Source organism: Betta splendens, chromosome 8, assembly GCF_900634795.4.
Source record: "Betta splendens chromosome 8, fBetSpl5.4, whole genome shotgun sequence".
Classification (NCBI taxonomy): domain Eukaryota; kingdom Metazoa; phylum Chordata; class Actinopteri; order Anabantiformes; family Osphronemidae; genus Betta; species Betta splendens.
In genome coordinates this window covers 6,519,585-6,652,569 of record NC_040888.2, presented here as the reverse complement: position 1 = coordinate 6,652,569, position 132,985 = coordinate 6,519,585, and the positions used below count along the sequence as shown (strand labels likewise).

The window sequence follows — 132,985 nt, the reverse complement described above, 5'->3', positions numbered from 1 at the left end:
CCTTGAGCACTAAATAACACACAAGCACAGAGATCGACATAAAAAGGACAAAATGATCACCAGTAGGATTTTTTTTAAATGCTCTATTAATTTCAGCTAAGAGAAAGACAGTTTTAAATGCAGATCTCATGTTTACCATTTCTTACAGGTCCCCAAAGGAGTAAGACCTAGATGAGGTTTACTGTGATTAATCATGTTTATTTTGACCAGAGAGGACGCCGCTGTCTCAGCATCGTCTACCCAATAACCCATGCCACGTCGAGCAGACGAAAGCAGCTGCAGACAGTTCTCAAGCTTTTAACCAAACAGGCTCCAGGGCCAACGCCACCATAGCCAAAGCTGTGCACCAGTGCTTTTGAAACTGTTTTCCAACAAGTTGGCAATATGATAGGCACGTCTTTTGGACTTGGTATTGCTTGGAGAGATTCAGAATGGAGAGGTGGACGGGGTACCAGTGTGACAAGACGACCATTCTGACAATCTTGTGTGGGCCAAACAAAACAAACCAAAGCCAGGCTTATTCAGTACCTCGACACAAAATGAATTCCTCAACCTGCAGAAGACTGAAAGCCTGTCATTACTCCATCAGATAGATCTAGTTGTGATCTAAGACTGTTCTTCTCAAGCCTCAGCCACAAACACAAAGGGATTAATAAAATGAATAAGTAACAGTTGAGAAACAATCAGAAAAGGCAACACTGCTGGTTCTGTTGGATCTTTCTTGACTTTGCCTACCTTTCCACTGGGGGGATTTTACATTGTCATCATTACATATAAGCAAGTTAGCTGTCCATCCTAGAGCTTCCTGTCTTCTGACCCCCTTTGCTTTTTACATCTCTTTCTCTCTTGCTGCTACTCGTGGTTGGAATCTAGAATTCAGCAAACTCCTTTGCACATTTCTCTGTGATGGAGACTCTGATTTCCTCTTCCTCGTAGTCGTCAAAGTTGCTTGTGTCACCAGGGCCTTTGCACTTAGGAATGAAAGGAGCTTCCACCTGGAAGATACATAAGAATCAAATCATGTCTGAATGTCTTTTATCACTCAGCACCAACTGTGATCTTGTTTTCAAACGTTACATCACTGTTGTGTTAGGGAGATCCCTCTGTGTGCTTCGATGAGTTATTATAATTTTTTCAATTGAAAACTATTCAAACGTCATCGATTTAGATTTTACACTGATGTGCCGTTACATCTGAATTCATGTTGTAATATAAATAAAAGGAAATGCTGCATTCCATGTCTGACTTACTGAATTACACTCACTAACAATGTTAGTTACGATATTTAAATAAAAGGCAGTGCCCAAAACATTAGCATCATAATCTAATCAGCCACTATGATGTCAGAATTAAATACATGGCTATTTTAAAATCCAACATTTTTGGCTGCAATTACAAAAGCAGCCAGTAAGTGTGTGTAGCAGTGATGCTATAATTTTACTAGGTCCCCAACATTATATGAAGATGTTTGAAAGCAAGATTAAGGAGGCATGTGTGACTAATGTACTGCAGCCAACTCTTGCCTTCCTCTGGTAGATGGCGATCCAATCAGTAGTGGCAAACCACTTGTGGCCTTTTATATCATTGACTCCATTCCTGAGGTTGCCGAAGCGCTTGGTCAGGTCCACCTGCAGCAAATTTCTCAACAAATCCTTCAGGTCCGAGCTGAAGTGGGAGGGAAAGCGAACCTGTGAAACACAAGAGCTGTGTGAGTGCGTGTTTAAGCAGACCACATTGCACCTCAAGCTAAATTGCAACACAGCTGTAGGTTAGTGCAAACTTGAAGTGATACGGATGTAAATGACGTAGTGCCCACTACCGAAACTATGAAGAGATTTTACTGGTTGTGACAAGTCTGCTTGTTTCTTTAAACCCTTGAGAGGAATAAATAATTTTGTCAATATATTTGGTTTGTAGTTCTTAATGCTTCTCACTTATTATGACCAAGCACCAAAGTCAATGTTACACATTATATATCTAATCAAATGCTATTATTTGAATACACACGTGCTGTGAAGCCACTAGGTTATGCTGTATCCTACAAGTGATTAGGTCTCTGCAAAACTAGATACACAAATGTTATAAATTAGATTTTTATTCACGTTATCGATAAACTATTTTATGCATTTTCATAACGAAGCCTAACATAATGTCAAATGAGGACCATATGTCCAGGGGCACAGGAGTTGGAAACTGAGGGTCAGCCAAGACACCTCACTAGAGTGTGATTTCATAAATAATTTTAGTTTGCTATATAATATAGCCTGTAAACAACCACGCCTCAGATGAGGTACTGTGAATCATGCACTGCATTGGACCCGGACAACCAAACTACTCAAATGAAAAAGGATTATTTAGATCGTGTTCTCCAAAACTCACCTTCCCTGATACAATCTTCTCATAAATCTGTATTGGCTGGTCTGCAAAGAATGGGGGGTAACCAGCAGCCATCTCATATATCAGCACTCCCAGAGCCCACCAGTCTACTGCCTTATTGTAACCCTGAAAAAGACAAAAGAATACTAACTGGTCAGATGTATCTCTATATAGAACAGTGAGAGCTAACAAACTGCAAACTGAGTAAAATCACTAATAATGATGAGCTGAAGGAAATATTTACTTTACTGAGGATGATCTCTGGAGCCAGGTACTCTGGGGTCCCGCAAAGAGTCCAAGTTCGCCCTTTCACCCGTTTTGCAAATCCAAAATCTGTTACCTGTGAGGGAGAATGTGCAGCTCTGAGTACTAGTTATGAATGACAAAAACCCAGACAACAAGTAAACAACAACTGCTGCTGATGGCTTAGAAAACAAACTTGAGATCCTTGCCTGTATGTAACCTTGCTGGTCGATGAGCAGGTTCTCTGGCTTCAGGTCCCGGTAGATGAGATCCAGTGAGTGAAGGTATTCAAAAGTCAGTACAATCTGGGCTGCGTAAAAGCGGGCATGAGGCTCACTGCACAGGAGAACAAGTACAGTTATATTAGCAGTGGACATAAACACTCAGACTGAGATAACTGAAAGTTCACTTACCTGAATCGACCAATTCTCCTCAAGTGAGAGAACATTTCACCTCCAGGTACATACTCCATTATCATGTACAGATTACTGTAGTCCTGCAGAGAAATGTACGCAGTTTTAAATTTGACGTGCAAAACATAGGCCAACGACCAACAACCAAAATAGGTAAACTTTTCAGTGCATACCTTAAACGAGTGCTCCAGTCGCACCAGGAAGGGAAAACTGACAGCTTGCAGGATACGTTTCTCATTCAGTGTGTGCTCTATCTGCTTCAGCTTCACTACCTTGGAGGGGTCAAGCACAGAATGTCAAAACATGTATAGATAAAAAAACACTTCTGCATATATTCAAAGGCTGGACCTCATAATTATGATTATTGATGTAGGATAACTGTGTTAGATAAGTAGATTAATGTTTAATTGTCCCAGGTACTTGGGGTGAGAGAGAATGTTTAAATATCCCTGGAAATTGTTTCTGATTTTCTTTATTTATACACAATTCTTTTAGAGCAACAATAAAAACGAAAACCACGCACGCATAATGTCTGTGCTTTGTATGTATTTAAGCGTGTTCATTTTTCAAACATTCATTTCTTTGGATACAGTACCTTCTGTTTGTCAAGTATTTTCATGGCAAAATGTTGGCCCGTCTCTTTGTGTTTAACCAGCATGACTCGACCAAAAGAACCAGTGCCTAAGGTCTTCAAACGCTCAAAATGATCCAATGCCGCAGTTTGCTGAGGGGAACAAGAGGAGGTCAGAAAGAAGAAAACTACACATAATAGACAGGAAAACACGCTACATCAGTTCATATGCTTCTCTTAATTAGATCTGCATTACAAATGGACCATCATGTCATTAATTACAACTTAATGGAACTTGGACATGTTATTTTGTTTTAGTGTAACAGAGGTGAAACCAAGAAAATGAAACATATTTCATATCAGCCCAGCAGAGGGTGCAACTACCCTCTAAAACAAACAAAGTCATTGTTCATGCCTTCCTCTAGCAGATAAAGAGTCATTATTAAATTGCATTACCACACTGAGGTACCCTAGCGCACCAACATAACATTTGCAGGCATAATTATAAAATAAAACAAATATACTAAATTTCTCACCTGTGATGGATTCTCCCATTTCTTCAGAAAATCTTCTTTGGCTTTGGCAAGAAACTCCTTCACTGTAAATAAAGACAAAGCGCATATGCATCTGTGAGTGTTCGCCTGTTTCAAAACACACCAAGTCCTAAAATGATGGAAAGGGAGCACCTCATTGTAACCACCAAGAACCAGAGAGGACTAAAATATTTGTATTTTTATGACAGAACATTGTATTGTGACAAAAACGCTCTATCCAATCAATTAAAAAAAAAAAACAGTATATCCAACAAATAATATTTTTTGCTATTTAATGTTACTACATTAACTTCATCCCATATAACGAGATCATCACAAAACAGCTAAGGTGTAAAATCTTAGTTTAAATGGATACACCTGTGAGTGCAAGCTTCAGCTTAACAGCTAAAAAAAAATATTATAAAAGATAGTAAAAACTAGTGTGGTTGTGTGGAAGGCTTACAAATCACAGCTTTATGGGAGTGTGGAAAAGACAAGGCTGTTTGCCAGACATCGCACCAGGAGTTGCAAGTTACGTGGAAATGCGGCTGCAAGTACAAAGGTTCTACTTCCTGCTAAATGGAACCTTTTAGGCAGGAACAGTTAAGCTGTGTTCAGCAAGAGATAAACGCTGGATGACTTCACCTCGTAGTGTAAAAATGCAAAGTTGTTGGTTACGAGGAGGTGAGGGCAGTAAAATACTGGAATTACGCAAGAACACCTTCAGCCAGAGATCGATAAGATTAAAACCGATTCAAACTACATCCACCAATGCTCATACGTACAGCTTGGTCTGGGAACTGAGCGGGTAATTTTAGGAAAAATATAAGCTTTTATATATGAGAAAAGTGCAATTAGAGTTTGACTGTCAGGATGAAAGTTTCTCTATGTTACATGAGGCTTAAAATTAATGCAAAAACATGCAAATACAACCAAACATAGTAGAAGTTCATTTTTCTTGCCCTTAATATTATTATTATTATTATTATTTTATTATTATTATTATTAATAATAATATGAGGCTAATCACTGAGCTTTGTGGGAACATATAGATAACCTGTCCTTCCTCATTCCTACTTACTCTGAGTGCTAGTTTCAACCAGGGAGGGACGGTGTCCTGCTAACTTAAAACAAGAGCCAAATGTGGAAATTCTGAATATTTGCTTGATTTTCAAGTCATTTTGGCGCTAAAGCAAATACCATACAAGGGACTGGACCAAAACTGGAGCTTTAATAGAGCAAAAAAAGATTTAAACAACACAAACCATGTTAAGCCTTTGTAGATATGTTGGAATGTCTCTGTGTGAATAATCGATGCAATCAACAGCCTGGGGCACAGTTTAAATAAAGCCAGTCAGTGGTCAATAGTGAAAGTGAACACTAATTATTTGTCAACTTCATGATATCAATATACAGTTTAGGGCTTTTTGGTCTAATATTTATGAATATAAGAAAGCAGCAACTATGAAAACATTCGTGCATCTCCTGTGAGCATTTACTCAAAACGAAAGAACCGTTAATCCTCCTCGAGCTACTGTTATTTCCTGCAAATTCTCGCAAGACCGGCAGCTGCAACAATAGGATGGGATAAAGCCAGCAAGAAAAGCAAAGACCAAAGTTTGCATAAACATGTCAAGAGCACTGTTGCTCTCACCGAGTGCTATGGAAGTAGAGCGGTCACTGGGGAGCAAACATTTCCCGTGAAAATTTCTCAACTCCCTCTTCCAATGAACTAAGCACAAATGCAGCTATTCCTGTCATAATGTGGAGCTGCTCGAGGAAACACCGGGGGGGGGGACGAGACGCTAAATTGACAGCTGTCGGAGGATCTCTCCTGATCTTTCAGTCTCTTCTCTGTTAGATTTAGAAAACTTGCCCGCTATGACGGCTAACTGGAATATCAGGTTATAAAACTCAACACGCTGGCGCTCCAGTAACCCCAAAATTCCTTACCATCCGGGATGACTATTGGTACCTCTGGTGCCGCAGCATTCGCCGAGCGCGACCCTGATTCACTTGAGCGTGAAGATGACTCCCCTTTCCGTGCATGCTTTCTGGAGCTCTTCCTGTCGCTCATCGGTCCTGAAAGGTCTCCCAAGATGTTCCCGGGCCTCTTCCTCACAAGCACTGACTCATGACCTGTCCCTTGCGCTCTGGTCGGCAGCCCCACTCATCCACTCACACAACAGTTGGGCGCCTTTGCCAGAGTGTTGTCTTCCGTCTATCCTGGAGGCTTCCACTGCGCTGGTAAACAGGTTCAGAAAGATGCAACCACATCCAATGTGCAGCAAACATTGCAGAGAGAGCAGTACTGCTACCATTCCACTCACAAAGATCAATTGGACCCTTGCTTGGTTTGTATCAATATTTATTCTGTACGCTCGCTGCCGTACTCTCTCATGCCAAACATACACACAGGCTATATATTGATCTGAACCGGGACATAATCACAAGAGGGAGGGGCATCCTGCGCTGGCTAGTATATTTATCCAGCCCAGAGAGAAAGTCTTATGGAAAACTAGGCCTAAGTGAAGACCCTTGAGATGTAGCATGTAGATGCAACTAAAGGCTCCCCTAATTAGCACAAGTGATCAGATGTCACATCTACGATGAAACCGTTTTCAAAAACATAAAATGTAGCTCTCAGGAGACACCAGCACAACAGGAACGCACAAACCACAATCAAACTTTTTCTCCCAGCCCAAATGCAGCCGGTAGTCTGTAGTGCCAGCGCTGAATCGATCCTCCAAAAATCAATCCTACATCTCCCCTGGGCCTCCACTGGGCCACTCTGACGCAGGCACAGAAGGGTTATATTGGGGCGAGCTGACCGACATTAAACCACCAAACGCGCCAAAACGGGTCCCAGTCTCCAGGAGGCCTCAATCAGACAACATCTAGCCCAAAACTGTACAGAAACAGCCAAGAGGGTATATTCAGCTGAATATACACTAAAAAGGTGTTTGCACAAGTTGAAAAACAAATACGTTAAGTTAGTTATAATATATTTCTATTTGAAATAATAAAGACATCAAAGACTGGCAACATGTACCCACTTAAATCAAGCAGTTGTTGCTAAATAGATAATAAATAAATTTAGAGCCACATTAGCCACTAAACCTAAGATTTAAATATGGATAGTCATCACTCCTTTTAAATATAAAAAGGTATATTTTATAAAAAGAGATACAAAACAGCAAATGTAGTATTAAGTGCATGTCATCTTCTGCTTCTACATCTGGCCTGACGTGTACTCCGTTAGTGTTTGGCTACTACAGCATCTTTCTGCAGGTGTTTGTTCAGTTTCTGTCTGTATGAACTTGACCAGTTTTGCTTGTTTTTCTACACAAGTTCAGCACAAACATAAAATTCACATTCACTCTCACAATTTATGCTAATAGACATTTTACATTTTGTCTAAAACAACAAACTACGCAGTACTTTCCAACATGTGACCTCCATTCTTTTAGCTTCCTTTGCTTGTTTTTCTATTTCAGGATTGTTCTCCAGAAGAATGATAGCTTGTCAGCTTGCCAGTGCTGTAAGCCTATGCGAGGTGGCTGGCATTTCAACATTAGGGTCTGCTGCTAATCAGAGTCTTATAACAAAGCCCCTTTAACTGGAAAGCGTAGTGATGAGCGATCTCGACATAAACCTGCCCTTGTTATACAAGCCAGCTGCAAGCAGAGTAAAAGCAGGACATGAACCACACAGATATTTATAGTTGCACTTTGACAGTATGTCACCTCATTACATTGTATGGACAAATTCAGACACTTTAATACCATAATGCTCCCAGACTAAGTCAGATAGTGTGTGTAAAGTACAAAAGCAAAGTCAAAGCGATCAAACTTTAAAAATGACTGTCACCTACAGCAGCCCTAACCTTCATTTTCTATTCAAACATATGCTCTCATACATAGATACAAATTTTACCTAGTGCCAATGAATCTAAACCAACAAACTTTGCACTAGTCCACAACATTATTTAGTACCAAATAATAGAATCTTGTGTTCAGTGTATGAGCTTGAGTTCAGCCTTTGACTTGTTGACTACAGGGACACTGCATGAACACAGCTCCACCCCTACCCCATGCTACTAGTAGCTCCAGAATGGAAACTCACTCCTGCAGCAAGCCTCTAGCTCCTCTTGTGGTTGCTCCTGTCTCCTTTCTCCACTGTTTGTGTCCCCTAAACACGGCCCAGTTCGGTGAAACAGCCTTCCAGCCAGCCTGTGAATAACAGACATCATACAAGGCTGGGGGAGCCAGCTCAGGTTAGCCTCAACTGTCTGGATGGTCAGAAAGTGAAAAGTCCAAAATGTGTGATAAACCTTCTTGAAGGCAACAACCTCAAACTCTGCGCTCTCTTGGTTTACAAGGCAGTCCAGGCTGTGTTGAGCATGGGCTGGACTTTCCTTGCTCCTTCATTTCCTGCTGCAGTTCAGCGTCTGTCCACCCTGCTCTTTCCTGTGGGCCCGAAATTAGCTTGGTATATAAGCGCAGTGGCTCAACGCTCATCTCCAATCTGGAAAGTTCTGAGGAAACCGAAACCATGCCACTGAACCAGCTCTTAATCTTTCCACACACACAAGGCAGCGGCATGTCCTTGGTCTTGTATTTAGCTGCTCCGTGGAAATCTACTCTCCTTAGTTTGGGCTCGGGGCGTCTCGTCTGCACTGGTCTCTGGGGTCAGGGTGTGCCTACAGCAATCAGGCTGATAGGATGTGAAGCATGGCATGTCAACTAACACTCATCAGCATTCCCTCATATCAGTCACTAACTCCTGTCTATCCCTGAATTTTAGCATAAACAAACCTCTATGCTGCAACACCTGTACTTCCTGGGCCCTTCCACCGCTGAGTTTAGTGATGGGTTAACAGTACAGAGGGCCTGGAGGCCATTCTTGACACCAACCCTCTACCAGCAACAAGTAGCTGACACTTATTTTGCAGATACCTGTTCAGACTTTGCACAGTTGAGTGCTATTTACACTGCCATGGGTGAAAATATCAACGGTGTGCTGCTCTACGGACAGTGATACTTTCGATCACTACATGGATGAGATTATTCTATTAAGCAAAACAATCACAAGTTCCTATTTCACTGCTTAACATTCACATGCCTACAATTCCTGGTCATAAACTTAAATACACAAACACACCTAGTGACACATACAAGTGCCCTTTTTCCAAATGCTGCTCATCACATGATGTTCAACAGACCTCGCAACTCCAAGTTTGTGGCTGGAGGGAATCACCCTCATCATCATATGACCCCATCCTGGTGGCTTTTTACTTTCTCTGATAACCAACACTCATTAGCCAACGCTTTGTGAGAGTCAGTGCTTAGTCCACAAAACATAAGAATTTAACACATGGTTTACATTAACACGCTTTCATTCATTGCATTTATTAGGACAAATCCATTTGCAGAGGATTTACATTTATACTGTTTTGCAGACTTTCAGAGTTGTGTGAGGGGAGGAACAAAGAAACCTCTGACAGTTGTATAAAACCAGTTGCCACCATTCTCACTAAAACCTCTGAACACAACCTGAGGCTTTTGATCACGAGCTTTCCCACAGAATCACTGAAGATAAAAAGAAACATCTAGTGTTCAGATGAGCTGAAATCAGTAAAATAGCCTGGCCCAAATTCACGTGTGGCAGTTAATACCAAGGATACCTTTAAATGGGTTTAACATCACGTTGACCATCATTTATAACATTCTGTGCGTTATAAACGGTGTCACTCTCTGGGGCTTGATGCATTAGACATGTGTTAGGTTGTGTCTTTTTATTTTGCTACCATCGTGGGAAACAGGAAATGATTACAGCATAGAACAAGTACAGAGGGTACAGTTAGCTGCTGCAATTACGGGTAAAGGGTACTCACCACTCTCCATCTCATTGCCCTTCTTCGCGGTGGGCGTGTTGCCCATGGTGGCAGGCTTAAGGTGGAGTCCCTGGGTTCGGACCGAGTTTTCTTTTACAAGTCACTGGGTGATGCTACACCGCTAACGCGCTCAATGAAGCTGACAGCTAGCTACTAGCTACCAGCTACCATTATTGACCGAAGAGTGCAATTATGCGTGCTGCAATACTTTTCCGCAGCGACTTCGGTAAACTCCAGCCAAACGACAATATTCAAATCTGCAGTAAGCACTGACGACTCAGGATGGCTAGGCTAGCACAGGAGCTAACACTAGCAGCGACTGCAGGTAAATGCTTGGTCGCGTTAGCTCCCCGATTCACAGGCAAGAGCAGGTAACATAAGATGTCACGCTATTTCTAGATGTCTTTATTTGTCCAACGTCCAATCCGGAACATTAACCAAACCGTCGAAAGCAGGTTTCCGTTTGTCTAGCAAGAAGGCTAGCGTTAGCTGTTAGCGTCCCTCGCAGTCGTATCCTGGCCTGAACTAGCTGTTAACCAGGTGTTATCTCAGGCAGGCCTTTTCTGGTAAGACCTGGTTAACAAAAGTGGTGTCCAGATTAGTCCTTTTTCTGCTGCGGGATTTCTCAAAGTTATGTATCCCAATCAATTTCTAATCCCGTCGTTTCTTGTGACTGACCGTCTGATAGCCGATTCCTAAGATCAACAGACCCTTTCATTAATCTTCAGACCGCAAGGGAAACTCCAGTCATCCATCCACCGGGTCCCGCCTCTCGCAGGGCCTGATTGGCTACAGACGCTTTCTTGACAGATGTCGCAATTTCAGCCCTCATTGGATACACACGCATACATCCAATCATTACATTGATGTGATTCGTCTGTCAAGACGCTTTGTCCCGCCTTCTGGGTGGTAGCAGCCAATACGCCCAATCTGTAACTATTGTCTTTTCTTTGGGTTAGAAAGGGCTGTTACATATATAAATTAAACTATCGGCAATACAGGAGGCTAATCTAACGTAGGAATTAGCTCATCATGCTTGTAGGACAGTAGTTCATCGAAAGCTATTTGAGCTGCCTTGCCACCCCCTTTACCCGACCCATTTGTGATTGGATGTGACGTTAACACAGTCTATTTTTAGTCAAATGTGAAAATGTAAGGGGATACTCATACCTCGCTGTTACAGAAATGCCACGCTGTTGTGTTTATCCTTATACAACAATGAAGCCGTTTGTTATGGACGTAACACGGACGTATGTATAAACATCTCTAACAGATGCATTACCCCCTTTTGGAGTAAAACGTTAATACTGCTGTAACTACAATGAACATGGGCTTTCCCATGACAAAAACATTTATACACAAATACAATGTTATTTTATTTGGAACTTAAAATAGCAAACAGAAAAAATGTAGTAAGTGACTGAAGCTGTAAAAACCTCCTCCACAAACTCCACAATATCAGTGGGAAATGGTTTAAGTGCAAAAGGAATTTGAACACAAATAATGTCAGATTTATCAAATTCCTGTAAAGCAATATATTGCAAGTTATTTGTCTATTGCTTCAGTGCTGAAATCCTTATCGTCTTAAATGCTTACATATCTGTTTTACACCAGCAAAAGGTAAGAAGGTAAATCACACCACAGCTTTCAGCTCTATTTTAGGCCAGCTGCATTACTTTAGAGTTACTGTTCTTCCCTCCATGAGTTAAACAGCTTCATTACTGCATTTAGAGCCATGTCGAAGAAAGTCCCCAGATATGTGTGACAATTATTCTTTTGGGATGTTCATGATCTTCCTTTAAACAAACACTGATCCGAAGATCGGGGGGGAGAGGTCATTTTTGACAAGCTTTGTGGAATATAAAGTCAGCTGTAAGGCAAAAATTGTCTGTATATCCAATAGAATGTCCACACGCATCCTTCAAATATGGTCTCTTGCTCTAAGTAATCACTTCACGTTGTCTTTCAGGTCACCTCTATAGGCAGTCCATCGAGTTATCTGGCAGTATCCCCAATGGTGGGGCTTTGCCTGGAATACAGGATGGGGGGAGCATGGAGTTTGGTGTTGGATCCACGTTTTCAGAATCTTCCATTCGCTCTGCACAGCCTTCCCAGTTTATATGAAATCTGGTAACACGTGGGTTTGATGCCAGAATATTTCTCTGAAGCTGAAAACAAAAACAAAGAATATTTTGATAAGCAATAAAGTAAGACACCTTTACACAGTGCCATTACAGCTTAGCTAATAGAATTATTTCAATTTCTTGTAAGTAAATAAGTTGGCAAGTTTATTTAGCATTTTTTCTGATTTGTTACTCAGACAGGTAAACATGTATACTAACAAGGGTAACAATAAATTGCAGCAAAGGATCACAACATACATTAAAACAATGACATTATATGCTAACATATTTACATATGTCTACTTTATTTTTTTCCCAGTTATTTTCTTTAAGTGTATATTAGCACCATCAGTCCACAGATCAGAACTGGTAATAAAACGTTTAAATGGTAATTGTTCTAGCATTACTATTAATATTAACAACATTAAATTATTAACATTAAACTGCACATCCCAGTATTTAGTTTATAAGTAAAGTAAAATGTCAGGCATCTTAGAAATGTGACACATGAACAAAATGTCTGTCATTATAGTAAAACTCACACCAGCCTAACACTAAAGCTACCATCTGAACACACATTGCTGCTTACAGTTTGGTAAGATTTGTACTCTGTAGTTACATAATTAGGAGAACGGCAGAGGATTATTAGTAATTCTTGAATAAAGCTAAATTATTTAGTAAAATATTTGAGCTCCATGCTGCTCAATGACTGCCTAGGTTTTTACTATTTTATATTGTTTAAATAATAAGTCTATTAGAGCATTACATATTTTGCAATTAAACTTGTTATTAATTTGCAATGCAATGTATATTTTTAATAACCTTTTGATATTTTGTATTAGTTTAAACCAGAGAAATGAGCATTAGTCACGGTGTCATAATAGAAAGCAGAACCATTATCCTGACCTGTGTGTAATCTGGCTTATTTGGGGGATTTTCACGAAGCTCTGGGTCTGTGTATTCATTGTTCACATAGTAACCAATGCGAATGAACTCCTGGCCACGATACGTGCAGGTAATGAGCACTACAGTTACTCCAACTGCATCACTCTCAGGAATCAATCCAGTGTTTGGGGCATCAGCCTGTGAAAAAAATATAAGCAAAAATATATAATAAGAACAGCAGTAAATATGTATTGAAATATACTACAATACATACTGTACAGCTAAGAAAATATAATGTGTGTACTCATTTCAAACAAACCTGAAACACAAACATGTGTCTACCAGCAGGTACTGGTCCAACCAGAACAGAGTCAAGAACTTGGTCATACTCTTCACTCTCTGCTGAGCCAACATAGATGATCTTCCATTCCAGATCTAATAACCAAAAAACGTAGAGTCAGCACACAAACTCAATGAACAGTTGAGTCCACGTAAAGTACCTGTATTAATGTCATAACGCAATAAAACGTATCAATTGCTGGGAAAGATGTTTGAAAATACTAACATAGTATTAGTCAATGCCAAGCAGCTTTATTCCCAAAGGCCTGTATGACTATTATAAAAGGCATTTAATAAGACAGTGCAGCTCACTCTGTCCATCAGTTATATACATATGTTTTTTTTAAATGGCAATTAGTACATTGTCTGCACGCTTTAATAAACCATCTGATCAGAGATTAACAGTTTTAAGTCCTTCTAGCCGTGTAACGTCCCGAATTAAGGTTGCTTGTCACACATCATAACGACTTTTTGACTCAAGTTAGCTAGCGTAGCTAATTCTGGGTTAGCTGTTAGCAATCTTGCACAAAATGAACAGGCAACAGGTTCGCTGCTTGTTTCCCCACGGATCCTACCTTCGGGGAGGTCCTCCATACACTCAAAGGTGATCTCAAACTGAAACGGGTTTCCAAAGGGGCTCGGGTTATCTAGGACAGCGACATTCAACACCTGCACCTTCGCCATTGTTGCTGGAGCGCTAAAAGGGGGCGAACCACAAACGAACGTTCAAACGTTTTCCCGGGAATGCATCAAAAACAGCAACCCACGAAAACACAAGCACGTATCAGGATGAACAGTGTTATATACTAAACATTTGGCTTTTACCCTAGTTAGCTCTTATTGGAGCAGCTCATTATACACCACTTACTTGGGCTCGGAATAAGCGGCTTTCACTAAATTTGAAGAAATCTCTACCGTTCTCCCGCCGCTCTGACCTTCCTACCCAAGATCCCCCGCGTCTACGGCAAGCGGCAAATGCGTGGAAGAAGAACTGCGCGCGTCGCTGGAGGGCAAAGAGCCTCTACCGCCACCTAGTGGTGAGCTGCAGGGGGCATGCGCTAACAACAGGGGTACAGGAGTATTGCTTTGATCAACTTGGCCACTGTAATTACGGTAACCATTAACGCGTGATCCCATCGCTAGTTGCCTGAAAATGCTTCTGTTCCTATTGGGATGAACATAAAATGACATAGATATTTAATAATTAATTCACATACTTGTCTGGTGTTTTGAAACCAAAAGGAATTTCACTTGACAAGACATAAACAACAACCCTATAAACGTCTAGTGCTGGCACGCATTTAAGTTAGGAATGCAATAAACCAACCACAAATTTATGGAAAATATTTTGATTAATATTTTGGCATGGGACAGCGCTTTTACAAACTGCCCAGATTAAAAACTATCCGACCACCAGATCAGGCCCGAGGAAGTTCTTTGCCCCTTGGAGCTGTGAAGAGGAGATTAGGCGAGGATTAGAGTCCACTGAACCAGCTGGCCGCCGAATTCATCCTTCAAATATCCCAGGAATGTTCATATTCATTCACATTGCTGGAAACTATGAAACCTGGTGGAGGCGCTATTTTATGTGGGCACCATCGGCCAGGTTGCTAGGTGAGAGGGGCAGTGAGTGCAGAATAGAAGTCTGAGCATGTGAGAGCAACCTGGGACAAGTGCTCCTCTATAAATTCACTATCAGAAACTAAACAAGCGCAAGGTGGCAGGTGATTTTTTTCTGTACAAGTCTTTTGGGACTGTTATTTTTTTGGAGCTGGTACTAAAAGACATCGGGTCCGTTCTGCTACACTAAACTGCGTTTTTCTTTGTACTTTGTCTTTTACTTTTTTTTCCCGACTTTGTACAAAGGAGGATCTGTCCGCTCTGCTGCAGGTAGATAACTGCTCTCAGGTAATGTAACATGAAACTGAACCATGTGACCAAAGGCGAGTCGAGGAGTAGACGGTGAAAAAAAACTGCTTTCCATAAAACCGCAGTCGCAGATGTAGTCGGATACTTACGAATCCAGGCCGAAGTGTTTGAAACGCACGGACAGTCATGTTACCTGTCGCCGTCTCTGGACTAAACCACTTGTTGCGGCTGCGTTTGTTCACAAGGTGAGGCGGAAGCGACATGGTTCGTTCGTGAGGAAATCAACCTGCTCGATATTTCCCGATTTGCTTCGATCACCTGAAAGCAGCCGGATCCAGGTTATGGTAAGCTTTTAATGCTTAAGACGCACCTGTGCTGTCTTTTTAAATGTTCCTTCCGTTATTGTAGACGCGACGGGGGTGAAGTATATTTAGTTTTCTAAATCATTAATAGCCTATTATTTTCCTGTGGTGGGAGCAGATTTGCCGGTGATTCAACGTCAGGCTCAATGCGTGACTCAGTGTTTGACTAAACCTCAGATTAGAGGATCTTCCAGAACATACAGTGCGTCTTGACTGACAATGAGGTCTCCTCAGCTGTTCCAGGGGCCGAGGAGTCCGCGCAGTGGCCGCAGGACCCAATGAAATGGAGCAGAGCTGACGCCCCAGGAGCCCCAGTCCGCCCCGACTCGGCCCTGCTGGTCGCGCGGAGCAATGGCAGCGCGCGCGCGCGTGCCGGCCGCTCCCGGAGCCGCGGCGGGGAGTGTTCTGCTGCTGGTACTGAGTAGCAGCCCAGCGTGGGGTGAGTCAGGATAACCAGTCGCCCATCCTCAATACTCCCACATGAATAACCCGGGCCTGTAACCGCACCTACACGGTGAATGAAATAAAACATGCTCAGACTCGTCAGCGTGTGGTGAGGACACTGGATAATAACAATCCAGCGGTAGGTTAGTGTCAGTAATTATTCGCAGGAGAAACGTTTTAACTAAATGTTGAGATTTCCCTTGGGAGCGTGGTCGCCCTCTGCTTTTTATCAAGTTGCACTTTTGTCCTTCCAAAGTTTGCCGTTTACTTTGGTGAATGATTGACTCTGAATACTCGACACCACGAGCGTCTGCTGGCGCTCCTGAAGAAAGATTGTTTTTATTATGACGCTTTTTTTTTATTATTGCAGCTTTGTGGCAGGAACAAACGAGCCAGTAACAAATTAGAGTTGTTCCGTATTTCAGGTCGACGTGCTGTTGAACTCGGCCGAGTGTATGGCCACATTCCTGAGCTACACACACACACACACACACACACACACACACACACACACACACACACACACACACACAGTCTTATGCTCAAGTAGCTACTTTGTAGTTTCGCGACGACACCGAGGACTCACGTGGTCGATCGTGGACGCAGTGTGTGTGTGTGTGTGTGTGTGTGTGTGTGTGTGTGTGTGTGTGTGTGTGTGTGTGTGTGTGGGAGCTCCGTGTGACATCTGCATTTAGTGCCTGTGACCTTGAAAGTGCTGAAAGCAGAGTCGTTCTTTTAATAGAAAATAATCCTACTACTGCACTGAACTAACCTGAATTTGGTGTAAATGAATCACTGGGGTTTAAAAATAGCGCTCAGAGCTGCCTTGTGTTGCAAACAAACCAAGGTTCGTGGTTATTACATCAGTTTTGGTTTCTTGTCACTCTCCACTGGATTAAAACATCCTCAGTTTGTGGCTTATGTGTGATTCTTTCAGCACATAACCATCCTGTTTCTCCTAGTTGCTAAAATAATCTGCATTATGACATTATGTTTCTGCTTTGTTCATAGGAAATACCACTATGGCGACTGACACCTCCACCACCACAGTGAGTAAAACCCCATTCTAATCCATTGTGGCGTAAACGTTATCACCAAATAACGGCTGTGTGGTTTCCCTTGCAGCCGCAGGGGCCGAACATCGCGGCTATCGTGGCCCCCACGGTCACGCTCGGCGTCCTGGCCATCGTCCTGGCCGTTCTGGCGTGGCTGTTTTGCGTGGTGAAGAAGAAGAGGCAAACGGAGGGGACGTACAGGCCCAGCGCCGAGGAGCAGTCCGGCGCCGGCACTGCGGCGGCGGCGCCGGACGCGCTGAAGCTGCCGAAGGAGGAGCGACTCATCTGAGAGCCGGCGCAGACGGGCGCAGACGGGCGCAGACGGGCGCAGACGTGAGCAGGTCTCTGCAGCTGAGCACTCAGAGGAAAGCTTCGCTGCCTCATTGAAACAAGCACAAAGAGGACGAGCACACGCACGTGTCTTCCAATGGAGTTTAAGGACGACTGAACATTTCAAGGAGGTTTTGAACATTTCGTCTGCACAGGACAGGAGCCACAGTATTTCATCACGACTATGGATTTTAGTTTTAGATCTTCTTCTTCCTTCACTTTAATTGAATGTTTACGCTACACACATAACTCACTTCAGTCTCTCATTTTCTTTGCTACTGAGAATCCAATGAATATAAAATTGTGTTTAGCCTAATATATATTTCTAAAGGCTTCTGTAAATATGGGAAATTCTATTGAGAAAAATCAAGCTGTTATTGACAATCATATTCCTTTTTAAAGTTGCCTTCTTCTAAAATGTCTGCATCAGCATTAAGCACGATTTACAAGGTCTTAGTTATTTATGCTTTTGTCAAATAAATACCAAACTGTAGACCACGTAGGCTCTAACTGTCAAGGTTTGGAAATATTCACTGTATATGACACTCGTTCAAAGTCAGAATGAGGTAGTTTTATGTTTTAATTATAATAAAAAAGGGAAGCACAGTTTCTCTATGCCTTCATGGACGGCACCAGAAACAAACTGAAGCCTGAGTAGCTTTTGGCAAAACTGTAAAACCTCTATAACTATATATTTTCTGTCACTTTGTGATAACATGCAGTAGATAGCACAGTGTGCAACGTTCAATCCCTCACAGAATCCACACTATACGGCAAAACCATCCAAGTCTTATGCATAATAAATAAAATAAAATGATTTTAATTAATGAATCTGGATGAATATAGAAATACAACAAAAACATACACCAATACACAGTGTGACACCATCACAGTCTATTTCTGTATGCTCATATGTTTGTTGGATCTGACGGGCATCACTGACCTAATTACACGGCTCAATGCAGTGTGGACTAGAAGTAGGCAGCAGCACCTCTGGGTTAATATTACTCACTGTGTAGGCAGAGCACGGGGCGAAGCCTCAGTATTCAGGGAGAAAGAGCGCTCACCTCCGTGTCGTCTTATCAGCGGGAGCGGGTTTCATGCAGATAAATAGCTGCTGTCGTAGTGCGTCGCGTCTGCATCACGGCACATTCTGTTTCCTGATTGCGACTTTTGAGCTGACTGAAATTAAAATTCCATGTGGTGGTGGTGGTGTGTGTGTGTGTGTGTGTGTGTGTGTGTGTGTGTGTGTGTGTGTGTGTGTGTGTGTGTGTGTGTGTGTGTGTGTGTGTGTGTGTTGGGGGGTTACGCCACATCTGTGGCTTCCTGTGCTAAATACCCTCTGATATGAGTGTGTGTCACACAGAGGTGAAGCTCAGGTGACATTCCAGACGCTCACTGTAGCCACATTTCAATAGTTTTGTTTGTATTATAATTTTGTTGTGATGAGGGACCAGGTTACACATCGGTTGAATCACTAACTCAGACACAGTCAAAGTGGCTTTTTAATCAGACTTTAATAATCCTCCAGTTTCAAGACTTCACAGTTACAATCGCCTGCTTTTGAATTTGGGCGAGGCAACGACAGGACGAAAAACAGCACTAGTAGCAGTAAACACGAGGTCTAGCAGCAGAGATCTGATCTAGACGTGAAAGTGTCGGCCGCTCAACCCGTGACGCAGGGGGCTCCGAGGGGAGGTGGGACGAGGTCTGGCTGAGCCTTTAGGCCCCTTCCTCCTCCCCCTCCTCCTCGAACTCGCCCTCCTCGGCCGTGGCGTCCTGGTACTGCTGGTACTCGGACACCAGGTCGTTCATGTTGCTCTCGGCCTCCGTGAACTCCATCTCGTCCATGCCCTCGCCCGTGTACCAGTGCAGGAAGGCCTTGCGGCGGAACATGGCGGTGAACTGCTCCGAGATGCGCTTGAACAGCTCCTGGATGGCCGTGCTGTTGCCGATGAAGGTGGCGGCCATCTTGAGGCCGCGCGGCGGGATGTCGCACACGGCCGTCTTCACGTTGTTGGGGATCCACTCCACGAAGTAGCTGCTGTTCTTGTTCTGCACGTTGAGCATCTGCTCGTCCACCTCCTTCATGGACATGCGGCCGCGGAACACGGCGGCCACGGTGAGGTAGCGGCCGTGGCGCGGGTCACAGGCCGCCATCATGTTCTTGGCGTCGAACATCTGCTGCGTGAGCTCGGGCACGGACAGGGCGCGGTACTGCTGGCTGCCGCGGCTGGTGAGCGGCGCGAAGCCCGGCATGAAGAAGTGCAGGCGGGGGAAGGGCACCATGTTGACGGCTAGCTTGCGCAGGTCGGCGTTGAGCTGGCCGGGGAAGCGCAGGCAGGTGGTGACGCCGCTCATGGTGGCCGACACCAGGTGGTTGAGGTCGCCGTACGTGGGCGTCGTAAGTTTGAGGGTGCGGAAGCAGATGTCGTACAGGGCCTCGTTGTCGATGCAGTAGGTCTCGTCGGTGTTCTCCACCAGCTGGTGGACGGACAGCGTGGCGTTGTAGGGCTCCACCACCGTGTCGGACACCTTGGGGGACGGCACCACGCTGAAGGTGTTCATGATGCGGTCCGGGTACTCCTCGCGGATCTTGCTGATGAGCAGCGTGCCCATGCCGGAGCCGGTGCCGCCGCCCAGGGAGTGGGTGAGCTGGAAGCCCTGCAGGCAGTCGCAGCTCTCCGCCTCCTTTCGCACCACGTCCAGGACGGAGTCCACCAGCTCGGCGCCCTCGGTGTAGTGGCCCTTGGCCCAGTTGTTCCCGGCGCCACTCTGGCCTGTAGGCGATGGCATTATTGCAGTTTATAGAGCTGATGTAAGACAAGGGGAGTGACTCAATAGGTAAATGCAGAGACTTTTAATTGACCAAATCTCACCAAAGACGAAGTTGTCAGGTCTGAAAATCTGCCCAAAGGGACCAGACCGGACTGAGTCCATGGTACCGGGCTCCAGATCCACCAGGATGGCTCTGGGCACGTACTTCCCACCTAAAAACAGATGAGGTTCAAAGTCAGTCCGAGTGGATTCAAGCCTGATGCAAAACAAGGACGGGTATACAAATCAGAGTCTGGCTGAGTAAATTAAAGGATTCAGGGTTCCTTCACATGGATCTGTGTCCCACCTGTGGCCTCATTGTAGTAGACGCTGATCCTGTCCAGCTGCAGGTCGCTGTCTCCGTGGTAGGTGCCCGTGGGATCGATGCCGTGCTCGTCGCTGATCACCTCCCAGAACTGAGGACAGCGGGAGGTGGAGAATCATTCTATACATTATTATGAGGAAACCGTCGACATCAAGCTGCTACAGGCTTGGATCTGAGCCGCAGACTGATAATATCTCATGATAAACAATAAAAAGAGGAACACGTGCTAGAACTGTAACTGGTTCAAATGATGAAAGCTACAACATGTCGATGAAGCGAATACTGTCCAACTAAAACGTTTACCAGCAAATTGCCGTGAAAAGAATAAAAAGTAAAAATAGGTCATGAAGGGGGAGGTAGAGGGGGAGGGGACGCGGCTCTCCCACCGTAAGGTTACTACACTACTACAACTAGTCATTCAGTTTTTTTTATGAATTACATAATATCACTTATTAAAGACGTCTTCATCTGGATTAAAGGGCTTCTCTCCGCCGTCGACGTGCGACCCGCAGCGTCCAGCATCGCACGTACCTTGGCTCCGATCTGGTTTCCGCACTGGCCGGCTTGCAAATGCACAATTTCGCGCATTTTGGATCGAGTGGGTGCGAGGGCGACCGAGGAGGAGACGGGAATCCGAGCGGCGACGACTGGCGGTGACGACGGTGACTCCTGCAGACGAGCGTCCGGGACTTATCGCGCCGCCTCGCCGACCGTCTACTGGGCTGAAGCGGTGGTGCAACTTGACGTCATCGCCATGGCAACCAAAGAGCGGAGGAGAGAGGGAGGAACCAGGAGCCGTGGTACCGGCGGATAGGATGCGAGGAGCCGCATCAGTCTTCACTAGGATTCTCATTATTCTCACGGACTCAATGATCCCACATCCCAGCCCCCCGCCGGATTGATGTATATACAGCTTCTCATCAAGGTCACTATTATCCTCACTTCTATGCATTGAAACCACAATTAACAAAACATATAATGTTTCAAGTGTGGTTTGAAGATGAGTTCAAACATTGAACTAATGCTGAGTCCCTGCTTGATTTCTGTATTCGTTTGTAAAACAAAAACAACTGGAATTCACACATAATAAACATTATGGTATTTCCGGTTTATAATATAATGTATAAACACTAAATATAATATTCAGCATTTCTCTTGCTACAAACACATATTACGGTTTTCACATTTAAAATCAGATGCCTTCCTCTTCTCTGATGCCAAAAATAGATAGAAATGATCACGAGGTTGTTTCTATTTCTGGATGTCATCTGTTTTTGCCTTTTCCTTTCTTTGATGGCAATATCCTGTCATTAAATAATATGAGAATTAAGGAATGAGGAGCTCTAAATGCTGCCCTGCATCATGATGTCTGTCTTCTTTCCAACTATTGATCTGGTTCATCCAGTTTTACCTGCTGGACGCACACAGCAGAAGGTTCAAATCTAAAAAAACAACACAGCTGTAAACAACCAACGCACTCGTTCTAACTTCCCCCCACAGTTAATGCGTCTGTGAACGGCCACTCACTAAGTGATGGACACAGACGCAACTAGACAACTAGAATGAATAAGAAGGTCCTGGGCGGTTACAGTATAGCAGACAACATTCACAGTCATATCCTGTATGATTGCATTCCAAACATGCTGAGAGTCAGCAACCAGTTTAAAGCTCCCCAGCAACTGGCCAATGGGACTTGATTTCCTGTTTCCTGAAGTGTGTTGTCTGCGCTGCAGCGTGATTTACGTTACTCATGCACAGGGAAACTGGCAGCATTCGCTTCCTACTGTCAAGAACAATGGAGCGGCGGCGAGCGAGCTCCGAGACAAGTTGAACGTTGAGGATGTGAACCCAAGGCGCCGTTCTGTGGATTCACTCGATCGTGTGCGTGATCATGTCGATCCCGGAGGAGGACCTCACGTGTCCCGTGTGCTGCGACATCTTCGGGGACCCGGTTCTGCTGCCGTGCAGCCACAGCTTCTGCCGGGCCTGCCTGAAGCGCTGCTGGGACTCGGGGCTGCGCGAGTGCCCCGTGTGCAGGAAGAGAGCCTCCAAGTGCAGCCCGCCGTCCAACCTGGCCCTGAGGAACGTTTGCGAGGCCCATCTGCAGCTCAGGAGGCGGAGCTCCGCGCCGGAGGACGCGGCGGCGGCGGCGGCCGCCGCCTGCGATCTGCACGGGGAGAGGATGAAGCTGTTCTGCCTGGCCGACAGGCAGCCCATCTGCGTGGTGTGCCAGTCCTCCAGGCTGCACAAGGGGCACGAGTGCTCGCCGGCGGAGGAGGCCGCGCTGGACTGCAAGGTGAGGAAGGCTGCCAAGGACCAGCCGGTGAGACGGCGACGCCTGCCAGCGGAATGCTGCCCGTCCAGTTCCACCGACTCGCGCTGCGCGCCTGAATTTAACCATGTCGATGCGTGATGACTTTCAGGAGGAACTGACTCGGTCGCTCGGGAGCCTGCAGGACAAGGTGGACAGGTTGACAAGGATTGAGATGAGCTCCGCCCACATGTTCGAGCACATCCAGGTAAGTCCCACGAGCCGACGCGCTTAACTACAACACTGATACACGTGTAATAATGCGGCGTCTTAGCGTCAGACCCTGGAGGCGCAGCAGTTCATCAAGGGCCAGTTCCTGCAGCTCCATCAGGCCCTGCAGCGCGAGGAGTCGGCCCGACTGGCGGCCGTGCAGAAGGAGGCGGAGGAGAAGACGGCGGCGATGAGGGAGAAGATCCGGGAGGTGTCGGCCGAGGTGCTGTCCCTCACGGAGACCATCTCCATCATCCAGGAGCAGCTGGAGAAAGACGACATGCACTTATTGCAGGTCGGCGCTCACACTGGAATCAAGCTGCTAAATCAGTATTTTCACCAAACCTTCTCCGTAACAGAGAATTTTTGTTATATTCCAGACTTTTAAAGCCACCCAGGATCGGTAGGGCGACGCCATCGTTCCCTCGCATCATTGCCGCTTGCTGTGTGTTTGGTTTGTCTCAGCACCGGCATCTGTTGTGTTCACAGATGCAAAAGCCTCGCGCTCGGGTCCGACAACATGTCGGGGCTGCTGGTGGACGTGTCCAAGCACGTGTGCAACCTCAAGTACGCGGTGTGGGAGAAACTGCTGGACCACGTGGACTTCAGTGAGTATTATGGAGAGGCCGGCGTGTCGAACCCGGGCCCCGTTTGACGCGGATCTCCTCCGTTTTAGCGCCGGTGACCCTGGACCCGAACACCGCGCACCCCTGCCTCGTGCTGTGCGACCGCCTCACCTCCCTGCGCTACTCGAAGCAGCCGGGCCGTTGCCCCGACAACGGCGAGCGCTTCCACATGAGCGCCGAGGTGGTGGCCATGACGGCGCTCGGCTCAGGAAGTCACCGCTGGGCGGTGGAAACAGGAAGCAACCGGGACTGGCTGCTGGGCGTGGCCGCTCTGTCGGTGCCGAGGAACGCCGTGGTCGCCGCCCGGCCTGAAAACGGCTACTGGACCTTGTGTTTCCGGGACGGGGAGTTCAGGGCCATGACGTCACCCCCCACACCGCTAACACTCCCACGAGCGCCCGAACGCATCGAAGTGCAGCTGGACTACAACAGAGGGACAGTGTCTTTTGTTGATCCTCTGGACAATACTGTGATTTATGCATTCACGCACACATTCACGGAGGCTTTGCTTCCTTATTTCTACACGCAGAGCAGTCACCCGCTAAAAATAATGCCACAGAAGGTTCTTGTTACAATGTTGCGTCAATAAGCAGACGCAGAATTTATTCACTTTCTTAAAATGTCAGACAACGTTTCTGCTGTGACTTAATTGTGGCGTTGTGACTTTTTAAATTTCAGCTTTGTGAGGATTCCGGCCCGTTCATCGGGTTTGAACGATTTTGTTGAATGGCCTCTTATTTACACAAGATGGCGCCAAAGTCAAACCAATATTTTTATATGAGCCCTTCATGAGTCAGTTTGTAAAATTGTTTCATAAAAACTGTTTAGTTCATCGCTATACTAATCAATTCATTTAACGTGGTCATTTGTAAAATCATAAATAAAATTATCACGAAAACGTTACATTTGCAGTATTTTGTTCCCACTATCAAAGCATATACAGATTTAGGCTCAACACGTAAATGATTTATTTTTTATATCAACCTAATGAGATGCTATTTCCTGTGGTGGATTCTTGTTTTTGGCCGAGACACAGCTGCAGCACCTCTTGGCGCAGGTGTTTGGCAGGAAAGGCGCCGTCCCCAGGCGGGACAGGTAGACCAGGGGCTGGGTGGTGCTGCTGATGTTGAGGAAGGCGAAGCCCGCGGGCTGCACGTAGCAGCGGAACGCGTCGGGGGAGTAGTGGTCCTGGAAGGGGAACAGCGCCACCGGCGGCAGGTAGTTGAACACGACGATGCAGAGGACGGAGGAGACCACCTTGAAGGCCTTCTTCTTCATGGGGTGCATCTCGTCTCTGCCCGAGGAGCCGGGGGTCCTCCTCAGGGCCCACAGGATGCTGCCGTTGCACACCACCATCCACGCGAACGTGGCCAGGACCTCGCCCGTGAACACCCTCTCGAAGCCGGGGAGGCCCCCCGCCGCTTTGGCTGCCGAGTAGGCGAGCGTGAGGCACAGCACCAGCGCCGCCAGGCCGACCCGGTACGCCGCCCGCCTGCACCGGCCGAAGGCGACGGGGAAGAGCACGGCCACGAAGCGGTCCAGGCAGATGCAGGAGAGGAAGAGCGGGCCGCTGGTGTCTTTGACGCCGTAGGAGAACTTCACGGCCGACCACACCTCCCTGCTCCGCCAGTAGTAGAGGTTCAGCAGGTTGACGGGGGTCATGGCGCCGAAGTAGGCGTCCATGGCGGCCAGGCAGCCCAGGTACACGTCCGACGTGGAGGCCGCTTTGCGCCTGCGGACCAGCGCCAGGAGGACGAGCAGGTTGGCGGGGACCCCCACCACTATGTTGACGCACTGCAGGGTCAGGTCGAAGAGCACGGCCTCCACCTGGCGCTCGCAGCCGTCGAACACGCTGAAGGACGCGTTGGTCACCGCGGGGGGCGGGGTGGGGTCCATGCCGGAGCGCTGGCGGAGTCTGGTGGGGAAGGAATGAGACGAGCGTCATGGTTTGTGGAGTCCGCGGAAATCGAAGGGGGTCTCAATGTGTCAAATGGACGTCTGCTCGTTAGAATCCTCGCTCGGAAGCTGCTGCCAGTTCGTCCTCGGCGGACTTCAAGTCAAAACATGTGACAAACATCGGCGGGGCCTCTCCCCGGGCTGTTATCGTGTTATTGTGTCTGCGATTTTGTCCCCCGGGAGCCGCGAGGCCCCGCGAGGCCCCGCGAGGCCCCGCGAGCATCCGTCACACTCAGGGGCCTCGTCGCAGGCGCGCCGCCCTTTCACTGTACGCATAAAAGGGCAGACGCCTCCATGTTAAAATGGGCCGCTTCGAGATTTGTTCTGATGATTGTTAGCGAGGACCAGAACGTGCACGTTTAAAGCCTCCTTCCTGGCATTTCACTGTTTGTAAAGTTCAATCAATGCCCGGAAAGGACGAGGAGGAGGAGAAGAAAAAGGAAATATCAGCCGGACTAGGTTCTGGGTCTTCAGCCCCACAGGACCTGAAATGGACCAGTTCTGCATCCTGGCTTTGAGTATCAGGGTATTTTGTGGGCTCTGGGACTGTTTACAGCAGCTCTGTGACTTTCACGACCTCATTGGGCCATCGTTCCCAGTGCTTCCATTAAGGGGCTGATTCTGGTCTAACGGGGTGCCGTCCCCGGTGGACGCTTCCTCCTCACCTCTCTGTGCTTCCGGCTCCGCCTCGGGACGCGGCTCTCGCTCCTGTGGGACCGACCACGACGACGAAGCAGACGCTCCACAGACTTAATCAATTGTGACTTTTTTTCTGGCACAGTGACAAGAAAATAAACGACAGAACGTGAAATGAATTTCACAGCATTTAATTACTACAAGTATTGACTGATCTACGTATGAAATTCATTAAAAGTTATTGGTGGTAAAATGTGTTTTCTTGTATTGGTTTATTTATATTTGTAGTTTGATTATTAGTAAATATGAAAATGCCAAGAAAATGTTAAAATATTAAATTATTTAGATTATGCGTAAAGGACTGAGAGTCCAAAATGTTTTTAGGCTCCCATTGATGATTTTTGATGATTTGTGTGTAAAGTAAACTCATTCACATTATTACTAATATTTTATTGCAATTAAAAAGTCAGATGAACTTTAAAGGGTTTGACTCACCTGCGTTATGGTGCTCCGTGCTGCGCATCGTCTGTGATGCGTCTCAGACATTTATAAGTTCTGGGGTTTGACGTGACCGGGAGGGAGGACCTCCCGACGTTCTTGCTGTAACGGAGGAGCAGTGACGCATCAGACCTGCGATCAAAGCGGCCTCGCACTGAACACGTGCTTCGCCCCGTGGCGTTTCTTGCCCCGTCCGTCTGTTGGCAGACGCGTTGATTGGCGCAGGATCAGAGCTGGGAGCGCCCCCCCCCTCTCTGAGGCCTCCACCTGCGTGAAGCCGGCGTGCGGGGGGGGGGACACATTGGGATCGATCGCTTCGCACGGCGGATAATCGCGTTGTTACCTCCGCCTGGCCGGGTTGAACCCAATGTTCTGTTCCCACGTGAACACAAAGACAGATCCCACATTGATCCACGCTCTCATTTAAGTGTGAATCGCCAGAGACCTCGTTTGGGTCTGAGCGGGCAGTAGAGCTCCGCACAGACGAGACATGATTACTGCAAAGCATTTAATGTCTCGCATTCACGGCTTTATAACCATTTCATTTTATTTCATATTAAAACATCAACCCACAGTCATCATTTATTCATTGGTGGCACAAGGACACTAATACAATTCGTGGTAATGTTTGTTCCATATCCTGCAGTGAATGTATTCATGCGCAGCAAAATAAACAAGATAAAACTAATAAAATACTTCCCTCTGATGGAATAAACTATTTGTATATAATGGAGCAGGAACATATTTTAGGCAACTCCAGGGGTTCACATAATTGTGGCTGATTTGAGTCGCTTCTCATATGAACTCATTGTTGAAATGAAATCGCAGTCTCCTTCTCTTATTGCTTCCCTCAAACGCATCGTTGCAGGCGGCGGCCGTGGTAACGAGCAGGATGCCAAAATTCCACTGATCACATGAGCAGCCAGACAGTGAGAGTCATAACATCACCTAGCCACAGACTGACCTTTGACCTTCTCATCCTTTGCTCCGTCTCTTTTTTCTGCCTCGGGTCTCATCAAACATCAAAAGCAGCACAGTGCAGACTAGGAATCAAAATGGCCGACACGAAACCGAGCTTCACAAATGATTGATAATTGGTTCAAATATGTGCCAGAAAAAAAGATTAAACACACAGACAACGTTGTGAACATGTGTTTGTACTCACTGTGTGTGGTTGATGCTTCTGGAACAACTGTTTACTATGACATTAATCAGGATTGTCCTAAACTCGGATTTGCCGTTTTCTGCTCTCTCTCCCCACTTTTCCATCTCACTAATACCAGTTGAATGATGCGGTGGTTTCGCCAGGATGTGGTGAATGTTAGGCCCCGTTCAGGGTTCGAGTCAGCACAGCACTTCCTCCCTATACATATTAATAATGCGTTCTCTCTTCGCTGTGATGACAGGACACCTTCACATTGAGAACTGTTTGAAAAACGCCTCTCTGCTGACATGACGCGGTGGGAGGGGCCACGCGTCACCCAAACAAATGTACCTGTCCGTCTGACTCGCTAATGAATGTGTTTGGAGCCTTTCTGCCGTCGGGCAGAATCTGAATGAGTTTGAAAATGCTGACACCAGACACATTCTGGGTTCAGTCAGCCTCTGTGACACCGACACCAGAGCCGTGGCTTCACGTGAAGCATACGAATCAGGTGAAGCAGTTCACTGACCATAAACAGGGATGATTATATTATTTACTGCTTTTAATGTTTTCCAGATGCTAAAGTCGGAGCTTCGAGGAAGGGTTTGAGACGGGGTTTTTCTGGAGCTGCTGTTTTGTATTATTTACTCGAGTCTCACTGCTATTAAGTCTTTGTGGACAAACTGCAGTGGTTTAGGTTTCCATCGCATGCCTGCCTTCTGCTTTTTTTAGGGATTCCCAGTCTTTGTTGGTCTGTGTATGAATACGAAGATAACGCTTTCTGCCAAATGGTCATTTTTAACCTCAGGTCCACGTGTGTGACACGCGCTGCTGGGCTCTCCGCTGTCTCCGTAATCTCCATGAATAAACACCTGCCGCCGTTCTCACAGTAATTACACGCGCGGCGAGCGCGGCCCTGTCGCCGTCTAGGCCTCTCCATCCACCAGCAACAGGCTTCAAGCAGCAGCCTGTTGCTGATGTTGTTGATGTCCACGGAGCGGATGGGAGACTGAGTCAATGCTCCTTTCTCCAATTACAATATATCTAATTAATCACAATTAAACAAAGGCTTAACTGAGCGTTGTTGTACTAAAAGTGAGTGGAAATCTCACCAACCAAAGTCGTCCCATCCATAAAAGCGTTTTCGCTCGCCACAACTCACTGATCGCATTGTTTTTGTCATGGAAAACTCCAGTCCTGCCAAACGCTACAGCAGTCGAATGGTTGAGGCTCAAAGAACGTGACCAGACTGGGGAAACAAGCGTGTCTCCAGTTGGGCCCACTGGGACCAGTGGCCGGGCCACGGTTGATCCACAGACATAACACATTGTTGTGTTGTGCAGTCACACCTGTCCGTTCCCACTGCAGCTTGCCTTTTGGACCTTCCTCACCTCAGAACCGACTCTTTCTTCTTCAGGAGCATTGTACATTTTGTGAGGTGTTTTTTCTCTTCATTCCTCACAGGTCAATATGGTTTTTTTTTCACTAGACCTCAGCGTTAGTTTTTCCTTTGATGCGGTGGCTTCCAGTGGGTGCGCACACATCATTTCTTTCAGTCACACACGTTCTGTTATCCATCCCACAGGGTCTGCTTTCGGAACTTGGCCACGTTCCATCGCCAGAAAAAAAAAAACGAAGCTCATTGAACTATGTATACAATGTTTACATTGCCTTCTGCTCGGGAGCTAATCGCTCCTCAAATATTTACCTTCCATACAGTTGCTAACACGCGTGTGCTGTAATGTGGCCGGTGGAGCAGTCTGCAACCTGCACAGGACTAAGCAGAGGACGTTTTAAGGAGAACATGGGTCAAACGCGACCGTGATTTTTAAATTCTAATGTAGTATTTTGCGCTGTGGTCGACTGGCTCCCTCTGCTGGATGATGTGAGAGCTGCACAGACACGCATGCACTTTGACTTTGGTTGGATTTTGAAATGCATTGTTTTATAGAATGAATTATTTCTATTTCTTATTACTTATGAAGCTACTACTATAGCTTCTGCTCAAAAAAGTGCAGCTCTTGGTTGCAGATAGCTGCTTTAAAGGCATTTTGTAGAAGAGCGTGTGACATGGTCGACTTAAGAGCACATCGCAGCCCGTTTCATATTTAACGGGACACGGGGTCCCGTTTGCTGCGTCGTCCTGTTCGTTGGGACGTTCAACAGCTGCTTCATCACATGACTGATTATAGTGTGTAGGTTGAGAAATGGCATCTGCTGACACAGTCCACTAATACAGGCGATCTATGGCTTTTCTTATCAGTACAGTAAATAAGGAAGAACAGGTATTTAGGAGAGGTGAAAGGGTTAATAGGTCAAATGCAGCTCTTTTGTGTTGGTGGATGTAATGAGGTGAAAATCTTTAATAAAGCCTAAATGCCCCGAAGCCTCTCCTATCATTTAACAACATTGTATTTAAGGTTGAGTGTTGTCCAACAGATCGTTGCTTCAGCCCTGCAGAGTTTATTGACACAAGTAGAAAGTCCATGAACCATGTTTATGAGCAAAGTTCACGTTAAACACTGTTGGCCAGTTTTGCAAGAAAAAAAACGACATTGTTTTGTTCACGGATTCACCAAAACAGCGCTCACCTCCTATTGTTAACGTGCTATGAGGCTCCGTAATGGAAAGGAGTAAATAAATAAAAAAATAAAAAAATAGTAAATTTAAGTAAATTTAAATATTTCAGTATCCTGCACAGCCTAGTCATTTGTACATACGTCCATCTGCCTTTGCAACACAAACCATGTTCCTCAGATCTTTTTCTTTTTTTTCTTTAGAGCACAAATTCTGAATCGGGCCGGGATTGAAATCACAGAGATGGAAGAAAACTATATATATATATATATATATATATATATATATATATATATATATATATATATATATATATATATATATATATATATATATATATATATATATATATATATTTTTTTTTTTTTCTGCACAACCAGACAGAGAAACAAGCTATCCAGTCAGAAGGAGCCTGGAGACGATATATTAAACCCCAGTCATATTAACACACAAGTAGCAGCTGGCTAACGTAGCTTAGCACAAACACTTGACGCCTGGAAGAAGCTCCTCTGGCTCTGTTTGTCTTCACCATCGCATACGACCTACAGGAACATCTTTGGAACTATGGCCCTCACGACAGCTGCCATCTCTTTAAATAGCATGCTGTTGCACTGGAACAGTATTGTCTTAGAACTAATGTTCATAATCACATAATCACATGTTTATGAAACTGTCATGGTTTGGTGAAGACCCCCAAAAAAGACAGATAAATGCTCTGTAACAATGTTTACACTAATAAACTCCCAACATTTTTTTTAAATCATGGACAAAATACATAGTTTGACAATGGAATTAAACATTAGCTTCCTGTGGGAAAGTCCAGGTTTTTTCAGTCCACCCTAAACTCCTCCCTATAGGGACTTTCTCACTCTCTAGCTCACTTTGCCATATTTAGTAGAACTACTAGAGGTCACCTAAATATTACTGGAAGACATGAAATATGAACATCCATTTTGCAGGAGGACAGTCTGTGTCTTTGAACAGATGTTTGCCTCTGTTTCCATTCATCTCGCCATAAAGGTCTGTGACACGCTTAAACTTGGCGCCTGTTTGATCAGCTTCATCCTCAGAACCGAAGGTTGTTTGAAAGGCAAATGAAGGCGAATACAGCTGAGAGCACAGCTGGATCCAAACTAGCTGCAAAATGGCCGTTAAGTGGCCTTAATCGCTGACATCATCCTTACAGGGGTGAAGCGCTCACATTTCTCCCGCTGTGCTTCACACGTGCACTTCCCCAGTTGGACCGCAGGACTTTTCATCCAGCAGTGTCACTAGAAGCAGATTCTTCAGATGTGCATTTAGGTTTATGTGCAACCCACCCCATGCATTTGCACGTACAGTGGCCTCAATGAAACCTCTGTCAAAGTTGTTTCTTCTCATTATGTCGATCCATAAATGTGTCCATGTTCCAGATTCACCTACTGGTGGAAATCTACTGAAACCTCAAGACATTAGAGCCAATTATAATGGCCGCTCAACACAAAATTCAGAAATCCTGCAGGTCATGACTCATTAGAATCAGAAGTCCAGACAAACTCAACAAAGGTTGACGCTCAGACCCCCCCTCCCCACGCCCACGGTCCCAGGTTAAATACCCCTCCGTCGATTACGTCACATGGGTACGAGGAGGAGCAGTGCGGCTCGTGCTCACTCGGCCAATAACGCAGACGGAGCGTCGGTCGGTTACTTTACTTTTTAATTTATTTCATTCTAAACGAGAGTCGTTAAAATCCTTTGGAGCCGCTGACAGGGCAGTGGAGGCGAGGGGAGGCGGCGAATAAGCCTGAAAGTTGGATTTAAACGGAGCCACTCGGACCCAGAGGAATATTTCCTGCCACATGCATCTGATAAAATGAGAAGCAGAGCAGCACAGACTGAGAAAATCAGCGGAAACCCATCAACGGTAATTCATGTTTATTTGTCCCCATGTTTAGTTTGATTCCACTGACACGCGCTTCGAGAATCGGAGAACGCAATCACTTAACAAATAAACAGTTGGGGTTTATATTTGATTAAGATATAAGAAAAGTCCGCAGGACAAATCAATAAAATGTTACTGTGACTGTTCGAAATGCGCTTGACGCGATTTGCAAACTCCGAGAGCCGCAGACGTTGAGCCCGTCGGTCACCGCATGCTTGGGATTTTTGGTTGCGTTCGTGTTGGGACACGCTGATTTCTGGTTCTCAGACGTCTGGCAGCGGCAGTCGGTGTTATTATCGCCCGTGCTCCAAATAAAACCGTGTCCAAGTGGAGTCCGGCGGCCGAGCTGTCAGATCCAGCGGCGCGCGTGCGAGCGCGTGCGGGCGACGCTGCGGCGCAGCCTTTCGCCTATAGCGCGGAAACGCGTGCGGGACCCGTAAGAGTTGAACGGAGGTGGGTTCGATTATGTGGAGAAGCAACAGAGCAAAAGCTCCCAAAGGTTCTAAAATGCAACATGTGTGATATTATTTTTATTAGCACGTTCTGCTTAGTGACTTAGTTTGTAAGTCATTGATCTACTACACATGCAACATATTTAGGGGAAATGAAACGCAGTGGTCTGAAGAGCCTCTTTCAGAAAGATGAGGTGAGCAATTTATGTTATAGCAACTATAACTTTAACGCTCAGACACAATTTCATATCTTTGACATGTTTTAGTCTAAAACAAGTGAGTCAGTCTACGCGCTGTTCTGTTCTGAGTCGAATGTGTGTCTAATAAATAATTATAAAAACATAAACATGCATAAACAAGCAGAAGCCAGAATGTTCAACATCAGCATTTTCATGCAGTAATATTTTATGGTACAAGGAGGCAGCATTAAATACACTATCAATCCACCGTAATGAAAAAAGCGTCTAATCCTGAAGCAGGCAGGATAATTTCATTAGTTCTTTCAGAATAAAAGAATTGAATTGCTGAGGGAATTCATTGTCCAGGAGTGATTCTGACCCTAATTGGAAGCAGTTGGGCAGCGTCACGTAGTTGAGGGAACAACATGTGGGGCCCTCACTCCCCTGTGAGTCCTATTCCACTGCGCACAGATAATAAACGCGCCTATTATTGGGCAAAGACCTCTCGCGCATAACGAAACAAGTATATTCATTATGATCCCAACACATCTGTCGCAGTGATATAAGAGACGCGCGTCGTGTGCAGGTGCAGCGTGCGCGTGACGGACGAGCGCACCGCGGTATGTTTCCTTTAGAGGCAATTTGTAAACATTAGTGCGAGGTCCAGGTGATTGAATGCATACAAAATGCACATTAGTGCCGTCTCGCGATGCATGAAGTCATTCCGTGTTCTATAAGCGCTGCTGCAATCGGCCGGGCTGAACTTTGAGTCGGCTCCGTCGCGCGTGCGGACGAAGGAGATGAATGAAGTTTGGGGCGAAAGGCTGCGTTGAGTTCATGTCTGAGCGTCTGTCGCTACGGAGCAAACACTAAAAGCAGTGAGTGCATTTAAATATTTTAGCTTCCTACTGTATGAGAATGTTCAGCCGCATATTAATAAGGGCTGAATCACAGCTATTTTTATCTTTCTGTGCAATTTTGTGACTTGGCAAAAGCACCATACTTTTTAATAACGTGAACCCGAGTTCTCGTTAAAAGGCGTGGGTGCGTTTGCGTGGTAGGAAGCCAAGGCTGCGTTATTGTTCCTGGAATTCTTTTGATGAAGAGTACATCAAAATTCCTTGTAAAAGTCAAGGGCGGTACGTTATGTCATATTGTAAACTACCGCAGAGAGTTGATGCTGGAGTGCGGTTGTCAGGGCGACGCTTTGTGATTCTCCCAGTATGTAAAATCTTAACCCTGCGGGAGGTTAATTGATATTTACCTGAAATGCCCAAATGCAGCAATACGTTACTGCCTAAATACATCAAGTGCATATAAATGTAACAGTTGGTGTTTATACGACAACAAAAGACAGTAGGATGTAGACACACATGGTGTCTTGGTTGGAAGCGACAGCCTTGACGCGTGGATCCAACACGCGCTCCAGTTTTTGGTTGGTCCCAAACATTTGCTCTCTCCTTTGCACATCTTCATTTTGCATCGTGCCGTGTTGAGTGTCGGCCGCTGATGCTGCCAAGGCGAGGATTATCCTCCGTGTAAACATTCAGCTCTCTGCCTGTGGCCGCTGTGGACGTCTGGAGAAATACGGTGCCGACGTGCAGTCCCCCCCCCCCCCCTTTTTTTGTGCTGCCTCACGCGTTTCTGGGCCGTTTTGATGCTTTTAGGGTGAACTGCTACCGCCGGGAGGTTAAACAGAGGCGAGCGGTTGAAAGGAAGACGGATCGCAGCCTCACATGCGGAAACCGCTCTGACAATGCGCAATAAGCGCGTCCCCGGCGGGAGGAGGCCTGCTGGCCCGCGGCCCTGCGGAGGACGGGGACGCTCGGGTCGTGGTCGCCCGTCCAGTTACAGCAGCAGACGCAGCCAGGGGGGGGTTAAAAATAGCCCCCGTCACAAAGAGCTGTCACTCTGGATCGTAACACGGCGGTGATAAGGGCTCATCTGGACCCCACTCGCTCTCAAGTACCGTCCAACTCCTTGTCTGCGAACACTAACAAAGTCCTGGACCGTCAAATAATAACGCTAGACCAACAACTCAGGTTATTGATTAAGACATTTGTTCCACATTTGTTCAACATACATAAACTGTACATCGACTTTCTCTCTCACACACGTGCCTTATGTTAGGAAACGCAGCGTTTATACACACACGTGAATGGGAGGGATCAGAGCCGATCCCTTCCTGGCCGCGGCAGGAAACGTCCACCTCTTTATTAAATCCTCATCGACTCCCGTGTCGCTGGGAGCAGCCGTTTGACTTTGAGGCACATGTGAGGTTAAACGGATAAGTTAAGAGTTTATTAAATGTTCCCGAGCGCAGCGGCCATTGGTTTCTTCTAAAGACACCTTCGAATCCAAACACAGGAAATTATAATGACGTGTTTTAGAAATACAGTACACAAGCGGATCTCTGGTACCGACGCAGAGTATTGGGGCTCGTATTATTACAGGGTGTTGCACAGGAGACGCTAACACCCTGTATTGAGGGCAAAGTAAACAATATGCATCATTAGCCTCCTTAAACATGAGGCTGGAGACGAACCTGGTGGGACAAACACGTTGACGCATCGTTCCTTTATGGGCTGAAGACGTGCATCCTCGATAAATTCAGCACAAATAAAAAGCCATTAAGTGTTATAACGGTTATTATTGCCATTAAAGTCGCTGGAGGTTCTGCAGGAAGAGTGAGAACGAAAGCTCCAGAGCGGTTTGGTTTGTGGTGGCTGTGATTCTGCTGATGCGGCCGTGGCCCGAGTTGATTCAGGTGCTGAGTCTGTGATGTTGCCGTTGTTACCGGGCGTTTTTCACTTTCTATACGTATTTCCTCATCTGAGCCGTGTCCTGATGTGGCTCCGCCTGCTTCCTTTTTCCTCCGTGTTCTCTGCTCAGCAATAGTTTTTCTCACTTTACAGGTGTTAATATTACAGATGGGATAAAGTTAGTGGATAAGGATTTGGTAAAAGACAGTGGAATCCAAATGTCTTTGACATCTGAGGTCACCAGATGTGAACTGAACACATCAGTGACTTCCTTCCATATGTTCATACTTACCTTCCTGGAGTCTCTGCTGTAAATAGTGTTCAACAGACAGTCAACCTGTCCGTTAGGTTTCCTTTGAACCTGTGTTGTGGATGGAGCTGTTTGCTCAGGAGGCCACGACTTGAAGCGTCTTAGAAGCGCATCGTGCTTCTGTAGGAGCCGTCAGTGGGCCGTGATGATGGGAAGGAGGCAGGTCTGTGTAATTAGTCCCGTCTGCCGGGTCCAGCTGCGGATCCGACCCGAGCGTTTAGGAGGCGCCAGCCGTGCGTCGTTCCGGCTCGATTTGCACCCGGTGGGGGACAATAAGCAGCGGCGGCCGGGAAGCGACACCTCATTGATGGCAACAGCGACGCAGTGAGGAACTGGAGGGGGCACGGTGACAGCATGGGGCTGCTTTCTGTTGGTTTAGCCCGACATTGGTCTGCAGCATGTGGGTCGAGGGTCAAGTGTAGCCCGACTCGGCCCGTTATCACAGCGGCGGCACAACTGTTCAAGTGGAAAGCGTGGAAAGCGCGCGTTTGCTTCGGGTCCGGGGGGTGAAGCAACGTTAGAAATAAAAACGCACAGAAAAAGAGTCAATGATAAAAAAATAGCCATAAGGAACAGAATGATCTGAGGCGCATTCGTTCCCGCCCACAGGCATCTGTGTGCATCAGTATAGTTACTGTAAATAAGATCCAGGGCCTGTGGTACTTTAATGAGCAGAGACCCTCTAAATGCACTGTCAGTAATTAAAGGCTAAACTGACTTAATGGATTTAAGCAAATCTGTGCAGTTATTAACATTTCACCCGTTTTAATGATGCAAACACACAAAAAAAATCTTACTTTAGAATTATAAAGTGTATGAAACGGAGCCTCCTAACGAGCCGTGTGCTGAGTCAGTGCTCGTGAATTGGAACATGGTCATTCGTTACGCTTTTAGCTTCCAGCTGAGCTTCGGATCGTTATTTGGCCGACGAGCCGGGACCAGAAATCCTAGAACCACGTCCGCAGCCTGGGCTCATTCGTCCTGTGGGCAACGGAGGATTGCTCAAGAGCACGCGGGCCGGTCCGATGGGCTGTGACGTGGCTGTGGTGCTGTCCTGTCGTCACGTACATGTACACATGCGTGACGCGTGTTGGTTTCCTGTGAACTGACACAGGCCGAGTCCTTGGAGCCGCCGATGTCGGGCGTCCACTCGCTGTGTAAACAGTGGGAGACATTGACCTCCATCCACTGACACGCAGCCTCCTTCCTTCGCCGTCACCGCGTGCGGTGACAAACACAAATACTGTCGCTGTCGCCAGGAAAAGTTGTGTATCCATCAGAGCGCGGTACATTACAGACGTTTTCCTCTGCTCGTTCGTCACGTCTGTAGCGGGAACATGGCAGAAGCCGTCGCGTCTCCCTCACTGTGAAGCCTGATCCGGGCCCGTCACCTCTCGCCTGTCGAACCTCAGCTCCTTCTCTTCAAAGAGCTGACGTTCGGCCCGCGACACATGTGACGGCGACATTTAACGCCATCGAAACCTTTCAGTGCGTTTTGGAGGGCGTCAGATTAAAATGCGAGACCCAGCGATGAGCTAAACGGTGATTTATATGTGAAGCCGGCGATTAGTCACAGCCGCAGCCTTTACTACGTGTCGGTCTATAAACTGGACTAATTAAATGACGGAAAACAAACCAGGCCCAGGAGCTTTTGAAAACACACTGTTTCACTGTAACTCAGGCTGCGTGTTCGCCTGTCGCCGCGCTCCAGACCGTTTGTATAGTGATTCATGTCTAATTGGGGTCATTTGCGACACATGAACCCGCAGCTTTTCATGGGAAAATAAATAACACTCGAGGCCTGTTGGGGCTCAGTGCAGAGCGACGGCAGCAGCGGAGCGGAGCCTTGAATGAAGCTGGGTTGAGACAGAACATGCCGAGATGCTCGTTGTCAACAAGCAGGTGGAAAAAGTCAACAACTGGGCCACGCATGGAGGATAATGTGCTTCACTGCCTTCTTCGATAGTCACACGGACGTGACATCGTTTGGATCTCAGATGATGCTGATACTAAGTGGAGGAAGTGAAGTGAGAGGCCGGATCAGAGCGATCTACAGTAGATGAGTCACTTTAACACCACAGATCTGTGCTCATGGTAGATTATTATCCAATCTTATACTTTTACCAATAGCCAGATAATGATGATGTCTGCAGCGATTGCAGGGTCAGACCGAGTGCAAGGAAATAGCTTGAAATCGTTCATGTTTATCAATCGAATTCTGCCATAAAGGGCGTCCGAGCGCGGCTGCACAGACAGTTCTGAACTTGTTAGCGGGATGAATGAAGTATGGGTTTCAGGCTCTTCGGTATTAAAAACATAAACAGCAGCCGGCGAGTTCATACTGTAAGCGCTAATGTGCCCCGGTCCCCGACGGCCCTGCAGCGAAACGTCCAGGGGAGGATGTGGAGTGTGTTTATAGAGGCACAACAAGCAATCGGCTGCAGATGAGAATGAAAAGCAGCAGACGACACCTGAAGTCACCATCTCCTCCACACGAGGGTCAATTACTCATCCTCCGTCCCCGACCCCATCCCTCACAGCCTCCCTCCGTGAACCCCGACTCTCTCTTTTTGGGTGAACCGGCGCAGAAACGTGCTCGGCGGTTCTTTACCTGCCGTTGGTGACAAACAGCTTGACGAATGCCAGGCGGAGGGGAGCCGCATTCCACAGCTGCAGAGCAGCGGAGGGGGGGGGGATTAGTGCACATAAACTGTGGCTGCCAGTGCACATAAGAGCTCCATATACAATAGATACAAGGTGGACAGAGTAGATGTGGGGTGGGAGCAGAGTCGGCCTCACAAGCATTAAACACTGGAGGAGAGAGCTCCTCTGCTGGGTTATATAATAAGCATCCATCAGTGCTGTCGGACTCCTGTCGTGCTGAATTAGGGACATTACTTTTTTTACTTTTTTATTCTGGAGCACTTAGTAAAGCTTTCTGCTTCTTCTTATTATTATTATTGTTCGTAGCATATCAGTTCAGCTGCAGTGTGTGAACGCACCAGTGCCAATATTAGGGATTAGTAATTAGCTGTAATCTGAGCTCGGTGACAGGACGGACCCTGTCCCATGTGGAACCAGTGGCTGAACCCCTTGTATTGTTGGAGCAGATGGGAAAGATCCCAAAGTGGATGTGAGCACGAACACGGACAAAAGGTAAAAGTGTATCTGCATCAGCGGACGGGAAACGTCCCTGCTCCTCGCTCCGTCTTAACACAATCTCAGAGCAATCTGGCAATCGAGTGGTTCACGTTGCAGCTGGAAGCTGCTCACCAGAGATTTGTGCGATAGGAATCTTCCTCGTCTCTGCACAGTGTAACGTATGGTGGGATTTGGACGGATGATGTCAGGAGACACGATCAGTCCACGCGGCAGGTGAGACAGCGGTCGGGGGAAAACGAAAAGCTCAATTCAAATTCTTATTCGCTCTCTTTAAATCCTTAAGTTCCAGTGAGCTGAGCCGACGCTTGTCAGCATCAGACTAACAGGCAAAGTGACACTCAGAGGCTCCGCGGGGGGCGGCTGCCTCCTCACAGCAGGCGCGGATCGATCCAGCTCGCCCCACGATAGAATGCGAAGCAGCATCCAGCTCACGCGCACCCCACACAGGGAGTCATCACACGTTATACAACCGTTTGTCATTGTTTCCCACCCACATTCATCAATCGAACCCAAACATCTGAATAACCAGCGCACAGACCTGGGGTCAGTGGAGCTGCGTTCGCACCAGTCAGCCTCAAACACTCCACTGCTACTTGTGTGGTTTGGAGCCTCCAAAACTAGGCACGCGCTATTATCAACGTCCTCCTTTTGCATAGATACAAACAATGAGATCACAATTGCTTTATTTTTCCAGTCTGCGGGAAATAGAATCAACCGTGAAAAGCATTTTACATATTTACACGAGGCCGTGAACGCGTTTCCTTCCCTGTAGAGATGAAAGCTGTGGAAACACATGGAAACATGTAGTCAGTTTACACAATGCGTTCAGGACACACACACCAGTCCGTGACACGCTCTCCACGCGTTCGTCTGCATCATGTGCTGATGAAGCGCCGCGGCCTCGCGCCGCCGCTTCCTGTCGACTCCACCGCGAATCAGCTGACGTGGCGCGTTTCCTGCTTCAACCGATGGACGCGTTCCAGTGAAGGAGGCGAAACCTACAGAGAACTGTCAAGCGAGCGCGTTTAAACAGCCACAGACGCGGCCGCTGTGTCAGTGGATGAGGCCAGTGCGGCGCCTACGCGCGGCCGCCGTCCTAGAATCCTCCACCTCCTCTGAACTCCGCTTCACCCCGTCATCGGGCCGTCCGCCGATGCCGCGTCGGCAGAACAAAGAGCTGCCGCGGCGCCGGGTGTTCCGGGTCCGGCTGCCTGTTAGAGGCCGCTCGCTGCAGGCGGGGGGTGGGGGGGGTGGAAGCACTTACGCAGGCATTGTCAAAGCTGAATGATACATCGGCGCTCGGGGGCATTTTGCGTTATTGTGTTCTCCAAGAGGTTTGTTTTTAATCCCTGCTGCTCCACATTCAAGCACGCATACGACCCCCCCCCCCCCCCCCCCCCCTTTTTTTTTTTTTTTTGTAATTTCATTTGTTAGACAGCGTAATCAAATGAAAGGTAAGCACTTTCCTGCAAACAACAGCAGTGGTTAGGGGCCATTGTACCGAACCACTTGAACACAGCATTTTCTGTTTGTTTTCGTAGTTTACGTTATTCATTTGAGATCAGTATTAATATTAATGTTCAAAGGAATAATTGTGTGTCCTTCAATTAAAAGCATCAGTGAACCTTCAGCGTTGGTCGAGCAAAGCAAATCAGTGTTACCTCCAAACTGAATGCCCGTACGCTAAAAACGCTAAAAGAACAAAAATGTCCCTTGTGTCCCCCATGTTTCCATGTGCGAGCGAAGAGAAGAGCGTCCGCCATGACACGTGTGCCCCCCCCCCCCCCCCGGGGTCCACTCGCAACTGGCTCTGGTTAATCATTGCTCTCACTTGGTGTTAAGATGCAGAAAGTGTTGTAAGCCACAGCCACATGTGTGGGTCAAACAAACATCAATCACTCACAGAGCGAGGCCTCGTTTTCGCCAGAGCTGGCGATTCGACTCCGTAATAAAATAAACTAAATGAAAAGAGCGGTGGAAACCGTGATATCGCGGTGCCTGATAGCGCTAAAGGTGCAGACCGCAGCGTATCTGATGTCCGACCAGGCAGGAGGCCGCTCCCTGAGGCCGATCAGCCCGTCTGGACCGGAGCTGAAGCTGTTCATTACCCTGAGGAGGGTCTGTTGTTACACGCCGGGGTCTTATCTCCTGAAATAACCACACGCTCCCAGGCGCGAGACTGGAACCGAATGGAATTTGAAACGTTTTAGCCAAAAATGTTTCCATGGTCAAGGTGTTTTTTGCAGAAACGTTTCAGATTTCGTTTGGTTCTCCGGCTTCAGAGCAAAAAACTGTCACGGGGGGGGACGTTCGTGGCAGCGGTCAATGCGCAGGTGAGTGACCTCTGGCACACACACGCACACACACACGCACACACACACACACACACACACACACACACACACACACACACACACACACGCCCTTTCAAATGAAACGAAACCTGGTTTTGACGATGATTCAACGATCTCTGATGAGTCGTGCGTCTCTGTGTCCTCCAGGCCGCGTGGCGAGCGTAGATCCGCCCCCGTATGAGGTGAAACCCCTTCCCCTCCCGGCGCCGACAGCAGGAATCAGGGATGTCGCGGCAGTTGCTGCTTTTGGCCATGCTCACCGTCTCCTGCAGAATCCAGGTGGGTCCCGGGAACCCGAGCATGACCATATACATACATGTACATAAGCTTAAACAAAGCATTGTACAGGACCTAGAATCCGTCTGTCCATACAGTAGCCGGTGCATTAGTGGGACTCTGTCATCTTGATGTATTACACCCCCAATAAGGGGACGGGTTGTTTACAGCTACTGTAAATATAAAGTGAAGTGGAACAGATGAATGCTAATTCACTTGATGTATCACGTTCTCAGCGTTTCCCCTGCAATGTTGCTTATACTACATCACTGACTATATACTGTGGCTTTATATACATACGTTTATGTGCTTGACGGCGTCCTTAGGTGTCTCCAGCTGTTACCCTGGATAAGCTGAAGGAGAGCTGGACGCTGTACATGGACGAGTGCGACCGCAACATGAGCCGATCTCCGCCGAGCACCGGTGAGGATTCTCAAACCCCGGAGGGACGATCGTCGACCCCCGCGGCCTCCGCCCGCCGCCGCCGAGCCACGTTACCGTCCGATGATTCGTGTTTTGCGTTTCCGCTCTCCCCAGGCCTCGTGTGCAACAGGACTTTTGACAACTACGCGTGTTGGCCAGACGGACTCCCCAACACCACCGTCAGCGTGTCCTGCCCGTGGTACCTGCCGTGGCACCATAAGGGTAAAAACGGGGCCGTGGGGCGATTGTGCTGAGTCAGCGCAAACAAAAACAGCTGTGAGTGACTTGCTTGTGTGTCCGCGCGCGCAGTTCAGCACGGCCTGGTTCACCAGGAGTGCAGCGCTGACGGCCAGTGGGTGGCTGTGGAGAACACCAGCGAGTGTGACCCTTTTCATCCGAGCCAGGTATCGCACGTGTTCCAGGTGTGTTTTTGCTTGTTGTGTCTCGCGCACCGTTTGAAAGCGGCAGCGTCGAGCATCTGATCACCCTGCGTTCGAACCCGCAGCAGTACTACGGCTACATTTGGATCATGTACACCGTGGGCTACTCTTTGTCGCTGGTGGCTTTGGTGCTGGCGCTGGGCATCCTCGTGTTCTTCAGGTAGTCACGATTCTCAGTTGAAGCCACCTGGAAGAAGGACGTCTGTCGATTTGTGGATTCTCCGCTCCCTGTCGTTCGTTAGGAAGCTTCACTGCATGAGGAACAACATCCACATGAATCTGTTCGCCTCCTTCATCCTGCGGGCGCTGTCCATCCTCATCAAGGACGCTCTGTTGGAGACCAACATCACGCCGCCGTTCCTGAGCCGGGACCAGGAGCAGGGACTCCCCCGGGCGTCCATACCTCCAATGGAGCTGCTGATCAACAGCGAGGTCAGCGCTCAACACGCCTCTTTAGTTCCCGAAGCTCCTGGAGCTTCCATCTGCATGTCTGCTGCTGTGTTGCAGACGACGGTCAGCTGCCGCATCGCCGTGGTGATGATGCAGTACAGCATCATGGCCAACAGTTACTGGCTGCTGGTGGAAGGCATCTACCTCCACAACCTCCTGGTCATCACGGTGTTCACAGAGAGGAACTACTTCAAAATCTACCTGTGCATCGGCTGGGGTGAGTGTGTGTGTGTGTGTGTGTGTGTGTGTGTGTGTGTGTGTGTGTGTGTGTGTGTGTGTGTGTGTGACTCATTCAGCTGTTTTTTTTTTTTTTTACAGGTACCCCATTAATATTTCTTGTGCCGTGGATCATCACTAAATACCTGTATGAAAACCAAGAGTAAGTGTCTCTTCACTTCTCTAAAATCTTTTCTATTTCATCTTTTAATACATCAATAATCTGTGGATGCTGTTATCTTTTAAGGTGCTGGAGTCAAAACGTAAACATGAATTACTGGTGGATCATCCGCTCCCCCATCCTGCTGGCGGTCGTGGTGAGTTTCTTCCTCTCAGATATTTATATCTAGATGGATGTTGTTTATTATGGTAATTTATTATGGCCCCAGCAGTGCAGCCCACTGATAGAGTCAAAACGACTTTTAACCTCACGTTTGGAAACACGTTGGTTGAATCGAAGAAGATTTTGCACAGTTTGGCGCCTCTGATTGGACGCCTGCTCAGCGGAGGTCAGTCCTGAGCCCAGAGCTCCACGGCACTGACGTCCCAGCAGTTTCCATGCATTAATCCTCCCGCTAAGTGGCCTGTAGCGCACAGGAATTCCTGTGTTTGAATCGGCGCAGGGACTCGAGGGCCTGGTTCCCGCTTCGCCGCTTCCCTCTGCGAGCGCGGGTCTGCTGCCGCACACGTACAGCGTTCCTGCTGCGATAATTCCTGCAAACGACGCCATGGCGCTTTTCACCAACATCAAAACCTGTTCACTGTGCTTTAAGGGCGCAGTTAACCTTGTTCTTCCAAATACTTGATAATTACAATTAAAAACTAGATAAAAAGGTCACGACGTCACATTATTTTTAGCGGGAGAACACTTGCTGCCTCCTGAAGAGCCATCTGCTGTGACACGGCTCCATAACAACAGCCTAATGAGCTTCCACTGCGTGTGATAATGCTGATGAGTAGGTTTGGACATAAAAATGTTTTATTAGAGCAGTAAATACATAAGAGGTTACAGAAAGCATTTAGGTTTCATTAGCTGAATTTCTCCCAGTTAATACATTACGTTTGATAATTATAACATGATGGGTTAAATAATGAATTCATGATGCACAACCATGAGATATGAGATGCAACTGCTATTAATGCTGGTATGTGCCTCTCTCTCTCTCTCTCTCTCTGTCTCTCTGTTACAGATCAACTTTCTTATCTTTATCCATATCATAAAAATTCTTGTGTCGAAACTTCGAGCGCACCAGATGAGATACACCGACTACAAGTTCAGGTAAACGCTCAGCTCTGCGTCGTCTCTCGGCCCCCGTGCTCCGCTGCGTTCTCACCCCCCACCCCCCTCCCCCCTCCTCCTCAGGCTGGCCAAGTCCACGCTGACCCTGATCCCGCTGCTGGGCATCCATCAGGTCTTCTTCATCTTCGTGACCGACGAGTCCACAAACGGCACCATCACCATCCGCCTCACCAAGCTCTTCATCGACCTCTTCTTCTCCTCCTTCCAGGTTGGGATCCCGGAACCAGGGCAACACAGTTGATGAATAGCGCAGCATCATCAGCTAAATCTCTGACTTTACATCGGTTGTTTCCACAGGGACTCCTGGTGGCCATCTTGTACTGTTTTGTCAACAAAGAAGTGAGTCTCAGCAACACATCTGTTAACCTCCACACTAGAAACATCTAATCCTGGTCTTTTTCCATCTCTGTCGCCTTATTAGGTTCAGTCTGAGATCCTCAAGAAGTGGAAGCGCTGGAACCTGGGAAGGAACATCGAGGAGGAATACCGCCACACGTACAGCAACATCCCCAACACCAAGACGGGCAGCCTGCTCAACCACGTCTCCCGCCTCCCCGACATCTCGCAGGCCTCGGCCCCGGCCTGCGGCCCCGAGGAGAGGGCCGCGCTGGTGGCCCGCTGCCCCAATGGCGCCGCCCGCGGCCGGGACCAGGACATGGGCCTCGCGGACCAGGCGCAGCGCCGCGAGGCCCGGAAGGAGAGCGTGGAGAGCCACCTGTGAAGGGGAGCCCGCCGGAGGAAGGGGAAATGGGAAAAGGAAGCGGGACGGAGAGCGGGCCCGGCTCGGACGGACTCTGGGAGGCGTCCGCCTTCAGCCCGGCAGCTCGGCGCCGGCTCCCGCCTCAGAGCTGAGAACTAAAGTGTGATGTGCTGTGAGCGGCACGGTATAATAATGCAAACACCTCAAACCTCAAGTCGCAACAATAAGAAAAAGCTAAACAAAACAAAAAAACAAACAGACACAGGGTCCTCGCTTGAGCCTCAGCTTCAGTTTGTGTTGTGTATCAGCTGTGCGGTACCGCAGGCGAAGCGCTAACTGGACCTTGAACCGCATAAACAACAGCGGCCGACGCTGAAAACCTCGCTCATCCGTGGTGACTTTGTCGAGGAAACGGAGGAGCTCCTGTGCCTCGTGCAGCCGGCGGCCGCAGCCTTGCTCATGGGAACGCGGCAGCTGCTCCGGGTCACGTACAGACATGAGAGGGGGCCGAGCGGTGGCACGCGACGGGTTATGAATAAACTAATATGGTCGTGTTTTAAACGTTGAATTCACTTGTGAAGGTGCCAGGTGTATTTCAAGGAGAATACTTTGATTTCAGTGCCATTAAATATATGTATATATATATATGTATATTTTCCTTCCCATCCAGGTTTTGTCTGACCCACACGTCTTGGCTCATTATAGGAGTTTCTGCGCTGAGCCCATTCAGCCATGAAGGTGAATTGGAGGAGATACGAGAGGCGTACACACGCATTTTTCATCACTGTACCTCTGGTTTAAAAGTGTTTTCCTCCCAACGTCGATTATCACGCGTGCAAATTGCACAGATGTCTCGTGAATCATGTGCCATCGCCGTCGCCACAAAGGCCGACTGCTCTAATGATGACGCGCTCTGGCTTTCTAGCAGAGCGCGGCGGGAGTAGATTTGTCAATTGATTAATAGCGCCGTGCGTTTACTTCAGGCCCAGTCTGTTGGCACTGAGTGGATTTCAACCAATCCCAGGCTGGGTTTTCGTGTCAAGTAGACATCCAACACCCATGAATGCGTTAGTGTGGCTGTCGTGACTTTGCAGTGTTGTTTCTGTTTTTTTGTGTTTTTTTTGGGGGGGGGGCCGGTTTAAAAGCTGTACCAGAAACACGACAGCGTGTGTTTAACACTGAGCCTTATCATAGTTGAACAAAATCGTGCAGCCTTTCATCAGAACAAAACCTCTGAGGGCTAAAGTAGCAGCGGCACAGTTGCTTCTGGATGCATTTCTTCTTTGAAGGTTGGAAGTAAAAGGAAAAGATTCATCAGATCATCACTGAGTTGCTAACTATGTTGCCAGGAACTGAAGGAGGCTTTGTATGTATGACTATTTACACAGTGTTAATTTATATCAGTACTATGTGTATGTGTGTTTATACAGGTGATTAGTGTCATGCATGTGTGTGTGAGTGTGTTTGTGTGTCATCGCCGTCGTTTGTGGATGTCTCACAGCGGCTTCGGTCCAGACAGAGGAGAGATGGGTCAATATTAACCGCCGCCACTGGCTTGACGCAGAGGTCAAAGGTCAGAGGTCATCAGCCCCGCTCCAGCATGCACAGTATCACTCCACATTCCCAGAAGTCACGGGCACCGGCGAGTACGTGAATTTGGGCCTGTGACCGTGTGTGTTTCTGAAGCCAGCAGCTCGGGTCGCGCTCCCTCCCTCCCCCTTCTGTTTGAGTGTAAACTTTAAAAAGGCCCAAATCCGTGTGTGTTCTTTGACTTCCTAACGATGTTTGTGTACAGTGAGTCACAGTAAGTGTAAAGAACAAACCGTGCCGGCTGACTGTGTGTAGGCGTGTACAGTCCATGATGTATTGTGACGGTCTATCAAGTGGTGACAGAATAAATGGCGTCATAAGAGAAAGGCTCTTTGTTTTGACTGGAGGACACGTATCGCGCTCTTTGACCTTCTCACCCGTCTGCGACGTCGGCCTCGGCCGATCGCCGGCGCGCAGGAGAGGTGAGTATCGATTCCGGCCCGGGGGCCCGTGCTGCTCGCCAGCACACGCCGTTCCCGACCGCGGCCGCGGCGCTTCATCAGAGCGGCTCAGCAGAATCTAAAGGCAGAGCGCGTGCGGTGAAGCAGATGATACGCACGCTTTACGCTGGGGTCGTCCAGCTGTGGAGGTACAGAGGCTCCAGGGGATTCTGTCATTCTTTCCACGACTGCGGTCGCTTCTGTTGTTGCCACTTAAATAGAGCAGGTTTTATCGATCATCCAGCCCTGAGACTAAATTAATAAATATTTTATTAGCAAAATACAAAATACACAAATGCAACACTCCCAAATGCAGTATTTAGTCCCAAAAAAATTTAATAAATGTAATAGTTTCAGAGTGAGAACCAAATACCTTGCCATAAAATTTGCTTTTCTTGCGGCAAAGTCACAGACACTCGCCTTTGTCACCGTTGAGCAAAGAACCAATTTGAGCGCTGAGCCGTCCTCAGGGTACGAGAACAGGGAAAGTGGTGGAAATAACATCTTTCCTTCACTCAATAACGCACGCGGAGGAGAGATGTTGGCGGAAAGGTCGCTTGTGTTTCCTCCCCAGGCTGTGACGCTGCAGATTTTGCTACTCCCATTTCTTAGTTGAAGGGAAACTCCAATGCTCTTCATGCTATTGAAATAATAACTATAATATGTCAAATAATTACACATATCTCAACAAATGAGAATATTTGAATGCAGGACATGCACAATAAATTATCCTTTAGACCATAAATCATTGTTACAGATGACATGACTGTACCTACAGTACATTTGATTAGATTTCTTCCCTGCTCGCAGTATTAAATTATCAATGTTCCTGAATGGCCATTAATGCTGTCGAACGCACTTAAAGGTCATCGTCTCATTCAGAGCAGCCACTGAATGTGCTTCTCTACACTTCTGTCAGAGCTCAACCTCTCAGAAACACAAAGAAAGCAAAGACAGCAGTTCATTGCGAATCACGGAAAACTGCGAAATAATCCGGGATCTCATCTCAACTGCTCCCGGTTAACTGAGTTTAGCTATCGATCACTGTAAACTCCACAGAGTCATCAATTACAGCCTCTCTTTAGTACAAATCCACTTAGTAGGCAGCTCCCATGTATCACATCAGTCAGCAGCGCCAGCCCTAACAAACAACCGCTAGCTAATGTTGGCTTGTTACATGTTGATACCCTGAGCTCATTCACACCAAAATAGCTTTTTGATCATATTTACTGTGCGCCGCTCGGCTGATTTAGCATCATTTGCTCGGTTCTGCAGAAAGGCAGAGGGGACGGAGATCAGACGGGAGGCGGGTGGCGACCGGATGCACGGGTTGCGTTAATGCACCGGCGTCATCAGTCAGGTTGTTAGAGCTCATTACTCGCGTTGGAGAGGCCGCGTTATTGCCTCTCTCGAGCTGCACCGACTCCCCTGGGTGCAAACGCTCGGGACCCAAGCAACCCAATCTACCAGAACCACCGCATCCCCCGTGTAATATGAAGAAGAACCTCCCGCTTATGCACACGCACGCCCCGGCCTCATCTGACACCCCCCCCCCCCCCCCCCCCTCCTTCCTCATGACAACCTAATAGTCTGTCAACACCCCTGCACGGTCTTTTCACAAACATGCCAAATTAAATCAACTAAATGTGCAATGAGGTTACGGCCACCGAAGAGGGAGTGCGGCGGATAAATCCGATCTCAGACGGTGCGGCGGTCGGAACGGAGGCGCTGAGGCAGACGGACCGACGGGTGCATGCGCCGGCCCGGATAGGGAGAATAGCCTCCGAAAAACAGGAGGGAAAGGCTAGCGCTGCTATATCCACGCAAGGGAAGCGTTTGTCATTGAGAGGAGGAGGGGGGGGGGAGTTGGAAACTTATTAATTAGACTCACCGCTTCAAGTCTGCGAACCTTGAGTCAATCACACCTTCCACATCATAATTCGAGTCCATTCAGCCGACAGTTTAATAGCCTCGCTGATTACTTCCGGAGGAGGTCTGAGAAAGAATAGAAAGACATCAGGCGCAAAAAGGCTCCTCCACTTCCTTTTAAAAGCGAGATATTACTAAGAGGATGGAATTTGTTGCTATTATGTTAAACTCCATACACACTTTGGTCAAAATTACTGATAAATGACCCCAGAGCTCGTGAGGAGAGCGCATAACAGCGGTCGGTCTATTTTAAGACACCTTTATCATAAACACATGCTAATGTGGCTAATGAGGCCTCTTGTTGTTGAGACGCATTTGCTGCTAATGCGACACTTTAATTTTACCACAGGTTTTAAGCGCATTCTGCAGTTGTTACACTTTTGTTGTCAGAAGACGAGGCGGCGCCGCAGGATGGAGACGCTCATTATTCACCGCACGCTCTTATTTTGCCATTAAACAGACAACGGGGAAGGCGCGAGGAGGCAGGGAGGAGAGTCCTGGAGCGCCCGAGGACACGGCGACTCGTTTTAAGTTGTTCTTGGAACACGCTTCAGTATTGAAAGTGACAACAAAGCTTCCTCGTGACTGTGGTCGTCCTTGCCTCTCCCTCTCTCTCTCTCTCTCCCTCTCTCTCTCTCTCTCTCTCTCTCTCTCTCTCTCTCTCTCTCTCTCTCTCCCACTTCATCCTTTACAGAACGTGTTTGAGACCCAGGCTTTCCTCACACGTTATTAAAGTAGTTATTATGGGCTGTAGTGTGACATTACAACATAAAAGGCCCTTGTGTCGTACGGTGAAGCTGGGAAAGGGAAGCCGAGCTCTTCTTCTGGGAAACGGCGCTAGTCGTGACTGATTAGGTTTCCTTCCCTCAGACGTTGGCAGGGAAACCAGCGTGACCCAAGGACTGCTCAGCGTTGTCAGAGCACGACTTCAACATGTTTCTACACGCCGGCCTTCTGACCTTTACACGACTGCAGGGGCCATCGGCTCTGGGTCACAATTAATAACTGGACCAGCAACAACGTCAGTCTGCTGTAACAGAGCGACATAATCATGGCTGGTGTTGAATTTCTCCAGAGGTATCATCTTCATAATAATGTTATATTGGATGTGGAAGTGCAAATTATTATATTTAATAACCCCCTGAATTGAGCAATGCTTTACCTCCTATAGATTTTCCTGTCCGGTGAAATCGATGAGACTCTGACCTCGACCCGTGCGTGACCCTTTCTGACCACATCCAGGGTTGGGCTGAATGTGGAGCGAGAGGCTTCCTCCAGTAAACAGCTTCTATGGGACCAAAGCTGTGCCTCCGCGCCTCTGAGCGCTCATTAAGTCCTCAGACCGGTGCGTGAATACTGATGCTCAATGTAACACGCGATACGCAAACAGACTAACAAGTTAATGATCGCCTCTCGGATGCAGGAGGTGATTTGAATTCTTGTGTGCTCATGCGCCTACTGTACCGTTGGTACCGGGGCCCAGTGATGCGTTAAATGGCCTCTGCCTGTGGTACTGTACATATAGGTCTGTCAGACCTGTGACCTTCACGGATGAGGTCATCACAAATCTGGACGTGAAGGGTTAAAGGAAGCATCAACTCACACAACTGATTAAAGATGCATCACTTCCACCTGTTTTCACTGCTTAGCTGTTTGTTTGGCCTTGAGAAAACAGCGTCCCACACAGACTCAGCTGCTTTATCCAGGATAATAAAGAGAATCCCAACCTCCTCTTTGCTTTTCATTCAGCCTCTGTGTTTCATCTCCTTCAAGAACCTCTAATCACACAACAGCCTCACCACAGATCCACAGGCTCCTCTCTCAGTGCACAGCCCGTTCCTTTGTTGGCCTCATCTCTACGAACCACTGTATTCTGGGAAATGAGGAAGATTAGTCTTCCAATCGGAGGCGTCCGTGGCTGCAGCAACACACGAGTCCTCCACAACCAGGATCTGTCACTGGTGTAAAGTAGCATGAAGACCTTGTGCTTATCTAATCAGTCGCGTACTGTACATCTGATGCGTTTCATCTTATGCAACATCGGGACAATTAAACCCAGAGTCTAGATGTTGTTAGTTAGAATCAGCTTTGACGTTTCATGCAGGCCCCACATCTCTTTGTAATGATCCCCACCTCCTCCCATCGCTGATCTCCGACTACACATGCAGAGGTTCTCAGGTCACCGTGTCTCGGTTGATTTCCTCATTCATCCTAACCGCACGCCCATAAGTCCACTGGGTGCAGCTCCCGCAGCGACAGTGGACTTTGGAGGCGTGGCGTTGTGACGCCTCCTGGAAGGAGTTCATCCGTCACGGGCAGACAACGCGCCGGGCGCCTCGGCAATAAAAAGAGCAGAGAAACGCTGGATCTGCTCCGACGGGCGCTTATTCGTTCCCACCAGCCGAACCATTAGACCTTCATAAGTCAAACAGCCACCTCTACTGTGACACCCCCCCACCCCCCCACCCCACCCCACTGAGCCCACAGCCACCTGAAGCCTGTCAGTCGTGGCCGATCACAACCTGCGGTGGTCACTTCGTGGTTGACTGACAAGCTGCGGCTCGTCTCTCCATGGGCTTCATTTAAATAATCCACCGCTGCCTCACAACGAGCTCAAATAACACGCAGGCCAATTACGTTTCACATTAGAGAAATACGCCGCAGCAGGCAGGATAATTGCTTACAGACTTTGACAGGCTAGAGTTTCTGTCAGAGACACAGGTTTTTACCAGCGCCACAATAATGGAAATGCTTCAAGATGCTCCAATCAGGCTTCTATTCAGTGCCTTCTTCCTGTGCCATTAATTAATGCTCTGGTCTGAGGTCGTGTGTTTCCACTCTCCATCCTTTGGAGGTGATGCAGCGAGACTCACATCTTCTCGTGATTCATCCCTTTAAAGTTCACCTACGTTGTCTCCAGAGCTGGAACCAGAGCTAGTTTGCCTCGCAGAGAAGATTTATATGCAATGGATTTAGAAGTGCATCTTAAAAAGCAAATGAGAAAAGACTGTAAAACAGCCGGCAGCAATTTGCTTCGCTCAGAACGCAAACGTAAATGTCTTTAACATGAATTATTAAGTGAACAACTGTAGTGTGTTAACATTTTATAAAGACTGGATGGAGGCACATTTATCATCAGTTAGACACGCCTGCTTCACGCTGGATGTCAGACCCTGGGCCTGATCCAGGGGTCAGAGGCCAGAGGTCAGATCCTCTGCATTAAACCCACATTAACCTCCTGTAGCGACGTTGAATCATCGTGGGGCCGGACGGATGAGACATGCTGAGCATACAGTGAGTTAGAGTTTGACAGAGGGATAATTACTCTATGAAGCGTCTTTAGAGAACTGATTAACACCATTAACGGCATCTAGTGCAATTAGAGTCTCAGCTCCTCAGTGGGAGGACGCCATCAGCAGATATTAACAGGCAACTACTGCAGATCTGACTTTTTTAAAAGGATCATTATTGCATTTTAATATCACAGAAACAACTGATGAATTGAAGTGGGGCCTTTAATTACAAGCAAATCAGGCTGACACTTTTTGTCTGTATTTATTTGTCTGACGATGTTGGACGTGTAGACGACAACACACAGATGGGCCATAACCATGAATCTCTTTTAAATGGATTCTGCCCTGGAATCAGCGGAGGAGCCCGTGGGAGGCGAGCGGCGCCGCGCTCTCGGTGTGTGACAGTAATGGCGCTCCTCGGAGTTTAATGCAGAGAATGAATTTCCCCACTGTGGGACTATTAAGGGTTAATTTCTTTCTTCTTTCTTTCTTCTTAAACAGTGAGGCTCCGGGTTCCAGCCTCCCGCTCCGCCACAGCGCACGCGCTGATGTTGGTTTCCACGTGCCCCCGCGATGCGTCTGGGACACGGACGGCGCATGCGCCTCTAACTCAGCCTCCGTTTGATTCTTTTCTCACTCTGTGCATCCGGACACGTCGGGCCTTTCCTCCATAATCCACGTATAAAAGGTAAGAGCCGTGAAAGCGGCTCCCAGCCGTGACAGTTTGACTCTCAGGTGCGTGTGGGAGTGCGGCGGTGATGGGAACGAGGGGGGGGGGGTGCAGGAAGGGAGTTATCTTCGGGAGGCTGCTGGAAATAATTCAGCGTTGGCACAGGAACCGGTGCGACTTGCGCAGGAGTGGGTTTTAGAGCAGGAGAGAGACGTCGGTCCGACGTGTCCGGTGAGAGGAGAGGAGGACTCTGAGCTCCGCTCACCACAAATAACACCATGTTTAGGCACAAACCTAATGGAGTTCCTCCTCAGTTTAACTAAAAACACCCAAATTCCCCCGAAAAGCTGAACCACAGCTTTTTTTTATCATAAACACGCCTCCATAAATGCACATGCAATTTCAGAGGTCCACGTTTCAACAGGCACAGAATGCACAATACAGTAAATATGAACTCAGCATGCGAGACCACAGCTTGAACCCCAGGACGGATGTTCAGTCATATTCAGGTCCAACGCCGAGGTTAACAATTAACCTCGGAGGCGAGCGCTTCCTGATGTGTTACGTCATCAGCGGCAGCGTCGCTCGGGGCCAAAGGGCGGCTCTTCTTCACACAGCCTCACTAATGAGCACTGAAAACAGCAACACACAAACACTCAGCTCAGCCCTTAAAACGTGGAGAAAGGAGATGATACATACATTTAGTGGTGATGTTTTACTAAAAACCTTCCCGGGTCCCGTTCTGTTTCCTACATGAACCAGTTATGAACACAAACCTGGACCACGTGCAAACAATTACCGTGCGGCTGATAATGAGACTCGTGCAGTGGAGGTAGCGTTTTTTTCTCTGCAGCCCAGCTTTTCCTCCTCGTCTGCATTTATACCAGCGGCTCCTTCCTCCCATCTTCTTCCTCTGTCAGGGTTCTCTATTTTCTGGGCACAGACATTGACCCTGAGGAGATGATTGCCCTATCGGCCAGACACCCTTTGATTACCCCCCCCCCCAACTAATTCCAAGGTAAAAGGTGTTGCTCAGATGTAATTAATCTTTTTTCTTGCTTTGCTGTGGTCGGGGCCAGAGGTGCTCCGCCCGGCGCCCATTAAAAACAACGCCGGCACACTGGAGGGGATGAAAACCGCAGCGGAGCAGCGAGGGCAGAATAATTGCTGGAAAGTCCATCTAACTGAAGGGTGGCTTTTAGTGAACACCAGCTATTTGCATTGGGATTCTGGGAGCGTACGGGAGCAGAGGATGAAGAAAACCAGGCGGGTTGAATCCAGACTCCTGTGTGTAAATGTGTAAATCACCCTCAGTTCTGCTGAAACAAGCAGCGACACCTAAGAGCATCTTACTGTACGTTCTCTGGCAAATTTGTTTATGTTGTTGACATTTTCGCTCATCACCGCTTGAATGTCTGGTGCGTGAGTGGATCGCATTGAGGATAATTAATCAATTACAGATTTAAGAGGCTTGTCACCCTCTGCTGAGTGGGATTAATAGGCCTATTTATGTAATGATGAGGTTTTCCGCAGGGGCTCTGAGTCTGTGGATGAGACTGACGCTGCTTAAATCTCCACCTCGACTGATCTGTCTCCACAGACTCCACCACCTCTCCAGTGGAATTTCTCCGGCTTCATTTACCTGCTCTATTTATAATCCCAGAATTGCTCGCTATAAAACGCCAAAATAAAAGCGTGAAGGTGATCACGTCCTCCACTTGTGTATCTAAGCGACATGTAACATGCACAGACACAGAGTAAATTCCTTTGGCCACAAGCATGTGCAACACACTCACTGATTAAACAGTTCAGTGCACACAATTACAACAATTATCAACATATAATACATGCGCAGTTTATTTTGGAAAAATTGCATGGGAGCGGATCAGCCGCTGTGGCTGCATGAACACATGCCTGGCCTGACCCAGTCTGACCCCTCACGTTTCTGCCAGAAGACGCTCCCTAACGACCGACATCCGCCTCCCTCCTGCTCTTTTATCAGAGGCCAAGGTGTGCGCAGCATCATCCCACTAAGTGGGTCGGCCGCTGTTTAATGGAGGAGGCGCAGACGCACGCGGACGCCGCCCGTGCATCCAGATTTAACGGCAGGTGTTATTTCCAGGGCCCGAAATAGGCGCTGGAAGACGCCTGTGCTGTTTAGTTTGAATCAAGTCAATTTGGCCAAAGGGCGGCTGCGCATATAGGGAAAGGAAATGAAAGCAACTGTTTTATAATGTGGCCACAAAACAATATTAGACTGTAATGTGTTAATGGATAAACAACTGTCCTGAGGCACAGGAAGCAAATGTAAAACATAAGCCAACATTGGAGGAGCGGGACTTTGTTTTCCAGGTCCAAATGTCAGGCCAGTTTACTCCAAACACGGGGGAACGTCGCTCTGTTTATTTTCAGTTAACTCATAGTGTGTCTCATAAAAACAGAAAGGCAGAAGTGAAGCATAAAAGCCATTCAGACCTAATGGATTGTCTGAAACGCTGCAGAAATTAGTAATAATAATAACAATAATGTGTGGCGCCGCGCGCCGTTAAAGGCGGCACCGTGTGGCTGCGAATGAGGAGGAAGACGCGTAAACACGACCCACGCTATTAACGCGCTGATGTGCTCTGACGTAGGACGTCGGCTGGGGGGGGGGGGGGGGGGTCCTCGTGCCCGCGATTGATCAGCTTCAGCCCAATTAGCAATTTAAATACGTTAAAGCGCCCCGCGACCTGGCCGCTGACCTTTCCACCAGCTGATGAAACGCACCCGTGCTCTGCGTGCATTACTTCTACATGCACGTATCAGAGGAGTGAGCGAGGACCGACCATGCAGAGGAGGAGGCCTGTGACGCCACCTGTCGGCCTCTCACAACGCTGTCGTCGTTGTCAATATACTCAGTATTTAATCTGTGACTTCATAGATCGGGAAACGAAGCAGCGTTGTTTGATCACATTCCTTGGATGGACAGAAGAAGAGTGTTTGTACTTAGGCAGATGTTGAGAAGCAGCAAACATCAGCTACAACACTCAGCTGATCTGTATGATAAAACCATAGAAGTGGTTTAAATGAGATTCTCCACGGAGGCCTTTCACTTCCTGTTGGAGGGCAACCAAAGGTAACAGGGTTCGCGCTCGCTGGCTCAGACTGAGGCTATATCGGGTTGACGAGCGCCGCGATTACCCCCGTGCTCTAATAGCTCCTGTCTGTGTGCTGATGTCGTTAAGCATCGTGATAAATACAAATCCCCAGGGTTCACTCATCAATTTTCTTCTACAACTTCCTGCCCCCGCGACCAAAATGGCCGAAAATTAAGGCAAACACTGAACTGCCCTCACACAACAATGGGAACATTTGGATCTAACACAACACGCCTTCATTACTTCATTACCTTTGTGAGAAGGCTGTTTCGTGCTCTGATACACATCGTAAGCAACGCAAACATAACATTCTGCAAAAACCTCCTGACGTCCCACATTAATTACACAGGCGTAGAAACCTATTATATTAGGTTTCAGTGAATAATATTCTTCATTAGCTGAGTGGCAGCAGCTTTTGTTTTGCTCTTTCTACTGGATCATAATTTAGCTGTCGCTTTGAAAGTGCTATTTTAACTCAGATTCTCAATTAGATCAACTACAATTCTCAGATGAATACAGAATTTTTTTAACTAGTTTACTGTGCATCCATCCATTTTGTCCATCAATTTCCCTGACCATCTTTCCCCCGTAAGGGCCACAGGGAGACTGGAGCCAATCCCAGCTGTCACTGGGAAAGAGGCAGGACCCAGACAGACGGCCAGTCACACCTACAGGTACAGGCTGGAAGCTGGAGATAAGAGCGCCGGCATAAAGAAGAGCCCGGCTCCCCGCTCCATCCCAGGAGCAGCTTCGTCAGTTCAAATCAGGGTCCAGGCCACCCAGCGAGAAACATGCAGTGACTGTTAGAGCCAAAACAAGCCCGTGCAACAAACAGGGCGGAGCCACTGACCCGGGATCAGCGTGTCAGTGATGCTGCTGGAGAGACACCTCCGCCTCAGAATGAGCTGCAGAAGCGGAGGCTGATGCATCGCAGCGCTCAAACGTCCACTCCACTATATTCAATTATGGGAAATGAAGCCAACAGATAAATCACGGCGCTGTTTGTTGTTGCTCCGGTTATTATCACAAAGTGAAAACGTAATTACGTAGGACTTTATCGAGTTAAAGCGTTAACAGCTGCGTGCCAGCGGTGTCTGGGATGGAGTCCAGTCACAGTTCACAGGAAGCGTTAGCATGGATGTAAATGACTCAAGTGAACTCTCCCATCTCCTCAGAACTATTCTTTACATATGATATCATTATTTACTCTCAACACTGCCATTAAAGGTCATTGTCCTGCAACAGCTGTGTAACATTACATTAAATGTGTCTGGTCCAACCTTGAGTAAGACAATGCAAACATGAAGTGAGCCAGTTAAATATGTGTGTAGTCATTAAGAGGCCAGCGTCTTATCTGTGTTTACCTTTATAAGCAGGGAACAAAACCTCTGTTAATGCTTTTTTCTCTCCAGCTTCCAATTGATTGTGTCCTTTGAACCATCAACGATAAAACCCCGTTTCACTGTGTGAGAGAAAAATGCTGGGTTTGATAAGACTTCCACAGAAACTGAAATACGAGACAGTGCCAAGAAGAAGGAAAAAAAAAGGCGGAGAGAACATCAAATCAGATAAAAGTCTAAGATGGAAGTGACTTTAATAATCTTGAGACACTGAGCGAACCCACAACATCTGGCGTAAGAACCATTCTGCTTTGAAATCTTCAGTTTGTTTTTTGTCATTCCAAAATCTTCACTTTGTCACTTGTCAGCTTCAAGCCACAGTTTGAGCTCTGGTTGTCCTCATTTGAATAAACATAGAAAGAGACAGCGCATCAGAGAACAGTGTGTGTGTGTGTGCATCATTAGCATTATTAACTTTATCCCAGTGGATGTTTTCCAGCACAGTGCTCCGCCTGTGTTCAGCCTGTGATGGAGTGGCCGATAAGCTGCAGCATGAACTTGTGCCTGTGACTTTAAAACGGGAGATGGACTGAAAACAACGGGCAGAGGCCCAGAGGTGCAGATCTTATATGGTGCATTATGTGTCATTACCTGCCTATGTCATCGCGCTGCTCTTTTGGTGATCTCCATGACAACCACCGATGATGACGCCATTACCGTTAGATGACTTTAACAGGGTTGTGTAACCTGGCAACTTGTGAGTCCAACTCTGAAATCAGCAATCTGATATTATCTATCAAGAAAGTTGATGTAGATGTAGATGTATGTTAACATTCAAAAAACAAAACAAAAGTGAAGCTGTCATGAGTTTGAGCCTGAAGATGGCATCAGTGCCGACAGTAAGTAAACCGTGGGACATGGAAAAATATCAGGTGTCTTCTGGGGCTGAACATGATGGATTACGCCTCGCTGGTGAAGTTAGTACGTGGAAAAATAATGCCGGGAACACCATCAAATATTAAAAAGCCACAAACCCACAAATGGCAGCTGAACCGAGACGCACAACACTTTCCTCCAAATATGAGTCAGAAGTCTGTTTTCAGTTGAACGATGATTCAGCGGGGATCATTATTGTTTATTAAAGTGCTCATTTGGCTTGTATTTATTAAGTTTATCAGCCTTAGTTTTAAAGGACTATAAACAAACCTAGCTTCACTGTGCAAAACTGAATTTTTCCTCAGTTCTCTTCCTAAACCACTTTTATTCTAACTCTAAATGTGAAAATCATGCCCTGAACCACAAACACCAGGACTTACTGCAACACAAAATGATGCTTCAGCTCTTGCACAATTGTGTTGCATGATGACAAACACACAGTGCAACGGAGACTTTGTCTTTGTGTGGTACACTGTCCCCCAGAGGGCAACCAAGGTTTAGACCAGCGTGAATAGGTTTGACGTGGAGGGCACTTCTTGTGCAACACAAGAACTAAAATCAACTTTAATCACAAAGGAAGCGCTTAACAAAACCTTCCAAACGTGGACTGAACAGAAAATCTTAATACTTGCCTTGTTCTCTCCAAACACAAGTCTGAAAGATTTCATTTGTCTGCGTGATTAACCTTCAGTGCGATTATCTCACTGATGAATAAAGTGAAACGGGCTTATTAAACGCCAGTAGCTATAATAAAAGGCGGCGGCTGCTTCCTTGGTCGAGTCTGAGCTCAATGTAAGGATCACACCCCCAAAGCTGGTGATTAACCACTAAAACTGTCAATGTTCACGCACAAAGGGAGCGCCATTTCCCTGCTCGTCCTCACCGACGCCTCCTGCTGCGTCTGTACCTGCACCTGGAAATGACCCGACGGAAGAAACAGCGTGAGGTGGCAGACGCCAGTCAACACAGACAACCTGTTAAAGGCTGTTCAAGAGGAAACAACTCCGTTCAATCCAGTCTCTGCTACCAAACCACTTCCAAAATTAGACCAATAGACATTTATGCATCAAAGCAAATATAACAATACGCCAGAGTGACTGATATACACTTGATGTAACTTTTGGGAGAAACTAGAATGAAACAAACCATAAGAAATGTAATTGCATTAACATTTCACCCAAAACATTCTAAAGGCATTTGAAAACTGCTCTAGACACATTAACGAGCCATAAATGGGCCATTATTGTTAAGCTTTATGGGAAAATTAGGGCAATAATCATTTTTGTAATTAAATGAAAAACTGATTAAATGGATCGTTTTCCTAATTAAATCCTCTGCATGTTTGTCCAACAGAAAAGAATTTCAGCTTGGTTGTTGTTTTCAACCTTTAAACTCAAAAGGTGGTGGGTGGACACTGGTCACCTTACTTCAGCCTACGTCTGCAGACTCCACGTCCCAGTATGACCACAGTGCTAAATATGTGTTTACCACATTTCTGACTATGTGCGAGTCAGAGCAAACACAAAGCAATAAAAACACTGCAGTCTTTGGCTAAACTTTCCTTCTTTGTATGAAACTCTCCAGACAACAAACTCCCAATCTGTCTACTTCCCCTGCCAACGGACTCTTGAGAGTTGAACACAATGTTTTGCAGTGTGTCATCTTCTCTTTGCTCTGATCTTCTCTGGTACTTGAGACAAGAGACTTTTCTGATTAAAAGTAATAATTTCCAATGATCTCCGTTCTTTGTTCAGTCTGTCAGATCAAGATGGCTCAATCTCAGACTTGGTTTTAGTCAGTCAGGCCTGGAACTAGATGTGGTTTCACGCAATATGCTTGAGGAGACTCAAAGTCTGCCCCCTAGTGGTCAACAGTGGGACTCAACTTTTAAAATGTTAATTTATGTACAGACTGTACTACTGATAGTACAGTCGTTACTATAGTAACTACTATATTCTTATTATTTATATTCAAATTGCACAAAAACAGAAGTACAAGCTCAACATAAGAGTGACATGAGGGTATGTCAACTTTAATCATATTAACAATTCTATGAAGCACATGGGAAACAACCTGCCACTCCTTGTACTGGATACATCTGATGCTCTTCACACAAGGTCAGGAGCCTACAGCAGCATGACCGTTCCTTCTTTGAAAGGTTAACGTACACATTATAACCAAACACGTGGCACATAAGCCAGTGTTACTGTATCTTTTCAGCTGTGAAACAAACCAATCGACAAAAGAACTGGGTGGCTGTTCATACAGGCCGCGTGCCTGGAAAGTTCAGTCCGAGCTGTGCCGCCCCACCTGACGCTGTTAAGAGACAGTAATAATGTCAGAAGGCATTTCCCCTTCTCCTGGGATCCTCTCTTCTTTGTTATGTATAAAAAGAAATAGTAGAATAAAGGACGAAGTGCATGAGCAGCAACCAGGTGGAGAAAGAGCGAAGACGGCAGTCTACTCTAAAACCACGGTGCCGCCTGCTGCCTCCAGCGCTGCCTTCAGTTTCTCAGCCTCATCTTTGGACACATTGGCCCGGATTTCCTGAGGAAGAGACTCCACTAGTTTCTTAGCCTATTAAAAAAAGGAGAGAGAGAGAGGCAAAGCAACAGACAAGATGTTATAGCAGCTGGTGACAAATCCACATGCAGCACTAATGTAGATTCTGCTCAATTACATTTACATGGGACCAACAGATTTTAACAGCTGGCGCCACAACTGGACTCTGATGGTGAGACTTACCTGAACCAGATTCAAGCCTTGGATGCAGTTCTTGACTTCCTTTATTAGCTTCACTTTCTCAGCAGCCTTTACTTCTGTCAGTTTGACCGTGAAGTGGGTCTGCTCTTTCTTAACCGGCACATCCTCCTCCTCTTCCACAGCCTGGTTCCACACACAGAAATAAAACAAATAAAAAAGGTATTAGGGCTGTTGACCCATGACTTGGCACGAATATCATCATTTATTTTTAAAGGTGCCATTAATTTACCTGAGCCACTGGTGCAGCTGATGCCGCCATCGCCCCCATTGGCATCATTCCAACATCCTGAATGTTTAAAGTTTTCTGGAAGCAACAAGCGCAAATGATTATAAAAATGCACATTTCTGTCCCACTAACCGTACAAAAGGATTTCCACATACCTTTAGCAGCTCATTGAGGTCTGACACTTCTAACAAAGTGAGGCTGGCTATGTCATTGACGAGCTGCTGGATTTTGGGGGAATACTGTTTGGGTGCACCATCTAATGCAGGGGTGGCAATGACATCGGTGCGCGCCGATGAAGTCGTCTGCAGAAGTCTGAGTGCACACAAGGCTGGTGTCTGCCGCTGGAGCTGTTTCCTGGAAAACAAACAGGTCAGGTAATTGTATTTGGCAAAGATGCCACAGAAAAACCCATCATGCACATATCTGCAGTGTGCAGAGTTCCAAACTGCTGTATTTCAATTCCGTTTTTAGTGTTGCACAGCAAGCGGCCATAACTATTAGTTTTAGCATTGTGTTGACTGTGTTTTGCCTTAATTTAAGGTGAGTGACCACAACAAAGACTACACTCTGCAGTAGTACATTACGATAGTATGAGATGCAGTTTGTGTTTTTAATAGTAAATAGACGAATTGCGAGATTTAACAGCGTGACCTTGGCTGCAAGAGGAAAATGAACTGCTACCAGGCAAAAAACATCCAACAGTAGATGTTTGGAGTTTTAACAGACCTGTGGTAAGAGTTTAATCAGAGTGATTCAACAACCGCTTGCATCTCAGAGTTAAATCTGATGATAGCTACAGCTCCAAATCCATTCGGCTAATGTTACAAAGCTAACGTTAGCTCGTCTACTCAGTCATAACACACGTAACTTCTATCACCGATCTCTTGCATTTACACGTGTTACAGAGACGACGGGGTCATATAAAGAAAGCCCCGGGCAGCAGCAAGTGTCTGTCTGCCCTTGAAGCAAGAGACATCTGACAGTGATGCACCGCCACCGCCGCGGCCGCGGCTCCGGTGATACGTTACTAAGATCCCGCTTCGCCTCCGCCGCTACTTACCGGTGAGTGGTCGCTGCCGCCCGCAGCGCGGTCCGCAGGCAACGTGTGGTGCAGTACATGTTAACGTGACCCCCGAGTGTCCCTCTGAAAGCAAAGCAGGTTTCACACAGGCAAGTCTTCTTTCAGCCTCCCCGTTTCAAAAGCACATGGCGTCCTAGTAGCGGCTTATGACCTACCCACAATGCACTGCGTGAACCAACATCATGGTCTACGGGTACCCATGTAGGACAATAATATATAAACCAATTTTATTGAGTCTGCAGTAAAATGTCCCTCTCATTGGTACGTTTTGTAACTAAATTAAATGTACTGCATGTAATAAAACCATATATAACTATTATATTATCTAGTAGCAATTGTGATCATTTGCCATATATTATTATTATTATTATTATTATTATTATTATTATTATTATTATTATTATTATTATTATTATTATTATTATTATTATTATTATTTCTAGTCTCATATTTTTGAATGAATAAATTATATTTAAATGTAGTATCTCAGCTCAGCTTGTGTGTATTGCAGTGTCGGTGTGTGGAATCTGCTTAAGCAGGTAATCTCAGCACCCATCTGCTGCTACAGTCATCCGTCACAGTAATGCTATTTACCTTCTAGTCTGTGTCAGCCAGCACAAGTAAAGTTAATAGAGGTAAGAGAAAACCAAGGTGGTCTCTGACTCCCTCCTAGATCATGCTGCTGTCTCCCCAGGCAGAGAGGAACTGGCAGGACCTGTGCTCTGTGCTTGAAGAGTTGTTGGAGAGCCAGTCCCACAGGAAGCTGTTTGCCTTAGAACTGGGCTCTGGAACGGGACAGCACATCATTCGCTTCGGCCAGAAGATGCCCTTTGTTACATGGCAGCCATCAGACATCAAAAAGGAGTCTCGGGACAGGTTTGTGTCTCATAGGGACACCGCTAGATATTATGTCTCACAATAACTCTAATGACAAGACCTTTGTAGTAGCGATGCTGCCGGCTGTGTTTGTTAGTGAGTAAGTAATATGAATGGAAAACATTTAAAAGCCTCAGCACTTCCATGACTCATTTACAGTATCAAAGCATACATCGCCGCAACCAATGCGAAGACAGTGCTGCAGCCTGTCCACCTGGATGCCAGTGACACGTGGGATAAGTGGGCGGGCCTGTCTCACAGCTCCTGCGATGTAGTGATAGCCATTAACTTACTGCAGTACAGCTCGTTCAAAACAGCACAGGTAGGTCTGGTCCTGTAATACTGCATTTTAGAAATTCACGGAATTGACTAAACTGTGTCTTTGTTGCAAAACCTTCAAGGGTGTTTTCAATGGAGCAGGTCAGATCCTCAGACAAAACGGCCTTCTGATTACGTATGGGGTAACAGTTTCAAGTTTAAACCTTTAGCTCCATCTAAGTGTGAGGTGTTAAATGATGGAAAACCATGCTTCAAAAGACGACACCTCATCACCTGAAATATATTCCAGGTATACGCTATGAATGGCACCATTACACCAAGTTGCAATGCACAACTGGACGCAGAACTTCGAAAATTGTGAGTGATTGTTTTCACCATGAAAACACGTTACTGCGGGTATGATCTGAATAGGCTGACTTCTACAATGCTTTGACACAGGAATCCAGAGTGGGGCCTTCCAGACATTGATGTACTGAGACAACTGGCCTATAGCAACGGGATGCGTCTGGAGAGGATGGTAAGACACAATTACCCAGATGGCTGTCAATTAGAAATGACCTTCTAACCTTCTGTTTGTTTCCAGATTGAGATGGAGGAATACTACAAATGCCTCATCTTCAGAAAACTTTAAAAAAAAAAAGAACAAATAAAAACGTTGTGACATCAAAGACTGTTTTTTTTAACTCAGACACAAGAAGAAAACAGGATGAGACAAACGGACAATAAGAACCAGATATTTATTAAATATATTTTTAAAATTACTTTAAAGTCAGACAGATCCGTATGATGGAATAAAGAAGTTCACAGATGGCAACTGAAAAGATACAGAAGTTTCTGATCAAGTGTAATACATACATGCAGCACATCCTGTTTATTCCGCAAGCATTTCCACATTTCTGAAAAGCTCACTGTCCACGCGTACTTAACATTTGTGTCCTTATCCGTGATAAGATTGCAAAAACTAGAAGTTAAAGTCTTTGTCTTGTTATGTTACTATGTGACATGTTATGCACTAGATGACATTAAGGAGCCAGTATACTATAATTACGACTGAAGTTGGGTCACGTTTTAGTCTGTGAAGGTATGAGAAGAGAGAATTTAACAATTACCTGGAAGCTAATCGCTTTCCAGAATGTACAATTCCTGCCATATTTCATCATCTCTGTAAAGACAGAGGTCCAAACAAAGAAATGCCAAAACAAGATCTAATGACTCTAGTCTGTATGTCTGTCTGTGTGTGTGTGCGCGTGCGTACATTATGATGTGAGTCAGTGACATTACCTTAAGACCTTTGACTATGCTTCCTCCCAAAGATTTAATCCCCACCCGCATTCTTGTAACACACACACAAATCTCTCGATCACACGCCGAACTGTTACTGAAAGGATTCACGTAAAGTCCAGAAAATAATCAAGTCGAACATGCAAATTTAGCTTTAGAAAAATATGACAAAGAATGGTTACGTCCGTTTTTCTCCAGATTATTAACTTATTTCTTATTCTTTTTAACTTCAACACCCTTGACTACATCTGAGATTTAGTTCTTCATTAATAAGGAAATATTACATACATATCAGCCAGAAGGAAAGAGAAAGAGGCTTAGAGTTGAGGGTCTGGGTTATGGAGCCCTCTTGCGCAGCTTCATCCCGCATTTCCATACATTGTTGGGGGAAGAGGCAAGGAGAGCAAGAGTTGTGCAACGTCATCACAATATTTTACATTGCCACAATATCACAGCAAGGTGGGAGTTTGGAGGGGAGAGTCTGTTTCGTCAGAGTCCAGAGGGAGACGGGAGGAAACCAAATGAAGAGAGGTGGTGGTGGTGTAGTAGTGTTTCAAACCCAGCAGCCAACAGCTTTCAGTCGAAAGAAATGAGCTGTGCCTCTGCGCTACCCTGAACAGCTTGAGGGGCCTGTTGCTGTGGTGGCGGCTGCTGTGGGCCTCCAGGGGGCGCCACCTAGCGACAAGGAAATGAGGCATTCATAAACAGGGAAAACAAGCACAATATAGCTCATCCACAAAGTCTAGATACTGGTTAAAAGGTAAAGGACTAACCTGCTGGTACATGGGTTGCTGGCCTGGAATGTAAGGCTGTTGTGGGGGCATGTTGGGGTCCTGCCCTGGCAACGCTGAGATCATGTTCTGCATGCTGTACGGCTGGTAGCCCATGTAGGCCATCCCGTTAGTGGGGGCAGCCTGGGACATGGGAGGCATACTCTGGGCCTGTGAGACCACATTCTGCACACAACAATGGGAGTGATTACTAGAACAGCTCTTGGTAAACATTAAACAAAAAGTAGTGGTCTGAAACAGGAACTCAGACCTGGTAGCCCTGTGTGGGTGTGGGCTGATAGGTAGAGTATGGAGGACTAGTAGTCGGTGGAGCCTGACCAGGAGGATGAACAGGCTGCCCATTGGTGCCTGCAGCCTGGTACATATAGGCATTAACCATATTGGGATCTGGATGAAGACATAGAAGCACATTTTTTAGTGAATGAACTCATCAAATTCCCATTTCCCACTGATCAACCCTCTCACCTGTGGCAGGACCAGGCATTGCCTGGTACTGTGGCGGTGCCGTCTGGCCTGGCTGGTTCATGTAGATGTTATGCATAGGTGAACCCTCCACGGACCCAGCCGGGCTGAACGTGCCTGGATAGCTGGGTGGAGCACCAGGCTGGTACACCACCCCACCTGCCACATTGGGGGGCAGAGACTGCATCTGTGCAACATCAATCACAACGAAGATCAATGACACTGGCACACAGAGATCTGCTACTCTCTCATGTCATATAGAGACAACGCATGATCAAATGTTACACAGACTTTTGTAGTGTTCAGCTGAAACCCCTACTGTAGATACCGGAGGATCAGGTGTGTTCACCTGTGTTTTGCATGCATGGCTTTTGACACTGAACAGGAAACTCTGACTTCGTAGTGAAGCCCCTCACTAGCTTCTGTACCTGAGCATAGGGCAGAGAGAAGGCAGGCATCTGAGCTCTCATCTGGATTGTGTGCTTCTGCTGCTCCAGGCGCATCTGTCTCTCCTTCTCTTGCTCCTGGAGGCGCTGAATGGCCAGCTGTCTTTGCATCTCCAGGTACTCCTGCAGTTCACAAGACAACCCTGGTGTCAATGTGGCACCATATATGAATTAACATTCGCATTTCACTTGGAGAGCTTCATTATAGCTTTACCTGCTTCTTTTGCCTCATGATCTCTAGCTTTTGTGCCAGTTGGATCTGTCTCTGCCTCTCAGCTTCCTCTGCAGCGCGGCGTAGCTTCTCCCTGTGTTCGTCACGCAGAGCATTGAGAGCTGCTCGAGCATCTCTCACCTGAGCCAACTTGTCCTGTAGCCCCTCATAGTACACTGCCAATTACACACAATAGTTCAGACAATGGCTACACCACGACAGAAGATCGGACACACTGAACGGCCACACTCACATCGCTTCTCATCGAGCTGGTTGAGGATGTCCAACAGCTGTGGGTGCATGTTGTTGATGGATTGGAAGAGGGAGAGCACAGCACTATCATTGGTGATGCTGCGCCCACGCATGTGGTTGCTCTTCATGCGGTTGAGAAAAGTGGTAACGGCATTTTGCAGAGCCTTAAGAAACTGCTCATGGTTCTCCTCCGACTCGCCGTTCTGGTACTGCTGCTGAAGATGGGGTGGCAGGAGAGTCACTTGTGGGTGACCTGGCTGGTCCAGTTTAACAATAGACAAGAATATCCCTCTATCATTTACCCGCAGCTCAGGATTTCAACTCACCTCAACTATGCTGACTGGTTGTACAGGGACATGAGTTTCTACGGGCTGGCTGATAACAGGAATAGGCTCAGCCAGTGGCACAGGGGCAGGGGCTGAGGGGGTAGGACTCTTACGAGCCTCTTCCTGTTTCTTCTCCCAGTATGTTCTGTTCAGGTAACGGGCCAGCTGGAAAATTGCAACATAGACAACTGAGTATAACGCATGTAAGTACAATGCGGCATAGGTTGCAATGGTCAAGTTACAGGGGAAAAAATAAATATCCAGGTACCTCAGGGTCTACATCTTCAGCGGATGGAGCGGAAGAATTCTAACGAGTACACAGAATGAATTTATTGGTCAGTAATAAAATAAAACATAATTCATTCAGCCTTGAATGGTTAAACCATATATTAATAAAGAACTCTTACCACAGGGGAAGTGTAGAGGGTGCTGACTGGTGGTGCCGAGGAAGTCACTGGGGTAGGATCAGCTTTAGGATACACTGCATAAGAGTTCTTCTGCCTCTGCAATAGTCATAGAGCTGTGTGTTCATTTTCTCTGTGAAACAGCCAGGAAAACTTGAAAGAACGCCATACGTGCAACCCACCATGCGCTCTTTTTCCTCAGCCTCACTTTGGGAAAGAGCAATGGCCAGCTGCAGCTCCTCCTCCTCCTGCAGCGCCGCCTCGTCCCTCTTTGGGGGCATCTTGAAAGAGAGAGGAGTAAAAGTAAGCCCAGAGGGTGCACACAGTAAAAAACTACAAATGCAAATATGTTAATCTTCTAACACAGAGCTGGGCAAAGATATATAGATGCACCTCAGTAAGTGTGACCTAAGTGTTCTCAAGGTTTTCAAGTATAGTTTATGAACAACTACCTGTGACTGCTGGGACAGTGGGCTGGTCAAGTACTCAGGAGGCAAATCAGCAGTGCCTGCTGTTGGTGCTTTTCCTTCGACCTTTCTAAGTGGAGGAGAAAGGGAGGGGTGGCTGGTAGAGAAGAGGGGTCGGGGACAACAAAGAGCCTTGTAAATTTAGGAGAGCATGCTGTTGTCCAACAACAGAACGATGCAAGAAAAATTCACATATAGCAACAAATCAAGAAGATTGGCTCAGCAAGTCAGTAAACAGCTTTAAGCTGAACTAGTACTGCTCTGTCAGTGCTGGGGACAGCGGCACTGTCCCGAGCCACCGCACTTCAATGGACTCACTTGTTAAGCAGCTCAAAGCAAGGCTCGCACACTCGCACTTCCTTCTCGATGCCAAACTTCGGAATGGTGGAGTACTTAGACGAGCACTTGCCACAGAAAATCTGCCCACAGGCTCGACAGTGGTGCTGGAAAAACAATCGAAAAATTAGGATCGTACGCTCACACAAGCTGAGAACATTCACACGCACACAGAAACTGGCAATTTATGGAAGCCATAAAACCTAATAAGTGACCTAGTTTTAAAGAAAGCACAGCCTACTTTTCTCGTCATGACTCCAAACTGGACTCTGCACCGATGGCACTCCTCAGCATCAACCCAGTCTGGGGCCTAGACAGCGCAGACATCAAATATTATAGATATGACAGGTAAATCCCAGTGCGCATGTGTTGCATGCACTCAGTCCTTCACTAGCATCTCTCTCAAGAAAATTACTTTAGTGAAAAAAGACCAATAGCTTACTCTCTCAGCTGCAAACATTGCATCACTCTCCTTGAACTCAGGGAAAACATGACCTGAAAATAACAGAAAAAATTACAAAACCAAAAATGAGTATTGACAAAAGTCTAACACAATATTTAATATATTGATTTCTTAACATTCACTTGTACCATTAGAACCCAAGGGATTCTTTGAGGAAAGAGTGACACTAAAAAGTAAAACTAAACCCAGACCCATTGCATTTCTTCACTTACCTTCTACTTTCATTATTTGATAAGTATCCTGAACCACTTTGTATTTGGGTTCATTGCGGAACGCATGAGCCCAGGCCTGGATCAAGTACAGAATCTTGTTTCTGACATTTGGTTCAGTCTGTTTCTGGTGGCAAAAACAAAACACACTCAACAAAATAAAAGTGGAAGAAAAGGTCTTTACATGTTTAAGCACGTGATTTTATCTTCATTTGTCGAGTTACATAACACCAGCACAGCTAAACTCTTTGTGTCTGTTGGCAGCACCCAAACTGAGATGGGAAGCCCCTTGTTGTATCTGGACAGAAATTCATCATAAGGCAATGACATCATCAGGAAGTTGAACCAAGCATGAACTGCTGGAGCCTCTGTCACATGATGCAGGGTAAGTCAATCACAGATTTCTATCGTAGCTTATGCTGAGCTGCAACCAGAGCAGCTGGAGTCAAGACAGTCTGTGTGAAAAAGTTTTTAAACATAAGTCCTGCAGAAAAGGACCAGAAAATGTGACACTGATTCAGGCAGACCTGGTGCGAACAACCAAGGGTTTAAGCAGCTGCACCCAATGTGATAAGATAGAATATTTTAAAAACCTGAACCGGCTGGTGGTTTAATGAAGTTTCTGTCTATAGAAATAAATACTTCATAAGTGTGTAGCTTAAAAACATCACCTTCAGCAGATCCTTTAGTTCCTCCATAGTTTGTTTACTTGCCACCTCATCATGAATTGTCTGGCCACAGTTTTTCACCACTGACTCCAAGACCTGAAGGGTGAGACCATGTTATCATTCTTTAGACAAACCTACAGAAAAACAGACTACAGTCAATGTTCAACTGTATACAGATCTGACCTCAAGGGCATAGAGGGCCACGTGTGGGTTTTTGTCATTCAGCTTCTTCTTAATGGCTCCAATAGCATATTTAGCTCTACGGGACAAAAGACCAAAAAGCACCAGAGCGTTGTTGTTCAGGTTTACACATTTTGACGGACAGTCCAGAATAAACAAAGCGGGACAGGTGCACATTCACTCACTGCGTGTCTCCTTGTCGAATAAGATCACAGATCTGCAGAATGGATTCCCAGTCAGTCTCCAGCAGCAGCTGACTGGTGGCTTTATCTGTCAATAGAGCCGGTGGTTGCCAATAAATAGGTTTTCTAATATTGCTGCTTTTAAAGCTTACATTTGTGTGGCTGTTAAACCGTCTTATAATAGAACAAGATGAAGTCTCAAAACACATCCAATGCATTTTTCTTCTAACATATTTGGAAATAGGAAACGAAAGGATATATTCCCACTATAATTGAGTCATGACGCGTTCATTACTCAATCCAAAGCATTGTGACATGTGATGTTGTAATGGCACGAGGCCCCGGGCTCAAATGATTTTGGAAGGTCGGCTCGTAAAACTTTGGCTATCTGTGCCCATGTAAATATATGTAAGCATGTATAACAAATAGCTGTGGCTCAAAGTCAAAGTACACACCCAAGGCTGCCAGGAGGGCTTCTACTTTGTTTCTGATCCTCAGAAAACCAGGTTTCTAAACTTCTTAGCTGTGGCTTGTGGGATGACAACAGCTTGTTCGCCCTTGCGTTAATCAGTGACAAGTGTAAATAAAAAAAACAAACTCTTTATCTGACATAGATGTCAATTTTCGAAGTCCGGATACCAACTTTAGTGTTAATCATGACATGACAATCATGATGTGCTAATGTGCTTAAAAGCTAACAATGTTTTTATCATTTATTATTTCGACGGGGAGACACTGATATACACGTAGTTTATCTAATCGACCAATAGTTTACATCAGCCTAGCATCCAGTCACCAAAGCCGTTGTTGACATAACAGCGTAAGAAAATGCAGTCACACAGAAACTGACTGTTGTCTTGCCATGTCATCCGCATAACAATAACATTATTGCAGCTGGTGGGAGTCCCTGCGTTAGCTAGCGTTACTGTGTTATTCCAGTTAAGCTGTTTTTACTCCTCTAAACGGAACCGACAGCCTGGTGTAACTGGGCTAATGTCACGACGCGCCTCTGGCTAATAATAACGGGGGAACGTCTTTGTATTCGCTACTCATTCGGCTGCTTAATATAGTTAGCCAGTGTGGGCCTCCACACAATAGCAGCGGTTCTGTTAGCGGGCTAACTGTAGCCGAGCCACAGCCCTGCGTCTGTCAAAACAATGCGACGAAAAAAAACACAGCACTCTAACTCGCGGTCGTCTAATAAGCTGTCAACTTCCGGGCGCGCCGTTAACTCACCCAGGAGCCTCTCGAACGTGCCTCCGCCTTTCCCCATGGTAGATTCGACGTGTCAGAGTGTCGATGCGCCTGGTAAGTCAACGGATCCGGGGCTTCTCAGCGACTCGGTTAGCCTGTTAGCCTGATAGCCTCTCCGCTGGCCACGGAGCACAGTTGTAACTTACTGCTACTTCCCACTTCCGCTGCACAAACTACAAAACTCACGCGGGCGTTCGCCACCTAGTGACCGATACACGTAATGACAGTTTCCCTGAAATATTTTGTTATTCACAGAAAACGAATTTTTTGAAAACGAATGTGCAGTCTCAGTACTTTTGTTTTTGTTGTAGTAAAAATCTACTCTTCTTCTTTTATAACGAATAAACTAAACTAAAATACAAAATATTATAGAATATTTTTATTAATATTTTCCTTCACAATAAAGACAGTATAGTCCTAGAAAATATGATGATGAGCGTTGTTCTAAAACAATAGTTTTAGAACAACAATAGCAATGCAAAGTAACTATATGCAAAACGTAAATGTGTGCAAATGTATTAAATTTACAATGACCTTGTAAATGATCATGTGGAACTGTTGCCTAAATGAAGCTACACAACTGTATTTAAATGATGACATTGAGTTGCAACACCTGTTTTTTATTACCTTTATAAATGTATATATACATTAATTAATATACATTATAAATGTTTAAAAGGTCTCTCCTTGTTCGGGAAAGATGCTGTTAAATCCCACCTTTGCTGTACAGTCAGACTGATGGGGAAACCCACAGATCAGGACTCATTGTCACACTCAGGTCACATGCGTTGATGCCTGTTGCTCGTGGTCATTTCAACTGTGCTGGTAACAAACGTCGAAACTATTTTTAAAACCTGTGCTGGGTGTTTAAAATGTAAACAGTGCAGCTGTGTGTTTCTCATTACATCTGTACAGTAGAGGAGCACAGAGTGTGGGACTGTGTTCGCTTGCATTGGTGAGGGCCTGCTTAGGTCATGTATGAGTCACTACCTGGCACTCGGGACACTGGCGCCTTTTGTTACTGTGGTGCTGTAATGCTCTGTAAAGTGGCATTGTGCTCCTCTGTCCGTCGCTCTTCCAGACAGAAGGGGACAAAGTGACAGAGCCACGCACGTCGTCACAACTGTGATCAAATTTACTCTATACAGCAGATCGAACCAGAGCTTTGAAAACTTCCTGTGAATGATTGTTGGACGGAATCTGAGGGATCTGAACAATGTCTCATGAATAAAGATTTTTTCCATTTTTCCCCAAATTACCCAATAGAGAGGATGAGGTTGGAGGATCACACACACACGCACACACACACACACACACACACACACACACACACACACACACACACACACACACACACACACACACACACACACACACACACACTCTCTCTTAACATCATAGCCCCACAAGCGAATGCATGCACGACCCCATTGTTCTCTTCACACCAGAACTCATTGTGTTTCCTTCTGAACTAAATAAGGCAAACAACGATTTTCCATTCAAAACCTGCAAACTCTACAGAACACTTACATTAAAGTTGTGCAGTTTTAAAATCATTCTTTAATCTGTGCCAGTGAAACGCATCAATTCATTTAGTAGCGAGTTTGGAGAATCAAAAAAAGTTTTATTGTATTTTTCACAGACAGACAGAACATGTTATGTGAGGATATCAGGTATGAAACAATGAAATGAGTTCATATTTCCTAATCAGCCTTCGATGGCTGTTCAAATAAAAGGCAGACTGGAAAAAACATTAAATATAAAATAATTACAAGGAACAACATCAGGAGGAGATAAAGAGGTGTGTCGTCATTTGGGGCAGGTTTGTGGGACTTACAGGGCGTTTGGGTGTTTTGCGAACTCAGACGTAGCCTTTGACCTGTGTGGCAGGTGCCCTGCGAGGACTGCTCTCTCCGCTGCTGAAGGTGGGGGACCCCGGGATGCCGGGGGGACTCGACCCGGCGTAAAGCAAAGATCCCCCGATGAGGAGCAGGGCCGAGGCCCCCCAGCCGATGTACAGGGCCGGGCCCAGCTCGCGCTTGTGCGGCGCCGCCACGTGGGGGTCGTAGAAATCCCTGATGATGGAGTGGGCGGTCCAGCAGATGGGCACCAGGTAGAGGAAGCCCGCGATGGCAAAGAGGGCCCCAGAGATGCGAGCGACGCGGGCCTTCAGGCTGTTTATGCCGATGCACTTGGTGCACTTGACTCCCAGGACCCCCAGAGCCAGCGCCAGGCCGGACAGCAGGATGGAGAAGACGGTGAGGCCGCGAGCGGCCTGCATGTCGCTGGGCAGCGCCAGCAAGCTGTCGTACACCTTACACTGGATCTGACCTGTGCTCTGCACGATGCAATTCATCCACAGGCCCTCCCAAATGATCTGCGCGGTCACTATGTTGTTGCCGATGAAGGCCGTGACCCTCCACAGGGGGATGGCGCAGACCACAGCGCCGCCCACCCAGCCCACGAGGGACAGGATCAGGCCCAGCAGCTGCATGCCCGTTGTTGCCATGGTGAAAGGTGATGATGGCGTCGATGGACCTGTTGTCTCCGATATATAAATGTCTGTCAGTGACAGGAAACAGTGAGAGTACTAGAATCCTCTGTCCCTGGGTGATGACCTCAGCTTGAGTAGGACCTGAAATGGGGAAAAACACGTCAAATGAATGTGAATCACACAAACGGGACAGGAGCCGCACGCACGAAGAATAAAAGGGTGGAAGAGGAATATATTTGAGATAAACACGGCACTTGGAGGCCGCGTTGAAGTGGATTCCAGTCAGAAGCGCGGAGAATAGCCTCCTTTGACACAGCTGTGGGTGTCCAGCTACGCTTTGCTGCGAGAGTGGATTATCTCAGAAAAACATGAGGAGACTGTGAACACAAGCAGCTTTCATGAAAGCCTCCAGAGTGGGCCAGGAGGAGCTGCACCGTGCAGCGGCCACGGTCTCACGCTGTCCCTGAAGCAGCGGAGGGGCTGGGTCTGATTAATGTCAGGGGACGAGCTGTGGCCTCTAGGGTTAGGCTCTAATTGGAAATAAATACTACATGAACTACTATGAGGCATGAGACAACCCTGCTACTGAGTCTGACAAACCAGTAAATAGTAAATAGAGATAATTAGAAGACCTTTACCTCAGATGGCGTTGGGTGGACTGGTCTGGGAGTAAATCCACCGGTCGTGCTACTGGTCCCTTGCTGGTGGAGCTCACTCGTGCCTGGTCGAGCGGACGCCGCGAGGATTCAGGCCGTCGGGGGCTCGGAGGAGCTGCGCGGAGACCAGCTGTCGATGGGCTCGGGCACCCGGGACTGGGCAGGGGACGGGGTCGCCCTCGGAGATGCCAGCGCGGCCCTGTGCCCGCGTGCGCGCCCGTGTCGGCGCGTGAATGCAGCGAGTGTGTCCGCGCGTGTCTCCCAGTGCCTGGCGTGCGAGCACAAAGCCCCGCTGTTCGCCTGCGCCCTCGCTCGCCGCCACGGCGACACGCACCCGGCTCAGCCGCGCGCCCTCTGGGCGCTCACTTTGGCTCCGTTGTTCGCCGGGCGAGGGCCCGGTCGCCTCCTCCGCCCTCCTCGTGTGCTTCTCAGTCTGTTCATAGGTTTCATTGAAGGTTTGAAGTGGGGCCAGTTGGTCCTTTTCGCTTTGTTCATTCATTTTCATTTGGCTATATAGTAAAGAATGTATTTTCGTGGGTAACTGTGGAACCACTGGTGTTCAGATGCTGCAGAAGCTCGAGGAAATGACCAGCGGCGCGGCGTTCCTGCCGCCGTGCACGCGCCCGGGGCTGAAGAACGGGTGGAGCTTGTCGGTGAAGGTGTCGGCGAAGGTGTAGAGGTGCACCCCCGACTCGGCGCAGTAGAAGGACACCCGGCCCTCGGCGTAGTCTAGGAACACGCCCACCCTCCTGGGCCGGTGCTGCGGCGCCAGCGCGGCGGGGGGGGCGGCGTTGGCCACGTACTGCCCCCCCGCCTTCAGGCTCAGCGTCCAGAAGCCGTTGGCCGGGCACACCGTGAACTTGCCCTTGCGGTTGACCGACCCCCGCACCACCCCCAGGCTCCACTCCAGCTTGTCGCCGACGCCCACCTCCCAGTAGAAGCGGCCCCCGCCGAAGGCCTCCTTGGCCAGCACGTTGGCCACGCGGTCGAAGCGCGTGGGGTGCTCGGGCACCTCCTGCAGCTTGTTGGTGTGCCTCACCTGCTTCCTGTCGTCGGACACCGACAGGAAGGGATGCGCTGTCTTGGCACTGAGGTTGACGTCGACTAGGAGAGGGAGGGGAGGTTTCAAGCAGGGGTCACAGCCTCGGCTAATGAAGGATGTGTATCTCAGCCTTACCCGCGTACTTCTGGATTCTCTTCAGTTCTGTTCAATTAAAGCAAAATGAAAAAAAACGTCACCGTCATCACCTTCAGTTCAGCTTCATCAGCAACATTTATCACTCACCACATTTCGAGAGCCTGTTGACTTCCGATTTGACCTTCTCCACGATGTCCGACAAGGCTTTTCTCGTGACCCCAATGCAAGGGTCGGTTTCTATAGCAACCTTGGACCAGTCCTTCATCTTGGAGGGCAACGTGGTGGCGCCAATTTTCTGTGTGTCATGAACAAAGACATTAGCGATAGCGACAGAGCGCTTCCCGTTTCTTCACACGCAGCAGGTTAAAGTCTTCACCGCCTCCGACTCCTTCGCGTCGCCGCCCTCGTCGCCGCTGAAAGGGATCGGGGGGTCCGACTCGTCCGTCTCCTCCCTCAGCCCCCGGATCTCCTGCTTGAGCTCTCTCACCAGCGCGTCCACCCTCCTCTCCTCCGCCCTCTGTCGCTCCTCGATGGCGGTGATCACCGCTCTGTGGCTCTTCTCCATGGCCACCACCAGGGCGGAGAAGACCTTCTGGCTCTCGCGCACCTCTCTGAGGTAGGAGTTCTGCTCGGAGGTCATCACGACCCACATCATTGTGATTCGAGCATTTAGGAGAGTCAACCGCATTCATCTTGTTTTCATTTAACGTACCTTTTGAAGCTCGAGAGAGCTTTTCAACCTTTCGATCTTCTGGAGCCTTTCTTGAATCATTTGCTCGACACCCACAACCTACAGACGTGCAGAAGAGCCACCATTATAAACACTGGACCCATGGTGAACACATGAAGCCTCCTGCTGGGAATGAACGACAAAAACCAGCGTACCCCATCGTCCTCGGGGGCCTTCTGCGGCCGACTCTTCCTGTAGTTGTCCGACACGTCCGCCAGGATGCGGTTGACAGTGAGGTCCAGCTTGTCCTCGAACACCCGCTTGCAGTGGGGGCAGCACTTGGACTGGCGCCGGGCCCAGTAGCGGCTCAGGCAGGACAGGCAGAAGCTGTGGCCGCACGGCACGGTGGCCGGGCTGGTGAAGATGTCGCTGCACAGGGGGCACAGGAAGTGCTTCTCTGGGAGGAGGCTGATGGTGGAGGCCATGCTGCCAACGGGCAAATCACGGGCTTTTACTTTGTAATGCTTTTAAGCTCAGATCTGTTTTAATAAATATAAATAAAGGCATTTTTTACACCACTGAACGTAGGAAACCGACAACAATCCACCCCCACGGCTTTAACATGGCTCACTGTACAGGCGCTCCGTGCTCAGATTCTCAGGAATGAGACATCATGACATTCTTCTCATGCTACACAAAAAGCAGGATGTTCTCTATTGTGCACAGTATCGTTCATTTCCTGTGTGAACGCTCCCCACAGCGAAACCATTATCCGTCCCCATCTCAACACTGACACAGACCTTCGAACCAATTAGGACAACGGAACAACAAGAGTGAGGCAGTTACAGTAGAAATAATACTACTATAATAAAAAATCATTAAAAAAGATGTGACAACTGTGCAACTATGTGGTGGAACCGGTAGCAGTCATGGTTTATGACGTCATCAGGGAGCAGGAGCTTCTACAGAAACGAGTCTCAACGACGGGGATTCGTTCTCTTGACCTTTATGTTGTAACATTTAGAGATTATGTAACAGGTTCACGGGTGAATCAAAGATCAGCTTTCTGCTCGTCGGACGGATCATCGGCCGCTTCCCCACAAAACAAAAGAGGAAAAGCAGCAACAGAACGGTTCTTAGTGTCGAGCGGGTTCTTACCTGCGGCCGCCGCTCGCTCGCGGTTTCAGGACGCTGCTAATGGTTTCCGCCTGCACCTGCACCGAGGCGTGTTTGCTCTGCGTGCGAAAGGGGCCGAGCCGTCACACGATGACGCCGCCCTGGACGTTATCTGAGCTACTCTCTAACCCACGCAGCCGGTTGGGACGGAACGACGATAAGAGGAGCACGACAGGCTGTCGGGAAACACACCTTTATTTACAAGTGTAGGAATTTACAGTCTGCGCTATTTGAGCGTGTCTCTGAAGAACAGGTTCTATAATTCTAATCATACAATCATATTCGAGACGTGGCGAAGAAGCGGTTGATGAAGATGGAGTTGAAGTTGAGCCTGGCGGGCGGAGCCACCCTGTTCTCCATGTGCTTTATGGCCACCTGGGCCGTGCCTCCCGCCGAGCCGCCGACGGCGCCGCCGATGACCCCGTACAGAACCATGCCCCCCGGGCCCTCTATGGCGCCCACCAGCGCTCCCATCACGGCTCCCACCACCAGGCCGGTCCCGAGGCCTCTGGCCAGCGAGGTCCGGAGCCAGCCGTTGTCCGCCTCCGCCTTGGCCCGGATCTCCGCGCCCACGCTGGCGGCGTAGGCGTCCTTCCTGCAGTACAGCTCCTCGGCGATGCACTGCTTCTCCATCTCCGTCCACGCCTTCTCCATCTCCGCGGCCCTGTGCCGCCGCAGCCGCTTCTCCTCCTTCCTCACGCTGTCCTCGGCCGTCTTGAAGGTGCGGCTGGAGAAGCAGCCCCCTCCCAGCGACGCCACCATCCACTCCACCTTCTGCAGCAGCTCCCTGTCCTGGCTGCGGTCCCTCCAGTCCTTGCTGAAGAAGTGGAAGCGTCCGCCGTACTTCTCCACCAGCTCCCGCAGGTGCCAGTTGCTCTGCACCCTGTCTTCCAGGGCGGCTGCGTCGATGCTTCCTTCACAGGCTAACAGGACCACGCAGTGCTTCAAGCACTGCCTCCCGAACCGTTGCTTCATCAGTTTGGGCATCCTCATTTCATTGGGGGAGATTTTCTCGATGTCGAAGGCAACGAGGAAGGCGTGGGGGCCGGGGATGGTTAAGCACTTGGCCTTCCGTTGCTCCATCTTCCTCTTGGCTCTCGATATGTCCTTGTCGTAGATGTTGGGCCCATTGATAAGAGCCACTCGTCTGCCGGCCAAGTCCCCGGTGCTCTTCCTGCTGCAGGAGATGCTGCTGGTGTCTGGTAGAAACTCTTCCCTCCCCAGTATGGCATTAGTCAGGAGGAACTGAGGCGGCCCGCTGCTACCGACCATCATTAGCCTCAGCTCTGTGGTGGATCCTGTGAAAATTAAAAAAGAACCTAACACCTCAGTCCAAAGGGGAAACAGAGAAGCAGAAAATTACTATTTATTCAAATATTTTGCATGTATTGAATTTGTGGTCTTACCTTTCTTCCTCTTGTCCATTTGAATTGCAGCACAGATCAACTCATTTGATGTATGATAAATCTGTCTGGTCTGAGCTCTTTAGCATAACGTTTGTGTGTGCACATCGCTATGCTGTTACTTAATATCACTGCATGTAGGTGTGTGTATGTCTCTCTCTCTCTGGTTGGGTATCAGATTTAAAATTCTGTGGAAAATGTCCTCGGGGCTGGAACGTGGTCACAAAGCATTTGCATTTATTGACGTCCTTATTGAAATACTGCGTTTATTTGAATGACCACGTACAGTACAGTACGCTTTTATTTTGTAATCATTAGTACAAGTTTACTATCATGTAAATTAAGATCAGTAGCATTTTACAGCTTCCTCTTCCTTTTAGTCTAAATTAATTCTTGCATTTTAAATGGGATTGTACGAGGCTAATTCAGTGTCAGTCCACTACACACACATTGTCTGGGTTCAGGAAAATCAATCATTCATTAAATTAGTTTGATCCTCTGTGAGTTTGTACTCTAAATATAGACTGTGGTCATTATCTTTGCTCATATTGGCCCTGATCTTTTGTAAACAAAGTAGGAAATAAGATTTGTGTGGATTTAAGCAAATTAAACAAAATCAACAGGAAGCTCATGTGAATTCAAAGAACTGTTTCAGTTGAAAAAGCCTTCACTGCTTTAATTATTTGTTTTACTTATTTAGTTTCCTCTTTTCTGGTAAAAACTCATTTACTCGGTCATTCGCTCACACACGCACCAACTCATCCACCAACAGTCCGCCTTTGCAGTGTGTGCTCTTACGATACATTGCACAAACAGCGCCCCGGGTGGTGAAACCGTGTAACACACGCGGAAGTAACATTTATGCGTTTCCGGGTTGGAAACACGTGACATCTACAAACCCACTGTATGATTTGACGCTGCTTTAAAAGTGACTTTGGTCACATTGTCGATATGAATATTATGATACACGTTAGTTATTTATGACCCACGTTAAATCTGCTAAGGGATAAAGTGATGCTCTCTCAGGATGATCCGACGCACGTTTCTCACCGGCAGACGCGTCTTCTTTCTTGGGCTGCGCTGCTTCTCCTCCGGAGGAGAAATAACAGCAGATGCGCCAGCGGACCTGACGCAACAGGCGTCGCTTTATGTGCACGTGAGCGGCTTTTTGGCCAAACGCAAATATTTCTATCTAAGAATGATATACGAAACATTCCTGTTGTTCCTCCTCCAGTGGCCCTACTGTCTCAGGAGATGTTCCTACTGCAACTTTAACAAATACATACCCAGAGGGGACAACGCCCACGTCATGACCGAGTGCCTGCAGAGGGAGACTGAGGCCTTGCTGCAGCTCAGTCAGGTGTCCAGGTAGAATTGATCGCGTCCATTCAGCTCCGTCACTCAGCCCAAGCCTTCACTGTCCTTCTTTGCAGCATCACTTCTGTGTTTTTTGGCGGTGGGACGCCCAGCCTGGCCCAACCCTCGACCATCGCAGTGATCCTGGAAACCGTCAGCAGGCGAGTAAACCTGTCAGACGAGGCGGAGGTCACGCTGGAGGTCAACCCCACTCCTGTGGGAATGGCAAAGCTGGAAGATTATTGCCGCGCGGGAGTGAACCGCTTCTCCATCGGCGTCCAGGTGAAGATAATCTGTTCTCGTTGTCCTCGTTGTGACAGATCTGCTCTTTATACTTCACGTTTTCCATCTTCCAGACTCTGCAGGACGACGGCCTGAGTCTCCTGGGGAGAGACCACAATTCCCATCAGGCCTTGCGAACCATCGAAGAGGCCCGGAGGCTGCGTCCCGGGCGGGTGTCGGTGGACGTCATGTTCGGGCGTCCCCATCAAACCGTTGGGTCGTGGGAGAGAGAGCTGTCTGAGCTGCTGCGGGCGTGTGACGACCACGTGTCTCTGTACCAGCTGACCCTGGAGCGCGGCACCCGGCTCTTCCAGCAGGTGCACCAAGGGGCGGTGGCCGTGCCAGCGGAGGACGAGACGGCAGACATGTACCAGTGCGCCAGGACGACGCTGCAGCAGCACGGCCTTGTGCAGTACGAGGTGTCCAACTTTGCCCGACACGTAAGATCACTCACACATTATTTAATGGACAATTTGATTTTTAAGCAAAATAAGGTTGTGCTGCTTTGTTTAGAACGCAGTGAGTCATCACAATCTGAGCTACTGGAAGGGACGGCAGTACATCGGCGTCGGCCCAGGTGATCTGAGGTCTGGATCTCAAGCAGCGGCTCATGGACGCTGGTGATGCATGAATGTATCTTCCGGTCCAACAGGTGCTCACGGGCGCTTCGTGCCGCTAGCGGAGGGCGGCGGCGTGCGCGAGGCTCGGACCCAGACTCTGGAGCCGGACGTGTGGATCCGCGAGGTCCGGCGGCGGGGACACGGCACGCGGAGGAGGATTCCACTCCACCGGCTTGAACTGTGAGCAGAGAGAAGCGCACTAAGAAACATAGTGTTCACCGTGAGACTCGTCCGTTCGCTGCATCACACGCTCTGTCCCGACCTTGTTGTCGATGAATCGCCTCGTCAGTGGGAGGCGGCGGCTGAAAGGTGTTTGTTTGGCAGATTGGAGGAGGCGTTGGCGATGGGACTGCGGATGACTGAGGGCATAACACACAAGGTGACACACACACAATAACGCTCCTATGTTATGGAAGATTTGATTTAAGGTGAAATGCAGTCAAATGTTTGAACTGAGACGTGTGTCGTGCTCAATCTCTTATTTTTTTTCAGCACTGGGGAATGTTTAGTCCTCAGCTGGGCCTCCGTGAAGTCTTTGGTTCATCTGCTGACGTCCAGGAGTTGCTGCACAGTGGACACCTAATTCTCGATGACAGGTGAATTGTGACGATCATTCTCAAATACTTCCACAGTGACTATTTCGGTCTGTGTGCCAATTGTATTATTTACTAGACTAGTCGATGTGAAAATAGGAGTGTTTATACAGTAATTCCAATAGACCAATGACAACAAATGTGTTGATGTCTCTGCTTATTAGAGGTCTGCGGTGCTCCTGGGCTGGACTGGCCTTACTGGACAGCATGCTGCCGGCTCTGCTGGTGGAGCTGGAAACACAAATCCCCCAGCGATCACCAGTGGAGCACGGTGCCGAGGGACGGAGACCACCACCCAGTTAGTAGAGAGGTTTAGACACTCTGAATGTTTTATTTGTCTAAGTCTGGGGCTTCTGTGTATGAATGCCTAGTGGTCGTTTACAAATTGTAGCAATCAATTAAAGTTTTTCTTCTCTTTGATATTTGTCTTATTTAGTTCACATAATCCTCGGCCAGAGTTGGTGTCTTATCTTCCTACAAAACCATTACAAAGAGCAATAGCATTACTATGATAATGGTTTTCTTACTGGTGAGCAACAGCCGTTTTGTAATTATGGCAGATGATTAAGCATTTTGAGTTGACAGATATTGAATTAACACGAAGAAATTCATTTTAGAGTTTTGATTAAGCAGATCTTGGCTGACAACCACTGCTGCTGCTACAAATAGCCTGAAGAAATAAAGAAAGAAAAACTGAATATAAATGAATCCAATGAATTAGTATGGGTTATTGCATATTGTTACATGGACTGCATTAATTTTATTCTGTTGTTTTAGGAAGTCATCGTTAGATTTGTTTGGATATTAAAGGAAAGCGAGTGTGAGCACAATGTATTAATAAGCGGAGCTTTTTTTAAAATCAGTGTCAGTTCCATCATCAGACTCTGTCCATGGTGCTGATTTCACAGGTTCATTATTTCTCTCCTCGCCCACGCCCCCCCCCCCCCCCCCCCCCTCTTTACTGAACGAAATGATGCTCTGACTCTTTGTTATCTCAAAAATACCATGGTGATGCACGAGCGCGTGGACCACTAGAGTGGAGTAGCCGGCATTGTAACACCTCGGTCCTCGAGGCACTTCTCGTGGTCGTGGGCGCTCTGAAGTTGGCATCGTATCAGAAGACGTGTAAGGTCGCAGCCTGAGTCATCTGCTGGCGGAGCCGAGCTCCCGCCCACGCGCGTATGGTCAGTTTTGGCATCATCACTTACAACTGATTGCTTACGTTCACCAGCGTAATATGACAGCGTTTTTCCATCTCGTCTCGGTGGCCCACATGCCTAAAAATAAACCCCACTGTTTTACACGATTGGACACGTCACGACCATTAGAAACATTCCGCCTTTAATTCTAGGATAATACAATACAGTTACATGCAGATACAAATAATGCACTGGTCCAGCCATGTGCTACAGAGTATAACTCCTGACGTGATACGACATTGCAGCACACCGCTGCAATTGGTTTATGGAGAAGACTCACAATTCATTGAATCTGACACTTCTCGGGTTTGTTGTGTTTGGTGCTTGATCCAAGCACCAGCCGCAGGTCGCTGGTGAAGCTCGGGCGACGCGCCGACGGGTCCACGGCGGCGCAGGGCGCGGCGCGCGTCCTGCTGCCCCTCCGGCCTCGCGCGCCCCTGCACAGCGACTGGTAGGCGAGGATGGGCACGAGCTGGTGCCGCGACGGACCGGTCTCGTCGGGCAGTCCGCCCAGCGACGCCACGGCCCTGAACGCCTCATCCAGCCCGGTCCCGGCTTTGGCCGAGGTTTCGAAGTAGGGAGCGTCCTCTCCGAGGACCTCCGTCACCTCCGCCAGTCGGACGGCTCTGCGCGAGTCCAGGTCCACTTTGTTCCCGCACACCACGACGGGGACGCTCCTCGCGGGGCTCTTCGCTTTCACCAGCTTTGCCCTGGCGGCTCTGATTTCGCCCAGCAGCCCGCTGACCTCGTTGAAGGACTCCCGGTCGTCCAAGGCGAACACGAGCAGGAAGACGTCCCCTGTGGAGAAGAAATGCGCGATTAGGACAATTTAGTGACGTCATCCTACGAAGCTGACGGGACGCGACTGCTGAAAAGCGCGTTACCTGTCAGGATGGACAACCTCCGTTTCGCAGGGAAGTCTCGCTCGCTCGCTGCGTCCAGCAGATCCACCTGGTACGACTCCCCTCCTATGTGGAAGAGTTTTCTGTGGAAGTCCTCGCTCGTGGGCTCATACCGCTCCTCGAAGTCTCTGCCCAGGAACCTCCGCAGGATGTTGGTCTTCCCCGCTCGGGGTGCGCCCAGCACCACTATCCGGTGACAGTTGCCGGGCTTGGTCAGACCCATCTCCAGCAGATCCACGGACCGTTTGGGGAGCGGGTCATTCGACACGTGCCGGTTGCCAGAACTCGACGATCTCCTCAGAACCACCCGTTTGTCCTGTTGTCTCCAGCGGCCTTTAACGGTTTTGATGATGCCGAACCCCGTCTTCGGTATGTTGGAGACGCTCGGATGCTGAAGTGCCGGCGTGAAGACTGCGCTGTGTGGAACCGGGTGCGTAACGCGTGATCGGTGATGCCCGGCGGCGGGGTTGAACATCTCGAAGATGCCATCAACGGGAAGGTAGAGCCTCTCGGTTGTGTTCATCTCCGTGTTCCTTCACCGGGAGTCTGTGGGAACGGTCGCCTTCCCATGTGCGCGCGGCGCAAGCGGAGCCGAGCGGCGCCTCTTATACACCCACGACGTGCGCAAGCCCTGCGTCACATATCACCATGCGGCATTCCCTTTATAGAGACAGAAGCCGTCCAACAAAAGTAGACAGAAACCTCGGCTTTGCCGAAGCAACAAGCGTTAGAAAAGTCTGGAACGGCGGAGTCCAGGTGCACTTGGCGCAGCAATGCGCATTTCAGTGTTATGTAATGGTAAAGTCCAAATTTTTGGAATTGTTTTGCTCCTGAAACCACAACTGTTCAAAAAGTCCCCCAGTCTATTTAAAAACATGAGCTTTTTCAAATTAAAATCCTTTAATCAGAAACAGACGTGAAAGAATTTATAAAATAACTGATTTAATCCTGTGACTGTTTCTGTTTTATGTTTACACATTACTGCATTTGCTTTGTTTTTCTATACAAAGTCACCTAAAGATACTGCACCTGCAGTTAGGTTTCATTATTCATGAGGTCAGACGGCACTCGAATGAAATCAGTGCTTTCTGCAGCGATCACGACTCGCTCTGGGTTGTTCTGGGCGTAAGAACCGCTCTCACCCTCCCGCTCTGCCTCTGATTCATCCCTTCATCACTATAGGGTTCAGCAGCGGCGATTTAGTTCTTTTCCTCCACACACACACGCACACACACACACACACACACACACACACACACACACACACACACACACACACACACACACACACAAACTCTGGGTCTGTTTAGCAGGTGAGCGATGTGAGGGCCGAGGAACACGCCGCACACGTCAAACGGACCGTAAAGCATTTCACGTGCAGCTATAGGCGCTGAAGACGCCCGCATCCTGCTTTTGTCTCCTTTTCTTTATTAAACCAGCCTTTTCACAGACCAAGGCCACTCTGAATGAGCAGCCCACGTCACACTTCCAACTTGGAGGAAGGATGGAGTGGATGCGACTGCAGTGAACTGATTCTAACATTTCTGTTCAGCCAAAGCCTGTGGATCTTCAGTAATAATTAATAGTGATAATAGTGATAAGATTATTCAAACTGTTATTTAGCTTAGTTGTATATTAGTGCCCTCAGTCAACGTCACACAGGACTAATGACTCTCAGTTGTGTAAGCACTGACACACTGTTGTTTCCTCACACCCTGGCTATGGGGAGTAAATATAGACTCCATTATTATTTATGGAAATGATTGGAGCCATTATCAGCCCATCAAGCGGCCACGCGCAGCAGCGCCATCTTAAGTGACTCACCGATTACGGAGACCACCCAGATACAACGTGACCTTTGACCCAGGCCTCACATTTATAGCACAGTTAATGTAATGTGTACGCTATTAGAACCAGCAGCTGGTCCCTGGTGCTGCTTCAACACCACAGATGTGACGAGACGGAAACAACACAAGCTTATTTGCGTTCAATGTTCATTACACAATCTGTCACTTGCTAATATGTGGCTGTTAGTGTGGAAAGCACTAAATGATTTAGAGTCCTAAGTCATCTGAGACAAACCTGGCTTCTGTCCCCGGAGTTTAGTTTTGATGCAGTGCGTCACACACCTAAAATAAACCTTTAGGAAACATGTGGTGTGCTACAGCTCCCAGTTGTTGAATGAATGAATTGAGGCGTGGGAGTTTTGTTTGCCACTGTCTTTTATTATATTGCGTCTCAGACCATTTATCATTTAAGATCACGCTCTGCATTGCAGCTGCAGTGTTTTATCTAATCAGCTGTTCAGCAAAATATAACCCAAACATTATTACACTTCTTCTGTCAACTTATTGAGCTTTTGTACAATATGCACGATCTGTACTTTTATCACTGTCTTACATATAAAGCATGTAAACGTTCCGAAACGAGATCACAAAAACACTACACGGACTCGGCCACTAGGGGGCAGCAACGAAAAGCGGGTTCCACTCAAAATGAAAGAAGTGTGAATGAAGGATTGGGCTGTTGAATTTACATTTGTTGATTCCATTTTAAAATCGCATTAAATAATCAACAAAGCAAGAGTTATACAAACTTTACCACAATTATAGCATTTCGTTTACTAATACAAAATCTGTACAGGTTGGAAATGGGGATTGTTAATGTTCAGCATGACATGTGCTTCAACTATGGCAGACGTCATCATTGTTTTTTTCTCCATGGAGCCAATTTTAGATTCGTTACAACATCCCGGTTCTTCATATTGACTAAACATGCCTGAGTGTGTTTAGAAGAACCGCGGAGCTCAGACACACAATGTAAATCCGGGAACGTACACACCGCACTTGTATTTGTTTAAAGTACTTTATTGCACAAGGAGCCAGATTTCCTCCCCTGCGTGACGTCACTGCCCCTCAGTAGTAGGCCGAGGTTATTCGTCAGCTCTCCCTCCTCCCCCTCTGTTTTCCCAAGACCTTGCCTGCGTTTCCCCCCCTGCGCTGACCTCATCGGGCCTTTGTGAGGAAAGAATGCCGGCATCTGTTGTCAGGAAAAATAAAGACTCATAGGATGCAGAGACGGAGCCGAGGACGAGGGCCGGACGAGGTGAACTCAGCTCAGCCAACCTCATCACTGGGGGGGAGTGAAATAAATAGCACAACAAGAAGTGAGGAATGTGCTGCGCTGTTTTCTGGAGCAGTCGTCCGACCTCTAGGAATTTCCCTTCCCGGCGACGCTCCGAGACGTTTTGTTGTCCGTGCACTTCGCCCCGGTGTCGTCTTCGAGCCCTGTGCCTTTGTTGTTTCAAGGTGGAGCTGGTATTTCCTGCATATCCTGCTCCGTCGGCCGGCCTCGGCCCCGCCGCTGTCTCCTGCAGCAATCGCTGTTCCCACACCGGCACGCCACCAAAATATAATTTACGGGCCGTTTGCTCTGCACCAAAAGCACGAAGTCCAACTGATGTGCAGTAAAGAGATTGAGGCCTGGTGTAATGCAGAAGGATGCGCCTTCAGACAACATCCCATTAGGGCTGTTTAATAAGTAAAGAGCAATGATGAGGAGGAAATGTGGCTCTTTGTCGGTTCCCTGTGGGAACTCACTGCAGGAAGTGTTAGAGCGGAGGGAATAAAGGAGCCTTTGCTGTAATATTCAGACCTAGCCTGCAGTATTCTGCTCAGTAGATGCATGGAGACAAACTACTACCAGAACTAGGAGCGTCTCTCCATCCGCGCCACATGACCTGTAGTCACTGCTGTGATCTAATCCTGGCTCCACCTGCTCCGCCCGGCAGTGAGAGGGTTAAGTCTGACTCTGCATGCACCGGGCAGGCCTCCCTCCCTCCCTCACTCCCCTCCTCCCCTCCTCCTGTGTGTTTTTAGTGCAGGCTGTACAGTCTGCGAGCCCAGTGCCTGGATTTTTTTTTTTTTTTAGGTTTAATTTACTCTCAACTTAGTTCGTTGACAAATAAACGCGGCGTCGGTTCGGGTTCGGGTTCGGATGGACGCGCCTCCGGAACGCCGCCTGTGAGCGGTTCTCGCCCTCTCTCCGGGTCCGGGACATGCCGAGAGTCGGAGGCGCCGCTGCCGCGTCCAGCCGCAGGGCGTCGGGACCCCAGAGACGCGCCGCGGCGTGAAGGTAGGAGAACGCGGCCGCGCCGGAGCGCCTCCGCGGCGCCTCGCGCCCTCCGCACTCCGTCGGCTCCAACTTTTCAACTCGGGAGCGCAGCTGAGTCACGGCCTCGCACTTCACCCACCCGAGCGGCGAATCTGACGCATCTTGAATGATAATGGGGCCCGGTCGTCCCAGTTTGGGACGGAGCGGGGAGAGAAGTTACGCTTCTAGTGATTTCTAACACATGTGGAGGCTATAATAAACACGCGGGGGGCGAGCGTGTCCCAGAACCGGCCGTAAACCGCGTGAGGGACGGGTCTGCCTTCATATCTGAGCATAATAATGCTCTGTAGCGTAGCAGTCGCCGCAGCACGCTTTTTATTACCACGTCAAGGTCACAATAGAGAAAGTGGCAGGAACTTAAACGTGGCACGTGTGTGATTTTACTAATTGTTTGTGTGGTAGTGAGAGTGACGGGACCCGATCACGCGCAGGTCAGAGTTGAAGGACCAGGCGAACTCTCTCTGACTTCCTGTTTCAAGGCACTTTGTCACACGCTGTAGTTACGGTAACACGGTCTCAGGAACAGGAGCGGGACAAAAGGTTAAAGTAGGTCCGGATCTGTGGCCGCAAACGTTCAGACTCACTCAGCATCTGATTAGAGTGCTGTCATGTCAGATGGTCAGATTCCATCATAGTGTCATCTTACACTTGGCTTGGGTTTCTTTGTGTATCGCTGTTGCTGTGTTTAAAGTCAGCTAATAGGAGCTGGGCAGCTGTTAGAATCAGTTTTGTCACATTCAATATCGCACTGCCTCAGGGGGTCGATGGAAAGCTTTTTAAAGCCACATCCCGTTGTCTGTTTGGAAAATGCTTACTCACGACAGCAACAGGGGCCTCTGCTCCTTTATCTTTATCTCAGCGCTTCGTTGAATACGGGAGCCGTGTTCGGAATCTGGGCTTTAACGTCCAGGACGTTTCACTGTGCAGACCCCGCTGCACTGAATGAAGTGAAAGGATGGCGACGGCTGTACTTCATTCGTGTGTAAAACTCTCATTTTCTTTCCTAGAATGAAATATATTTGAAAACAATATTGTGCCTCCTCCTATTTGGAATGTGCTGAATATGCTCTCACTTAGATCTCAGGGAAAATTGAGGCTAGGTTTAAGGTTCCTCTCTCCTTCCGAGCACAACGTCTTTGATTTGGTAAAATTATACTTTAGATATTTTTAGTTCGTACAGGTTCTGATATCGCTGCGTATTTAATGTGCGCATCCTCCTCCGGCAGGAACGGACCTGTGGGCGACTTCATCTCATCTTTTGCCTGAACTGCTCTCCGAGGCGCCGCCCGGTGTGAGGTGACCCCGAGGGTCGGCCCGGGCTTCTTCTGCACCTGCAAACCGCCACGCCGCCGCCGCCATGCAGTCCTCATCGCTCCGGCGCCAGGTGAAGAACATGGTCAACAACTACACGGAGGCCGAGGTCAAAGTCCGCGAGGCCACCTCCAACGACCCCTGGGGGCCGCCCAGCTCGCTCATGTCCGAAATCGCCGACCTGACCTTCAACGTGGTGGCCTTCACCGAGGTCATGGGCATGATCTGGAAGCGGCTCAACGACCACGGCAAGAACTGGCGCCACGTCTACAAGGCGCTGACGCTGCTCGACTACCTGATCAAGACGGGGCCCGAGCGCGTGGCCAAGGAGTGCCGGGAGAACATCTACACCATCCAGACGCTGAGGGACTTCCAGTACTTGGACCGGGACGGCCGCGACCAGGGCGTGAACGTGCGCGAGAAGGCCAAGCAGCTGGTGGCGCTGCTGCGGGACGAGGAGAAGCTGAAGAAGGAGAGGGGCCAGGCCATGAAGACCAGGACGCGGCTGGCGGGCGTCACCGGCAGCCTGGGCTCCGGCTCCGGCTCCGGCTCCGGCTCCGGCTCGCTGCCCCCCCCCTACCCGGGACCCCGCCTCAGCCAGTCCGGCTCAGCGGGGGGCTACGGGGAGGACTTCAGCCGGAGCGCCCCGTCCTCGTTCCACTGTGAGTAGCGCAAACACATCGTTATGTTTGTAACACGTCAGGCTGGGGCGTTGCGTAACTTCCCCCGTTCATCCGCAGCCCAGGATTTTTCGTTTGATGTCAATAATAAACCGTCTGGAGCTCACGTCAATTAGCTCTGGCCTGTGAGCTCGCGCTGACGCGGATCCTATTTTGATACCAGCGCACGCCTTGATGGACGCGAAGCGCTCCGTTTGAACGCAGCTGTTTCGGTTTTGCCCTCGACTGGTAGTCGAACTCTAACATTCCTCGCATTCTGCCGCGTGCGCCCATTTCATTGCAGCCGAACCAGATTTACAAAAGGGAGAGGCATTGTTTGTTCCTGACTGAATGCGAAACCTCTGCGTGGTTTGTGTTCATGTGTAATCTCGTTTTTACCCTCCACTGTGTGTGTGTGTGTGTGTGTGCGTGTGCGTGTGTGTGTGTGTGTGTGTGTGTGTGTGTGTGTGTGTGTGTGTGTGTGTGTGTGTGTGTGTGTGTGTGTGTGTGTGTGTGTGTGTGTGTGTGTGTGTGTGTGTGTGTGTGTGTGTGCTGCAGTAGCAGAGCTGGGCTCCGGTGTCTGTGGCCTCTTTCGAACCACACAGAGTCATGCCGACAGATGGAATCGGGCTGTTTTTATTACCGCTGCTCCTCCAAACATCCTCGTTTCCCCAATAAACGTTGCACTCTGCAGTCATTTCAGTGCCAGTGGAAACGCGCGGCGAGCTGTGACCTCAGAAACTCAAGAAAATGAGTAGACGTGACGAAGATTTTTGTGCAAAAGCAAAAAATGAGGAATGAGATATCGGCGCATAATTGATGTGCTGGAGCCGGCGCTGATGGACGGCGTGGGTGTGGGTCAGGAGGCTGGCAGCAGCTAATTGCCAGAAAGCATTCCAGCGCAGACTGAGGATATTGAGGGGCAGCACAGTGGAAACAATTGGCTTCTGAGACCTGACTCTGCCCGTGTTTGGCCTCCTGCCCGCTCAATCCCTTTGACCCACGCCGTGGGCTGCTGCCAGACCCCCGACCCCCGTCCCCTTCTCAAAACTAGGCCCGAATCCTGCATCGCAACCAGAGCGTTCGGGGTAATAAGGTGGGCCCCGCTCCAAAGCATCCCTCCATCCCTAGCGCTCTACACAGGCACACCATTGTTCTCGGCGCAGGCCACGGCAAAGGCCCAAACAACAGGCAGCCAAAGCTAATTAGCATGCAAAAACAGTGTCTGCATATTTGTGACCTTCACCCTGAAATGTTTGTTTGTTTTCCCTCTTTCTCTTTTCCTCATTTACACGTATTAATGCTTTTGTCTGCCCTGTTTTTGCTCCCCCCTCCAGCCTCCTCTTCCTCCTCGCGGCTCGCTCCAGACCTGGAGCAGGCTCGGCCCTCCACGAGCGGGGAAGAGGAGCTGCAGCTGCAGCTGGCCCTGGCCATGAGCCGAGAGGAGAGTGAAAAGGTACCTCTAGCAGGCGCACACACACGAGGCCACTGTGCACAGAGCTCCGCGGGGCACGCGTGTGCGGTCGCAAAAGAGGCTCCTCAGAGGCCGCCGTAGCTCTGTGCTAAACGGTTAAATAGTCCCTCAGCCGCTTCCCCGAACCGACGCTGGAGACAGATCTCCACTGTCCTCCCTGGTCTCCGTGACAAGGGCACTAAGAGTATTATCGTTCCCATTTCTGTAATCAAACAGACAGCTGTGATTTTGATCGTCCAGTGGATCTGTTACTGTGTTGATTCAGATCAGATCATTCTTGCAGTGATTTTTCAAGGAATCCCTTCATCAGAGTCGCGCGTCCTTGTACCCTATGATTAGTCTTGCTCCTAATCCCTCCTGCTTGACCCGTAGCCACCCGCCCAAGTGGATTTTGATGAACAGACCCAACTGAGGATCGCTATGAGTCTCAGCAAGGAGGAGGCCCACAAGGTATCAGCATCCCAATGGGACCAGCGACAACCAAACCTATTCCATTCTTCTCCACTCCTGCTCTGCACACTAAAAACCACTTCATCAGCGCATCCTCCTAAGAAAACGCCGCATGTACTCGCTCATCTTCTTCAGAGATGTAGCAAATACGCATCCCTGAAGAACATACAACTTCCTTCAGCAACTAATAAAAGGAGGCTTTGTCTTTGGGGTCCGCCATCTCTTAGCGCTCTCTTCTCATTGATCGGACACTGATTGTTGTTCTCTGCTTGGTTGACGCCGCCACAGCCGGTCCAACGTGCGCCCGCCTCCGTGGACATGGATGAGGAGACCCAGCTCCAGTTGGCCCTGAATCTCAGCAAGGAGGAGCACCAGCAGGTACGCGTCCTTAATGCTCGCTAGCTTCTGTGCTCGTGTGCTGCCGCCGACTCGCGAATACGCGATGATCTAAAAAGCCTCTGTGTGTCCACGTGTCGGTGACGACAGGAGCAACTCAGTCGGCAAGGAGACGAGTCGATGCTGCGGAAAGCTTTGGAGGAGAGCAAGCGGGAGATGGAAGCTAAAGGCGGGGTATGAAATAGTGGGGAGGAGGGTTAAAACCAAACCAGCTGAGCTGAAGAAATATTTTAAATGCTGATTTTCTTTTCTAATCTGCTCAGACTTCCTTCATGGACCTAGTAGATGTTTTTGCAGTGCCTTCAGACGTTCGCCATAGTGACAATGAATGGAATACATCACGTCCAGCAGCCACTGGTCGAGGTCAGCTGGTTGAACTCTTATCGTTCTAATGTCCAGGCATAGGTGTACTTCGCTAAACTTACCCAGCTGTCATCTCTGTCATCTATTAAAGATGTCAGCCACCCCCCCTTCCCAAGAGCAGATTCTCCATGGATGGTACCGCCGACTTCCAACAGCCCCCCCCCTCCATGGGAGCCCCCGTCCGACCCCTGGCACGTCCTGCCGAACAGTGACTCGAACGTGAACGCCACAGGGCGCGTATGGGCCCTGCCTGCCAACACAGGTGGGTAAATACGCTCATCCATAGTCAAAGGAAATGAAGAGAATCCACAGACGCTTGAAATATTCTTTCATTTGTTTCTAGGCTCCCCAAGCGTTGACCCATTCTCAGTTCCGTCAGACACGCGGGCACCAAAGGGAGCTGTCAGTCAAGCGGTTCCGCGAACTGGAAGCCCCTCAGGTGAGCTCCTTACTATAGTATTTTACGCTTCTGTGTATCCCACATGCTTACGCAGTACTGTCCCAATACGTCTAGATGGGGATCTGTTTGACGAGGCCATGGATGGAGGTCATGTCAACGGAAGGGGGGATCCCTCCGAGCTCTTTGATCTGTCAAATCTGAGGGAAAGCTTGGTCCCCAGTCCTCGTAAATGTCGGACACCCGAGGCCTTCCTGGGCCCCGCAGCAGCTTCCTTGGTAAACCTGGACACTTTGATCCCAGGAAATCCCTCAGCCACAACACTGAACCCCTTTTTATCAGGTAATGATTGCAGTATTAAGTATAGTATTATTTGAAATGTCGGTAACTGGTAGGGGTAGATGTAATGCTGTTGTGTTTCTTTCCACCCAGGGCCGGCTGCACCTTCGCCCATCAACCCATTCCAGAATGAGCAGCCCAAACTAACTCTCAGTCAAATGGGCTCGGGTTCCACAGCTTTTGCTCCTCCGGCCGCGTCTCTTCCGTACAGTGCGTCCTTGCCCCTGCCTTTGAGCCATCAGCCCGCCAGCCTGCCCTCATCGCTGACTCACCCCACCCAGCCCGGCTTGGAACTGCCAGGGAACCTCCCTGAGCCCTTGTTGCCGTTCTCCTCTGTCAACACTCAGGGACCACCGGGATCACAAAGCAGTCAGAACCCTTTCTTATGAGGACCAAATGACATGGAGACGGAAGCTTAAGCATTAAGCTATGCTCTTGAAATCACCCTGTAATTGCGAGCCAATCTGCAGACCCAATGACTTATAAAGAACTTTCTTAGTTGTTTTTACATCATCCAAGATATTATTACGTAAAATGTCTTTTGGCCATACTGTATTAATAATTGACTTGAGGCAAACCCTTACAAAAGCACAGTTTGATAATCAGTTACCTCTACACTTCACAGGCATAAAACCCAGGCAAATGTGTTACTTTTCAGCACGTCAACAGTTTGAATGACCTTCCCTCTGGCGAGACCAGTCCAGTTAAATGTTCAGCAGCAGTTAATTTTGGCGCTCCTGATGGGAATCCTCAGCATATACATCACTTTACTATGATAAAATAAATTTCTGCAGTCATGTAATTAAAGTATGCTTTGGAAGGACTTCAGAAAGAAAATGTATGAATAACATTTTATTCACAGTAAATCTTACAAATTATGACTTAATATATATGACTTATAATACTGCTTCATTCTTTGGCTGGGTTTAATGCTTTGCCTTACTTCATTTGCCTTGATATGAAGACACTTTATGTGTCAAATCACTTTAAGTTCCAGATTTACTGTTTTTTGCTCCTACCAGTCTCACCTTCTGCCCCCTGCTGGTGTTTATTGGTTTTATCTTTTAGAGCAGTATCTCCTACAAGCCAAGGTCTTCTAGTTGTTGTGTCACAAAGCATTACTTGGTAAAGAGCCCCTACGCATAGTAATATTTTTTTTAGCCAGTATAGCTGGTCCACCATCAACTATCACAACAAGCAACTTATTATGCTATGCCACAAATGGTTAACTATTTGACCACTATTCTACCATGCTCTCACTGCTACAAATAGTTACTCATTTAAAACATGTCACAATATTTTCTACTGCAGCATTAAGTGTTTTTCTTGTTGTATGTCTTTTCACCCTTCCAGTCATTTTGCAAAAACATCATTATATCCTCAGAATGGGTTTTGAGCATCCTGGCATCTCATGTAAAAAAAAGACTTCAGTGTTATTTAAACACCATATTTTCTTCAGGAGCAAAGGAACAGAAGGTCACTTGACTGGGATGGACTCCAGCCAGTTGAGCACCTCCTGAAGTCCCTGTCCGGAGCGAGCACTGATTTCCAGTATCGTGATTGGCTGACTAGCCGATGCAATGATGTCATCCATCCTGAACAGTGATTTGATTTCGATAAGACTCATAGTGCAGGGCATGTCTCTGGAAAACAATGGAACAAAAAGAAAAAAATGAGAAAATGGACACTGGTGCATACTGTACAGATCCTAAGTATTTTTTGTGTTACGGTAAGTGAGCACAGGGAATGGTGCGTGTGCTTAGGGTCTCACATCTTGTTAAAGAGAATGAGCACACGGGCACCGTGCAGAGGCTCAGCAGAGAGGACCGACAGCAGCTGGATACATGAGCAGGACACCTGAGCAATGTTGGCTGAGTCCACCATGAACTATTAAAAACATTTCATTTGGTTATTCAAACGCTCAGTGTATTAATAATCTCTATCAACTGAAACAGATAGGATAAATACACATGAACGTACAATAACAGAGGAGCAGTCGTTGAAGTAACTGGGCCATATTGGACCCATACAACCTCCGAGCTCTCTCACCGTCACCTTCCTCTTCTTCTTCAGTGTCAGATCAGTCAGATTGGTTCCTACCTGTGGAGGCGTGCCACATTCAAAAAAGGAAATAAAACAGTATTACAATAACTAACTTTTCTTGTCACCTACTGTAGGCAGAGTAGAAGGAGCTGCCCCCAAGTCACCATGCAAAATGAGCTGTAAAGACCACTGTTAGGGAAAAACGCAATGCTATTAAATGTAAGAGTAATTAACGTGCTGTTAATTGTGTGTATTTTCGGTCAATGTGTACAGATGTTATTTTGCACCTGCACATCGTACTGGATATAACAGCTTTTGGAGGATGTGGACTGATATAAACAGAGCGTGGCCACATTTCCACTTAGCTAGCTAGCAACTAGCTAAAATGGCTAGCTACTTAAAAAACACTTCAGTTTACAACGATTTTCTTGAGAAGGATATTTTGTAGACGTTTTATCAGGAATGTTTTTCCGACTTCAGTAGCTCCAAGAAGTAAACACGTTTCATTTCTGCTCATTTTGAACAGATGCTGCTAGACGCTAGAGATCGACTACGCCATAGCCTCATTTGGCACCATGGCGACGCTCATGTGACCTTAATACAGCTCTGTGATAGGGCAATGATGAAGTCAATCACTTTTGTCTCGTGGTTGATTGGACAAACGCTTCGTGTTTATAAATATAGCAGGGGGGAAAAAACGCCCCGATCTAATGTAAAGGTTCTGGTTGGTCAACACGACGGAAACTTACAGAACGCCCATTAAACTTCAGGAACTACGATTGCAAAGCCTTTCTGCAGCACTGCAAGTGGCTGTCGAGTATAAACTATGGAAGCTAAATTAAAGAAGGAGTTAGGCACGACCCTGCTAAAGTCAACGGGCCACTCGGGAGGCGGATGTATCAGCGAGGGCCAGAGTTATGATACAGATACTGGAAGAGTATTTGTGAAGATAAATCACAAAAGCGAGGTATTTGTCATGATTACAATTATTTTGACTTGATTAAAGGACCTTTACTTGTTGATCATGACCATGTAAGCTGCTACTGTTCAGGCTAAACAGATGTTTGATGGAGAGATGGCCAGTTTGGAGGCGATTTCAAAGACAGAAACTATTAAGGTCCCCAAACCTATGAAGGTGATAGGACTTGACACAGGAGGATGTGTCTTTGTGATGGAGCATCTGGACATGAAAGGTCTGAGCAAGTAAGAGGTCTCTCTCTCTTTATTCAGTACCCTGCCAGTGCCACAGTATGCAGGACATAGACATACAGTTCTCAGCTTTATGAATTGGTTTTGTTTCTCATTACAATGTGTAGGTATTCAAAGCACCTTGGGGAGCAGCTTGCAGATTTGCACCTTCATAACAAGAAACAGCTGGAAAAACTAAACAAAGAGCAACAAACAGTGGGTAATTCAAATTAAATTCACTTTGTGAGGACATATTCACAAAACTCAGTTCCAATGTGTGACTGAATAACAGTAACTGGACCGCATGTTGATATATATATATATATATATATATATATATATATATATATATATATATATATATATATTTATATAGTATAGTATATATATATATAATATACAGTACAATTACTTTCACTGTGTACAGGCAAAGGAGCTGGGCAGTCAGACGATCCCGGGGTTGAAAAATTCGGCTTCAGTGTACCTACATGCTGTGGATATCTGCCACAGGTAAAATGTTATTGCATGTGCTCATTCTCACCAGCAGAGCCATATCAGCTTCATTTGACCTTGCCTTTTTCTCAGGAAAATCAGTGGCAGGATGACTGGGTGACATTTTACTCCCAGCAGAGGTTGCAGCACCAGCTTAATATGGTGGAACAATCTTATGGAGACAGAGAGGCCAGAGAACTATGGGCTAAGCTCCAGGTACAAGCCTCCCCTTGGCTCTGTCAAAAGCACTTCTGTATGATTGTATTATATATCTGACTATGCTATTGTTTTTGATATCTACAGCTGAAGATCCCTCAGTTTTTTGCAGATGTGGTGATTGTCCCTGCTCTCCTTCATGGAGACTTATGGGGAGGCAACGTGGCGGAGTATGCACAAGGCCCAGTGGTCTTTGACCCTGCTTCCTTTTATGGCCATTCAGAGTATGAGCTGGGTATAGCAGGGATGTTCGGTGGCTTTAACAGCTCATTTTATTCTGCATACCACGAGAAGATTCCTAAAGCAGCAGGCTTTGCAAAAAGAAACCAGCTTTACCAACTCTTTCACTATCTGAATCACTGGAACCACTTTGGTGGAGGCTACAGAGGCTCTTCGATAAGGATCATGAAGGACCTGCTAAAGTAATTACATTTATAGCCTTGCAGTAATCTTTACAGGCTTAAATCCAAGTCAAGTATTCTGTCTGAAGGCATAACTTTAATGACCAAAGCACTTAGTGACTATTTATTGTAGCAAAATGTTTGGTGCTACAATGAACAATTCCTAACTTAATTTTAGATTTGTTAACACGGTATACTGCTGTACAAGGCTATACAACATCCTCTAAATTATAAGTGTCATCAAACTGACACACTTAAATAAAATGAAAAATGAAAAATGTTGCTGTATTAGAATAAATACATTTAGTATTTTTGTCCACTGCTTATCCAACAATAAATCTTGGAATATTCAAGTGTTTTCTTCTATTGCCTATTAGTGTAAAGTTTAATTTATTTCCTTTTTTAATTTCAAGTTTTTAAATTTAGAATGACAAACTCTATTTTTTTCAGAGCTTTGAATACAAGTCTTTTATTAAGGCATCACGCAGAAACAAAAACCAAGGAATGTCAACAACTAATTTGCTTTTTGTTTGTTTAACGTATATAGTCTTAGTGAACGTATCAAAAATATTCACTTCGCTTTTTATAAAACCACATGACATGCAAACGGTATGGCACTTCTCGCTTTCCGTACTTACCGGGGCGGGGTCCAAGTGTATGATTCTGTTTTGTGTAGCTGTAGCTACACATTGCTATAGCATCCTAACGGATAAAACAAGAAAAGCTTTGTTTAATGAACTTAATATTTGAATAGAAATGCTTCGTACATCAAAATTGTGTCGTGTGTATGTCTAAGAAATACAGCCGCGCGTTTCCCTTATTCCTGTTTATTTTGCTAGTTGTTGCTATTTACTAGCTAGGTGTGTAAAATATCATCAACTCCTGCAACTAAGCCGTTCTTTATACGGGGCGTTCTGACAAAATGGCCCTGTTGGAGACAGAGAATGGCGGTTTTGGTGCTGAAGGGAACGAGTCGGACGCCATGGTCCAAAGTTGTCTCCTGAGCGGCTTCAGTGAGAGCGAAGAGACCCGAGCCCTGATCACCAGCCTTCCGGAGGTTCACGGCAACAGCGTAACGAGCGAGTCCGCCACACAGAGGTTCTTGGGTGGGCCATCTGCAGAGCATATCAATCCCTAAATGATCTATTTCAATGCATTGCTAATTTAAGCTCTAATAGCGCACATTGTCTCCCACAGTGATTCTGAACAGGTATCAAGAGCAGCCTCATCTGCTGGACCCACATTTGGGTACGTTATGATGAGTAGAAGGATTCAGTCATGTTGATTCATTTGGAAGACGTTTTGTTATTGAGCCCAAGTCCTCCTCTACTCCTCTTCTCTCTTTAGAATGGATGTTGAACACGATACTGGAGTTTGTGAGGAGTGAGCAATCTCCACCGTCACTCGTTCATTTGGGATTCAGGTTTCTGTACATCATCTGTAAGGTCAGTCAACAGAACTAAAGCTGACGGTAGCTTGTGGAACTCAGTTTTTCCAGATTTTAAACATTTTCTTTTCAAATAGCACAGTTATTCTAATTTAGGAATCCTGGTGGTCCTTTTTCTAACCAGGTAAGAGGCTACAAAATCTTCATGCAGCTTTTCCCCCATGAAGTGGCAGATGTCCAGCCAGTTCTAGACCTCCTGTCTAGACAAGATCCCAAAGACACTGAGGTGAGACTTGCGTCACTTAAAGTCCAATGAAATAATGCAGCTTTTTACACTTAAATGTAACTGCTTTATCGTTTCAGACATGGGAGACACGGTACATGCTGCTGTTGTGGCTCTCCATGACCTGCCTCATTCCCTTTGACCTTTCCCGTCTGGACGGCCACCTTGAGCCAGACGGGAGCAAAGCCAGGGAGTCCATCATGGACCGAATTTTATCAATAGCAAAGGTAATAAATGCTTAGAATCAAAGTTTGTCCATTTTTATGTGAAATTGCTCTTTTAGCCTAAGTCTTGAGGACCCAAACCTGGAACAAGCTCAACGAAAGGATCCAGTTTTCAAATTCCATTGTTTATTCTGTTTAGCTGTGTGTGTGTTTGTTTATAGTGACTTTATAGTGTTTAGTTTCACGTGATCACATTGTATGAATGACAGTTGTTGTTTTTTTACAGTGTTATCTGGTCGTCAGTGACACTCCCAGAGATGCTGCATCTGTACTGGTTTCAAAGTAAGTACACAAACACAATTCAAGTTATCATAGCAGCTTATTATTCAAACTCTCGTATAACAGAATAATTAATTCATTATTTATTTTATAAAATAATACTAATAATAATATTAAAGGAAATGTTGTAGTGCGTTCTCTAGCCAATAGAGGGCATGTTTGTTCTGTCTTTACGCTGCTTTTTTTTGTCTGTATGAAACATTTGTTTCAGTTGCTCTCTTGTACATGATTGTACAGGTTCATGACACGCCCTGATGTAAAACTGAAGCGCCTTGGAGACTTTTTGGACTGGAACCTCACCACAATTTCCCAAGCCAATGACCAGTCAATGGGAGACATTATGGTGCTGGATGGTGCTCTACAGTCTCTGGTGAACAAATACACGTATATCAGCCAAAACACTTAAATGGACAAGCTCTAAACTGGGACTCTAGAAAAAGATATCATACACTGTGTTTGACCAGTTATTCATTTACAGTATTAGAATTTTTTCCATGCTGACCCCTGACCACCACTACATTAAAGCTACAGGTGGCCGATTGGCGTATGCTCTCAGATCACACACTGTGGTGCTGTGTAGGTCATGCACTATGATGTATTAAAGCCTGCTGACAGCCATGATGAGTTTACAAGAGCTGACATGACTGGTATGTTTCACACAATACCTGTGGCTTTGGCAGGTGTGTGCACCTGCTGCGTATGTGGGACCTGCTGCTTCATGTGACCCATGTCAGCCTAATACACTGCTTTAAGCTAAACGGTGCCTCAGCAAATTAGAATGCAGTTGTGGGTATTTGGTACCGAAAAAATTCACTCCAAAACTAATCCATTTCACCGTAAACCTGCTCTCACTTATTTATTTGTGACTTATGGGATCCACGGGTTCAAATCACATTCTTTCAGCTAAGGCAATGTATTGAAGCCCTCAAGCAAGTACATTACATTCGTATCGTTGGCACATAAACTTGCTTAACATGTTTAGAAAGCGTCCCTTTGTTTTTGATGTCTGTTAAATGAAACTGGTGTTGAGTCTATGTGGTGCTTAGGGCGTTCAAAACTGGCTCTTTGCGTTCAGTCAACAAGCCCACAGGTCGTTTTTTGAGTGTAGATCGAAAGTGTGCTGTGAAATAAGATTTAAGCAGAAACAGGAACTTAAGGAATATTTGTTGTGAAATATGAATTTCATTAAAAGACAGACAGACAGACAGACAGACAGACAGATATATGAATGACACGCATGTTGCTTTAAGTTTTTATTAGGATTGCCTTCGTTCATTTAACCTTGTTGATCATCTTTCTAGATAGATAGAGATATATAGATATGTCCTTCTAGATGCTACTACTGTGACCTGTGTTGTTTGGCAGCTTGTATTGATTTGGTCAACTTATTGTGTCCTGTAGGCGAAGCTTTTTAAACATGGAAAGCGAGATGATATCCTCAAGTACGGTAGGTTCTGTTACCACCGGCATGAAAGTATGTCATTAAAATCTGTTGATCTTCCCTGTTCCTGACTACAATTTTGATGTAAACGGAGTGTATATATTCTTATATATTCATGTTCATATTTACTACTTAAATATGAACAACAAGGTAATGTATTATATATATATAATATATATATAGATATATATATATATATATATAGATATATATATATAATATATAGATATATATAATATATATATATATATATATATATATATATATATATATATATATTATATATCTTATTATATATATTATATCTTATATATAGAATTATATAATATTTCGGATACTGTGTAAGTTTATGTTTTAGTGATATTTTAGGTTTAACAATTATGTGTTTGTTTGTTTTTTTTGTTTTTTTTAACAGCTCCTACAATTCTACAGTGTCTGGAACAGAAACACCTGTCAGAGAGCAGCCAGGCCATGATGAGGAAGCTTGGAGTTAAACTGACCCAGAGGCTCGGCCTCACCTTTCTGAAGCCACGCCTGGCCTCTTGGAGGTTAGGCATAATGCCATGCAAACAGACATACTGTTACTCAAAAATAAACTCCTGAAGATTGTTTGTATGCATGTATCGTAATGCAATGATAACATGTTCATATGCATTTTGTCAGGTACCAGAGAGGCAGCCGCTCCCTCGCAGCAAACCTTTCCACGCCCAAACCTGGTGGAGCCACCGATGCCGTGACTCCTGATGTGGAGACACAAGAGAAGGAGGAAGACTATGACATACCCGAGGAGGTGGAGACTGTCATTGGTCGGTATCTGCATCCACACATCAAAGGATGTTTGTTCTTTCAATACCTCTACTCAGGAAAAGTCATTTGCATGTTTTCTTGACAGAGCATCTACTGGTGGGACTGAAAGACAAAGAGACAATTGTGCGCTGGTCTGCGGCAAAGGGGTAACTGTCCTTATGCAGTCTAGCAAAGCTGACTTTTTGATAACAAGCCCTCCTTGTTGCTACATGTCAGATACAGTAGTAATCTATGGCATTTCCACTTTCAGCATTGGGAGGGTGACTGGGAGGCTTCCCAAGGAGCTGGCAGATGAGGTCGTTGAGTCACTGATGGACTGCTTCAGGTAGCTTCATGCTGCAGGCAGAGAGGCTCTCTCCATCAATCACATTTTTAGATCATTAAAATGTTTTTTTTAAGCCCTTGTCACACTGGGACCGTTTTTTCCCCTTGCAGTCGCATGTTCTGATAATTTGTTATACTGTGTCTTGACTGTGTGTGTTCAAGCTTCCAGGAAACGGACAATGCTTGGCACGGGGGCTGCCTGGCACTGGCTGAGCTCGGTAGGAGAGGCTTGCTCCTGCCTTCCAGATTGCCAGATGGTATGTATTCACACGTTCACATTGAAATGATTAAGGGATTAGACTGTTAACAGTCAGGAAGGCAGTTTTATTGTTTTATTATGTGTTGCATCACATTTTGTAACATTACAAAAAATGTTGCGGTTTAAAAGCTGAGTGCTTTTCCAATATTGTGGTACAATAAGACATAGTATGTACATACCTATGACAGGCAAGACAGGTGATCTTATCACAGTGACATAAACGCTTCCCTCGTGAATGAGTAATCAAATCTTTCAGCACTCAATCAAAGTGTTATAATTTTCCCCGCACAGGGAACACAGGTGTTCATTATGGCAGGCACTTAGTAACACGGAGCTGGAGGGCATGCAGACACTTGCTTTCTCGTTCAACCTTCGTAAACTCGTCATGGGAACCACCACATCCACTGGCAGAGTGCTAATCTGTTTTAGAGGTTTGAGACTTTCTGGGTTCAAGATATGCATTTTAAATGATCTATCATTTTGCTCTTTCTGAGGCTTTTATTGGTGTGAGTTATCAATACTTAAGAAACTGTGAACACTTTCTAGCAGCAACGAAGCCTTCTCCTCAGAACACGTCCCGATGCTTTTGCCTTCTTGTTTGGTTCATGGCAGCTATTGTCGGCTCGGCCACTGTTTGCTCTCTTCTTTTTTGTCTTGCTGGGCTTATTTTCCTCCAGAGAGCCAGGGTTTGTAGCGTGCAGCGACTCTTTCGGGGGCCTGTTTGCAGCGCTAAGGTCATTTGAGGAGGCAACAGAGCTGGCTATAGACAGCTGGCAGAGGGCCAGCGCCGCGCTCTGCCTCTGGTCACACGGTTCTTCATCCAAGTCTCTGTTTGCGCCGAGCTGAGGGTTCTGGGCAGTGTTCGGGGTGGAGCTACATGCAGGGCTGCTGTGTGATGCGCGGAGGCTGAGGTTCAGAGGCAGCTCCTCCTCCGCTTTCTCTGTTTCTGACCACATCAGTCTGTGTTCGGATGAGCTTCTCTCCTTGTCCTTGTTTCTTGTTGAGAGGTTGAGAGGAGCCACATCTTCTGTCCTTTCATTCTCAACGTACTTTGTTCTAGTTTCAGGATGTGGCTCAGGAGCAGGAGTGGATGAATTTGTGCTGCTGCCACTTGACCTGTGAGCAAAAAGTTCAAAGAATCAGAATGTTATAAGACTGACAATGATTAAACCAGTACAAAAAGCAGTTAATTCATATTTTATTGCTCCTACCCTTTGTCTGCATGCAGGGTCGTTTGCCTCACGCTCTCTGCAGACGCTTCCTGTAGGTCTCTTGTGGAGTGGTGCGCGGCTGCAGCTGTGGGTCGCGGCTCGCTCGCTGTGTGTAGCTCCGCCACGTTGGAGCAATGTGGGCCTTGGGTGCCTCTCTGGACGCCGTGCGCGTGGTCGGGCCTGTCGGGGGATCCCGAGGCTGAACAGCCCGCTACGGGGCTCAGCCTGGTGGCTTTGTCCCCGCTCTGCCCAGCGCTGCTCTGCTCCTCTGTAGACGCATTGAGGCTGGCGTGCGAATGCAGGTACAAGTCATAATCCTTGGGCCCAAGGGCGTGACCGTACAGGTCCAAAGGAATATATCGATGGCCTGTGACTGGCATTGAGAGCTCCGGTGGCCTGTACAGGGTGTAATGGAGAGCGTGGCCTGGATGAAGGGGGTGGCAGTATCTGTAAGTGCACGGAGGAAACAGAGCGTGAGGCGCAGTGAGAGGTTGCGGCACCAGTGGCCTCTGAGGATCCAGAAAACCCGGACGGAAAGCAGCAGAGTTTGGCTCATTTGAATGGCGGTTTCCTGCCAGGTAGTATGACGAATACAAGGCCTGTTCGGGAAGGAGATAAGGGGAGTACTCGGGGACCATCTGAGAGGGGAACGGCTTTAAAGGAATGGAGGATGACATCGTGCCCCATGGGAATCCCGGGTGGTTGAACGTCGGAGTCGGAGTAGGAGCTCGCGAATCCTCGGAATGCTGCACAGGCGGCTTGAAGGCCTCGGCTCCATCGCGGCTGGGTGTGACCGGCGAGAAGGCGGACGGGCGCGGCAGAGACTTGGCCTCGTTGCTCTCACTGTTCTCTCCCTCGTCGTCGTCGTCCGCCTCTGGTTTGGTGGCGTCGCGGCCGTCCTCGTCGCCGGGGCTCTCGCGCCCGACGTCTACTTCTTCGCCGCTGCCTGCGCTCTCCGCTTTGTTCTCCTCCGCCTCCCGCTGCTCCGGCTGCTCGCTCTGAACTTCAGGCGTGGGGCTGGAGCAGCCCTTGGCTTTGACAGGGACTCCTTTAGCCTGAGCTTTGACCTGTCGGGCTGTTTGGCCGTTCTTCTGCGACATCAGGGAAATTGAGTTTTTACACAAGTTGTACTTCATGTGGTTGAAGAGATGGGACTTCTCGTTGCAGGTGAACGGACACTGGAAACACTGGTACTTGAAGGGCTTTCCCGGCGGTCGGGGAATGTAGTGGGGCCTTTTGGGCTTGCGCTCCGGAATGGTCTCCATCTTTGTTCTAAAATACGTTTTCTAAAGAAAAAATTAAAAAAAGTTAAGGAATTAGTTTTACGTTACTGTAACTACTAAACTCTTCTAAACTCTACTGAGTTGCAGCGTTTTTGTTTATTTAAATATCTCCCACCCTCAGGCTAATTTATTTCTGTATCTTATTTTTTTTTACATCACACCAAACAGAGATAAAGTTAAATATGAAAACGTCTCCTGTTTGTATAAAAAAAAAAAAAAGATGCTATGTTTGCATAGGCGCCTCCATCTCGTACTGTGGGTTCGGCAGCCACTCTCTTCTCCTCTGGCTTGTTCACCTGTCTCTTGATATCGCGCCACTCATATGTACAGCCAAGCAGGAGTGCCGCTGCGCAGACCCGGAGAGCATGCAGAGACTTGCTGTCGCTGTCAGCCTCCGTAAGCTCGGCGTGGGAACCGGCAGGCACCTGCTTCACAGCTTCAAATAATTATGAGCGCTAATCTGTTCTGGAGTTTTGCAAGTTCAAGGGTTAATTTTTATTAGTTTTTTTTATCAGTTTTTATCATTTATTTATTTTATTACCCAAGATTTAGCTTTGAGATGAAACATCACCTGAAGCGCCGAGTCGAGAGTGGCCGCGTGCTGCTTGGAAAAACCTGCTTATCATGCGCTGTCGCAAGAAGTTGTCACTCAAGTTTCTGTCCTGCTCTAGTAACACACAAGCCACTCCCTTCTAAAAAGAAAAATGATTTAAAATTCCCTTAACATTTCGATTTTTCACTTTGAAAAAGCCTTCTGTTTTTGTATTTTCTTTTTTAAAATATGTATCTATGTTGAACGTACTACTTCAAGTTTTATGCTTTCTTATTTGTAATGTTTTAAGATTAATTTGCATTACAGGCCTGTAATAAATAAATCCTTAAAGTCTGCTGTGTGACAGAAAGGCTTGAACTGTTTGGGGCCTTCTCCAAAGACCACGGCCTTTCAGCATTAGCCACATTATGTGGGGCACTAATTAAAATCGTTAGGAGACAGGCAGCGTGTTCAAATCCTCCAAACAGGTGAAAGTGCTTTAAACCCAGTAAACGCCAACCAATTGACTCCAGAGTTCACAAATACATTGACATAGCACACAGAAATAAGAGGTAATATAATGATGGACAGGAAGTACAGACGGTGTACCTGGTGTGGTTGTAGCAGCGGCGTCGCCTCCTATTCCGCCGGCACAGAGCCACTCCACGCTCCGTAGCCACTGACTCGTCGGCACGCAGGCGGCTGCGCTGTGCTCCCAGGGCTCAGGTGCGATTGCGGTTGTGTGCATGTGCGTGCGGCATTTGGTGATGTTAGGTGTGTGTGGCGAGTCCCTCTCTCTCTCTCTCAGGTGTTGTCTCAGAAGTGGGTGGGGCTACAGCCCAAACAGCAGCGCCCTCGGGCAACATTGATGTAGTTGATATTAGTCAGGCCTCAAGCGATGATTTACATGGCGGGGTGAGGTGGGGGGCTCCTCGTCCCGCTTCCTCTTCCCACATGGACACACGCCGCTCATTCTGCAGCTATGGGAAGATGACCTGCTCATTTCCATCTGTGCATCAAGCTTCCTCTCAAGTTCAGTAGCACACTGCCACTGGCAGGACCAATACACATACACATTACAGCAGCAGCACACGCGTTTGTTGCTTGGGATTTTTCGTCGGTCTTGAATGAAACCCATTTCATTCTGTTTGCTTGCAGTTGTGCCACTCATCATCAAGTCCCTGACCTATGAGGAGAAGCGAGGCGCGTGCAGCGTCGGCTCCAACGTGCGCGACGCCGCCTGCTATGTGTGCTGGTCCTTCGCCAGGGCCTATGAACCCAAGGAGCTGGAGCCTTTTGTCTCGCAGATTGCCAGGTAGTCACTTCTTCCTTCCCTTAAAACAATTATAGGTTGCTGAAAACTGCTTTGTGTGTTTCAGGTAAATAGACAATACGTTCTAAATAACAGTTTATTAGATGTTCGTGCCCAAAATGAGGATTGGGTTCTTTATTTTAAACTAATCTTTTAAGCTAATAGGGTTAAATGGACTACATAGCAGAAAAGCCTTTTAAAGTAATGCAGCACATTGATAATTAGCATAGGCGCTGGGTGGTTTGCCGCTGAGGAGATATTTACTGCCTCGAACCAGTTTTTTTGTGCTGTATCAATCTCGCGTGGTCTCACGTAACCCACAAATATAACTGTGTTGTTTCTGTCTCTACGTGTCACAATAAGCTGATAAGCATCTATTAATAAATCACTCAGACACGCTGTATGCCAAGTCAGATGTACCAAAAAAGTTAGCAAGACCTATAGTCTGACATTTAAGGTGATTAATAGCAGTGGTGCACAGGATGGTTAACAAATAAACACATCTAGCCAGATCGCTTAAATTAAGTCAGTGCCTTGATAGAACTTAGACTGCCAGAATCTAAAGCTCCAATAGCTGAGGCGCATAATTATTCAGTGACACATACCACACAGCGTCTTTGTAATAGTAACGGTTTGCCTCCTCCTTCAATGCCTATTCCCAGCGTGCGTGTATAGACCTGTGGCCTCTGACTGGGCAGACCAGCTCTGCTGTGTCAGTTTGAACCCCTGCAACCACCATTATCATCGTCAGTCGCAACAACACCCTCCCTTTCTCTAGCCTGCAGGACTGCCAGGTTTCGCCTGTTGCTGTAGGTTTCGGCCCCCGTTTGGCAGCAGCTCGCAGACAAGCTGGTTCCTGCTCGGTTCACAGCGTGATGACACTGAACCCACATTCAGTCACACATAAGTGACTTAAGGGCACACTGTAATGTCTGATTAGATGTGCGCAGATACACCGTGTGTGTGTGTGCCTGTCGCATCCTCAGCAGCAGGGCACTGCACATGGACAGTTTGTGACGCCAGGCTGGGGCAGATCCTAATGCTCGAGGCCTAAATCTTCCAATTTGGAGGCAGAGGGTACGAGTGAACACAGTGTGACAGAGTCATTCAGAGGCCTGTTGACTCAGTGGAAACACAGTCACACGCCTAGCAGAACTGCAGAAGAGTCACCATTCATTGCAGTCTGCCTGTCTTTTGTCTGTTCTATGCCACGACACAATGGTTTCCTGGCGATGATGTAAGGCGGATTCAGACACCCAGTAGAGCCTGAATCACAATTAATTGTCAAACCTGCAACACTGCAGATTTTAAACTTAAAACCTACTTTAAATGGTAGTAGTGGAATTGATGGTTAAGCCTTAGACAAAACTTTGAAATATTGGCAGAGTATGAATCATACTTTGTTTTTTACTGTTCTTTGTGCAGGAGTTTTATTCAACAAAGCCTTGTTTTTCTCTGCAGTGCTTTGCTGATCACCACCGCGTTTGATCGAAACGTGAACTGCCGCAGAGCTGCCTCTGTAAGTTTTCTGCAATCTGACTCCATCCCTTGATTAAACGCCTGCCTACGTTACTGAAGCCCTGTTTATCTCCCACTTTGCACAGGCTGCTTACCAGGAAAATGTCGGCCGACAGGTTTGTGACTACAGTTACATTATGACTAACGGAATTACTGTTTTAAGTTTATTTGCTGCCAGATACCCATGTCTTGCTCAAACTTGCCTTTTTAGTGAGAATCTAGAACGTACGAAACGTCGCAGGGAGCCTCACAGCACGTCTGCAGGGCCCCAGCACAGCCCTGTTTGTCAGACAACTCTGAATGATGAATGTCCAAAGCAATTTAGTCCCAATCTTATTGTTGGACAACTTATTCTGATCTGTTGTCCAGTAAAAATGTCTCATATTGTGTGTTGCGCATATGCTTTTGAACAGGGGACATTTCCTCATGGTATCGACATCTTAACTGCAGCAGATTACTACGCTGTTGGAAATATCAGCAACTGCTACCTAAACATTAGGTAAGAGACACTAGAATCACCAGCCAGTGACCTAAACACTCAATAGAGAAGTCTAGAATTGAGGCTCCAGTGGGATCAAGATGCCCTTGACGTTACGCCAGTAGACATTAGAGAGCTGATAAATGCATTCCTGTGGGTCAGAGAAACAACGCTCAGCTCCACATACTGGGTCAAGTCCAAACCTAGCAATCGACCCAGCACTTATTTCATTACATTATGGTGAAATCAGATGAATAGCTATGTTCAGGATGGAGCCTGATTCACCGTCATATTTGTTTACAGTGGCTATTTTAACTAAAGCCTGTTCATAGATGTTCATGGGCATTCTTCATATATTATGCTGTGGTTTAGTATGTTTGTAGTTGCCTCACACCAGTTATGAAACATGCCAATCAAAAGCAAAAGAAAAACCCATTTCAGGCATTGTCGCCTCTGACGGAAATGCGTTACCGCTAAAATGGCAAAGGTTCAAACTGTGAAAGATGCTAGCCTCAGGTTATGACTGACTATAGAAGTGCAAATAACCGAATATTTATAAAGAGACACCACACGCTGTCAAAGCTGGTATTCATTCACTGTGCAAGTAAAAACGTCTTTGTTTCCTTATAGTGTTTATATCGCTGGTTTCCCAGAGTACACCAAGGCCATGATAGACCATTTAGTGGCCATGAAGATCAACCACTGGGACGGGTACGTATTCTAAACTTTGTTCTACTCTTATGATGAAGTTTTGTTCTTTATGTTTTTTGAATCTGTTTTTAAAAATTTTCAGTGCGATCCGAGAGCTTGCCACTAAGGCGCTTCACAATCTGACCCCACAAGCGCCTGATTACATGGCAACAACAGGTAAAAAATGTCACCTGGCCACTTCCCCAAGCAAAGACGAAAACTCTGTCTACTAACAGAATATTCTTCTTTCTGTTTCTGATGATCGTGAATGTGGGTGTCAGTCCTGCCTCAGCTGTTGCCCGTAGCAGTGGGTATGGACCTCCATGGTCGCCATGGGGCCGTCCTGGCCTGTGCCGAGATCACCCATGCTCTGTACAAGCTGGGCCTTCAGACAAACAGGTAAGGCGTGGCGAGGCACGGCTGCTTTATTAATATGGCACATTCCAACAGAGTGGCTTCACAAAGGCAAATGAAAGCATCACAACAACAATAAAGTCAATAAGATATACACTTAGAATAAATAATTATTGTTTTTTAAATTTCCTTTTGCACTATTTTTTTAAGTGAAAGCTTGAAAAACTCAACAAATGGCACTAACTCCATTTTTAATTGTTTTTTCTGAATTATTACTTTAAGCCCACAATAAATGTGTTTTGTCTTCAGGTCAGTGGTGGATATAATTCCTTTAGAGTGCGTGGACGCATTAAAAAACATGCACCAGGTGGTGAGTGAACTTGCAGGTGGAAGACATCGGTTGCTGTAACTGAACTCACCGTGCTCATTATGTCCTTTCCATTTGTTTTTCAGCTACACGACAGGAAACAGTACAGGTACTGAATGCACTACGTATCAATGGGTAAAAGGTGTGTCCATGTGTGGTTTGAGCTTCACGCCATAATAATTCTCTTTTGTTCTAGGGGCTTTGGTGGGGAACTAATGAGACCAGCAAGTAAGTTGCAAATGAACAAAAGCAGTAGATTTTCATTTAGGACATTTCTATTTTGATCACTAATAGTCTTTTTTTTGGGCAGTGTGTGTCCTTATAGAAAAGCTGTCGCTCTCTAAAATGCCTTTCAAGGATGAGCCTGTCATTAGTAAGTCAATCATGTATAGACGATCTTCTTTTTGTTAAGCAGCAGAGCCAGCGGTTGTTTATGTTGAGCCGTTGTCTTTCAGCCGGCTGGCAGTGGCTCATTGACGACACCATAAAGTCTCTTCATCTCATCTCTAGCGGAGCGAAGGATGGCATCACTGTAAGTTCAGTCTTCAGTAAAATTAAAATAGCAGAATTTAAAACAGGTTAAAAGTCCCTGTTCTTCATCCTTCGGCAGAACGCACTGGTGTCGGCGCTGTCTGCTCTGTGTGAGGAGTACTACCAGGCCCAGCCAGGACAGGCTGACTCACAAATGCAAGGCAGGTTGAGTATCATTTCCCGGTTTCCCTGCCTTTGCTGGGTGCCTCATGTTTTTTTCCGTATCTGTTTGTGTCCTGTTGCGTAGATGTCCTGGTGACTCAGTATACCGAAGGGCTGAGGAGTCCGCAGATGCTCACGCGCTGTGGGTCGGCTCTCGCTCTGGGCTGCCTGCCAAGATGCATGATCCAGAGCAAGCTCACGCAGGTGTGTTTGAAGTGTGTGCGTACGGTCTCCCCGAGCACCTGACACCTCACAGTCTCATATCCGCGGCTGAAGCGTTGCTTTGTTAGATCTTTGCAGGGCTCCAGCAGATGTGCTCTGTCAGCCAGAAAGAAGGGACTTTCACCGAGGCCAGGAGAGATGCAGTCAGAGCTCTTGCTCAGTGAGTGCTCGCAGATTTCTCATCTATCTAACGCTCCATTTCCTTTATTATGTTCATTTATTCAGTTGGGGCTCGATAACCCGAACCCATTCTCTCCCGTTCCGTCTTGCTTTAATGCTAAAATAAACATTTGACTTGCAGTACCTGTAGGACCTGACTGACGTGTCCGTCCATTTTGCATCTTTCCTAAAAAAGTCTCATTTGCTCTCATTTCACCTGCAGTGTGAAACCATATTTTCACGTTTTCCTTCAGAGTGTGCGTGAAGGCAGACGTTTGTGCCCACGGCTCCCCGGACTCGACTCTGTGCTCGGAGAATGTCACTGAGGTGTTCAACACGCTGCTCGAAAGCATGAGCGACTACACCACAGACAGCAGGGGGGACGTGGGGGCCTGGTGAGCTAACTTCCTCCCCAACACACACACATGTAAACACACAAACCTGTGGCCCTGTGAGCTGGTGGCTTATTTTGCCTCAGGAAATAGAAATGTTTCCTCGTCTGTAGCCTGTGGCGCTTTTGTGTCCCTGCGACGAGGGACACAAAAGACATGACACGCATGCCTGTTGCACTGGTAGCTTCAGGTCATGTTTACCAACACCCCAGGAATGTCACAGAGCTTGTTGCTTGTCCCTAGAACGTGGGATGGGCTGCTCTGGAACTGCTTTTTTACGTCATTCTTCATCTAAAATTTCTTGCTTGTGCCCGTTTGTATGACTCCTGTTAATGTTTGCTTTTCCAAACCCAACCATAAATGGTGTAAACCTGCGAAGCTTCCCAAGAAAATGCTTGCCATCAGGTCAAGAATCAGTGACTTTTGACAGAACGTCCTGATTGAACAAATAATGGCCTGGAGCAGTGAAGCTAATTTGACCTGAAAGTGATGCTGACGCCTTTCTCCAAACTGTGATCCATCATTCATGAAGGGTTTATAAGTTATTTACAATCATCCTCTGCTTTTATCCAGTGCGTTAAAATGACAGAATTAAGCCCCTGAGTCAGTGTGAATATGTCCGTTCTTCTTTTTTTTTTGTTTTTTTTTTGTTTTTTTTTGGACTCGTCGCCCAGGGTGAGAGAAGCAGCAATGACTGGTGTGATGGACGTGACTATGCTGGTAGCTGCCACTGCACCCAACATTCTTCTGCCAGACATGTGAGTAGTAATGTGAAACTCCACACTTGTAATATCAGACGGTCTCAGATGTTTATGGGCGTGATTGATTGTTGGGGTCACTTTATCTTTCAAGAATAATATGGAAACGGCAAACGGTGCTATGGCTTCATGGTGGCGTTGTCTTTGGGCTCAGGTGCATTATAATGTTGTTTATGGTGTTATAACTCTCCATCTTTGTCTGCAGTGTGAGGTCTATGATGTGCTGCTTGGCCCAGCAGGCAGCAGAGAAAATCGACCGGTACAGAGCTCACGCTGGCAACATCTTCCTGCGCCTCCTCCACAGCACGGACCCTGCAGTACCACACATCCCCCACCGGGAGGAGCTGTTGGGCATTTTTCCTGTGTAAGTTACTTTAATTTTCCTTGAAGATTGCATTAATTTTGAGTACCTTTATAAAAGCTGGTGACATATATTGTTTTCTGCACAGTAACCTTATGCCCTATGATTTTCAGTGAGACCACAACCAGTTTGAACTGGAACGCTCCATCCCAAGCCTTCCAGTATATAACCCAGCTGCTGGGCCTTCCTCAGTATCAGTACCACACCCTGCTCGGGCTCACTGTGTCTGTGGGAGGGATCACTGAGTCCACGGTGGGTCATAGTTAGAAATGAGGTTCGCAGTAACCACCACTATCATTCTAAACTATGAATGCTAAGAATCTCTCAAGTCATGGTCTCAAGTCCCATGAACACTTTTGTTGATTTTCCTTAGAATTCTCCACCAACAGGTGGAGCCATGTCACAAATGTTACTTCATTCGTCTGACTTTCAAAGATATCGCCAGGCTGTTATATCTAAATTTATCTGCTTTTCAGATTCAAAAAAATAATCTAACTACCTCCTCATCAACCAGTCAAGGGAATTTCCCACCAGTTGCCTTTTTCCATCACAGCACTCAATATATTCTTAAGAGGATGTCTCCTGCTTTCAACCCATGGCCCTTAGTTCAAAATCACTTGTGAACCCCAGTTGGGGCCCTAGTCTGGTGTGAAGTTTTCATTCTTCTCTGTCCATCAAAAGAGGTCCTGCCCCTTTTAGCATTTGTAAATGCAGTATAAAAAACTGACTAACACGGTGCTGCATCCACCAATGGAAGCGGTGCACGTCTTCCCTCAGAGATGATCTGGCTGTTTTTACCTCCTGCTCCTCCAGCATTACTTTGCCACAGATACGTCCACAGAAACTGGATCGAGTGATATGTTTGTACAGGGTTAGATGCAGGAACCCGGGCCAAGACTGCATCAGTACGTGGGCCAAGATCACTGTTCTCACACCACAGGCACACAGTCACTCACTTTCCAGGAGTTGCACTGAAGAGCAGCCTCTACATAGAGATAGCTTTCAAAATGTTGACTAATTCTGTGCCAAACACGTTTTATGGACCCAAATCTTTATATTCTGTAGACTTGAAGTCATTTGAACAGATCCGTAAACAAGATAGAAATGAATTTAAGGGTCAATGAGGAAATCAAAGACGTTTTCCTGTAACTGTTTGTCACTGTGGGTTGCTAAGCTCTCTGTCATTTTTAATACTTCCTTTTTCTGCAGTGTGATGGTGTCATCAAACTTTCCCTAAGATTCACACTTCATCACCATATTTCCATATTTACTTATATTATTAAATCATGCTGTACTTTCATATATTCCTGTGGCCTGAATTAGCACCCGTGTCTTTGTGTCCTGTATTAATTGCTGCCTTTTGCTGCCTCCTTCCAGGTGCATTTTTCTTCTCAGTCACTGTTCGACTTCCTGAGAGGTGTCCAGAACGACGACGCTGCTCTGATGCAGTTTGGAGATACCCTGCTGCGCATCTTTAAAGACAACCTCCGTAACGACAGGTACACGATGCATTCAGGCATAGTCGATTCGCGGCGTTGACACCTTGACACGCAGTGTTTTCAGTAACAGCTGTGAGAGCGGCCTTTTAACGTTCAGCATCTTCTTTTTAGGGTGTCTATTCCTTTGCTAAAGATGCTCAATCAGATGCTGGCTAATGGCTGCTTTGAAATTTTCACCACACAAGAAAAGTGAGTGTTGCAATAGTTCTCACATCAAAAAAAAAGATTGTGCAAAGTATCTGTGAGCACTAAGGTTTTCCTGTTGTTTTTTTTCCAAGTCATCAGTTCTGTGTGGATCTTTTGGCTCTTTGCAAAGAGCTGAAGAAGTCCAAAGATATTTCCAAGCTACGTGCCTCTATATACGTGTAAGACTTCATTTATTTACGAAATATGCATGAAACATGAGACAAAGCGAAGCACCCAAGCTGACGACGCTGACTCTCGATTCCCAGCTTCTGTGGACTGATCCAGTTCCAGGGCGAAGTGAGGAAGAAGGTTTTGTCCCAGCTGCTGATGCTCCTCTGCCATTCATTTCCCGTGGTGAGTTCACAGCACGGCTGCAGTCAGACACCCACTTCAACAGCAGAAAGTGAAGCGCTCCCTCTTGCACACGTAGATAAGGATGACCACCGCCAGCCAGATGTATGAGATGCTGCTAACCTACGATGACGTCATAGACCCAGAGGTGTTGGATGATGTCGTTACCCTGCTGAGTGATACCAATTGGTTAGTGGTCATGTTGTTGGATTTATTTAATATAATTAGTTTACAGTAGGTCAGCTATTGCTCATGGTGGTTGTCTGTCCCAGGGAGGGTGACCTTGTCACTGTCCGGTCCCAAAGGAATCAACTCTGCGATATGATGGGAATATCCAGGCCCCTGATTGTTGTCAAGGTAACCATTTGCCCTGTGTTTTTTTTTTTTTTTTGGGGCCAAGTTAACCACAGTCACTCTGCCTCATCAACAGAATGCTGGACAGGCTTCATGATCACCCAGGAGCTGAGAAAACCAGCAGGACGTAGGCGCCTGCAGATGTTCTTGTATCACTTGTTTTCCATCTGCCAGTGCAATGACTCCCAATCATTTTACACAATACTAATTGGAGCTTTTCCACCTCACTGTAATTACTGATGATGACAGATGCTCCAATAAAAGTCTAATCTTTAAACCCACCACTCTATCAGTCCACCTATATTTATATAAGCCGTGTTTTGGTCTTGTTTCCTGTTGTCTGAGGGCTTTAACACCGTTAAACCTATAAAGCTTGTTTTGTTGGTGCATTATCTAAGCACCAGGTAACCTTAAATAAATCGGTGTAATCGTTTCTAGTTATCTGTGTCCGTATCCTTTTTCTTACCTTACAGGTTTTGAGAGTTGCTTATTTGTGACCCATACCTGGAAGAACAAAGGCAGGTGAAACTGAGCCCACAGCGCGTGCCTCCCTCCAGGGAAACGTTCGCCATTTAGCCGGTCTGGCTCAAACTGTGAAATGCCACCGGGGGCCCTGCGTCCCCATGGGTCCCACGCAGGCCTACTTTCTCTGCATCAGTGGAGGTGCGAGAGACTGGAGGAGTCCCATGCCTGATAGCGGAGCCTCCCTGGTTGCCTGCGGAACAGAGTTCAGGCTTTCTGCTTGGAGTCTGATAGTGGCTGCATTGTTTCAGCCAGCTTCCTCGTCCTCCACTGACAAAGATGCGTTTGTTACTTTAGGATGAGGTGGTTTCCCATTGTTTATTATACAGCTTCCTAGGCTAGTAATTGTTATATTGCATTACATTTTTTAAATATATTAATGATTATCAGTAGGTATGTGAACATTTCAGTGGGCCTCTCTCGATTGACACCTGCCAATCATGGCCTGCATCAGCTTTTTCCCATGATGTTCCTAATTTACCTAATAACTGCTGAGTTAGTGCCTCAGACAAGTGGCCTCCTAGGCCTCATTCACTCTGACTCTCCATGGGTTTTGTTGAATTTGTCCGCAGCGGCCCAATATTGCTGCGGCCCATAATGCGACTTTAATTAATTCTCCGCCAGATGGAGATTCCCGTAGTTGCTAATGAAAGAATTGATGTGTTTCTCTGAGGGCAGGTCGACGGTGAAGCGAGCAGCTTTGCTACAGTGCTCAGGGTGGAGAGGAATGCTAATAATTCTTAAAGGCTTACAGTTTGCCAGCAGTAGCCATGGCAATTCTTCACGTACAATGGTGGCCTTTTAGAGAAGTGGTGAGTGGGGGTGGGGGGGGGCGCTGCCTCATTGACTCAACTGGTGTGATATTGGGAAAGACCTTCTCGCACTTTCCAGTGTTGTGGTTATTATGAGATTAAATGGCAGCCGTAGCGTTTGTCTGAGGTAAGAGCTGGGGTCAGGCAATGGTAGCATTTACTGCATTAATATGTCCCATAGTCTTAGAGAAACAGGATGCGTGTGCACGATCTCCCCAGCGCGGCCGCGTTTCCCTTCACACGCAGCCACGCTGGACGACTTTCGGCGCTCATGATTTTGATTATCGTGATTATGTTTCATCCTGACTCCGTGAGTCATGTCGCTGGGCCCCGCTGGAAGACAATGCGAGCGCTTGTGTAGTCGTGCCACGACATCTGGCTCCGTCGCAGGGACAACGCTGTGTTTCTAATTCCTCTCATGAGCCACTAATTGGGACGGAGCGTCACAGAAGCACACTTCATCAAAAGAACAATTGACAATCCGCCGTGGCCGTCGGGCAAAAGAAATGCCCATTGTTTGTTGGTTCATGTCATCTGTAGAGATGCTCCACACATTTCAGGGCTAAAGGACGAGGATCCTTTTAAACAACCGTGGACCATATGGATAAACTATGATAAACAGAATAATAACTATTTTTTATTATCGTGGGACTGTAGTGCCCATCACTAATACAGTAGTTTATTGAGGGACTGTTTTCTACATTGGAGCCTTTACTGTACTGTCAGTGTGGGCCAGAGCTGAGATGGAGCCTTTGTCTCCAAACACAGTTTATTATCCTCAGGTGTTCCTCCTGCTGGGATTTCCTGTGTTTGGCCTCGACACCTGGCGCAGCAGCAACAACCTCCCTCCAGCTTGTTAGTTGGCTTCATTAGCGCAGCGCAGGCCTTAATTGCCCCCACTTTATGGAGCGGAGGTCCTGTTGAGCAGCTGTCGCAACTGGAATGGCTTTAGATTCAGGACAACTTACAGTACACTCCCCCACACATGACTGATGCCGAAAAGCAACACTGCTGATTTTGTGCTACGCTTTCATAATGAACATTCACAGTCATTCACTGTGTGTAATGCATTGCACACTTTATGCTCCTGAATCAGCACTGAGCCTGTGCAAGAAAAGAAAGGTGGCTATAAAGAAAACTAAGTTTGGGTACAAAAGACTGAATATGAGAATTATGACTGATAGAAATAGCAGATATACAATAATTATATGATTGATAGAAATAGCCAAAATGCTATAATTATGAATGACAGCTGATGTGGTCTCCGTGGACTTTATACGTTTCCAGAAGGCCATAATCAGCAGCACACCAGGCATGCACTCGCTCCCTAGGAAATTACTATGTTGTTTGGAATTATAGTCATTGGGAAGTGGGGGCAGCTGGATAAGTTTGGGAATGTGGTTTAATTGCTAAGCCAGTGACATTTTATAGACTGCGGGTTAATGGGCAGTGTGTTTGTGTATAAGCAAAGCGCACACAGATGCGCGTCGGCCATTTTGCTAAATGAGCGGAAAGGTCGCGTTTACGCGTTGACCTCCGTTGCTAAAGACAGAAGGCGACTTTGTCCGCGCTCCATATTTGCCGCCTTGTTTGTTTTCAAATGAAGCGAAGACGCTGAAGGGGTCTTTGTAAACCTTCAAGTGTGATTTGCTTGGCCTCCTCTTTGCTCCAGACGGACGGCGGCCTCCCATTAGCCCATTAGCGTTCCCCTGCTATCGCCGTTGCCTTGGCAGAGCCTGACGGCGGTTATCGGACCCCGGCACCTCCCAGATTCCACGTTGGCCGCTCGTACTTAGCATCATCGCGCTAATCGCGCGTCTCGGCGGTGCAGTGTGCAGCGTCGGCCTCACCTGTGGGGGTCGCATGCCCCCGTCGTTTGGGTCGAGGCCATATCTCCGGGGCTTCTGGGACGCATCTCGCGCCGAAAGAAGCTGTGGCTGCTTTCTTAACATCACGCCGACTTGTTAAGGTCCTTCTGTCAGATAAGGCTTGTTATTTTTCTCTGCTCTGGTTACTGTGATGATAAGACTATATTTAGCCTTGAAGACATGCTTCTGTTCCTCTGACTGAGTTCCGTGCACTTTTTAAATCAAATGTGTTGCTGTGCTTCATTCTGTTGCCAATTCCACCCTCTTCTGATTTCATCCATGGACTTTTTTGGTCCCGTCGCTCTCGGTCTCGGTCCAGTTAAGACGTACCTCCTCTTCCTGTCGTCACCCTGGCCTCAGATGAACCTCAGAACGTCTTAAGAATATGTCTTGCGGGCCCGCGTGCCGCTGCCCTCGGTAAATTCATCCTCGGAGGGTGACTTCATGGAGGCGGCGCAGACGTCAGGGTTCTGGCTCGCCGGGCCGCCCGCTTGGCCGCCGGCCAGCGTGAGCTCATCCGTGACAGCGGGTCCAGCTGCTCGCTCGCCGGAGCGCCGCTGTCGCGCGACCCCTGCGCGGAGGCTCACGACCCGGGAACCGGCCGGCCGGCCGGCGCCGGGGCTGAGGGTTTGGAGCGTGGTGCGACGGCGTTCCCAGTAACTGGCCACTGGCAGCCCGCCGCCCGCTCGGCGCCTGCTAAGCAACGCGGCCTCAGCCCTCCGGCGCTCCCTGCGGAGAGGCCCAGTTTGATCTGGAGCCACGCCAGCAGTGAGCGGCGGGGGCACGGCCAGGTCACCTCTCAGGGGTGGTCCTATAGTCTGTGTGTGAATGTATTTCTATGTGCGATGTGTCCGGAGCCATAACGATTAGCTCGTGTTTTGCTTTTGTGTGATTCTATTATTTTTGCTTTAGTCGCGGGCCTTCAGACGGTTGGATCGCCGTGTTTTTACGAGCTCCCACCGCGTCCTGGGAATAGAGGGGAGGACAGCACGTGAAAGATTGGGCTTCTAACTCATTCAACTATTTCTGTGATGACAGAGGCTGATGTGCTTCTGGTCCTGAGGGAGAATTGTTTTAGTTGCTACAACCCTCACTACTCACTGCGGTGCCACACTATCTTTAATATCAGCTGGAGTTAAGGATCTCTGCACCGTTATTCTGTACAGAACCCCCCCCCCCGGAGGCCGTGTGCCGTGTTGTCAGACAGATCATTCTGTCGCACAGTCAATCTGGTCTCAATCTGCGGCAAATCACATGAGCACCGGGGCCGTCGGAGGTCAGAACCTGAAAACTCCTGAGGAGAGCTCATATCTCCCCCCCCCCCAGGCCACCTCCTCCACCCCTGCACCAGCTCCTACCCCTGAGCTCGCCATTTGGAATCCATTATCCGAGCCAGCCGGAGTTTTCTCCTAATTAAAAGGAGACGTTTTCGTAAAATTCCCCCTCAGATTAACGACCGTTTCCTGGGATCAGCCGGGGGGAGGGCGAGCTCAGCAGGGAGCCATGTGCGCTGGGGACCGACTGCAGGGTCTGCAGACACATCGGGGTACTAAGAAGATGACTTCTTCTCTGTAACTGAGTTTGACACTTACGTTGAACCTGTAGCTAACTGATTCCAACCATGTGACCGCGATGATGATTTTAGTTAGAAGTATAGATTGATCAGATAAACAGCAGTTAACAGGAACTGCAGCGGTAACTGTGAGGAGATGAGTCATTCCTTTCCATATCTGTGAGCGCGTCTGCTGGCCTGGGCGTATCATCACACAGTTTGTATCTCCAGGCAACCTTTAAGACCGATTGACAGTGAAGTCATAGTGGTTGGAGCATGTGATGAAGCTGCAGGACTCAATCATTGCACGACTCTGGAATCAGATGCTACAGCGGCTGCTGGGCTCCGGTTATCAGCTGTTGACGGGTAGTTCGTGGTTAGGATGCATCATTAGCGCCCAGCTAGCTGACCTCCATAACGTGGCAACACCTTAGCTCGGTTCAGCCATTTTATTTGTTTGTGTAGCAGTTCTAACATCTGACATGTATCTGTGGTCGGTCCTGTTTGGTTAACCTCAGTGAAACACGTCAGTGTTCTGATTTCTAAAGAAGCCGCCTGACCTCAAGTTCAGATCAGCTCCAATTTGTTCCTGGTTTCGCCGTTTTGTGTTTTTTTTTTTTTTTTTTTTGCCGTCCTGGTGGAAATTGCCCTGTCGTTTAGCAGCGCTCCAAATTACAGGTTGGAGGCCGCGACTTTCAGGTGGTTGGAGCATAAACGCTCAGCACGCTCTGCGCTTCCTTTGACATCTCTCAGCCGTTCAGGCCTAATTTCCTCCCAGGCCCGTGCGCCTGTGCCAGATGGGTGTGGATTATTAACCAGATAAATGTCACCAGTGACAGCTTTGTCAGGCCTCATAACAGTGGACGGAGCGATCGGACACCATGTAATAGACGTGTCCCTGCAGCGCTCCCTCGCGGGTCGTTCCTCACACCACGTTTACATTCAAACGTAAGGTACGTGTTGCACGGCCGACACCGACCGGCGATGCGGGGGCCCCCGGGGGAGCGACGCCCGCCGCAGCGGCCTAATAACAAGCTGCTGCGATGCTCCAATCACAGGGGAGGCCGACATCCGCGCGGGCTCTATTTTAGGAGCCAAGCCGAGGGGGTGGAATTACACTCCAATAAGCTTAATCATTTCCATCAGGGATGTGGGGTGCAGAGCGGGGGCGTGGGGGGGGCTCTATGTGAGGCACTCGTCCACGTTAATAGTCAGCGTGCAGTTTATCGCAGATCCCCACACAACCTTTGAAAGCATCAGTGCAGCATGTGCAAGCTAATTCCAGCGCTTAGGACAGACCGGTGCAGGGGGGTGAGTCGATGGAGGAAGAAGAAAGGGCGCTGGGTGCGGTTGCGGCGGTCTACCAGCAGCTGTCATCCCAAATGAGTGACTCGGCTCTAGGATGTGGTTTCTGACACACAGCCCGGAGCAAAGGAAGTGCGCACGCGGCGCTGACGCCATTAGCTCTTCATCAAGTCGCTCGTCTTCGTCGTTGGGGAGATTTTCCTCGCCCCCGGTCTCCAGCGGCCCCTTCACGGCCGCGCGGTCGCCTCTCGCGTGTGTGTGATTAGGACCCTGTGATGTGGCGGGGCCCGTCGTCACGTGTAGGACGTGCATGTGTAGTCAGCCGTTTCTCAGGCACTATGGTTAATCAGCAGCATTTTAATCCAATGGGTGAGTTATTAACCGGCGCTCAAGGGTAGCACCCCCCCCCCCCCCCCATGGGAGCAGTAGCGTGTTATGACTGCTCCACTCGGCTGTTTACAGTCTGCATTGGCCTTCGCCTGCCTCCGCCGTCGCCCCCGTCCGTCACCCACTCCTTCCACCCCATCCTGTCCTTGTGGAGCGGCCCCACCACCTGTCTGCAGGGGGAACGTGGTGCCACCGGGACCCTCCCCCTCCGCTCTGGAGGCGACGGCAGAGGCAGGGGAGGGTTAACCGCTGGCCTGCTGCGGTTAAAGGCCTTCCTCACCGGACCGTGCAGCCTGCTGGTTCTCTCATTAGCCTTTTCTTATTTTTCTCCTCCGCTTCTCTCTTTCCCCCCTCGTTCCGCCGCAATGTGCCAGTGGGTTATTGCCTGGAATACTGAAATAGCCTGTGTCTTGTTTTATTTGTCAGGCATTCAGTGAGAATTCCCCCTCCAACCCACAGCTGGCTCAGGAATGTCCTGTGACTCCCCTCTCAAGTCTCCACTCACTTCATCACCTTCCTATCCCGTCGCCCTTTATTTGTCCCTTTCTCCTTCGCCGTCTCCACATTTTATATCTTCCCCTCATTGTCTGTCTGTCTGCTCATCTTTTCTGGGGTAGTAGGAAGAGCCCGACGTGGGGAGGAGGGCTGATCGGTGCCAGAGCTCACCGACTGCTCACTGGAAACACAAAGAGTTGCTGTGGAGATAGGAACACACATGGCTAAATTGGATTTACCCCCCCCCCCCCTCGCATATTATTTCTTAGTGCTCCTCCTTATGCTTTTCCACTGTGTCCTGTTATGAATCTTAATCTGTGTCCACCATTAAATACAGTTTAATACAAGAATGTTAATAAGAAACTGAGCAGTTTCTCAACTATTCATCCGTGTTTTGGGGAAATAATAGAACGAGATAAAAAGTCAATTTTATACATGAAAATCTGCTAGCTAGTTTTCAAAGCTGAATGTCCCTAAAAGTTCCATTCAGCTGCAGTCAAATGAAGCTGTTTCGTGGGACAGTGTCACCTGTGTAACCTGAGCGTGGTCCTGACTGTAGCTGCTCTGTGGACAAAAGGTTTTATTATACCCTAAATGGTAAAAGGAACGTTCCTCCTGAAAACCTGGCCCGATTCAACAGTCCGTCCACAGGAATGCATGAGGAGACGAATGGCAGCGCCGTTGGCTGTAAATCCTGACGTGCACTATTTTGTCCGTTAGAATAAATACCCAGGAGCAGGCGCAGATTCCAGGCTACCTGCATTCATCTCAACAGAGGAGCAGCAGCTGCCTCATAGGCCCATGTAGCTGCTCCAAACTACAACCAAAACCTGTGACCTCGTCTGCTTCGGATGTGTTTACGACCGAGCTCCAGAGCCGTTTGTGATAGATTTGTTCCAAAGCATTTATCGCGCTGCTACACCCACTCTTTCCAGTCCGGACCAAAAAAATGAGTCATCTGTATGTAAAGAAATTCCTCTGAACGGTTTACACGAATTCCCCCACAGAAAATCACTTAATACAATTATGAATGGAGCCCTCCAGTAAATAAAGAGCTCTTGTGATCCTTTGTGGACTCTAGATATTCAAATCTGCCATCACGATGCCACGAATGTATTGTTCAGCTCTCTGTCTCCCAAACAAAGCAGAAAAAGACGACAGGCATGAATAATACGGCGTCTAATGCCTCATGAAATATACATCGGGGGGGAAATGCTTGCGAGGCCTTCCAGCACGCTGTCCTCCATAGGCAAAAAGAGCGAGAGGAACGGCATGCGGCCGCTTTGTGGAGGTGGAAGCACTTGTTGATGCTGCAGCTAAAGGGAACCAGATGTAGAGGACGGGATCCGCTGCGTGGCTCCGCGCTGAGGTCATGCTCGGGCCCCGTTCTGGCAGCGACCCGGCGCGAACGCCAGGGACGAGCAAGGAGGGGCTCGTGCGCAGGTGTGAGAGAGGATCTGCCCATTTCCGGTCTGGAAGCAGAAACGGGTAAAGCCGGAGAAAAGATGATCTGAAACAAGCTCCTGTGCTTGTTTCGCGTCGAAGGCCACAGATTTTCCTGGCAGAGGCGCTCATAGATTTGTGCTGGAGATGTAGAAAACAGATTTGTCTTCGATATCTTCGTAATCCTGTCCATCCTTCACTCCTTCTAAACCTGCCAGTCACACACCACCGCTGGTTTAATAATTATGGAGGATATAAAAATAGCTTATTTATTAAATTACATGTTAGCATGTGGCCTTGGTTGATTATAGCTGAGATATTCTTTCTTAAAGCTTTTTTCTTCCTTTACCATGACACAGTTTCCATTTTCCGTGGTCCACCACCATTAAAATCAAATATCAGACTTTTCCCTAGCGACTGAATTAGAGCTTTTCACGGTAGAAAGACAGACCCTCGGCTGATTTGACGACTTTGTAAGCAAATGGTCCCAGAAATGCAGTAAAAGACGTAGTGGCAGCAAGGGGAAAGAATACACACAAGGTCTGAGCTGCTGGAACCTGTCTTTATACATACACATGAGTAAATGTATAAACACACACACACACACACACACACACACACACACACACACACACACACACACACACACACACACACACACACACACAGAGGAATGTCAAGATACCAAATAGAATGTCTGGCTGGAAACTCAAGGTTCCTGCTCCTCAGTATGCAAATACCATTTAGGGCCAGCTTTGCATATTTAATGTTTCCAAATGTGTCAGCAGAGATTTTGGCACAGGTCAGACAGGGGACACTCAGCTGGCTGCTATACTCTAACCCAAAGATTATAAGATTATAGCCTTGAATAGTTTCATTGTAAAATAATATATATATATATTATATATATATATATATATAATATATATATATATATATATATATATTATATATATATATATATATATATATATATATATATGTTTTTAAAAGAAAAGAAGGTAATCTGGATCACAGATCTCTATTGTAATAAAAATACTTTCGGTGACTCATTCAGATGTGATGACAAAAGCAAAACAAGTGATGCTAAACTATTATTAAATCACAAACATGCAACAAACCGTCAGCCCACATCTGACTCTTTAATTATAAAAGACAATATAGAAACTTACATCAACAAACTCCCATGCATGTGTTCTATACATAAGCACTGCGTATTCTGTATTTTCATATGAGCAGAAAAACTGTCTCTCATCGGGTTTTTCACATGTCCAGGTCCACGTGAACAATGTGCAGGTTCTTAGGTACACACAGTAGTTGCAAAGGGGGGCCCTGCTGTCCTAGCGCATTGTCGGGGGGCCGTGAGCGTGCTCACACACGTCAGCCAAGGATCAGGTTGCTTTTGTTGGGCCGGTCCCAGGTCCATGCTGCTCCTCCTGACATCAAAGGGCCGTGTCAGTGCGCGTTAGCGGAGATGAGAAGCGGCGCGAGCGCGGCTCGACTCGGCGGAGTGTGATCACCGCGGGGTCACGGTGCCTCCCGCCCCCACCTCCCCTCCCCGAGGACCACGGCGTGTTGTCTCAGCGCGCGAGGGGGGTCACGCGGCCCGGGACGTACGAGCGGGTCACGCGGGCGCGAGCTGCTTGATAAGAGCCACAATGGGACAGAGGTGAGGCAGGTTGGGGGAGGATGGCGGGGGTCAGGAGTCACCACACAGGAGGCTAAACATCCTCCGCACACACGCCCAGAAGCCGCTGTGGCCGCGTCTGGACATCCTCTCCCCCGGTCCAAACGCCGCAGCTCCGCCCTCCACACCTCGCGCGCTACTCATAACATGGCACCCGGCGCTCGGCCGGGAACGCGTCCGGGTCGGCGTCTGCCGCCTCGTGGGGTGTTCACACGGTGTAAATGAGGAGCGGCGGGGGCGGGAGGGAGACGCGCCGCTGCGATATTATTACAAGCTGTTGTTGTGGCGCGGATGATTACAAAGATAGACGTTTTAAAATATATCGGTTGTAGTCATGTTGTTTTGTTTCGGCTCCTTTCTTGCACATATGAGGTTTTCAGGCCACAGTGACGCATGGAACACATGTAACAGATCCTACTTCAGGCGCTCTGTTCCCCGTTGCACACTGCAGCTATTGTCAGTCTCTCTCTCTCTCTCTCTCTCTCTCTCTCGCTCGCTCGCTCGCTCTCTTCCAGGTATCGGCGCGTCGCGCGCAGACGGAGGAGCCTCGTCGGCAGGTGTGACTCCTGACCTGCCTCTGTCAACACACCCGGGCCCGACGCCTCGGTTCGGGCACGTCCCGCCTTTGTCTGCTCACCTGCTCGCGTCCGCGGCGCGGAGCGGTCTTCTAACTGCCCCGGCTCCGCTAAGCTCTGCTCTCCTGACAAGATAAAAGCCACGGGAGATGTTTGAAGTGACTAAAAGTTAATCCGAGCGTTCCCCGGAGGAGATACGAGCTAATTACGCAGCTCGCCGCCCTTTGATGAGTAACGAGGACAAGCCTCATCGTAAATGACTTGTTGATCTTCAGGAGGAGTGTTTTTTTTTGGGGGGGGGGGTGTTTGTTTTCACTGGAAATGATGTCAAAGCCGAAACATCTCTTGGCAAATCACCAGTGAATTTCCTTAATTTATTTTCTGGACAGCGAGCTTAATCTTTACACAATGATAACATTCCTGGCGAACGTCCTGGAAGACGCGCACACGCGCCCGCACACTTTCATTCAACCGTCGGACGTCTCCAGATGTTTCCTAAGCGGATGAAAGGCGAGGGAAGCTCCTCGCAGGCCCCGCGTTAGACTCAACTGAGGACTTGGAAGCCTGACCAGTGTTTCCTACGGGCCGGCCACTCCCGGCCGCAGGCCCCATGACGGGGATTCATCATCCCCAGGATGTGGCGGGCACGTGGGGAGGACGAGGGCGCTGACGCCCCACCCGTTCAGTACGGAGGCCCTCGATGGGAGCGCGAAAGGATGAAATAAACCAAGGCAAGAAGCGTCAGGGGCCCCCAGCTGATGGACCCGCTCAGGTTTATTTGGGTACCGCTGGCCTGTACGTCATCATCCAAGTGGAAACATGTCAGCATGTTGAATGTTTTTAAATGTGTAAAACGCACAAACGCATGAAAACACAAACAGGAGCCTGTGGAGCCACCCGCGTTTCTCGCTGTGACATCTGATTAGCGCGGGAGTCAAAGGTGCGCGTGTCCTCCACCTGAATGGGAAGGCTGCCGCAATTACGGCGCTGCCTCGGCGCGTACAATGGTCCCCGTTGTGCGACGCACAATTCCCCTCGGGCTGCTGGTGGATCTGAGGCTTGGACGGCACCGAGGTGCGGAGCGAGCCCGCTGCTGAATCGCCAGCTTTCTGTCATACAGTTGAAATGACTGGGGCCTCAAAGCTAGCTTCACCTGTAGCCTGTTTAGACTCCCAGGCACCAAATAAGCAGGTAAAACAATAAACACATTTATAATTTACTGTCTGACTTTTTGATTCACCAGGACAGACTGTATGAATGTACGCGTGGCTGTAATGCATGTCTGGTCATGATGAGCCAACATGGCGACAGGACAGCTACACCTAGTAGCTAGTTAGCTAGTTAGCTTTAACCAGTGAGGGCAGCTGAGGGTCTCTCTGACGTCACGACTCGCCGCTGGTCGCTGTCTGTGGCGGGAACTGTCTGTCTTGTGTTCGCAGCGCGTCTAATGTTTGTACACGCGGTTCTGCGTGACCTTCGGTCGCCCGAGGCGCGTCTGCGCGCTCGGCCACGTGACCCGGGGAGTGTGTGCGGAGCGTGCCAGCCTCAGGTGCTTTAGACGCGGGCGCGCGCGCACGCGCCTCCCGGTCGGACGCGCGAACCGGCCGAACAAGTCGCCGATTCATCCCCGCGCGTGCGTCTGCGTGCGTCACACGCCGAGAGCTGCTTGGCTGGACTATGCCAGGCAGGCGAAGGATCGAGAGCGAGAGAGCGAGCGAGCACGAGAGAGAGAGAGAGAGAGAGCAAGAGAGAGGACAAAGCACAATAATCTGATCACAGACCCTCCATGCTCAGCTCCCATGATACCTCAGCTGATCCCACAGCTGACCCGGCAGCAGCCTTAGTTCCAGTCCAAATATCGGCCACTCGGAGCTTCGGCGTTAAAGTGATTTGCATCAATGAAGCCTCATGGCTCCAGGAAGTCATGTGTTTACTACAGTTCCACAGAAACCTGCTGAAAATGTTCCCCGGCGCATGGCATGACCTCAGGCCGACTGAAGGAGGAAGGTACAGACCCAACAGGTTATTTGTGCGTCGCCGCAGGTTCTTTCTCTTTGTCGGGCCGTGTCTTGGCACGCCCGGATTGTGTTTAATGAGACCGCAAAAGACACACACCGAGGCGTCTTCGGCACTCGCTCGGCGGAGGATCAGCAGGATGCGTCCATTTGGGTGCTTGCGTTGCTCATCATTGACCCCCCCCTCCCCCATCACCCCCCCCCCCCCCCCCCCCACACACACACACGTGTGTGTGTCACCTTATATTATGTTCATTCTAGCGCCTGGCATTTCCTTTACCTTTAAGAGTTTCAGTTTTATAGTGAAGTGGTGATGAAACATCTGCCTCCTGCTCCAGGTTTCAGTAACGCTGAAACCCGCTTTACCCTTTAGGACGACGGGTTATATTAAGCGGCGACGGGCGATTATTTTAGGCAGCGCAGAGCAAACTCCGTGTGACCCCAGTGAAAGGAGGAAGCAGCTCCGACTTGGAGATGCACATTTTCAACATTTGATTTGCGGAAGCTTTGGATTCATGGTGAAACCTCACACGGAGCATGCAGCTCCGCAGATTGCTGGACTCAGACGTCTGCATCGGTACCGCAAAAACCAGACCACTGGGTCAGAATTTCCATAAAGAGGCATCACACTTGCTTCATACAAAGATGTGACTGAGTTGTTTTGTTCTACTTTGTTGCTTGTTTCTTCAGGCAAATCATGTGCTAATATAAACCTTTGCATGTGGACGGACACAATAGGCCGACTGTTCTCCCCTCCTGCGCTTCCCCTCCTTTGATTCCGCTCCTCGTCCGACGCATGAGGTTGCTCAACGGCTTCTTTGGGCATTTAAGGAAAGTGCATCTAAATTTCACCAGCATTTGTTTGTTGGAGCGTCGAAACCACGGAGGGGGAAACCAGTCGGAGTCGGACCGCGTGGGCACAGGATGCGATGCCGCGGTGGAAACGAGGAGTGGGTCTAACAAAGGAGCCCCCCCCCCCCCACCGTTCCCCCGCCCGGGGTCCCAGTCTATCACGGCTGTCACAGAGCATCAGCCGGTCCAATGGCTGAAGGCTCCTGCACCGATCGGGCGGATCGAAGAATGGGGGATAAATCTGGTGTCTCCGCGTCGTGAAGGGGAAGGAGGGACTCGGGGCCGACGCGCTTCCTCCACAGGAAGCCTCGGGCATCGGCTCGCTGGGGCTGGTCTGCGGAGCCAGAGCGAGTGCCCGGCCGCTGGATCACAGCTACCGCACTTTTTTACCTTCCTCCGCCGCGCTCTCGTTTGCTCCACCGGGGCTGAAACCAAAGCCGGGCCCTGTCGTCACGGCCTGCGAGGACTTTGGGGAATTCGGAGTGTGATGCACCAGTTGCTGCATTCTTCAAATATGTCACTTTCTTCCCACATAGTTTCACACACTGAGTGGATGCGCAGACGTTACCAGCAGAAATACGGCGAGTGTTCCGATGTGATGATTGAGGCGTGGGGGCTGCAGATCCACCTTCATTACCCTTTCATTAAGCCGGGGGGGCTGCGTTTGTCACCAGCGCTTCAAAATGACAGGGCTTCTTTTTACCGGAGGAATGTGGACGTAGGTTTGAGCTCAGCTGCATTTCTGACGGTCTGGACAGTTGCCAGCGAGGCACGGTGGCAGGCGGACGGCCTCCCGATGCTATCGGCCTGCAGCCGCGGGGAAGCTGACGCGCACGCGTGGCTGCAGTTTACGCTTTGTCTGCGCGAGACAGCAGGTGTAAACAAGCAGGACGTGAAACCGTCAGCTGTCTCTCAGCTTCAGAGGAGCGAAGGGAAGATGAGCAATAACACACACACACACGCAGCCACACACACACACACACACGCGCACACGCACACACACACACACACGCGCACGCACACACGCACACACGCACGCACACGCACGCACACACACACACACACACACACACACACACACACACACACACACACACACACACACACACACACATCCTGTCAGCCGCCCGGTCTGCTTTACGGCTGCTTTCTCACCTGGAGGTTAACTCCAGGCATAAAAGCGAGTCGCACTCAGTGAGAGCTTGGGACAACAGGGCTGAGAAAAGGTCCCCCTCACCCAACCCCCACCCCCGGCCTCCCTCCTTTAAGCTCCAAATGCATTCTCCCAAACCCAGGCTACGCAACACCTATTTATCAAACGCACCTAATCCGCTAATTCACACTGTGTCTAAGTGAAGGGATCAGAAGTTTGGCTCTAGAGCCAACGCCAGCAGAGCACCGTATGATTAAATGTCTGTTTTCCAGTCTTCCTCTATCTGTTATCAATTTGTCCCCTCCACCTCCCCCCACACACACACACCACCCGTGAAACCCCCGACTGGTGGAAAGCGAGTGCTAAACCTGCTTCCTTCACGCTGCCACGAGTGAGAGAAAGGAAAAACTGCTGCGAGCGAGCGAGCGGGCGAGCGAGCGGGTGAGCGAGCGATCCGGCAACTGGAATAACAAGATGGGGACGAGCGAGCGTCAGGCTGTGAAACCAGAGGCTGCTGTTTTTCAGCGCGGAGTCATGATTCAACAATGCCAGCGTGCGCGCAAAGCACACTTTATATGGTGGATGGGCGAAACCTCAACGTAAAGTATGACCTAGAAGAAGAAGACACTTTAATATTTCCAGATCCTCTTAGACATATAATAATAAATAATGATAATAATGAATCAGAACACAAGGTGTGGAAGTCACAGGCATCATTAAGAAACTCTTACAGGTGTAGCTGTGGTGCAACAGTGCAGGTGTTATTGTCACATCGTGTCTAAACGTGTCTTGTCGTTCTGTGACCTCATCAACTCCCAGACAGCAATAAAACAAGGACGACACACACACACACACACACACACACACACACACACACACACACACACACACACACACACACACACACACACACACACACACACACTTTTAATCCAGATTACACAAATCATACAAAAAGGTTTCTCAACACAGTCTGGAAAATGACTGAGCTATTGTGTGGTTAGATCAGGGAACATTTATAGTCCAATTAAAGCCGATGCAGCGTATGTGGGGTTTGTGGGGCCCTTCAGGCAGCAGGCAACCCAAGCCAGGACATGCACAGTGCCCCGCTTGTTGGGTCACTAATCCAAACACGTCGATCACAAACCAGCCACAAGCAACTTCAAGTCCCAAAAAACCCGAAGGAGAAAAGAAGCAGTTACAAACTCCTCTGGTTTTCCTTGTCTGACGGGTTTTCTTTCCCGGTGCCAGGCAGCATGGACACGTAAAAAACATCTCGTTTCATAGGAAAAGGCTGATCAGGATCTGTTAGCGGCACGGTGACGGACTTGTTTACAGATGCATCCATGCAGTAACGGTGGAGCGGCGAGGAAATCGCTGCAGCTGTTGTCGCACCCGGAAACACAAACAAAACACTGAAGGTTGAAGTGAAGCAAAAGTGGATGTTTTTCACTATTTGACCCGAGAGCTTGTTTATGTGGTTTTACAGATTTCCACTCATATTACAAATGAGCTCTTGCAGAATAATCTCAAATCACAAGGCCACTGTGACATTATTTAAACCCAAGGCATAAAACCAACATTGTTTCACATAAAACAACATCTGAAGTTTTGGTAAATTGGCCAATAGTTCATTTTATTCTAGGGTTTCTTGATGTGGTTTCTTGTCTGGCCAAGAAATTAGCAATAAATATGTTCAGGGGTGTTAGTGTAGTATAACCCATGTTTTTCACTGAGTCACAACTGAGGCTCAGTCAGCTGTTCATTGTATTCACTGGTGTGCTGTAAATGACACATAACAAAAACTCGACTTCTATGCCCATAAATGCAACTCAGCGTACAGCTGTTGAAGACTATTGCACAATGTAGTAAGAATGAACTTTGTTGTGTAACAGTAATGTTGCTGGTAAAGTTGATAAACAGCTCATACTGAGAACTACACGTTACAGATTCTTTGTTAACATGTCGCTTTGTCGTGATGAAGCGACTTTAAAACTATTTCTTGGACATATTCTAATAGTGAATAACTGTAAATCACCTGTGTCACGTTACAACGAATGTAACATTCAACTACTGTAGGAAACTATTCCATGAGTGCAGTTTTGCACTTTCTGTGACTATTTAAATATTACTTTAACCCAGTGCATTTATCTGACAGCTTTAATTTCACCTTTTTTATTGTTTAGAATTATCAAGATGTTATAGCACATTTTTGTCATATTTATAGA

General features: G+C 47.6%; 20 protein-coding genes across 36 annotated transcripts in view; 8 read left to right on the top strand and 12 right to left on the bottom strand.

Annotated features, from left to right (window-relative positions):
* Positions 1-10,849, bottom strand: part of prkacaa (protein kinase, cAMP-dependent, catalytic, alpha, genome duplicate a) — a 12,693-nt gene extending 1,844 nt beyond the window's left edge. Inside the window, exons 1-11 of one of the 5 annotated variants that reach the window (XM_029160105.3) lie at positions 10,711-10,849; positions 10,033-10,605; positions 4,140-4,201; positions 3,628-3,756; positions 3,206-3,304; positions 3,033-3,115; positions 2,829-2,955; positions 2,621-2,716; positions 2,380-2,502; positions 1,524-1,688; positions 1-995 (exon numbers count right to left, since the gene is read on the bottom strand). The exon at positions 1-995 is cut by the window's left edge and continues 1,844 nt beyond it. In XM_029160105.3, coding sequence (XP_029015938.1) covers positions 870-995; positions 1,524-1,688; positions 2,380-2,502; positions 2,621-2,716; positions 2,829-2,955; positions 3,033-3,115; positions 3,206-3,304; positions 3,628-3,756; positions 4,140-4,201; positions 10,033-10,078 — 1,056 coding nt within the window. In that variant the 5' untranslated portion in view covers positions 10,079-10,605; positions 10,711-10,849 and the 3' untranslated portion in view covers positions 1-869. Of the gene's footprint in view, positions 996-1,523; positions 1,689-2,379; positions 2,503-2,620; positions 2,717-2,828; positions 2,956-3,032; positions 3,116-3,205; positions 3,305-3,627; positions 3,757-4,139; positions 4,202-6,089; positions 6,469-8,261; positions 8,404-10,032 lie in introns of those variants that run through there. The other 4 variants (XM_029160106.3, XM_029160104.3, XM_029160101.3 and 1 more) reach the window with 4 other exon arrangements.
* A 534-nt stretch (positions 10,850-11,383) lies between these two features.
* Positions 11,384-14,406, bottom strand: asf1ba (anti-silencing function 1Ba histone chaperone). The gene is made up of 5 exons (XM_029160122.2): positions 14,248-14,406; positions 13,955-14,076; positions 13,360-13,475; positions 13,062-13,238; positions 11,384-12,200 (listed from the first exon to the last, which is right to left on the bottom strand). Exons 2-5 carry the CDS (start codon positions 14,061-14,063, stop codon positions 12,009-12,011), a joined length of 594 nt encoding a protein of 197 aa, XP_029015955.1. The 5' UTR covers positions 14,064-14,076; positions 14,248-14,406; the 3' UTR covers positions 11,384-12,008.
* Positions 14,407-14,997: 591 nt separating this feature from the next.
* On the top strand, positions 14,998-18,266 carry crb3a (crumbs homolog 3a). 3 transcript variants are annotated; one of them, XM_029160126.3, is made up of 5 exons: positions 14,998-15,269; positions 15,494-15,592; positions 15,845-16,049; positions 17,066-17,103; positions 17,180-18,266. In XM_029160126.3, exons 3-5 carry the CDS (start codon positions 15,962-15,964, stop codon positions 17,396-17,398), a joined length of 345 nt encoding a protein of 114 aa, XP_029015959.1. In that variant the 5' UTR covers positions 14,998-15,269; positions 15,494-15,592; positions 15,845-15,961; the 3' UTR covers positions 17,399-18,266. The 3 variants fall into 3 exon arrangements, with proteins under 3 accessions (XP_029015959.1, XP_029015958.1, XP_029015957.1); XM_029160125.3 differs by having other exon boundaries at positions 14,998-15,287; XM_029160124.3 differs by lacking the exon at positions 14,998-15,269 and having other exon boundaries at positions 15,311-15,592.
* Positions 18,267-18,937: 671 nt separating this feature from the next.
* On the bottom strand, positions 18,938-21,419 carry tubb4bl (tubulin, beta 4B class IVb-like). Its single transcript, XM_029159433.2, has 4 exons — positions 21,113-21,419; positions 20,564-20,672; positions 20,319-20,429; positions 18,938-20,219 (listed from the first exon to the last, which is right to left on the bottom strand). The coding sequence occupies exons 1-4, from the start codon at positions 21,167-21,169 to the stop codon at positions 19,162-19,164; spliced, it is 1,335 nt and encodes a 444-aa protein (XP_029015266.1). The 5' UTR covers positions 21,170-21,419; the 3' UTR covers positions 18,938-19,161.
* Positions 21,420-22,288: 869 nt separating this feature from the next.
* Positions 22,289-24,631, top strand: LOC114860673 (nuclear factor 7, brain). The gene is made up of 6 exons (XM_029159432.3): positions 22,289-22,877; positions 23,005-23,100; positions 23,167-23,397; positions 23,483-23,505; positions 23,592-23,710; positions 23,779-24,631. Exons 1-6 carry the CDS (start codon positions 22,473-22,475, stop codon positions 24,315-24,317), a joined length of 1,413 nt encoding a protein of 470 aa, XP_029015265.1. The 5' UTR covers positions 22,289-22,472; the 3' UTR covers positions 24,318-24,631.
* Positions 24,621-25,629, bottom strand: LOC114860900 (G-protein coupled receptor 183-like). The gene has a single exon (XM_029159806.3). The coding sequence runs from the start codon at positions 25,622-25,624 to the stop codon at positions 24,713-24,715; it is 912 nt and encodes a 303-aa protein (XP_029015639.1). The 5' UTR covers positions 25,625-25,629; the 3' UTR covers positions 24,621-24,712.
* A 6,531-nt stretch (positions 25,630-32,160) lies between these two features.
* gcgra (glucagon receptor a) lies at positions 32,161-47,400 on the top strand. 4 transcript variants are annotated; one of them, XM_029159594.3, is made up of 14 exons: positions 32,161-32,442; positions 41,827-41,958; positions 42,282-42,378; positions 42,493-42,600; positions 42,688-42,782; positions 42,884-42,978; positions 43,061-43,250; positions 43,326-43,485; positions 43,587-43,647; positions 43,732-43,801; positions 44,675-44,763; positions 44,848-44,992; positions 45,082-45,123; positions 45,206-47,400. In XM_029159594.3, exons 2-14 carry the CDS (start codon positions 41,905-41,907, stop codon positions 45,503-45,505), a joined length of 1,506 nt encoding a protein of 501 aa, XP_029015427.1. In that variant the 5' UTR covers positions 32,161-32,442; positions 41,827-41,904; the 3' UTR covers positions 45,506-47,400. The 4 variants fall into 4 exon arrangements, with proteins under 4 accessions (XP_029015427.1, XP_029015425.1, XP_029015423.1 ...); XM_029159592.2 differs by having other exon boundaries at positions 42,688-42,800; positions 42,887-42,978; XM_029159590.3 differs by having other exon boundaries at positions 42,688-42,800.
* Positions 47,401-60,818: 13,418 nt separating this feature from the next.
* On the bottom strand, positions 60,819-63,062 carry mrpl12 (mitochondrial ribosomal protein L12). The gene is made up of 5 exons (XM_029160061.3): positions 62,869-63,062; positions 61,964-62,162; positions 61,812-61,886; positions 61,565-61,705; positions 60,819-61,396 (listed from the first exon to the last, which is right to left on the bottom strand). Exons 1-5 carry the CDS (start codon positions 62,925-62,927, stop codon positions 61,280-61,282), a joined length of 591 nt encoding a protein of 196 aa, XP_029015894.1. The 5' UTR covers positions 62,928-63,062; the 3' UTR covers positions 60,819-61,279.
* zgc:103625 (methyltransferase-like 26 B) lies at positions 62,447-64,703 on the top strand. Its single transcript, XM_029159529.3, has 8 exons — positions 62,447-62,539; positions 62,714-62,870; positions 63,563-63,765; positions 63,925-64,087; positions 64,167-64,226; positions 64,334-64,401; positions 64,483-64,561; positions 64,628-64,703. Exons 3-8 carry the CDS (start codon positions 63,566-63,568, stop codon positions 64,673-64,675), a joined length of 618 nt encoding a protein of 205 aa, XP_029015362.1. The 5' UTR covers positions 62,447-62,539; positions 62,714-62,870; positions 63,563-63,565; the 3' UTR covers positions 64,676-64,703.
* A 59-nt stretch (positions 64,704-64,762) lies between these two features.
* hgs (hepatocyte growth factor-regulated tyrosine kinase substrate) lies at positions 64,763-72,137 on the bottom strand. 3 transcript variants are annotated; one of them, XM_029159527.3, is made up of 20 exons: positions 71,959-72,137; positions 70,726-70,810; positions 70,544-70,619; positions 70,364-70,456; positions 69,696-69,819; positions 69,463-69,515; positions 69,262-69,330; positions 69,003-69,127; positions 68,670-68,781; positions 68,400-68,498; positions 68,221-68,316; positions 68,082-68,120; positions 67,814-67,978; positions 67,489-67,699; positions 67,239-67,411; positions 67,007-67,147; positions 66,582-66,765; positions 66,367-66,503; positions 66,099-66,281; positions 64,763-66,000 (listed from the first exon to the last, which is right to left on the bottom strand). In XM_029159527.3, exons 1-20 carry the CDS (start codon positions 71,993-71,995, stop codon positions 65,902-65,904), a joined length of 2,301 nt encoding a protein of 766 aa, XP_029015360.1. In that variant the 5' UTR covers positions 71,996-72,137; the 3' UTR covers positions 64,763-65,901. The 3 variants fall into 3 exon arrangements, with proteins under 3 accessions (XP_029015360.1, XP_029015359.1, XP_029015361.1); XM_029159526.3 differs by having other exon boundaries at positions 67,489-67,702; positions 71,959-72,136; XM_029159528.3 differs by having other exon boundaries at positions 67,489-67,702; positions 69,696-69,813; positions 71,959-72,136.
* Positions 72,138-73,579: 1,442 nt separating this feature from the next.
* cldnk (claudin k) lies at positions 73,580-75,610 on the bottom strand. Its single transcript, XM_029159268.3, has 2 exons — positions 75,109-75,610; positions 73,580-74,611 (listed from the first exon to the last, which is right to left on the bottom strand). The coding sequence occupies exon 2, from the start codon at positions 74,483-74,485 to the stop codon at positions 73,838-73,840; it is 648 nt and encodes a 215-aa protein (XP_029015101.1). The 5' UTR covers positions 74,486-74,611; positions 75,109-75,610; the 3' UTR covers positions 73,580-73,837.
* A 75-nt stretch (positions 75,611-75,685) lies between these two features.
* Positions 75,686-78,229, bottom strand: btr02 (bloodthirsty-related gene family, member 2). 3 transcript variants are annotated; one of them, XM_055510637.1, is made up of 7 exons: positions 78,093-78,229; positions 77,150-77,473; positions 76,977-77,054; positions 76,641-76,889; positions 76,412-76,559; positions 76,304-76,330; positions 75,686-76,230 (listed from the first exon to the last, which is right to left on the bottom strand). In XM_055510637.1, the coding sequence occupies exons 2-7, from the start codon at positions 77,417-77,419 to the stop codon at positions 75,686-75,688; spliced, it is 1,317 nt and encodes a 438-aa protein (XP_055366612.1). In that variant the 5' UTR covers positions 77,420-77,473; positions 78,093-78,229. The 3 variants fall into 3 exon arrangements, with proteins under 3 accessions (XP_055366612.1, XP_055366610.1, XP_055366611.1); XM_055510635.1 differs by having other exon boundaries at positions 77,150-77,420; positions 78,093-78,221; XM_055510636.1 differs by lacking the exon at positions 78,093-78,229 and having other exon boundaries at positions 77,150-78,056.
* A 55-nt stretch (positions 78,230-78,284) lies between these two features.
* Positions 78,285-80,164, bottom strand: LOC114860583 (GTPase IMAP family member 9). Its single transcript, XM_029159267.3, has 2 exons — positions 79,517-80,164; positions 78,285-79,408 (listed from the first exon to the last, which is right to left on the bottom strand). Exons 1-2 carry the CDS (start codon positions 79,533-79,535, stop codon positions 78,387-78,389), a joined length of 1,041 nt encoding a protein of 346 aa, XP_029015100.3. The 5' UTR covers positions 79,536-80,164; the 3' UTR covers positions 78,285-78,386.
* Positions 80,165-80,533: 369 nt separating this feature from the next.
* rsad1 (radical S-adenosyl methionine domain containing 1) lies at positions 80,534-82,784 on the top strand. The gene is made up of 9 exons (XM_029159265.3): positions 80,534-80,669; positions 80,748-80,881; positions 80,947-81,151; positions 81,226-81,591; positions 81,665-81,728; positions 81,804-81,951; positions 82,096-82,150; positions 82,264-82,367; positions 82,529-82,784. The coding sequence occupies exons 1-9, from the start codon at positions 80,541-80,543 to the stop codon at positions 82,665-82,667; spliced, it is 1,344 nt and encodes a 447-aa protein (XP_029015098.1). The 5' UTR covers positions 80,534-80,540; the 3' UTR covers positions 82,668-82,784.
* Positions 82,785-83,683: 899 nt separating this feature from the next.
* On the bottom strand, positions 83,684-85,220 carry rasd2a (RASD family member 2a). The gene is made up of 2 exons (XM_029159266.3): positions 84,448-85,220; positions 83,684-84,361 (listed from the first exon to the last, which is right to left on the bottom strand). The coding sequence occupies exons 1-2, from the start codon at positions 84,986-84,988 to the stop codon at positions 83,847-83,849; spliced, it is 1,056 nt and encodes a 351-aa protein (XP_029015099.1). The 5' UTR covers positions 84,989-85,220; the 3' UTR covers positions 83,684-83,846.
* A 3,101-nt stretch (positions 85,221-88,321) lies between these two features.
* On the top strand, positions 88,322-94,934 carry epn3a (epsin 3a). 3 transcript variants are annotated; one of them, XM_029159423.3, is made up of 11 exons: positions 88,322-88,599; positions 89,865-90,611; positions 91,946-92,064; positions 92,455-92,532; positions 92,821-92,910; positions 93,019-93,102; positions 93,192-93,291; positions 93,383-93,553; positions 93,635-93,730; positions 93,806-94,030; positions 94,121-94,934. In XM_029159423.3, exons 2-11 carry the CDS (start codon positions 89,996-89,998, stop codon positions 94,414-94,416), a joined length of 1,875 nt encoding a protein of 624 aa, XP_029015256.1. In that variant the 5' UTR covers positions 88,322-88,599; positions 89,865-89,995; the 3' UTR covers positions 94,417-94,934. The 3 variants fall into 3 exon arrangements, with proteins under 3 accessions (XP_029015256.1, XP_029015258.1, XP_029015257.1); XM_029159424.3 differs by lacking the exon at positions 88,322-88,599 and adding an exon at positions 88,685-89,782; XM_029159425.3 differs by lacking the exon at positions 92,455-92,532 and having other exon boundaries at positions 88,323-88,599.
* Positions 94,865-96,668, bottom strand: arl16 (ADP-ribosylation factor-like 16). Its single transcript, XM_029159427.3, has 5 exons — positions 96,512-96,668; positions 96,200-96,249; positions 96,008-96,127; positions 95,799-95,914; positions 94,865-95,670 (listed from the first exon to the last, which is right to left on the bottom strand). The coding sequence occupies exons 1-5, from the start codon at positions 96,585-96,587 to the stop codon at positions 95,505-95,507; spliced, it is 528 nt and encodes a 175-aa protein (XP_029015260.1). The 5' UTR covers positions 96,588-96,668; the 3' UTR covers positions 94,865-95,504.
* A 118-nt stretch (positions 96,669-96,786) lies between these two features.
* On the top strand, positions 96,787-98,697 carry fn3krp (fructosamine 3 kinase related protein). Of its 2 annotated transcripts, XM_029160144.3 has the most exons (6): positions 96,791-97,037; positions 97,122-97,273; positions 97,387-97,478; positions 97,686-97,768; positions 97,844-97,966; positions 98,054-98,693. In XM_029160144.3, the coding sequence occupies exons 1-6, from the start codon at positions 96,897-96,899 to the stop codon at positions 98,390-98,392; spliced, it is 930 nt and encodes a 309-aa protein (XP_029015977.1). In that variant the 5' UTR covers positions 96,791-96,896; the 3' UTR covers positions 98,393-98,693. The 2 variants fall into 2 exon arrangements, with proteins under 2 accessions (XP_029015974.1, XP_029015977.1); XM_029160141.3 differs by having other exon boundaries at positions 96,787-97,037; positions 97,686-97,966; positions 98,054-98,697.
* A 294-nt stretch (positions 98,698-98,991) lies between these two features.
* Positions 98,992-116,524, top strand: tbcd (tubulin folding cofactor D). The gene is made up of 39 exons (XM_029159331.3): positions 98,992-99,473; positions 99,565-99,615; positions 99,715-99,812; positions 99,939-100,040; positions 100,118-100,264; positions 100,488-100,543; positions 100,778-100,910; positions 101,942-101,987; positions 102,397-102,529; positions 102,645-102,787; positions 102,874-102,934; positions 103,039-103,113; positions 103,275-103,369; positions 107,556-107,712; positions 109,171-109,228; positions 109,314-109,343; positions 109,641-109,726; positions 110,336-110,416; positions 110,499-110,572; positions 110,677-110,794; positions 111,059-111,119; positions 111,203-111,225; positions 111,313-111,344; positions 111,427-111,489; positions 111,572-111,648; positions 111,727-111,808; positions 111,895-112,013; positions 112,100-112,191; positions 112,445-112,585; positions 113,257-113,340; positions 113,546-113,704; positions 113,815-113,953; positions 115,079-115,200; positions 115,312-115,389; positions 115,479-115,565; positions 115,653-115,740; positions 115,817-115,926; positions 116,010-116,094; positions 116,168-116,524. Exons 1-39 carry the CDS (start codon positions 99,290-99,292, stop codon positions 116,186-116,188), a joined length of 3,591 nt encoding a protein of 1,196 aa, XP_029015164.1. The 5' UTR covers positions 98,992-99,289; the 3' UTR covers positions 116,189-116,524.
* znf750 (zinc finger protein 750) lies at positions 103,431-107,336 on the bottom strand. The gene is made up of 3 exons (XM_029159332.3): positions 107,007-107,336; positions 104,583-105,868; positions 103,431-104,487 (listed from the first exon to the last, which is right to left on the bottom strand). Exons 2-3 carry the CDS (start codon positions 105,845-105,847, stop codon positions 103,914-103,916), a joined length of 1,839 nt encoding a protein of 612 aa, XP_029015165.1. The 5' UTR covers positions 105,848-105,868; positions 107,007-107,336; the 3' UTR covers positions 103,431-103,913.
* Positions 116,525-132,985: the final 16,461 nt, after the last annotated feature.

What these genes read in the sequence shown, in the direction of transcription:
- asf1ba (XM_029160122.2), bottom strand. Translation starts at nt 14,063, where the DNA reads ATGGCGAAGGTGCAGGTGTTGAATGTCGCTGTCCTAGATAACCCGAGC. An exon ending in GACACATGTTTGTGTTTCAG is followed by an intron (nt 13,239 to 13,359) that starts GTTTGTTTGAAA and finishes TTTTTTTCACAG; the next exon opens with GCTGATGCCCCAAACACTGG. An exon ending in ATAAGCCAGATTACACACAG is followed by an intron (nt 12,201 to 13,061) that starts GTCAGGATAATG and finishes TTTTGTTTTCAG; the next exon opens with CTTCAGAGAAATATTCTGGC.
- crb3a (XM_029160126.3), top strand. Translation starts at nt 15,962, where the DNA reads ATGGCAGCGCGCGCGCGCGTGCCGGCCGCTCCCGGAGCCGCGGCGGGG. An exon ending in GAGTAGCAGCCCAGCGTGGG is followed by an intron (nt 16,050 to 17,065) that starts GTGAGTCAGGAT and finishes CTTTGTTCATAG; the next exon opens with GAAATACCACTATGGCGACT. An exon ending in CTGACACCTCCACCACCACA is followed by an intron (nt 17,104 to 17,179) that starts GTGAGTAAAACC and finishes TTTCCCTTGCAG; the next exon opens with CCGCAGGGGCCGAACATCGC.
- tubb4bl (XM_029159433.2), bottom strand. Translation starts at nt 21,169, where the DNA reads ATGCGCGAAATTGTGCATTTGCAAGCCGGCCAGTGCGGAAACCAGATC. An exon ending in GAAACCAGATCGGAGCCAAG is followed by an intron (nt 20,673 to 21,112) that starts GTACGTGCGATG and finishes CGCTGTCCTCAG; the next exon opens with TTCTGGGAGGTGATCAGCGA. An exon ending in ACCTGACAACTTCGTCTTTG is followed by an intron (nt 20,220 to 20,318) that starts GTGAGATTTGGT and finishes CATCGCCTACAG; the next exon opens with GCCAGAGTGGCGCCGGGAAC.
- LOC114860673 (XM_029159432.3), top strand. Translation starts at nt 22,473, where the DNA reads ATGTCGATCCCGGAGGAGGACCTCACGTGTCCCGTGTGCTGCGACATC. An exon ending in ACATGTTCGAGCACATCCAG is followed by an intron (nt 23,101 to 23,166) that starts GTAAGTCCCACG and finishes GCGGCGTCTTAG; the next exon opens with CGTCAGACCCTGGAGGCGCA. An exon ending in TTTAAAGCCACCCAGGATCG is followed by an intron (nt 23,506 to 23,591) that starts GTAGGGCGACGC and finishes TTGTGTTCACAG; the next exon opens with ATGCAAAAGCCTCGCGCTCG.
- LOC114860900 (XM_029159806.3), bottom strand. Translation starts at nt 25,624, where the DNA reads ATGGACCCCACCCCGCCCCCCGCGGTGACCAACGCGTCCTTCAGCGTG.
- gcgra (XM_029159590.3), top strand. Translation starts at nt 41,905, where the DNA reads ATGTCGCGGCAGTTGCTGCTTTTGGCCATGCTCACCGTCTCCTGCAGA. An exon ending in CCGATCTCCGCCGAGCACCG is followed by an intron (nt 42,379 to 42,492) that starts GTGAGGATTCTC and finishes CGCTCTCCCCAG; the next exon opens with GCCTCGTGTGCAACAGGACT. An exon ending in AGCTGCTGATCAACAGCGAG is followed by an intron (nt 43,251 to 43,325) that starts GTCAGCGCTCAA and finishes GCTGTGTTGCAG; the next exon opens with ACGACGGTCAGCTGCCGCAT.
- mrpl12 (XM_029160061.3), bottom strand. Translation starts at nt 62,927, where the DNA reads ATGTACTGCACCACACGTTGCCTGCGGACCGCGCTGCGGGCGGCAGCG. An exon ending in CAGCTGCACCAGTGGCTCAG is followed by an intron (nt 61,706 to 61,811) that starts GTAAATTAATGG and finishes GTGTGGAACCAG; the next exon opens with GCTGTGGAAGAGGAGGAGGA. An exon ending in AAGGCTTGAATCTGGTTCAG is followed by an intron (nt 61,397 to 61,564) that starts GTAAGTCTCACC and finishes TTTTTTTAATAG; the next exon opens with GCTAAGAAACTAGTGGAGTC.
- zgc:103625 (XM_029159529.3), top strand. Translation starts at nt 63,566, where the DNA reads ATGCTGCTGTCTCCCCAGGCAGAGAGGAACTGGCAGGACCTGTGCTCT. An exon ending in GCTCGTTCAAAACAGCACAG is followed by an intron (nt 64,088 to 64,166) that starts GTAGGTCTGGTC and finishes AAAACCTTCAAG; the next exon opens with GGTGTTTTCAATGGAGCAGG. An exon ending in GCCTTCTGATTACGTATGGG is followed by an intron (nt 64,227 to 64,333) that starts GTAACAGTTTCA and finishes AATATATTCCAG; the next exon opens with GTATACGCTATGAATGGCAC.
- hgs (XM_029159526.3), bottom strand. Translation starts at nt 71,995, where the DNA reads ATGGGGAAAGGCGGAGGCACGTTCGAGAGGCTCCTGG. An exon ending in TGCTTTGAGCTGCTTAACAA is followed by an intron (nt 68,782 to 69,002) that starts GTGAGTCCATTG and finishes CTTCTCTACCAG; the next exon opens with CCACCCCTCCCTTTCTCCTC. An exon ending in CACTGTCCCAGCAGTCACAG is followed by an intron (nt 68,499 to 68,669) that starts GTAGTTGTTCAT and finishes CTCTCTTTCAAG; the next exon opens with ATGCCCCCAAAGAGGGACGA.
- cldnk (XM_029159268.3), bottom strand. Translation starts at nt 74,485, where the DNA reads ATGGCAACAACGGGCATGCAGCTGCTGGGCCTGATCCTGTCCCTCGTG.
- btr02 (XM_055510637.1), bottom strand. Translation starts at nt 77,419, where the DNA reads ATGGCCTCCACCATCAGCCTCCTCCCAGAGAAGCACTTCCTGTGCCCC. An exon ending in AGGCCCCCGAGGACGATGGG is followed by an intron (nt 77,055 to 77,149) that starts GTACGCTGGTTT and finishes GCACGTCTGTAG; the next exon opens with GTTGTGGGTGTCGAGCAAAT. An exon ending in GAGAATCCAGAAGTACGCGG is followed by an intron (nt 76,231 to 76,303) that starts GTAAGGCTGAGA and finishes TCCCTCTCCTAG; the next exon opens with TCGACGTCAACCTCAGTGCC.
- rsad1 (XM_029159265.3), top strand. Translation starts at nt 80,541, where the DNA reads ATGATCCGACGCACGTTTCTCACCGGCAGACGCGTCTTCTTTCTTGGG. An exon ending in GCTTCTCCATCGGCGTCCAG is followed by an intron (nt 81,152 to 81,225) that starts GTGAAGATAATC and finishes TCCATCTTCCAG; the next exon opens with ACTCTGCAGGACGACGGCCT. An exon ending in CTGAGGGCATAACACACAAG is followed by an intron (nt 82,151 to 82,263) that starts GTGACACACACA and finishes ATTTTTTTTCAG; the next exon opens with CACTGGGGAATGTTTAGTCC.
- rasd2a (XM_029159266.3), bottom strand. Translation starts at nt 84,988, where the DNA reads ATGAACACAACCGAGAGGCTCTACCTTCCCGTTGATGGCATCTTCGAG. An exon ending in GAGGTTGTCCATCCTGACAG is followed by an intron (nt 84,362 to 84,447) that starts GTAACGCGCTTT and finishes TCTTCTCCACAG; the next exon opens with GGGACGTCTTCCTGCTCGTG.
- epn3a (XM_029159423.3), top strand. Translation starts at nt 89,996, where the DNA reads ATGCAGTCCTCATCGCTCCGGCGCCAGGTGAAGAACATGGTCAACAAC. An exon ending in CGCCCCGTCCTCGTTCCACT is followed by an intron (nt 90,612 to 91,945) that starts GTGAGTAGCGCA and finishes TCCCCCCTCCAG; the next exon opens with CCTCCTCTTCCTCCTCGCGG. An exon ending in GGCCCTGCCTGCCAACACAG is followed by an intron (nt 93,554 to 93,634) that starts GTGGGTAAATAC and finishes ATTTGTTTCTAG; the next exon opens with GCTCCCCAAGCGTTGACCCA.
- arl16 (XM_029159427.3), bottom strand. Translation starts at nt 96,587, where the DNA reads ATGAGCAGAAATGAAACGTGTTTACTTCTTGGAGCTACTGAAGTCGGA. An exon ending in CCTGATAAAACGTCTACAAA is followed by an intron (nt 96,250 to 96,511) that starts ATATCCTTCTCA and finishes AGTGGTCTTTAC; the next exon opens with AGCTCATTTTGCATGGTGAC. An exon ending in ACGACTGCTCCTCTGTTATT is followed by an intron (nt 95,915 to 96,007) that starts GTACGTTCATGT and finishes TGTTTTTAATAG; the next exon opens with TTCATGGTGGACTCAGCCAA.
- fn3krp (XM_029160141.3), top strand. Translation starts at nt 96,897, where the DNA reads ATGGAAGCTAAATTAAAGAAGGAGTTAGGCACGACCCTGCTAAAGTCA. An exon ending in GACATGAAAGGTCTGAGCAA is followed by an intron (nt 97,274 to 97,386) that starts GTAAGAGGTCTC and finishes TACAATGTGTAG; the next exon opens with GTATTCAAAGCACCTTGGGG. An exon ending in CAAAGAGCAACAAACAGTGG is followed by an intron (nt 97,479 to 97,685) that starts GTAATTCAAATT and finishes CACTGTGTACAG; the next exon opens with GCAAAGGAGCTGGGCAGTCA.
- tbcd (XM_029159331.3), top strand. Translation starts at nt 99,290, where the DNA reads ATGGCCCTGTTGGAGACAGAGAATGGCGGTTTTGGTGCTGAAGGGAAC. An exon ending in AGGAAAATGTCGGCCGACAG is followed by an intron (nt 109,344 to 109,640) that starts GTTTGTGACTAC and finishes GCTTTTGAACAG; the next exon opens with GGGACATTTCCTCATGGTAT. An exon ending in TCCAGAGCAAGCTCACGCAG is followed by an intron (nt 112,014 to 112,099) that starts GTGTGTTTGAAG and finishes TTGCTTTGTTAG; the next exon opens with ATCTTTGCAGGGCTCCAGCA.
- znf750 (XM_029159332.3), bottom strand. Translation starts at nt 105,847, where the DNA reads ATGGAGACCATTCCGGAGCGCAAGCCCAAAAGGCCCCACTACATTCCC. An exon ending in ACCCTGCATGCAGACAAAGG is followed by an intron (nt 104,488 to 104,582) that starts GTAGGAGCAATA and finishes TTTTGCTCACAG; the next exon opens with GTCAAGTGGCAGCAGCACAA.